We start from the raw sequence: 144,179 nt of genomic DNA, 5'->3' as shown, positions 1-144,179 counted from the left end.
AGAATATCTACATCTAACAAACATAATATCTGCAACATCTAATAAACATAATATCTACAACAAAATCTATGCAACATAACATCTACAACAACATCTAATAAACATTATATCTACAACAACATCTAATAAACATAATATCTACAATATCTAATAAACATAATATCTACAACATCTAATAGACATATCTACAACAACATCTAATAGACATAATATCTACAACAACATCTAATAGACATAATATCTACAACAATAACAACATTTTTTAATTATTACAGTGAGATGCAGAACACAAATATAAAATTAGATTTACTTAAATATTTACACCTGAGTTAATTAATACAATTACAAAATAGTTACTGTTTGTTGAAACGTAGATCTTTTATTTGTATTCTTCTTCTTCCTTAACCCCTTCCAGATGATGAAATAGGTTGCGTATTTATGTTCAAACTTTCCTCGCAACATTACACGACATCAGTTTTCACAATTTATTCAAAGTATTTAATAGCTGATAGTATCATGTATCTAGGCAACTGTGCTTATAAAGTGAGATTCATTCACTTAACAAAAATGGCGATATTTTAATCTGTCTAAATACACTGGACAACAAATTTTTACAAAAGTCATGTTACTGAAATAAAATTAGTCAATTCTTATCAATTTTTATGTGCTGAACACGAATATGACAGTCAAATTGCAAAATTGGCTCTAGTTTTTTTGTAATCTGCAAGAAATTAATGTTTACATAACGAAATGCATTCCAATAGTAAAAGGTCAACTGTAATAGCCTACCTATAAAAAATCAAGTCATTGACTACATCTTAGATTTCTTCGCCTGTCTCTTGTACAGCTGTTCGGGAGCATCTCTGAGGAGTGTCCAGCAGTAGTCAGCCAGCATTGTAGTGGACCATTTTCCCTGGTATCTTTGTTCCATTGTTGCGATATCTTGATGAAAACGTTCGCCGTGTTCATCACTAACAATACCACAGTTGCTAGGAAAGAAATCCAAATGGGAATGAAGGAAGTGAATCTTTAGAGACATATTGCAGCCAAGTTTCTTATACTTCATCAACATGTCTTCTACTAGTTCCTTATAGTTTTCTGCCCTAACATTTCCGAGGAAGTTTGTAGAAACTAGGCGAAAAGCATTCCATGCTTGTTTCGCGTCACCTTCCAGCAAGTTGTTGAACCGGTCATCTTTGAAAAGCTCTCGAATCTGAGGACCCACAAAAACTCCCTCTTTAATCTTTGCTTCGCTGAGTCGAGGGAATTTTTCATGCAGGTATCGGAATGCTGGCAAAGTCCGGTCAATGGCTTTCACGAAGTTCTTCATCAAACCTAGTTTGATGTGAAGGGGTGGTAGCAAGATTTTCTGAGCCTCAACCAGAGCTGGGTGTTGGATATTCTTCTCTCCAATGGCTACATTCTGCCTGTGAGTCCATTCCTTCCTCATGTAGTGCATTTCCCTTGCTCGGCTATCCCACTCGCATAAGAAACACATGTATTTTGTATATCCTTGCTGCAGTCCCAAGGGCAACTACCTTCAAATCACCACAGAGGTGCCAGCTGTACTTGTTATACTCAATGGAATTCAGTAGCTGCCTTAAGTTATCGTATGTCTCTTTCATGTGGACAGCATACGCTACTGGAATAGATGGAAGAATGTTTCCATTGTGCAAAAGCACAGCCTTGAGACTCAGTTTCGAAGAGTCCACAAATAGTCTCCATTCTTGTGGGTCATGAGTGATTTTTAAAGCATTCATGAGGCCCTCAATATCGGAACAGAATATCAGATTACTTTCCTTTCTGAAGAAAGGCTCCAATTGCTGGTGGCGCTTTCGATATGCAGTAATTGTGACATCTTCTTCTAGAAGATTCCATTGTTGGAGTCTTGATCCTAGCAATTCTGCCTTGTTCTTTGATAAGTCCAAATCACGAATCAGGTCATTTAGTTCTTCCTGTGTTATTCTGTGTGGGGTTGATGATGCACCACAGTGAAAATCTGGATCACTGCATGCTGATGGACCAGGAGAAGAACAGGTCGACTCACCTTTGTCTTCGTCAGATGAATCAAGAGAATATTCTGCTGGAGGTTCTGGAATAGGAAGTCCCTCACCATGTGGAACTGGTCTCAATGCAGACGGAATGTTTGGGTAGACTATTCTCGACTTCTTTCGCTTCGTTATTCCGCCGGAAAGAGGAGGAACCAAGCAGAAGTAACAGTCATTTAGGTGGTTGCTTGGCTCTCTCCACACCATTGGGACTGCAAACGGCATTGATGACCTTTTGCAATTCAACCACTGTGAAAGCTGTGTTGTACATGTAGCACAGCATATATGCGGAGCCCAAGGCTTGTCTTGGTCACCAACCTTGCATCCGAAGTAAAGATGATATGCCTTCTTCACTTGAGAATTGATACTTTTCTTCTGGTTGGCAAATGTCACTTCCCCACAAATATAGCAAAAATTGTCCGCGGTATTAACACACTTTCGAGGCATTACTGTTCTTTATTGTACGTAAATGGATAAAATAATAAGTTTTATGTAACAGTAGCTTGAACTGTCTCGCACAACGTCTAAAATATTTTAAATGCTGAACCTATCTGATTGGGCTTTATATAGTACACTGCTTACGTCAGCTTCAGCAGCCGCCTGGCATTAGTATAATAGGCCTACACATGTATAGTACACTGCTGACGTCAACTTACTTCAGCAGCCGCATGGCATTAGTATTGCATTGCATCAGAAAATGATGCAATCAACTGTGGATGATGTGAGCATGATGGTATTATGCAATGTTACATCATTATTCCGGATGTTGCTGCAGTCCTACTGGAGAAATTTACACAGTGAAACATAGAAAATGAGGTATATGAATATCTTCAAAACGAGAGCCAATACAAATTTTTCACGGTTATATTCGTGTTCGGCACACCAAAATACTACAGATTAGGGCCTTTTCAAGTCAGTAATGATTTCACTGTTGACCCGTGATATCTATCTAACAAGTTTGACGAGAAATCCATTATTGTTTAAAAAGAAGAAAAAAATCATAAATTCAACCTAGTGAGTTAAATGTATGATCACTTCAAGTTAAAAACAGTCAAACACGTTACAAGTTCAGTTTTACCGTATTCATTACTTCTCAGTGCTGTCATGCGCTGACAGTCACAACTAGCTCGACCTTTTCTGTCAAGCCAGAAAATATTTCAGTTGTATGAGGCACAGCTTTCGATCTATTTTCCTGAACGTGTATAAACTATATATCAATTGAATTAAGCATATCCAAACTAAGGAATATATTGTTAACAAAATAATCTTTGAATGTTATTATTTAGTAGATCATTATTGTATGCACAAAGTGACGTGGTATTTCGTAACTGAATATTTTTCTTTTTCTTGAATAACAATTTTGAATGGTCGTCCGTGCCACACAAGAAAGACTATTTATGCTAGTCCTGTTTGAAAAGAGTCGAATAAGTCTGAGACCCTTCTTCTGTCCGGCACAATGTTTCACCACAGTGGCTTATTAATCTGTGATATCAAAACGTAAATTATAATGTATTTAGCACACATAAAATGACGAGAAATTGAAACGCTGAATCTGATGCGGTAAAACCATAATAAATTATCTCCGACTCAAACGGGAAGCTTAACTCCCTGGCTGTTGACAGAAATTTATTTGCTCAATGTAGCAGCCACATAGTTCGTTTTGTACAATAACCTAAGTTGATTGCCGTTCTATAGAAAGACTCGTTTGAATTTGTTATTTTCATAGTTAATTATTTACATCGAGAATGGTGTATTTTTTCAATGTTTTAAATGTCAAAGATGTGAGTTAGAAGATCATTTCTATGCACTGGAGTTAGCATCAGGTACATTTTCATAGCATTTATTAATATTAGGGACAACTGTCACCCACCTACCAATTTTGTGATATTACGAATCGTCGATTGTTAGCTGTAAACCACCGTATATTGTAGTATAAATATAACTGATAGCATTTTAAGCATGACACGTTGGTTTTTTATTTATTGCTTTGCAAATACTACATATTAGAGAGAGAGAGAGAGAGAGAGAGAGAGAGCAATAACTGAAAAATGTACGTTAATAGGCTGGATGGAATTCAACTCTGGTATTTATGCCATGCTTAAGGTCAATTTGTTCATGGAGCGGAGGCACTAAAATAGGGATTTTAGACAAAAAACACGGGGGAAAATTGTGTTGGCTTAGGGGTGGAGATAAAGATAAAGATAACGTTGCGAGCGACATTGCCACAGAAGTAGTGCGTTCATCTCGTGACACTCAGTTGAGTTCTCTGTATTTGTGTTAACCGAAGCATCATCATCTATTCACCTTTTTGAAAACTGTCCAAGGCGTTTCTACCACGTCCTGGACGAACAGTTTATACAAAACGTTATACAAAGCTCCCAATTACAGCACGCACTGCATTCATTTGGACTTACCTTTAGCTAAAGTGTACAATTATTCTAACAGTATATTTGTTCAGAAATTTTCATTTCTTGTTGTCATACTGCACCATTTTTATAAGAAGCAAACGAATCGGTCCATACACAGGTGATTGAATGATCGCATGTCATGCTATCCAGAGAACAAATTAACCACCATTTGGAACAAAGAACCACATTTTAAGCACAGACGATATCCACGGTTACCGTGTAGTTGTCTTTGTCATCTAACTGAAATAAGTATCTATCATCATTGTCAGCTGGAAAAATATGTAATTTGTGACCATTTTCTCCAATGCATGTTTACCACATAGCCAACGTTTTGAGTTATGATATGCATTCGTGGATCCTTGCAATACATAAAGTTCACAGTAAGATGGCGGAGCATACACGGTATGCTTTGTATGATCATTATATTAGAGCGAGAATAGGCTATACTCGAGGAAATCCACCATAAATTGCTAATACGCTCCAGAAAAAGGAACTCAGGACTAGACATACTCCCAAAAACAACTTAGAACGGGATATACCCCCAAAATGAATTCTGCACTGGATATAACCACAAATTGGGATTAGAACTGGAAAAAAGGAACTATTCAGCTACATAAGGATGACAAAGACGTTTCCGAAATAAACAGGCGCGATGGCTCTAGTTGAGGATTTTTCTTCTGTTCCTGTCATCACTGATTTCGATCGAGTCACATTTAGATCGAATATTTGTACAGGTATTCTATCTATCTATCTATCTATCTATCTATCTATCTATCTATCTATCTATCTTTCTGCCTGTAGGTCGGTCTGTCGATCCCTCCATCTATCTATCCATCCTTCTGTCCGTATGTCTATCTGTTGAATACGTCTATCTACCGATATTGGTTTATTTTGTATTTTTGCATCCTTTTCTGTAAGTAGGTGATGGATATCGCTTGCTTTTATATGATACAGGTAAAAGGTAAATATTCTAAATAATCTGCCATCCTATTGGAACATTAATCATATTTCCCCAAATTCATTCATTCATTCATTCATTCATTCATTCATTCATTCATTGGTACCCGACCATTCCAGCCCGGGTCGGCTGTCTCAGCGTATCCTTGGGAAAGACACTTACCTCCCATTTCCTTGGCATGATTAACCAATAGAATATTAGAAGCGTCGTTAAAAATATATATTTAAAAAAAAACAGAAAGAAAGAAAAAAGAGAAACACTCTTCTTTCCATTCTTCGGTTATTGATTCGCTACCATCACAGCTAATTTAAATTAAAAGAAAACTTGATGTAATATTTTTTGGAAAATTTCTGACCATTACATAATTCTTGAGGTCCTTTTTGTTACTCAACAATAACCCACCGAAACTGTGTAAACGGACAACGAAACAATTTCATAAAAGTCAATAAAATCTATAGTGGCATGTATTAATCTTATAATTAAACGATGATCCACTGTATTAAGCTGAAATGTTTGTAAAAATTGGAAGACATGTTCCACAAATAAAGCCCCTGTGTCCACTGGTAATTTGACCAAAGTCGATCAAGTGACTCTATAAAAGAATATATTGAAATAAAAAACAACCCTTTCATCTTCCACAATTAGTCATTTCACAGAGATAAGTCAACAAAACATTTAATGGCGATTGATATATACGACATGCCTAGGAAAGTCTTAAGGTGTCTTTTTCGTATAATTTTCAAAACTAAATCTTGTAATTAGTATTTGTAGAAATATTTAACTCGGTCTGTGTGACATTCCATCTGAAACATCAGAGGACGATGGTGGAGGCGGTTGGAGTAGGGGTATCCATTTGAATAAATTAAGCGACCTTTGAATATGGTGTCAAATTACGTTGTTCGATACAGAATTTCGTCGTGTTTTCTTCTTGTAGCGGTCTGATTTCTTGTTTAATATTTTGTCAAAGGAGTTTGCTTTTAAATGTGATCATCCAAGTTTACAAAAACCTATTATTGATAATTAAGATATTATTTCATTGATAAAGCACATCGGTCTTAGCAAGTACACGGCCATCAATCTCTTTCTTGACTGTGTAAGTCTATGTCAGTGAAAGATATCACAAAAAAACTGAGCAAATTATCTGGATATTAGCTCACAAGGAAGAATATTACTTGCAATAAATTGAAAGGAGCATTAAAACCCAAACAGAAAATATAATATTGATTGAGGTCAGTGCCTTTCACTTATGTTCACAAGGCAAACAGCCGTGACCGGGTCTATTCCGGAACGATCACTTGTATTAAAAACAGTTGCAGTCATTTTGTTCAATTCAAACATATCCAGAAAATGCAAGACAACCAAAGCTGACTTTTTGTATGTTACGTCATTGTTAGTGCATAACAAAACAGATAGTTCTTATGCATACTAACTCATGATTAACGCTATGGATATTATCAAGCAATTTCGAAAATTTAGAAAACTTATAAGGAACTAAATAAGTGCAGTGTTGCCTAAAAAGTGAAATGCATCTGACAGGTAATGTATAAAAACAGATCCCGAATGTTCATATCATAACATGCTGTCCAAAAAACACTGGTCACATCTCTTTTTGCATCTCAAGTTTACAACTTCAACAAATAGACCAGTTCTTCACTTTTTGTTTGTTATTTATTGACTACAATTCCAAACATAAAACTTTGACCTCGCTATGTATGTAAAGGAATATTTTGTGTCCATTATTTTTATTTTAAAACATTAAACAACCAACTGTTGTTGTCCAGTCAATACCCAAGCCCATTAAACTGAGCCTGGAAAACATATAGAAAAAGTTATTTGAAGTATTATGTATAGACACGATAATAATGAAACAGGTTACTGCGTTTTAACTTGTTCCAAGGAACAATCAAACCCTCGCTGCTTGTAACGGCACCAATCGCCTAGTTTTCATACTCCAGCGCTCTGATCTACTAATCTATTAGCTCACGCCCCCCCCCCAAAAAAAAGGATGATAAAAGACGAAGGAGTGGATTCAGTGTGCACGGGAAAGATCTCACTAGGCAAGCATAAATCAGCCCTCATCAAAATGCTTAAATCCATTAGATTTTAATTTAACAATGCAAAGTAAATGCATGAAATTATAATATATTAATAATGATGACGATAATTGAAGCACCTAATCATCATCATCATCATTGTATCACGATGAAAATGCACCACTTAACACTGAATCTGAAATCAAGATTTGCCCTCGGAAAAACAAGTAAAATATGTCTTGACAAGTATTTTTCATCTGTTGTAATTTTTCAACATTTCATAATTATTTCTCAGTAAACTACTTTAACGTGGTTTTAAAATGTCCTCGAAAAATAGATGCAAACTACTCAGCTGTTTGTGTTTTAAGAGTGTGGTATCTGTCAAGAAGAAAAAAGGAAATGAATGTTTATTAACTTAGTACTGTTGCAATTAATATGTTTATTTGCAAGACTACGTTTTAGTCAAAGAAGAACCAAGCACTGGTTAATTTTCTGGACGATTTAGAGGTTTATTTTGGTCGTGTGTAGAGTTTTATTTAATGATTTTTAACAAATACCTTTGGAGTGATTAAGTATAATTTGTAACTGCGATGGTTTTTAAAGGTATTTAAATATTTATTAATGATGCTCGAAATCGACAGGCTTTGTGAATTTACAGTATTGTCCAATTTTCGAATGTTTTTACTGTCAAGATTTGAAATTGGTTTGCTTATCGAATTTGTACGTTTTTTATTTTATGTTGCATCGATACATATTGCTAAAAATAAAATCTCAGGATTTCTGATGCCATTTTTCAAAGTACATGAATATCGGTGTGTGAATGGTGGCAAAAGAAACATGCATTGTGTTATTGTTCAATTTTGCACTGAATACCAAACGAGTTATATAGATAAGTCTAGTTCTGGCGATGTCAGCGTGAATTAAATTCTATTCATGTAATACATCCAGCATTGGCATGCGTCTCTTGCTAATTTTCGTTTTATAACCACCGTTCAGAATCCATACACTGTTCACAGGATCTTCAGCAAAGTTTTACTCAGTTTTGCATCAGAATCGGTTGTAAACGTTTGGATGCAATTACTAACTTTTAGAATTTTAAAATAATAATGATTATAATCTAACTGAATCATAATTAAAACCAGCTTTTTGGAAGAATTAACGTCCCGTTGACGCACAATAATACTGCATTTTTGCAATGGTCAAGTAAGTTTGTTCCATCTTCAGTGTTACAAAATAACCAGTTCTCCACATTTCGCTTCTGGAGTATATCATATATCGAAATCTTTTATATTAGTCTCATCGTTTGCTTTCTCAGATATATCAGCACTCCAAACCTGTGAAGATGTTGATGGACGAATTTAGGATTGATCTGACCTGTTCAATACTTTGCAAATCGATGTATATTTTAGACACTTACCGATATTTCTCTCTGCTCATTTGAAAATTTGAGTTTACATAATTAATCCAGGGAGGCTCAAGTCGAGCCAAATGACCAAAGCACGACAACATTATTGACAAATATCAGTTGACGTCAGAAACATACGATTTTATTTGTTAGGCTTTTGTGCTAGCTTTGCAAAGCAACAACATAACTTCATGCACCAATACATAATCTAAATTATTAATAAATACGTCGAATTGCCATGGGACTCATTACGTGAATGCCTTCACAAAAGAATTTCATATCATTGATCTTTCTTTTTTTATATAGAAAATAGCGTTTCGAAGATGTTTGTGAAACAAAAATGTTTAATCTCGTTATGAAATGCAGTATCCATCTAGCAACGTTCATAAAGTTTTCATTTTTTGTTTACTGCTATAACAATTTGAAGGATCAAATAAAAATCTTACTTCTTACTCAGTAATACGATGATCAGCCGGAATTGTATACATACATACATACATACATACATACATACATACATACATACATACATACATATGTTAATACCCAATTATGACAAAAGATGGCGTTGATTACAATATTTCAGCTTGCAGTATGCTAACGTCTTAGTTTAATTTTACAGTGCTACATTGGAACTTCCACAATGTTATGTTGTTGTTGTTTTTTAAAACCGTTACTATGATTAATATGGAATCAAGTAAACTGTAAGAATTCATCTAGGGGAGTTAGATATGGAAATAATGCAATATAAAATGTCCACTTGTGTAATATTAATGATAAGAATATTGTTAAGACTCTCAGTCTTAAACTATGTAACAGAGAGAAGCGAAACCAACAAGTTTAGTAAAAAAAATAAAAAAATAACTGATTTCTCTAAGTTGCAAAGTGAAATTTTAAGAGACACAGAGTTGCGAATTAAATGTCCAAAAATCCTAGATTTTCTTTGAAATGTCTAAAAGCATCAAATATTCGTAATTAATTTAAATAGCTCTGAATGTCCTGATGTACCACAATGCTATAATCCAGAATGTCTTTGAATGAATTCCCAATAATTCCAAAGTAGTATTTTAGTCCAAAAGGTCAATATTCACGTTGTAATTAAAATACAAAATTTGAATAAGTAAGTCCTCTCAAATTAAATTTAAACAAAACTTTAAACTCTGATATTAGAATCCTAAATAAAGAATAAATGTTTACCAAACCTATGTATATTCTAATACCAATTTGATCTTCAATTATTTTGCAAAACCAAAATGTCCGATGGAAACTACTGATTATGCAAGTTGATACTGAATGGCATAGGGTTATACAGCTTAATATCCTCACACCCCTCTCGTCTGTGCAAATCGCTTCTCAGGCATTACATTAATCTTTTGTGAGCCAGGCCTATCCTAAATTGATACAGCACGTAATTCATCTCTCTCAGTAACCAAATGCTTAGAATGTCCGCCTCTGAAGCGGGAGGTCGTGCGTTCGATTCCCGGCCGAGTCAAACCAAAGACTTATAAAAATGGTACTAACAGCTGCCTTGTTGTTGTTGTTGAGTTTAATTATAGTGGCCTGTGCACAATTGTGCATGTGCCACTATTTTCTGACTGCACAGCAGCCTGCTAGTTGTTTCTGGGGAAGGAAAGGGTGCCACCGTGATTGACGCTCAGCATTGTTAGTGTTAGGACTGGTCGGCCTGGTGTCATGATAATGTGACTAGGTGGGAAATCATGCTACATGTCTGCGAGATATATGTCCCAGTGCTAGACATCACCATAAACTGCCAACTGCAGACATAGCGAAATGACTGAAAAATTGTTAAAGCTACGTTAAAAATCCAATCACTCTCTCTCTCTCTCTCTCTCTCTCAGTGTACAGTGTATGCACCGTATTTACCCACATAAAGGATGCTACTCTTATTTCACTTACACGAATACCCACATACAGGACGTTACTCTTATTTAAATGACATTTATATGGTTTGGCCTTTTCTACTCAAATTGATTTTTTATTTGTTTAAATTTAGTAATGACAGTTACAAGCATGAACGTGATGAGAACATTGATTGTGTGCCACAAATTTCGACCCTTCTTTGAAAGCAAAGTTTCTATGTTATCTAACTAAAACACAGTCACCTATCTAAGCTTCCAAATCAAGAGAGTTTTTGGCCATAAATTATCACTGTACCAATTATTTTTCCATAGACATCAATGCTAACTTTTGGTAAAACAAGTAAACTTTGTTCTCTATTATATGTATCATACACTGTCTTTGAATGCAACCTTAGATTGCCAATTTGATATGGACAGATTTCTATTCCACTAAGCGTTAGGGAGATAACTCTCCCGGAACAAGACAGAGTTATTCTATCACAAGAGATAAATCTTCATTGATGTTGATTGTATTTTTTTATTTTTATTTTTTGCTCTAAAACTATCATTAAAAATGCCAAACATGCCTAAATTTAAATTTACATAATCAGATAAGTTGCAAGGAGACTAGACTATTTTTAAACCTAATAGAAATTGCAACACTTGCATCACGCACCAGTCACATCAAGCATTGTTGCTTATATCTAAATCCAGTGTTCACAACGTTTAGGTAGGCGCCCATCCCCACATCTCCCCATCCCCATGGTGGCTGAAAGGTGTAAAGTGTTGCATGTACAGTGAGAAGTAAATGTACATGGCGATGAGTTGTGGTTGCTGAAGGGTGTGAATTGTTACATGTACAGTGAGAAGTAAATGTCAATTGCGATGAGTTGTGGTGGATGAGAGGTATGACGTGTAACATGTACAGTGAGAAGTAAATGTCAATGTCGATGCGTTGTGGTTTCTGAAACGTTAAAGTGTTGAATGTACATGGCGAGGAGTCGGTGGCTGAAAGGATAAAGTGTTTAATATGTAGACAGAAGTTTCAGAATATAAACAATGTCAGGATTTTTGCACATTACTTGTTTCTTCAAACAAGATATTTTAATTGCAGACTAACTCCATGTGATGAGTGTGTCCGCTGTAGCTGGCGGACCATTACTTGGTTTTATTGTCGTACGTCATACTGCTGCTGCTCACATTTCTCTATGACCTACTCGGTAATATTTCTCTGTATTTCTGTTTTCATACAGTATCCTTTCATTGCGTGAGTAATATCAGTATTGTTCTGTTACATGTGGCAGACCTTCTTTAGATCAGCAACCATTAAAACCAATCTTTCAGCTGATCCTTCTTAAATTGCAGAATTAATGTTCATGCCAATTCTTAACATCGACATGTAGGTCATGCACTTCTGCAAGCGTTGCTTTATGGCCTATGCTGTTTCGGCTGAATATAACGATTACACTGTACATCGTCTTTATTATCAGAATGTATTACGGCTACAACTGGTGGAAATTCGCCAAGCAGTGTAACAGCGAATTTTTCACAGCCTCTTTCAGTGCTTTAGTCTTTCTTGAGAAGTGCGTAGGTATTGTTTGTCAAGCAAATCCATATTATCTCGTAACTTTGTTCCAGCATCTATTACACAGGTCATTCATATTTAACGTGCATCGATTGTTGTGACTAATGTAAGAACAAAAGGTAGTCCCAGTTGTATGCGGCCATGGCAATAAACACTTGCGACACATAATTAATGTGGAGTGATTTTTGTCGGTGTATTTAATTTCAGTGGTTTGATCGATCATCTTTAAAGGAAAACTTGATGTTCATTGGAGAGCGAGAGATGATGGTATAATTCCATTGTAAAGTTAGGTCTGATACCTTAGTTTACAAGTGGTTTCGTCAAAAGATATATGTCGATATTATATTTATTAATGGCATTGGTACATTGCTAGTTTTATTTATTTCATTGTATTATTTATGTCAATATCCGCAACTGACATGTTGTGGATTCTGTATAGTAAGTATCTGTGTTTTGTTCTTGTTTCGTTTGTGCTATCGTCGTTTGTTGCTTTATGTCTTTGAAAAATTAATATGTAGATTAACACCATTTAGGCACCGTTGTTCGTCACTGTGTCTTTCATGTCTATTAAATTCCTGAGCAACACGATCTTGTTTGATATGTGCTAATTGTAAGATTCATATTTGCCTTCTGATTTTGTAAGTTCCATTGATAGAAGCCGATATATTTTCAGTGAAAACGTGTCTTAGTTTTATCACATTTTACTTGAATTTTTTTTAATGAAATATTATTTTTTAGTTTGTGTGAAGTTTTATAATTTTAATTTGATTGATTTAAACCCCGTACAAAACTAGTAAAATGGTTTGCAAAACAAAACGGTTCTGATCAAGAACAGATTTTTGTTAAAACATTTAATAAAAGATATTTGACATATAAGTTTTAAAATATGATATTGAAAGATTCAGTGAATTTCACTAACGCATGCCTTCTTCATTCCCAACGTAATAAGTTAATGTTCGAATTACAATACGGCTGAAATGGCCGTCGAAACCACTAAATGTATAAATATATTCATTTTGCCGTATCCCCTAACAGATCAATACTATTTTTATACATGTGAGCGTTGATTGATTATTCAAAGTTCACGGGAGAAAATAGTAATTCTATTGTCCAGTTTTGTAAACGACATTGTTGGGCTCATTGTATGACCAATGAAAAGAATTTCTATTTAACCAATGGTCTGAATATAAAAAGAGACATGAACGAGGGCTGGGTTTTTATTTAATTCAAGTTGCTTCTACTGAATGATAACCTTCAGACTTTTCAAAGCATACCTGTGTATTGTGAGAACTCTTGACGGTAATACAAAGTTAGCTGTTTCACATCGCCGAAATGAACACAGTAACAATATCCCTTCTCTTCAGTTATTATGTTATCCTTTGGCAGTGGTATCAAAGTGGAAAGTGTATCTTTACTTGATTTAATACATAAATTGGCAGCAATTCAGTAAAGGTTTAGACCAATTTCAAACAAGAGTTCTAAGTGGGCATTATATTGCTTACCTAAGTGACATCGGTCACATTGTCTGATGTAACCGCAATAAGACTTACTCATCACTCTTATCTGTCGCTAGATGTCGATGTCGTTAGTGTACTATGGAGTCTATTGACAGGTTTGTTCTTTTAGATGTTTTGCTTATTAGCAGAAATTATGAAACGGGGAATGATAAGTTCGGTAGTACAATTATGCCATCTGGAGGAGTAATTTTATAAGTGAGTTCCATTGGTCAGGTAGTTCTAGTTGAAAGATGTAGAGATAATATCGCCAACTTTGAATAAAAGTGGCATATATTTTGGAGTAGCCAAAGTGGTAATTTCAGTAGCAGTAATAGTGATGGTTACTTTAAAGACACGTTCATACAAATTTACACATTTGACGCATGGTTTATATGTCAAAACTGTTAAAAATGTAATAGGTTTTTGAGAAATAAATTTAGTCATGTTCTGTTTGGTGTCACTTTAATAACTATTAAACTCAATGTTCCTCAAGTTTTTAATTTTCAGGCGATTATGAGTCCGATCATGTATAAAATTTTGCTTGGATAAACCACTGAATACTTTTTCATGTTCTTTTTGTGTATGGTTTAAATGTGAACTTAGTAGTGAAATAGCTGAGAGTAACGCACTTTCGAAAAATTCGCACAAAAGTGCAGATTTAAACTCATATTGACAAGCTGCTATGACGTTCACGAGACTGTTAGATTTCACAGCAGTAGTGAAGTGGGGCGATAGGGCGACAATGGGAATTAACATTACGGACCCCCCCCCCCCCCCCGGGCCTGTATAGCGACAAGCCTTATAGCGAAAAACGGAATTAGCATTACCCGACCCCCTTGGGCCTGTATAGCGACAAGACTTTGAAGTACACCCTAGGCCTGTATAGCGAGAATTGAAATTAAACATGGGACTGTTGGGTTTGTATAGGGACAAGGGAAAGATAGCGTCTGACGTCACGGTAGGGGAGATTGGTAACACTGTAGCAACTAGGGGAAGGTTACGTCACAGGACTGGGCAAAACGCGGGGTGTACAGAGAGAACACAGACAAAAGACAAATACTGATACAAGATTTTTATTTTAAAAAAAATTTTTTTGGGGTGGTGGTGGTTAGGCAAGAAAGTCAATTTCTTTTCGAGGCAAATGAGGGGCCCTGAAAATGTCCTTTGGGTTTATGTTAACATTATTCCGTTAACACAGAGGGCATTGTATAGGTCTTCTTCATTTCCTCAAACTTTGTCTGACTTCTGGTCCGTAAGTCATAACCCTCTTCAAACAGCCTTGTCTCTCCACATAAATTCTTCTTTTCCAAACGCTTGTATCCGTCATTTGGACAATGGTCCACGATGATCTGACATACATGGGTAAGTCCGTACGGAACAGCATGGAAGATACGAGAGTAGAGGATTCTATGTTGGTCCACATCTTTGTGACGAGAACAGGCGAAGGAATGCAGCGAACTGCGGTTATTTATAGGGGAAGGGAGGATCGAAACGGATTGAGTTCATTCACCAATCCAAACACGCGTTACAAAATTCAGTCTCCACACGGAGTCAGTCGTCCAATCCGAAGAGAGCAATCTGTGACGTCACATTCCCTATATAGAGGCGCTAGCGTCTGTGCGCAGTCAATCCATGCGACACAGTTTTCAAACATGACGGAAACTAAGAAGACGATGAATTTTGGTGCACCGGCTGTGGAGACGAAAAGCGATGGAATAGCATGGACTACCCAAGTCAACACGGACCTACTTCCAGAAGAGGTTAATTTTAATTGCGATTTTTTTCGATTTTCTTTGTTCCGGAACCAGTACCTTTGCCACCTTCTCCTTCTTTACCAGACGTTGAGAACTCTAAACAGAGACAGAAAGAAGAATTGGAGAAATTTATACAGCAGCAAAAGGAAGCAGAGCAAGTTTTCTTCTTCAACAACAGCAAGAAGAAGAAAGAAGAAGAAAACGACAGGAAGAAGATGCAGCTAAGGAAACAAGGTAGTGAAAGTCAAACGGTCACGATACTTTTAGACATTTTAGCAGAGTTAAGAAGCCTGAAACAAATGTATCAGACTTCTTTATTACGACCGAAGAGAAAAAGACCTTCCCGAGCTAAACAACCCAACCCAATGACTACGCCTGCCGTACCCCTCTTTATGATTTCTACCAAATCATCATCGACAGGAGGCAGTTCAGAAGTAGGCCTTGGCCGTGGCAAAGGCTTAAGGCAGTTAAAGTTTATTCTTTAAACCAACAAATACCCAAAGACCCTATTCAGGGCCACCGTCTATTATCACAATCAACATTTCGATACCATTACCAGTATCACTGCATTCCTGGGATACAGTTAATACTGTGAGAAATGTGACTATGGCAATAACAATCGAGAGCAACACAAGAATTGTGGAACGAAATGCTTAGGATGTTTGGCCTCTCAAGCCTGTCTTTACGAAGGACAAGAACGAGTGCATTGCCCTGCTTGTCAGCGAACTTTTGTCAGCCCTACCTGTTACCAACAACATCTAAAAACGCAAGGTTCACAGCAGAAATGTGCCCGTCAACTGCTGAGATTGTGTCCTACGTGTGGACAAGGCATACTTACCAATAATGCCAAGGCACACGTATGTTCAGGAAAGAAGCGATGTCACATCAGTCACCAAATCGTGGACTTGGAACACCAATGCTACATTCAAAAATACCAACCCCAACAGGAAGATGACAAGAAGAAAGGGAATTTCATCTTTTTTATTTCGAATGCATGCAAGAGACCGGTATTCACATTCCTAATTCATCGAGCGTGCGACAAGTGCATCCAAGAACCTTTTTTAAGTCATTGCCCTCACTGCAGCAAGATTCTTGGAGGACTGAAAAAATCTTTCGATCATTGAACACGCTGGCCGATTTCGCCCGATGGATCTTAGACCCCATCGACGAGACGTGGAGCCAAGAGGACATCGAACGTTACGGAGATTGTCATCGCCATGCCACAGTTATGGCTCACAATCGGGATACGATGGACAGTTTCTTTTGAGATACTAAACGGAACAAGGCACCGAACGTTCTAAAGTGACTTTGAACGGAGCCAAAATCATTTCCATGCAAGTGGAACAAGTGCAGTTTAAAGATTCGATGAGCTATTTGGCCATGCCTTTGAGTCAAATGCCTAAAACGTTTGGAATGACAGAAATAGCCAAAGGTTATTTTCCGTACGTTTTCAATACCGAAGCCAATCAACACGTCGTTCTATCCCATTTGCCTGAGGCTAAAGACTACGACCCCGACAACATGCATACCGAAAAACGAGAAGCTTTCTACGCTTGGTACCAGGCTCACGCCTCAGACCCTTTCGACTTTCAGGACGAAATGTTAAAGTATTGTCGTTCCGACGTGGACATTTTAAGGCGTTGCTGTGGAAAATTTCGAGAACTGTTCATGGAACACATTGCCAAAGCGTGTTCCTTAGTTTACCGCCAACGATTCATGCCAGAAAACAGCCTGGCTGTCATCAGTCCTCAAACGACCAACTTTGTCAAACTTCAATAGTCGGTCAAAGCCCCACGCTGGTTAGATTATTTGTGTGACAAGGAGGATAAATGGATTCAGCACGCTCGCAATGGAGGAGGTGAAAAGACCATCGGAACGTATTTGGTAGATGGCTAGGACTTTGAAAACCCCAAGATCCTGTACGAGTTTAACGGCTGCTTATTTCACGGATGTCACATCTGCTACCCTCAACGTGGCACTAAAAATCAGTTTTTACAACGAACCATGGAAGACTTGTACCAGGCCACTTGTCAGCGGCGCTTGAAGTTAGAACAACAAGGATATCATGTGGTGGAAATGTGGGAACACTAGTATGATCTCCGTTTGAAAACCGATCCCGAGTTTAAACGCATCGTAGAAAGCTACAAGTTGATGTACCCCCTGAACCCGAGGGATAGTTTGTACGGAGGACGGATAAATGCCACCTGTTTGCTGTACCACGCTAACGAAGAGAAATGAGAAGAAATCAAATGCTTGTACGTGTGCTCACTGTATCCCTACGTGTGCAAATATTGTTGTTTTCCTGCAGGGCACCCACAATTGTTGACGGAACACATCAACCTGGACCACATTCGACAATATGAAGGCTTGATCATGTGCAAAGTCTTGCCTCCAACCGACTTGTATCATCCCGTGTTACCTCACCATTGCCAAGGCAAACTGATGTTTCCCCTGTGCCGTACTTGTGCCGAAACGTGCAATCAAGACCAGCCTTGTCAGCACACCCAGGAAGAACGCGCCTTGACCGGAACGTGGGTCAGCGTGGAATTGTTCAAAGCTCTAGACCTGGGATACCAACTGTTAGAAGTATACAAAATTTCCCACTTTCCCAAGACACAACAATACCACAAGGGTGACTCAACTCAGAAAGGCATTTTTGCAGACTACGTGGATGCCTTTTTAAAACTGAAACAAGTAGCCAATGGCTATCCTTCTTTGTGTCACACTCCCGAAGATGAAAAGTCATTCAAAGAGAAATATTGGGAGCAGGAAGGTATCCCCTTAGACCACATCGAGAAAAACTAAGGCAGGCGATCGTTTGCCAAAGTGATGTTAAATTGTTTGTGGGGTAAAATGGCAAACCTACTGTGTTTAACTAAGACGGAGTATTTGACAGAACCTTCCCGCCACTTCCAGACGATTCACGACAAAACCAATGCATGAAACACGTGGACCTCGTTCGTGAGGATTTGATCTTAGTCAATTACGAAGAAGATCTGGACTTTGTAGAAGCCGACAAATTTGGAAATGTCATCATTGCAGCATAAGTGACAGCCCACGCTCGCTTAAAATTGTACGAAGCTTTAGAACTTTTAGGTGATCGCGTCCTGTACTTTGACACGGACAGTTGCATTTACATCGATCGGCCGGGTCAACATCACCCTGACATCGAAGGAGACCGTTTAGGAGCCTGGACGGACGAACACCCCGACGAGAAGATTTTAAGTTTTGCTTGTGGTGGTCCTAAACATTGCGGCTACGAATACCGAGACAAACAAGGAGAAGTGCACGCCGAGTGTAAAGTGAAAGGATTGACACTCAATTATCGCACTAGTCGAGTGGTAAACTTTGGCGTATTGAAAGAAGCCTTGTAGTGTGGAGAGGATGGGAACTTTAAAATGACCACCTACCAATCGCATAAGACTGTACGTTTACCCACTCACCAAATCGCCAGTCGACCTTGGAAAAAGTCAATCAAATTGTGAACCAGAAGCGAGTGCGGCTTCCCAACCACTTCACTTTACCGTACGGTCACATTGATATTGGTCAGCATATAAAAAGGGACAACGTCCAAGATCGATAGTTCATTGTGACTAGCAAGACCAAGCGAACAAGATGAATACTTTCAGAGAAACACAAAACAAGTTCAGACAGGAAGAATTGAAGTTTGGGCCCCCTGAAGTGGAGTGCGATGCTAAGCCCTGCAATGTGAGCGATGCAGTAAAGCATCAGGGGAGCTTTGTTCTCACTACTATAACTACCACTACACCTATCATGGAAAGTATGTAAAACCTGACGGATGCAAAAGCGATGCCGCTCCTTATCGTGGACACTTTTCTGTGTTTCATTGTGATTGCGGGTGTCAACCATCACGTCTCCCACCCTACGGATGTCATCCAGCCCTGAGCAAACTCCTATCGATGTCACCCTACCATCATCGAGAAGCTGTGAAAGACGGATAGTCGTACCCTGTGCGTTTACCTGAATACTGCAACTTTGAAAATCGTTTTCAATCGTTCAAAGGAAAATGGCCTAAATATCTGGGAGGATAGACCCCCGAAGAATTAGCCATAGCCGGATTTTTCTACTTGGGCGAAGGGGATAAAGTGAAGTACTTCAGTTGCGGTGTGTCACTTCATCACTGGTAACAACAAGATTCGGCCAACCTTGAACATGCTCGATGATCTCCCAATTGTCACTATTTACCTTTAGTGGGACGATATCAGTAATCCCTGAATGGATACTTTACAAAAGAGCATTCGTGGTTTGCCTGTGGAATTGAGAGAACGCATTTATCGAGAACTGGTCAAAATTCAAGTGAAACGTAAAGAACAATTGCATCCGTTACGTTACCGGTGTTTGAACCACTGGTACCCGGAAGCTATGAAAGGACTGATTCAGTTGAAAGTGTTCCATTGGTCAGACATTCATCAAGTACTCCTTGGTTCAAGAGATTGGTTTGTTATTGATGATTCTATTTGCTACCAGGTAGACTTACTGCAACAAATTCCAGAGGAAGAGTTATAGAGTTACCAAGACCTTTTACACAATGTCACCTTGGTGAAAGAGGAAACTTCTGAACGAACTGTAATATGCAAGTTAGTGACTAAACTATTTATATTCGCCACTGGAGTAAAATCCTTTCTGGCCAGACAGTACACTTATTGTCTCCGACAAAAAAAATAGTTTTAGTACGACCTATTCATGGATGCTTTACAAGAGAACATTCGTACCTTGCCTGTGGAGTTGAGAGAGCGCATTTACCGAGAGTTGGGCAAAATACAAGTGAAACGTAAAGAACAATTGCATCCGCTACGTCACCGGTGTTTAAAACACTGGTACCTGAATGCTATAAGAGGACTGATTCAGTTGAAAATGTTCCAATGGTCAGATATTGTTCAACTGGACAAGGATAGTAAGAATCTGGTGTCGTCTCATCCTACTACCGAGAACAGGACTGTCATGGACATTCCTGAAAGACCCTTTCGGGAGGACACCTGTGTTACATTACCCCTTGTAAAAAAAAAGAAACATAGAAGTCCACAGAAAAAGAACAGCCCACAGAAAACAGCTTCTACTCGCAAGAGAGGCACTTCAGCCAGGACACAACCTAACATTCGCAAACCACGACCTGCAACGACAGTGACCGCGTCTCCGGCAGCCTCAGGTTTGTCCACTTCCCCGTTGATGACACCATGGAAGCCCGTTTCTCCAAGAACTTCTCCTCCAGTTGTGACACCCTCCTGCTCTTTACTGCAGTGGCAGCTGCTCACAAAGTACCTGCTCCCAAAATCAAAGTCCAAGAAAGATCGGGCATGTTACAGAGTTTACTGGATTTGTCCAAGCAAGAAATGGCTCGATTTAGTCCGTTGCAAACCCCTTCACGACGTGTGATGCCTATCATCAAGTTGATACGACGTAAAGACAATTAATGGCGACGCGTTCCAGTATAAAAAATGGTCTGAGAACATGCATGGGCATCAGTATTTTTGTGCTTCGGAAGAACCAAAGATGTCACTCCTCAGAAAACATCCCTCTTCTAAACCCAAAGAAAAGAAAAGGAAAAGACTGCCTCCTCGTTTATTCAAACATGGGGACATGTTGTCTGTCTTGTCCAAAGCTTCTCCACCCATGCGAAAAAAAACTCATTCAAACGGCCTCCAAAGATGTCATCGATACCGTGTGCGAATGTTGTTTGAACGTCTTGAAAGGTACGATACCTTCGTCGAAACACCAGAAACAATGCTTAGGCAAACATCGTCACGTTTTTCGCCAAATGGTTCAAAAGAAAATCCCCATTTGTCAAAAGAAGAAGATGTTAGTCCAACGCGGATGAATTTTGCCTCTATTGTTGGGACCTTTGCAGAAAGGAGTGATGGGAACCATGATGGGAGGACTCGTGGGAGCAAGATAAAAAGGACCTCTTAAGTCCCAAGATCTCAGACGTGACCCTTGACATCGAATGGAAGGACGAAAACTAGCTTTAGTGCCTTACAAACGATGGATGGAATACTATCGTTGGCAAGAACAACGAACCCCCATTTGCCTCCCAATCCCAATCTGAGCGAGATGTCCCAGTTACAACACTAATTACAGTCATTGATGGATTCCCAAGATTTGTCCGAAACAGAAAAATCATAAAAGTACGGTCAACTCTTGCTACGACTGCAACTCTTTCACCAGAAAGCTTTAGACGAAACAACTCTACCTACTCTGAAAGATTTTAAGACATTGATGAAAAGTCCACCACCACCACTACTACTGCCAGTGACCAAGACAGAAAAAAGAGAAGAAGAAGAAAAGGGCTTCAAACTCCGCCAGAAAAAGTACGCAAGTTAACAACACCACCTACATCCAGAATTGGATGGATTAAAAAGATGATGACCACCCTTTCTTCATCAGAAGAGAAAAAGAAGGTGAAGATAGAAGTGAAACAAGAACCGATTACCCCTGTTCAGACATCCTCCTACTCGACACCTATCGCTGTCTGGACACGCAAAGCATTACAGACCAAGAAAATACCATACGAGAAAAAGAGTAGCATCAGCGAAGAGTGGATGACTTATTAACAACAACAACAACGGAGAAGGTGTTAACCAGCATTTACTACGATCCATCCCATCCTGCAGGTTACGGAGGAGTTCAAAAATTGAATCGTGCTGCCAAACCTCGACTGAAAAGTCTCCGTTTACCTCAAGTGCAACGATGGTTACAAGAACAATCTACCTACACTTTAAACAAACCCATTCCACGCAAGTTTTCCAGAAATCGCACCCAAGTGGAAGGCATCGATCATCAATGGCAAGCCGATTTAGCCGATGTCTCTCATTTGGCCACCTACAATCTTGGCTACAAATATTTGTCTTGTGTCATCGAAGTCTTTTCCGAAATTGCCTGGGTCGTACCATTGACTTCAAATCGAGCAACGAGTTAGTGCGAGCCCTGCAACGGGTGTTGAAACAAAGTGGTCGTCACCATCTTCGATGGCAAACGGACAAAGGTACCGAATTTTTGAACCAACCTTTCCAAAAAGAATTAAAGAAACGTGACATTCATTTTTTTATCACCGAGAATCCTGAAACCAAGGCCAGTATCGGGGAACGTTTTCAACGTACTTTGAAAGAACGCATGTGGAAATATTTTACGCATCACCACACTCTCAAGGACATCGACATCTTACCGCATCTAGTTCAAGCGTACACCCAATCTTACCATAGACGCATTGGACAAGCCCCGCAAGATGTTACTCCCGACAACGAAGTGCTGATTTCTGATCGCCTGTTTCGACGGCTCCGACGGGGCTGTCCCCAAGAAACGTGAAGTGTTGGCCGTAGGAGATTGGGTGCGAATTGGCAAAACCAAACGCACTTTCGACATAGGTTACTTACCTAACTGGACCACGGAATTGTTTCGTGTCACTGGACGAGTGCATGGCCGTCATCCTGCCGTCTATAAATTGGAAGACATGAACGGAGAAGTGGTAAAAGGAACGTTTTACTTGCCTGAGTTACAACGTGTCACCAAAAAAGAAGACGACGTCTACGACATCGAAAGCATTCTCGAACCCAGAACCCGTAAAGTGGGCAAACGACGTGTCAAAGAAGTCAAAGTACGTTGGAAAGGATATCCGCCCAGTTTTGATTCTTGGATCGACGCTTCGCAAATCATCGACTATAAAAAGAAGTGATTATCATGCCCTTTCACACAGCTTCAGCTACCGATACCACTGCATTGACCACTCCTTCGCCCAGTTCTGCTCTGCAAGATTTACAGAAACAACCCTTGTGGGTGTGGTGTGGAGAACGTGTGCCTAAAACGCAGATCGTCTTTTTCTGCCAAATCTTTGTGGTATATTGTATCATTGGGGCAGCCATTGCCAATTTAAGTTTGCATCAAAGAGACAAACAATTGTGGACCATTTTATTGAGCAGTTGCATCGGTTACCTTCTTCCCAATCCATCCCTGAAATTCTCCTCGAAAGGCAACAACGGGAATCTTGCGTCCAGTGACAGTCACCACTCAAACAACAACAACCCCATTTTGGGCGGAGACTATGAAAAGAAGAACTGCTCGAGACTTCGACGTCTTTGATTATTAAATTATTGAGAAATAATGCACCGAGAGCCTTGTGCCTGTTCCAAGTCGGAACTGGATTTGTTTGCCATGCCACCCACCGTGATAACGATGCAAGAATCACAGTGGGTCGAATTTCATCCCGTCTCCTCTTTGACGGATTCAGCTCCCATCGAGTTTGATATCAAAGGTCCGCCCGAAGATTACATTGATCTGAATAGCAGTTACCTGTATTTGAAAGTCAAATTGATCAAAACGGACAACACTAATCCAGGAGCCGATGCTAGAGTAGCTGCTGTCAACAATTGTATTCATTCTTTGTTCAGCAAAGTGGACTTGTACTTGAATAACAAACTGGTCAGCAGCAGCATGTATACTTACCTTTATCGAGCGTGCATGGAAAATCTCTTGAAGTACGGAAAAGAAGCCAAGAATACTCATCTGGATGCTTGCGTGGTATGGAAACCTGACACTATGGATGAGAACACGTTTAACGACACAGTCCTGACAGCAGGTGACAATCCTCACAATGTGGGATTTAATGACCTTCGTAAGAAAATTCTGCAAGGACGTAGTTTAGAACTGTTGGATCGTTTGCATTTGGACATGTGGTTACAAGAAAAGTATCTGCTGAACGGAGTGGATATCCACCTGAGACTGAATCGTAGCAGTGCCGCTTTCCATTTGATGACCAATGCCAACGAATACAAAACTATCATCCAGGAAGCCAGGTTCTACGTGCGTAGTGTGGAAGTGTTACCTAAAGTGGGAATGACATCAGTCACACTTTGAGCAGAACGACCGCCAATTATCCGATACGAAGAGTAGAAGAGAAAACGTTCACTACTCCTGCTGCGCAGCGATCCATGATCGAAGATCGTCTATTCCAAGGACAATTACCCAAACGTTTGATCATTGGCATCGTCAATAATTCAGCCTTCAATGGACTTCACAACGAAAGCCCTTTCCAGTTTCAAGATTACAACGTAGCCGAAATCGAAGTCAGTCACGATGGCAAGACACTATGTACCAGACCCTTCGAGCCTAAGTTTGGTGACAGGAATTATTTGAGATCGTACTTGTCACTGTACGAAGCCACTGGACAGTTAGGGACCAACGCCAGTCACGGTATTTCGTACGAGGATTATGCAGGAGGCTATGCTTTGTGGGCTTTTGTTTTCACTCCAGACCAAGGCAGCGACGAGGGACATTTTCACTCTATAAAATCCGGTCAGATTTGTGTCGAACTTCAGTTTGCGAATCCACTACCCCCAGATATCACAGTGAATGTCATCCTGTATGCCGAAGTCGATAATAACATAGAAATCAACAGTTTGAGAGAAGTCATTCTAGACTATTAGAAGCCATGGAAGACTGTTATCCCTCTTTACATAGTGGAGAATCTTTGGACATGGAAAGTGAGGAGACCATGAAAGGAGAACCCCAAGACAAAGATGAAGAAGTCATAATGATGAAGTCCAGATGGCCAGAACAAGAAGAACATATAGTCTCCTGTTTTGCTACATACCTGTCAGAAAACAATAAGGAATTGATCAAGAAAGATTGCTGTGGATGTCACAACGATCATCCCAGTCAAATTCAACACGATAAATGTCTGATGTTGAGTCGAGAAGATAAATTGGACGAATATCTGCTCGAAGCTTGGAGTCTCATCTCGGAAGTGTTGCAACAGTGGTATAAAGGCTTGCGTGAACGTTCCTGTCCTCCATTAACAACTCTAGAGATCCATCGCATTTAAGCTCTCTTGGCTCAGAGTTGGGAGACAAGGCGAAGAAACGGTTACTTTTCAGACATTTTCAAGCAAAATGTCAGGCTTGAATTGATCACTTATTATCACCTATGAAGAAAAAACAAGAAAAAGAAAAATAACACAAACATTGATACCTGAGAACTTTATTACCTTTTGAACCACAGTTCGTACACTTCTTGTTGGAAACCTGTCGTACGTGCTAAGGATGAACTACCTCATCGCAAACCTCAAGACCATCAAGCTTATGTGATCAACACGGACGACAGTCATATCCCAGGAACCCACTGGGTAGCCGTCTACTTTCCTCATGAAGGATGTGTGGAGTATTTCGATTCGTATTGATTGCCTCCTTTGGAAGACGATATCACTGACTTTATGACAAGAAATGCTCAGACAACACGATTCAGTAATGTGAAATTACAAGGCACAGATTCATTGGTGTGTGGACAATAATGTGTGTATTTTGTACATCAACGCATTGTGGGATATTCTTTAGAACATTTAGTGACTCATTTTGACCGTCATTCTTCTTGAAACGATGAGAAAGTAGATCGATGGCTTTGTGACCATTATGCTTATCTTTTGTCTCTAGCTAGGAAACGTAGTGTACATCAATGACCCAATGACTTCCAACAGTGGAAATCTCAATTTCATTCACAAAGATGTCAACCTTGTCCAAAATAGATAGTTAGTTAAAAAAATGTTTGCTAATTGAATTGGATGGTTAATGTTAAAAAAAATTGTTAATTGTTAGTTGCAAGTTATTTGAATAAAAATTTGTTTTGAAATAAAATGCGTTTGTCGTTTGTTTTGCTATGGATATTGTGACGTTGCACGCATTGGGGTGGGGTTCTTCCAATATATATTAATTAAATTATGATGAAAGTTCCACCCTGGCTCGTGGGGTTAGAAAGTTAAATTAGTGACGAGGTAGATTTACAGCTCTGAGCCCCCAGTCAGCAATGCCGACAGCTAAATTATAGAGAACACGAAGATGAAATTCAATTAATAACAATTTAATAAATTCGATAATTTAAACGATAAATTCTCAATCACCCGTCTTTCCCTCAACCACGTGACAGCCTAATTCACCCCGTGATTTACAGTGTGAGTTCGATTTTCCCCCTGTCTATGCGTCTACTCATCTCTTTCATTTTCGCTAATTCCTTCCTTCCTTCCGTTCCTCCAACACCTCCTTCGACTCCGGTTCCCTCTCGACTATCTCCTTCTCCAATTTCGCTCCCAATTTCCTCGTTCTCCCTTCTCTCCCCTTTTCCTCCTAGACTTCAACTTCTCCTGACTTCTCTCCTTTCTTCTCCTTTCCTCCGTCTCTCTATCTGAGACTACGGGACCAAACTGTAACTGGTCTGTCACTCAAAGCTTCTTATTTGAAGCTGTCTGCACTTAGAATTTCCTGTTCTAAGATATTCCCGCCAATAACGAATGGCTGTTCGGAGTTAATCTATCCTCCTCTGGGCAATCTCTCTAGCGAACTAATTCTTACCGGAAGACGCGGAGATAACATTCTAGCCAAATCAGGGTCTCTCCCCTATCTCGATTCTAATTGGGTGGCGCTGTGACCCTGTCCAATCGTCTTAGCGGCCAGTTCAACCTGGCTGGCTGTCTGCAGGGAAAAGAAGTTAAGACACTCCCACTTCTTCGGGCAACTTCTTTTGATCTGGACAACGTTTCCACATCTAGGTGATAATTGACTATCTGGCAGCCTCACAGCTCCTAGGTCTGGCTTTCCACTTCTAGCCACGGTAATCTTACGTAAGGAATTAGTGCTAGGCTGCGGCAATGTTTAATATCAAACAATGGCTTGTCAGAATTACCTTGATGATACATGTTTTAAAACTGGGCTACTCTGGGTCGGGGTAAACGTGACAATCATGAACCATACTCATTGACTTCTCTCTATCCCTCACATTACACTAATTTAGCGTTCCGATTCGAAACCGTGTAGGGATGTTTTCCTTCGCGTCCGCGCTTTTACATTCATTCAATTCGCGTTGACAGAGCTAGAAGAAGCACGACAGCGATGGAAGTCAGAACTGCACAAAGCGCACAAAGCGAGCCAGGCGTGACGCAAAGATGCTGCCGGCTATTGCAGTAATTCCCGCTCCAACACTGAGGGCCATTAGAGCCATAGGTTTAAAATAGGCCTCTAATTGGAGCTTAAGAGCTGAAGCTAAACGAACCACACTATTACTTGTTTGGGACACCAGTATCGAGGGAGGAAACTTAACCGGAGAGAAGGACGACTTATGTTTCGCCAAACGGAAAAAAAAAACGCAATAATAGGACACGAGGACAGAGAAGGAAACTCAACCTGAACAGGGAGACTAGGCACTCTGTCCTGCCTTTTACGTTACCTGACGCACAACAAGGTCACCTACACCCGATAAGGACGCTCTTAACGACTGGTACTACTCCTACCTCAACTGTAGCTACACGGACAAGTAATATACAGCAGGAAAAGAAGGAAGTTGCGACGCAAAAGAAAATTGCCACAACAGACGCAGCTACAATAACCGAAGCTGAGACAGAAAATATCTCAACTCATGAAGCAGTGGAAGAAGAGGAAATAGAGGAAGACGAAACGTTTGAAAAGAAGTTGCCACAGTTCCAGTTTGAAAAAGAGGCAGTGGACTATGAGCAACAGCAAACTCTGAATGACCCGCAAAAGGCCAATAACTTTATATGCTACGTAAAGTATATGGCTTGGAGGGCATTCAGAAGGAAGAGAAGACCCACTGCAAACCAATGGCGGTTCGCACAAACAATACTATCACAGTACTACCGCTTCGCCTACTACTACGTCCCTATAACCTTCCTTGTGGAATTTTTCAACGCTCTAGAAGAAAGATTTGGGTTAGAGGCATTACCCCCGGAGAGTATTGAGGAGGATCAAACACCAGCCGAAGTTTGGAAGTATTACAACGACTGGAGAACCTTCGACCTGCAAAAAAAAATAAAAGCCCTTTTTAGGGCTACAAAATTGCCTCTTATTTTTAAGGGACCACTTTGGCTTGGTACCCCCTCCATAATAAAACTTATTCACAACTAATCTGATCCATTGGACCACCGCAACAAATTTCAAACCTTTTATGACCTACCAGTGCCTAAACGTGTATATGTGGCTTAGACATAGAGTTAAATAGGGCTACTAGGGAAAATCATATACACTATGTACTAGTATTAGATAGTTTATTAGGAAGTAGGAAAATTAACAGACTTGAAAGATTTGAATAAATTGCACAGGTGGCTAACACAATATTTGTATATTTTATGTCCATTAGTAAAACTAGACTTGATTTGAAATAAGTACGGGCTGGCGTTTCGGGGAGTACTTGACGTTCGTGGCTGGCTTGCCATGCACCTTTTCCTCCTTTTTCACACTCGGACTTCATCGCTGCCGAACAATCGTAGCGGGCGTCACATACTGCTTGGGTTGACACCTGGGGCATTTCAATCCAACTAACATGAGTGTGTGTTTTCACTATTCCTACTCATGTAAAAGCCTTACACTTAGGTTGTTAGGGACTAAATAGTCCCACAACCTAACGGCTATAATTAAAAAGGCTATAATTAAAAAGTACTCTTTGAGTACATTAAAGCCTGGGGGATGTGACACCATTCCTTCACCCCGGAGTAATGAAAAATCACATTATGTGAATTAAACAGTGGTACATGTTCTTAACGAACGCACACCACTTTAATTCAATTGAAGAAGAAGAAGTCTGGCCATCCATTGTTGACTCATCATCCTACGAAGATGTGCTCAAGATTAGCCAAGCTGAACGAAGCCTACGTGAATTTGCATCGGGTCATGACAAGTCTGATACCTAGACCTGAAGAGATAGACAATGTTAGAATGCTGAAAGTCACTAAAGACCTGATAGAAGAGCTCTTCAGAGAGGAAATCAAGAAGGAGAAAGAAGAATGGACGGAGAAGTACAGACTTCAGAAGCAGCAAAGAGATCAGCAGCAACAAGAGCAGCAGGAACCAGATAGAGGTTTTGTCAACTGCCGTGTCGACACAAAATAGTTCTCCTTCTCTTTCCGATGAAGCATACCCTATCCTGTGGGAAAGCCTGTCGCCAGACGATGTCATGTCACAATCTTACATCATAAAAGATTGCCATAGCTCACGCAAGAAACAGCCCTTTTCAGGGCTATCCAATACTCAGGAAAAGAAATAATCATTCCATTGCCTATGATATGTTAGTTAGTTAGAAGAAAAAAAACAGAAGTGATTCTATAAGCACATGAATTCTTTATCTTGATTAGAAAGTGTGACTCTAAGCCTTCGTTTCCTTCGCTTATCGAAACTTTTAAAATATTGATTGTCAGTAAAAAGAGAGTGAGTGTTTCTTTTAGGTCCGCACGTTTTTAGATGATAATATGGATAATGTAAGTAAGTCAAGACCAGTCAAAAATAATACAAAATCACTGTTTGGGAATTATGACGGTCGGCTAGGTCTCGTGGGTTCCCAGACTGACACAGCCGTTCATAGCCCTAATAATTAAAACCAATTAAGGCCACAAAAACTTAAAATAGGAAAATAGGAATTAATTCAAACAGTACTACATAATAACATGCAAATAACTATAAAACAATTTTTTCACTCCAAACCAATAAGACAAGGAATCATAATAAATAAGGAATTCAAGACGTAAAATTGAAGAAACAAAAATTTAAATATAAAAAATAAAAATAAAAAATATTTTTTTTTGTATATCTATACCTTTATCCTACCTTACTCTTTAACCATCTTATAGCCTCTTGGCATGAAAATTAACACCTCTACGACCACTTTCTAACCCAGGTGACAGCCATCAATCAATAAATAGCTAGAATTACCGACAGGAACCTAAATCAGATCATATAAGGTGGTCTTGAACACAGACCATCAGGATCGTCCTCAGTAAAACAGATCAGGAACAATACGACCCCAAATTATCAATATATACGGTGGTCTAAACTCCAAAGACTATCAGATCCCGCAACACAAGGCTGCAAAATAAGAAACTCTCTGCTTAAGGAAGTATAACCCCAAATTAACACGTATAAGGTTGTCTAAAATCCAGAGACCATCAGATTTAGTAGCACAAAACTGCAACGAAAAACAACACTAATTAGAATACTAAGACCCTAAAAACTAATACCAATCAATGTGGTCTCAAATACTCAAGACCATCAGGGCCCGCTACACAAGGTGGCAACATCAAAACCCATGGCTGTCAACCTGGGTATCTATCCTTAACCTACTCTAAAATTGTGCAGGACGACAATTTTAGAAACTATACCCTGGAACTTAAAAACGCCAAAAATGTGCCATGAACCGCCTCCCGATCCATAAGCCTCTTCCTCCTCTACCACGACCGGACATCAAAACTTCACGCGTGCAGTGCACGCCCCCTTAGCAATATACACGAGTGCGTGTTGGGTCCAATCCCACTCAACTCGGCCATACATCCAGATCGCTAGGAACTAAATAGTACCTCGATCTGACGGCCTAATTAATAAGTGTTCCATGAACACATAAAAGCCTGGGGGATGTGGCTCTCATTCCTTCCCCTAGGAGTAATTAAATAGCACGTTGTGCGTGCATTAAACAGTGATACATGCTCCACTGGAGCGAAAATCACATTAATCCAAGTAAGTAAGTAAGTAAGTTTTCCCGTGTGTGGATAGTATAGTTTGAGCTTAACTTTTGGCTTCTTCGCGTGTGTGGATAGTAGATTATGGTTATGTTTCTGCTTCTCCCGTGTGTGGATAGTATAGTTTGGGTTTAATTTTTCGCTTCTTCGCGTGTGAGGATAGTAGATTATGGTTATGTTTCTGCTTCTTCTGTGTGTGGATAGTATAGTTTGGGTTTAATTTTTGGCTTCTTCGCGTGTGAGGATAGTAGATTTGTGGTTTGTTTTTTGTCTCCTTACCTCTGTGTGGATAGTAGATAATATGAAAAGAGAAAAAATAGGGAATGTTTTCCTTCACGTCAGTGCTTTACATATAAAACTCACAGCGTTCGTCATTCGCGCAATTCTACAAAGAATAAAAAGAAGATGGCTTCAAACCACTTTGACAAGATGAAGAAATTGCAAGACGTACTCGACATTTTGGGGATGATAGAGCAGATGTTGGTTAAACTGGACGAGGATCACTATTCTTATAGTCCCCTTCGAGTGAAGATGGAGATAAACAACTTAAGAAAGTTAAAGGAAATAATAAGTGATCTACTTAAAGAAGAAAAGGAGGAGAAGGAAGATGAAGAGGAAATAATAAGGATAAGGGCATGGAATGAAAAAATTGAAAAGGAAGTAGAAAATGAGAAGATAAAGAAAGAGGAGGAGGAGAAGCAGAAAAAGGAGAAAAGGAGGAAAAAAGAAAACCGAAGAAAAGAAAAAGAGTAGGAGAGAAAATAAGAAGTTGGTGGAAAAATAGAAGAAAGTAGAAGAAGCAGAAGAACCCAAAAGCCCTTTTCATGGCCCCTCATTTGCCTCGAAAAGAAATTGACTTTCATGCCTAAACCCCTCAATTTTTTAAAAATGTTGTATCAGTAATTGTCTCTTGTCTGTGTTCTCTCTGTAAACCGCGCTCTTTTGCTCAGTCCTGTAACGTCACCTTTCCCTAGTTGCTACAGTGTTACCAATCTCCCCTACCGTGACGTCAGACGCTATCTTTCCCTTGTCCCTATACAAACCCAATAGTCCTATCTTCAATTTCCCGTGTCTCTATACAGGCCCAGATTGTACTTCAAAGTCTTGTCGCTATACAGGCCCAAGGGGGTCTGGTAATGCTAATTCCCATTGTCTCTATAACGCTTGTCGCTATACAGGCCCGAGGGGGTGGTGGTCAGTAATGTTAATTCCCATTGTCGCCCTACCGCCCCACTTCACTACTCACAGCAAATAGGCAAACTGCTATGATGTTCACGAGACTTAGATTTCACAGCATATAGGCAAGCTGCTGTCACGTTCACGAGACTGTTAGATTTCACAGCAAATAGGCAAGCTGCTATGATGTTCACGAGACTTAGATTTCACAGCAAATAGGCAAGATGGTATGACGTTCAAGATAGGAGTAATTTTATAAGTGAGTTCCATTGGTCAGGTAATTCTAGTTGAAAGATGTAGAGATAATACCACCATCTTTGATTAAAAGTGACATATATTTTGGAGTAGCCAAAGTGGTAATTTCAGTAGCAGTAATAGTGATGGTTACTCTAAAGACACGTTCATACAAATTTATACATTTGACGCATGGTTTAATTCTGTCAAAACTGTTAAAAATATAATATGTTTTTGAGAAATAAATTGAGTCATGTTCTGTTTGGTGTCACTTCAATAGCTATTAAACACAATGTTCCTCAAGTTTTTAATTTTCAGGCGATTATGAGTCCGATCATGTATAAAATTTTCCTTGGATAAACCAGTGAATACTTTTTCATGCTCTTTTGTGTATGGTTTAAATGTGAACTTAGTAGTGAAATAGCTGAGAGTAACGCACTTTCGAGAAATTAGTACAAAAGTGCAGATTTAAGCTCATATGGGCAAGGTGGCATGACGTTCACGAGACTGTTAGATTTCACAGCAAATAGGCAAGCTGCTATGACGTTCACAAGACTTAGATTTCACGACAAATAGACAAGCTGCTATGACGTTCATGAGACTGTTAGATTTCACAGCAAATAGACAAGCTGCTATGACGTTCACGAGAATGTTAGATTTCACAGCAAATAGGCAAGCTGCTATGACGTTCACGAGACTGTTAGATTTCACAGAAAATAAACAAGCTGGCATAATGTTCACGAGACTGTTAGATTTCACAGCAAATAGGCAAGCTGCTATGACGTTCACAAGACTGTTAGATTTCGCAGCAAAAAGGCAAGCTGCTATGATGTTCGCGATAGAGCTAGATTTAACAGCATATGGGCAAGCTGTCACGAAGTTCACAAGACTGTTGTGCTGATCCTAACCATTGCGGCTATTCACCTGCACTGGGCACGTTGTTGCTACTATTAGACTAGTGTTCCTTGTTATTGACTGGTTCCTAGGTATGAACAACCAATTGCAACAAATGAATACAGTAATTAAGATTACAACAAAATGTCTTTACTTTGAATCTTTGAGTTTGAATATGCCTATACAAAAGTATGTACTTATTTTTCTGCTCAAATTGGCATGAAAAATGTTACATTTATCCTATAAAGTTAATGCTGGTTTACTGTTAGAGAATAAATGAATGAGTCATTTATCTGTAGACAAGGGGAAACGTACATGCTACGTGTATATATATATATATATATATATATATATATATATATATGTCAAAAGTAGCTATGCATTATTTCTATGCATTTGAAATGCCATCTACTTTCAAATTGGGTAAAGTTTAGCAAACGATTTTTCAGGCAAAATCATTAAAATGTATTTTTTATTAGAAAACTAGTGGAGGTTCTTCTACTTTAGTAACAGCGACAATTGTTCACATGGGTTCTGCATTGTTTGCACAACTTAATATGCCTTGATAGCAAACGATTTATGTCGAATATAGTCAAATTTTATCGAGGGGCTTATTTGAAAGTTGTTTGGAAGTTATTCTTTTCAGGTGAAATCGCCCTTATTTGATATCTGAAAGGCATAATATTTGAAAATCTGAACGGTATTGATACCGAAATTATTTCTATAAAATCTTGTTTAATTTATTTATTAATTTTTATTTAGCAACTTCATTGATGGTATATCTACAGCCACGTAAGGCCTCATTGTCAGGATGGTATATCTGCAGCCACGTAAGGCCTCATTGTCAGGATGGTATATCTACAGCCACGTAAGGCATCATTGTCAGGATGCTCGCTTTGGACAACTCATTTTGCGCGGTGTTTGATGAGTCGCTCAAATTTCTTGTTTAATTGTTTTAACGTCGGCCATTTTAGACCCTGAGTCAGTATTTTTCTTAAACAAAACTGCTTTTGTAGACATTTGAAGTTTAGGACAAAAGCTCTCATTACCTTAATTCTCTGCATGTATTTTTCCTTATGATAGTGTTTCAGTTTTTGAAAAGAAGCTTAAGGACATACACGAAATCATGTCAGAATAGATGAAAACAGTGTCCAAAGATAATTACAAGCATAGTGGTCTCCAACCTTCCTGCGATATAGCAGTTCTTTTTAAATACTCTCTCTCTCTCTGATAATGCAGGCAAGAATAAAGCTGGCTGTTAGCCATGGCGTGGCACTGTGTGTATAATGCCAGCAAGAATAAAGCTGGCTGTAAGCCATGGTGTGGCACTGTGTGTATAATGCAGGCAAGAATAAAGCTGGCTGTAAGCCATGGTTTGACACTGTGTGTATAATGCAGGCAAGAATAAAGCTGGCTGTAAGGCATGGTTGGGCACTGTGTATACAATGCAGGCAAGAATAAAGCTGGCTGTAAGCCATGGTTTGACACTGTGTGTATAATGCAGGCAAGAATAAAGATGGCTGTAAGGCATGGTTGGGCACTGTGTATATAATGCAGGCAAGAATAAAGCTGGCTGTAAGCCATGGTTTGGCACTGTATGTATAATGCGAGCAAGAATAAAGCTGGCTGTAAGCCATGGTTGGGCACTGTGTGTATAATGCAGGCAAGAATAAAGCTGGCTTTAAGTCATGGTTTGGCACTGTGTGTATAATGCCAGCAAGAATAAAGCTGGCTGTAAGCCATGGTGTGGCACTGTGCAGCTTTATTCTTGCCTACATTATCAGAACCTTCACATTTATTTTCTTCAAGAGACATTTTCAGTTTTTAATAAGTTTTTCCAATTTGAAGTTGATATAATTAAAATGAGAACCTTTATTTTCTCCAGGATTTCATTTTTCATTTTTCACAATTTTTTTAAAAGTATTTAATTGCTGATGGTATCATGTATCTAGACAGCTGTGTGCATAAAGTGAGTTTCATTCACTTACACAAAAATGGTGATATTTTATTCTCTTTAAATATGTATCGAACAAGTTTGACGAGTAATCCATTATTGTTTAAAATGAAAACAAAATTCGTAAGTTCAACCTAGTGAGCTAAATGAATGATCATTTCAAGTTAAAAACAGTCAAACACGTTACAAGTTCAGTTTTACCGTATTCATTACATCACTGTGCTGTCATGCGCTGGCAGTCAGAACTAGCTCGACCTTTTCTGTCAAGCCAGAAGATATTTCAATTGTATCAGGCTTCCACGGCAATGTAGTACACAGATTTCGATCTATTTTCCTGAACGTATATAGACTATATAGTAATTCAATTAAGCATATCCAAACTAAGAAATATATTGTTAACAAAATAATCTTTCAATGTTATTTGATACACAAAGTGACGATGGTATTTCGTAACTGAATATTTTTATTTTTCTTGAAGAAAAATTTTAAATGGTCGCCTGTGCCACACAAGAAAGACTATTTATGTTAGTCTTGTTTGAAAAGAGTCGATTGAGTCTGGGACCCTTCTGCTGTACGGCACAATGTTTCACCACAGTGGCCCATTAATTTGTGGTATCAAAACGAAAATTATAATGTATTTAGCACACTCCCATAAAATGACGAGAAATGAAAAGCTGAATCTAAGGCGGTAAAACCATAATAAACACCTCAGACTCAAACGGGAAGCTTAACTCCCTGGCTGTTGACAAAAATGTATTTGCTCAATGTAGCAGCCATATAGTTCGTTTTGAACAAAAACCAAATTTGCTTGCCGCTCTATAGAAAGACACTTGAATTTGTTATTTTCATAGGTAATTATTTACATCGAGAATGGTGTGTTTTTTCAATGTTTTAAATCGTCAAGTATGTGAGTTAGAAGAGCATTTCTATGCATTGGAGCTAGCCTCAGGTACATTTGTATAGCCTTTATTAATAATAGTAACGACTGTCACCCGCCTATCAATTTTGTGATATTACGAATCGTGCTAGGCATTGATTGTTAGCTGTAAACCACCGTATTTTGAAGCATAAATATGACTGACAGCATTTTAAGCATGACACTTTGGTTTTTCATTAATTGCTTTGCAGATATTATATATTGCAGAGAGAGTCCAGAGGAAGAAAAAAAACAATCACTGAAAAATGAACGTCAATAGGCTGGATGGAATTCAACTCTGGCTGTCATGCCATGCTTAAGGTCAATTTGTTCATAGAATGGAGGCACTATACTAGGGATATTAGAAAAAGAACACGGCAAAAAATTGTGTTGGCTTATGGATGGAGATAAAAGATAACGTTGCGAGCGACATTGCCACAGCAGTAGTGCGTTCAGTTTGTTCATGGAGGGGAGGCACTATACTAGGGATATTAGACAAAAAACACGTGGGAAAAAAACTTGTGTTGGCTTAGGGGTGGAGATAAAGATAAAGATAGCGTTGCGAGCGACATTGCCACAGCAGTAGTGCGTTCAGTTTGCTCATGCAGTGGAGGCACTATACTAGGGATATTAGACAAAATACACGGGGAAAAAACTGTGTTGGCTTAGGGGTGGAGATAAAGATAAAGATAACGTTGCGAGCGACATTGCCACAGCTGTGGTGCTTTCACCTCATGACATTCAGTTGAGTTCCCTGTATTTGTGTTAACAGAAGCATTATCATCTATTCACCTTTTTGAAAACCAAGGCTTTTCTACCACGTTCTGGACGAACAGTTTATACAGAACGTTATACAAAGCTCCCAATTACAACATGCACTGCATTCATTTGGACTTACCAGTAGCTAAAGCGTACAATTATTCTTACAGTATATTTGTTCAGAACTTTTAATTTCTTGTTGTCATATTGGACTCTTATTATAAGAAGCAAATAAATCGATCCATAAACAGGTACTTGAATGATCTCATGTCATGCTATTTAGAGAACAAATTAATCACCATTCGGTACAAAGAACCACAGCTTAAGCACAGACGATATCCACGGTTACCGTGTACTTGTCTTTGTCATCTAACTGTATAAGTATATATCATCATTGTTAGCTGAAAAATATGTAATTTGTGACCATTTTCTCCAATGCATGTTTACCATATAGCCAACGTTTTGAGTTATGGTATGCATTCGTGGATCACAGCAATACATAACGTTCACAGTAAGAGGGCGGAGCATACGCAGATAGCTTTTGTATTATCATTGTATTAGAGCGTGAATAGACAATACTCGAGGAAATCCACCATAAATTGCTAATAGGCTCCCCAGAAAGGAACTCAGGACTAGACATACTCCCGAAAGGAACTTAGACCTGGATATACGAACAGGAATTCTGCACTGGATATAACCACAAATTAAGCTCAGAACTGGATAAAAAGGAACTATTCAGCTACATAAGGATGACAAAAACGTCTCAGAAATAAACAGGCGCGATGGTTCTAGCTGAGGATTTTTCTTCTCTTCCTGTCATCACTGATTTATTGGATCGAGTCACATTTAGATCGAATATTTGTACAGGTATCTATCTACCTATCTATCTACCTATCTGTATGTCTATCTGTCTGTTTGTCTGTCGGTCGGTCAGTCCGTTTGTACATCTATGCATCCATCCTTCTGTCTTTATGTCTGTCTGTCTGTTGAATCTGTCTATCTATCTACCGATATTTGTCTATTTTGTACTTTTGCATTTTTTTTCTGTAAGTAGGTGATTGATATCGTTTGCTTTTATATGATACAGGTAAAATATAAATATTCTAAATAATTTGCCATACTATTGGAACATTAATCATATTTCCCTAAATTTGTTAATTAATTCATTAATTCTGTTTTACTTGGTACCCGACCATTCCAACCCAGGTCGGCTGTCTCAGCGTATCCTTGGGAAAGGCACTTCGCTCCCATTTCCTTGGCATGATTAACCAATAACATATTAGAAGCGTCGTTAAAAAAACAGAAACAAAGAAAAACACTCTTCTTTCCATTCTTCGGTTATTGATTCGCTGTAATTACAGCTAATTTAAATTAAAAGAAAACTTGATGTAATATTTTTTGGAAATTTTCTGATCAGCATATAATTTTTGAGGTCCTTTTTTGTACTCAACAATAACCCACCGAAACTGTGTGTGTAAACGATTTCATAAAAGTATATAAAATCTATAGTGGCATGTATTAATCTTATAATTAACCGATGATCCACTGGATTAAACTAACATGCTTGTAAAACTCGGAAGACATGTTCGATAAATAAAGTCCCTGTGTAATTTTACCGAAGTCGATGAAGCGAATCTATCAAAGAATAACTTGAAATAAAAAACAACCCTTTCATCTTCCACAATTAGTCATTTCACAGAGATAAGTCAACAAAACATTTAATGGCGATTGATATATACGACATGCTTAGGAATGTCTTAAGGCGTCTTTTCGCATATATTTCAAAACTAAATATTGTAATTAGTATTTTTTAGAAATATTTAACTAGGTCTGTGTGGCATTCCATCTGAAACATCAGGGGACGATGGTGGAGGCGGGTGGAGTGGGGGGGGGGGTATCCATTTTGAACAAATTAAGCGACCTTTGAATGTGGTGTCAAAATACGTTGTCGGATGCAGAATTGCGTCTTGCTGTCTTCTTGTAGAGGTCTGATTTCTTGTTTTATATTTTTTGTCAGAAGGATTTTACTTCTAACTGTGATCATCCAAGTTTACAAAAACCCATTATTCCTAATTAAGATACTATTTCATTGATAAAGCACATCGTTCTTAGCAAGTACACGGCCATCAATCCCTCTCTTGACCGTGTAAGTCTGTCAATGAAAGATATTACAAAACAAACTGAGCAAGTTATCTGGATATTAGCTCACAAGGAAGAATATTACTTGCAATAAATTGAAAGGAGCATTAAAAGCTAAACACAAAATATAATATTGATTGAGGTCAGCTGGCTTTTACTTATGTTCACAAGGCAAACAGCTGTGACCGGGTCTATTCCGGAACGATCACTTGTATTAAAAACAATTGCAGTCATTTTGTTCAATTCAAACATATCCAGAAAATGCAAGACAACCAAAGCTAACTTTTTTGTATGTTACGTCATTGTTTGTGCATAACAAATCAGATAGTTCTTATGCATACTAACTCATGATTAACGCTATGGATATTATAAAGCAATTTCGAAAATTAAGAAAACTTATAAGGAACTAAATAAATGCAGTGTTGCCTAAAAAGTGAAATGCATCTGACAGGTAACGTATAAAAATATCCCGAATGTTCATATCATAACATGCTGTCCAAAAAAACCACTGGTCACATCTCTTTTTGCATCTCAAGTTTACAACTACATCAAATAGACCAGTTCTTCATTTTTTGTTTGTTATTTATTGACTACAATTCCAAACATAAAACTTTGACCTCGCTATGTATGTAAAGGAATATTTTGTGTCCGTATTTTTGTTTTAAAACATTAAACAACCAACTGTTGTTGTCCAGTCAATACCCAAGCCCATTAAACTGAGCCTGGAAAACATATACAAAAAGTTATTTGACGTATTATGTATAGACATGAACATTATGAATCAGGTTACTGAGTTTTAACTTGTTCCAAGGAACAATCAAACCCTCGCTGCTTGTAACGGCACCAATCAACTAGTTTTCATACACCAGCGCTCTGATCTACTAATCTGTTAGCTCAGCCCCCCCCCCCCGAAAAAAAAAAGGATGATAAAAGACGAAGGAATGGATTCAGTGTGTACGGGAAGAAAGATCTCACTAGAAAAGCAGAAATCAACCCTCATCAAAATGCTTAAATCCATTAGATTTTAATTTAACAATGCAAAGTAAATGCGTGATATTATAATATATTAATAATGATAACGATAATTGGTCACCTAATCATCATCATCATCATCATCATCAATGTATCTCGATGAAAATGCACCACTTAACAGTGAATCTGAAATCAAGTTTTGCCCTCGGAAAAAGAAGTAAAATATGTCTTGACAAGTATTTTTCATCTGTTGTAATTTTTCTACGTTAACGCGGTTTTAAAATGTGCTCGAAAAATAAGATGCAAACTACTCAGCTGTGTGTGTGTTTTAAGAGTATGGCATCTGTCAAGAAGAAAAAAGGAAATGAAAGTTTATTAACTTAGTACTGTTGCAATTAATATGTTTATTTGCAAAACTACGTTTTGGTCAGAGAAGAGCCAAGCACTGGTTAATTTTCTGGACGATTTAGAGGTTTATTTTGGTCGTGTGTAGAGTTTTATTTAATGATTTTTAACAAATATCTTTGGAGTGATTAAGTATAATTTGTAACTGCGATGGTTTTTAAATATTTATTAACGATTCTCGAAATCGACAGGTTGTGTGAATTTACAGTATTGTCCAATATTCGAATGTTTTTACTGTCAAGATTTGAAGTTGGTTTGCTTATCGAATTTGTACGTTTTTCATTTTATGTCGCATCGATACATATTGCTAAAAATAAAATCTCAGGATTTCTGATGCCATTTTTCAAAGTACATGAATATCATTGTGTGAATGGTGGCAAAAGCAACATGCACTGTGTTATTGTTCAATTTTGCACTGAATACCAAACGAGTTATATAGATAAGTCTAGTTCTGGCGATGTCCGCGTAATTTAAATTCCATTCATGTAATACATCCAGCATTGGCATGCGTCTCTTGCTAATTTTCCTTTTATAACCACCGTTCAGAATCCATATACTGTTCACAGGATCTTCAGCAAAGTTTTACTCAGTTTTGTATCAGAATCGGTTGTAAACATTTTGATGTAATTACTAACTTTTAGAATTTTAAAATAGTAATGATTATAATCTAACTGAATCACAATTAAAGCCAGCGTTTTCGTACAATAATACTGTTCTTTTTGTAGTGGGCAAGTAAGATTGTTCCATCTTCAGTGTTACAAAAAAAACCCCAGTTTTCCACATTTCGCTTCTGGAGTATATCATATATCGAAATCTTTTATATTAGTCTCATCGTTTGCTTTCTCAAATATATCAGCACTCCAAACCTGTAATGATGTTGATGGACGAATTTAGGATTGATCTTACCTGTTCAATAATTTGCAAATCGATGTATATTTTAGACACTTACTGATATTTCTCTCTGCACATTTGAAGATTTGAGTTGACATAATTAATTCAGGTAGGCTCAAGTCGAGCCAAATGACCAAAGCACGACAACATTATTGACAAATATCAGTTGACGTCAGAAACATACGATTTTATTTGTTAGGCTTTTGTGCCAGCCTTGCAAAACAACAACATAACTTCATGCACTAATACGTAATCTAAATTATCCATAAAAACGTCGAATTCCCACGGGACTGATTACGTGATTGCCTTCACAGAAGAATTTCATATCATTGATCTTTCTTTTTTTATATAGAAAATAGGGTTTCGAAAATGTTCATGAAACAAAAATGTTTAATCTGTTTATGAAATTAAGTATCCATCTAGCAACGTTCATAAAGTTTTCATTTTTTTGTTTACTGCTAAGACAATTTTAAGGATCGAATAAAAATCTTACTTCTTACTCAGTAATACGATGATCAGCCGGAATTTTATACATACATACATACATACATACATGCATACATACATACATACATACATATGTTAATACCCAATTATGACAAAAGATGGTGTTGATTACAATATTTCAGCTTGCAGTATGCTAACGTCTTAGTTGTAATTTTACAGTGCGATATTGGAACTTCCACAATGTTATGTTGTTGTTGTTTTTTTAAAACCGTTATTATGATTAATATATAATCAAGTAAACTGTAAGAATTCGTCTAGGGGAGTTCGATATGGAAATAATGCAATGTAAAATGTGCACTTGTGTAATATTAATGATAAGAATATTGTTAAGACTCTCAGTCTTAAACTATGTATCAGAAAAAAGCGAAACCAACAAGTTTAGTTAAAAAAATTAAAAAAATAATAACTGATTTCTCTAAGTTGCAAAGTGAAATTTTAAGAGACACAGAATTGCGAATTAAATGCCAAAAATCCTAGATTGATTTCTTTCAAAATGTCGAATAGCATCAAATATTCATAATAATTAAAATAGTCCTGAATGTCCTGATGTACCACAGTCATACAAAAAGCAGAATGTCTTTGAATGAATTCCCAATAATTCCAAAGTAGTATTTTAGTCCAAAAAGTCAATATGCACGTTGTAATTAAAATAAAAAATTTAAATAAGTAAGTCCTCTCAAATTATATTTAAACAAAACTTTAAACTCTGATATTAGAATCCTAAATAATGACGGGAAACAGGAATGAATAAATGTTTACCAAACCTATGTATATTCTAATACCAATTTGATCTTCAAGCATTTTGCAAAACCAAAATTTCCGATGGAAACTACTTATAAAAATGGTAATAACAGCTGCCTCGCTTGACGCTCAGCATTGAGATGTTAGTGTTAGGACTGATCGGCCTGGTGTCATGATAATGTGACTGGATGGGATATCATGCTACATGTCTGCGACATATGTCCCAGTGCTAGACATCACCATAAACTGCCAACTGCAGACATAGTAGCGAAATGACTGAAAAATTGTTAAAGCTACGTTAAAAATCCAATCACTCACTCACTCACTCACTCACTCACTCTCTCTCTCTCTCTCTCTCTCTCTCAGTGTATGCACCGTATTTACCCACATAAAGGATGCTACTCTTATTTCACTTACTCGAATATCCACATACAGGACATTACTCTTATTTAAATTACAAGTATATGGTTTGGCCTTTTCTATGAAATAATAATCGGTAGGTTTGAGGCTATGTTTTTCACAACTGGCATAACCTCAGGAAACTTATCTACTTTGCTCAAATTGATTTTTTATTTGTTTAAATTTAGTAATGACAGTTACAAGCATGAAAGCGATGAGAACACTGATTGTGTTCCACAAATTTCGACCCTTCTTTGAAAGCAAATACTGTTGTCTAAAGTGATCTAACTAAAACACAGTCACCTATCTAAGCTTCCAAATCAAGAGAGTTTTTGGCCATTAAGCATCAGTGTACCAATTATTTTTCCATAGACCTCAATGCTAACTTTTGGTGAAACAAGTAAACTTTGTTCTCTATTATATGTATCATACACTGTCTTTGAATGCAATCTTAGATTGCCAATTTGATATGGACAGATTTCTATTCCACTAAGCGTTAGGGAGATAACTCTCCCGGAACAAGACAGAGTTATTCTATCACAAGAGATAAATCTTCATTGATGTTGATTGTATTTTTTTATTTTTATGTTTTGCTCTAAAACTATTATTAAATATACCAAACATACCTAAATTTAAATTTACATAATCAGAAAAGTTGCAAGTAGACTAGACTATTTTTAAACCTAATAGAAATTGCAACACTTGCATCACGCACCAGTCACATCGAGCATTGTTGCTTATATCTAAATCCAGTGTTCACAACGTTTAGGTAGGCGCCCATCCCCACATCTCCCCATCCCCATGGTGGCTGAAAGGTGTGAAGTGTTGCATGTACAGTGTAAAGTTAATGTACATGGCGATGAGTTGTGGTTGCTGAGGAGTGTGAAGTGTTGTATGTACAATGAGAAGTAAACGTACATGCCGATGAGTCGTGGTGGCTGAAAGGTGTGAAGTGTTGCATGTACAGTGAGAAGTAAATGTACATGGCGATGAGTCGTGGTGGCTGAAAGGTGTGAAGTGTTGCATGTACAGTGAGAAGTAAATGTACATGGAGATGAGTTGTGATTGCTGAAGGGTGTGAAGTGTTGTATGTACAGTGAGAAATAAATGTACATGGCGATGAGTTGTGGTTGCTGAAGGGTGTGAAGTGTTGCATGTGCAGTGAGAAGCAAATGTACATGGAGATGACTTGTGGTTGCTGAAGGGCGTGAAGTGTTGTATGTACAATGAGAAGTAAACGTACATGGCAATGAGTTGTGGTTGCTGAAGGGTGTGAAGTGTTGTATGTACAGTGAGAAGTAAATGTACATGAAGATGAGTTGTGGTTGCTAAAAGGTGTGACGTGTTGCATGTAAAGTGAGAAGTAATTGTACATGAAGATGAGTTGTGGTTGCTGAAGGGTGTGAAGTGTTGTATGTACAGTGAGAAGTAAATGTACATGGAGATGAGTTGTGGTTGCTGAAGGGTGTGAAGTGTTGCATGTGCAGTGAGAAGCAAATGTACATGGAGATGACTTGTGGTTGCTGAAGGGCGTGAAGTGTTGTATGTACAATGAGAAGTAAACGTACATGGCAATGAGTTGTGGTTGCTGAAGGGTGTGAAGTGTTGTATGTACAGTGAGAAGTAAATGTACATGAAGATGAGTTGTGGTTGCTAAAAGGTGTGACGTGTTGCATGTAAAGTGAGAAGTAATTGTACATGAAGATGAGTTGTGGTTGCTGAAGGGTGTGAAGTGTTGTATGCACAATGAGAAGTAAACGTACATGGCGATGAGTCGTGGTGGCTGAAAGGTGTGAAGTGTTGCATGTAATAGTTAGAAGTAAACGTACATGGCGATGAGTTGTGGTTGCTGAAGGGTGTGAAGTCTTGTATGTACAGTGAGAAGTAAATGTACATGGCGATGAGTTGTGGTTGCTGAAGGGTGTGAAGTGTTGTATGTACAGTGAGAAGTAAATGTACATGGCGATGAGCTGTGGTTGCTGAAGGGTGTGAATTGTTATATGTACAGTGAGAAGTAAATGTCAATTGCGATGAGTTGTGGTGGATGAGAGGTATGACGTGTAACATGTACAGTGAGAAGTAAATGTCAATGTCGATGCGTTGTGGTTGCTGAAACGTTAAAGTGTTGCATGTACATGGCGAGGAGTCGGTGGCTGAAAGGTTAAAGTGTTTAATATGTAGACAGAAGTTTCAGAAAATGAACAATGTCAGGATTTTTGCACATTACTTGTTTCTTTAAACAAGATATTTTAATTGCAGACTAACTCCGTGTGATGAGTGTGTCCGCTGTAGCTGGCGGACCATTACTTGGTTTTATTGTCGTACGTCATACTGCTGGTGCTCACATTTCTCTATGACCTACTCGGTAATATTTCTCTGTATTTCTGTTTTCATACAGGATCCTTTCATTGCGTGAGTAATATCAGTATTGTTCTGTTACATGTGGCAGACCTTCTTCAGATCAGCAACCATTAAAACCAATATTTCAGCTGATCCTTCTTAAATTGTAGAATCAATGTTCATGCCAATTCTTAACATCGACAAGAATGTCCTGTACTTCTCCAAGCGTTACTTCATAGTCTATACTGTTTCGGCTGAATATAAGGATTACACTGTACATCGTCTTTATTATCAGAATGTATTACGGCTACAACTGGTGGAAATTCGCCAAGCAGTGTAACAGCGAATTTTTCACAGCCTCTATCAGTGCTTTAGTCTTTCTTGAGGAGTGCGTATGTATTGTTTGTCAAGCAAATCCATATTATCTCGTAACTTTGTTCCAGCATCTATTGCACAGGTCATTCATGTTTAACGTGCATCACTGTCATCGATTGTTGTGACTAATATAAGAACAGGAGGTAATCCCAGTTGTATGCGGCCATGGCAATAAATACTTGCGACACATAATAATGTGGAATGATTTTTGTCGGTGTATTTAATTTCAGTGGTTTGATCGATCATCCTTAAAGGAAAACTTGATGTTCATTGGAGAGCGAGAGATGATGGTATAATTCCATTGTAAAGTTAGGTCTGATACCTTAGTTTACAAGTGGTTTCGTCAGAAGACATATGTCGATATTTTATTTATTATGGGCATTGGCACATTGCTAGTTTTATTTATTTCATTGTATTGTTTATGTCAATATCCGCAACAGACATCATGTGGATTCTGTATAGTAAGTATTTGTGTTTTGTTCTTGTTTCGTTGTGCTATCGTGGTGTGTTGCTTTATGTCTTTGAAAAATTAATATGTAGTTTAACACCATTTAGGCACCGTTGTTCGTCACTGTGTCTTTCATGTCTATTATATTCTTGATCAACACGATCTTGTTTGATATGTGCTAATGGTAAGATTCATATTTGCTGTCTGATTTTGCAAGTTCCATTGATAGAAGCCGATATATTTTCAGTGAAAACGTTTCTTACTTCTATCACATTTTACTTAAAATTTTTTTTGATGAAATAATTTTTTTAGTTTGTGTGGAGTTTTAAAATTTTAATTTGATAGTTTTAATACCCCCCATACAAAACACGTAAAATGTTTTGCAAAACAAAACGGTTCTGATCAAGAACAGATTTTGTTAAAACATTTAATAAAATATTTTTACATATAATTTTAAAAATACGATATTGAAAGATTCAGTGAATTTCACTAACGTATGCCTTCTTCATTCCCAGCGTTATAAGTTAATGTTCGAATTACAATACGGCTAAAAATGGCCGTAGAAACCACTACATGTATACATATATTTATTTTGCTGTACCCCCTAACAGATCCCGACCAGTTTTTATACATGTGAGCGCTGATTGATCATTCAAAGTTCAGGTGATAAAATAGTAATTTTATTAACCAATTTTGAAAACGACTTTGTTGGGCTCATTGTATGACCGATGAGAAGAATTTATATTAACCAGTAGTCTGTATATAAAGAGACGTGAATACGGGCTGGGTTTTATTTAATTCAAGTTGCTTCCACTGAATGATAACCTTCAGACTTTTCAAAGCATACCTGTGTATTGTGAGAACTCTTGACGGTAATACAAAGTTAGCGGTTTCACATGGCCGAAATGAACACAATAACAATATCCCTTCTCTTCAAGTATTATGTTGTCCTTTGGCAGTGGTGTCAAAGTGGAAAGTGTGCCTTTACTTGATTTAATACATAAATTGGCAGCAATTCAGTAAAGGTCTAGACCAGTTTCAAACAAGAGTTCTAAGTGGGCATTATATTGCTTACCTAAGTCACATCGGTTACATAGTCAGATGTAATCGCAGTAAGACTTACTCATCACTCTTATCTGTCGCTAGATGTCGATGTCGTTAGTGTACCATGGAATCTATTGACAGGTTTGTTATTTTAGGATGTTTAGCTAATTAGCAGAAATTATGAAACAGGGAACGATAAGTTCGGTAGTACAATATGCCATCTGGAGGAGTAATTTTGTAAGTGAGTTCCATTGGTCAGGTAATTCTGGTTGAAAGCTGTAGAGATAATATCGCCAACTTTGAATAAAAGTGGCATATATTTTGGAGTAGCCAAAGTGGTAATTTCAGTAGCAGTAATAGTGATGGTTACTTTAAAGACACGTTCATACAAATTTACACATTTGACGCATGGTTTAATTCTGTCAAAACTGTTAAAAATATAATATGTTTTTGAGAAATAAATTGAGTCATGTTCTGTTTGGTGTCACTTCAATAGCTATTAAATACAATGTTCCTCAAATTTTTAATTTTCAGGCGATTATGAGTCCGATCATTGATAAAATTTTCCTTGGATAAACCAATGAATACTTTTTCATGTTCTTTTTGTGTATGGTTTAAATGTGAACTTAGTAGTGAAATAGCTGAGAGTAACGCACTTTCGAGAAATTAGTACAAAAGTGCAGATTTAAGCTCATATGGGCAAGGTGGCATGACGTTCACGAGACTGTTAGATTTCACAGCAAATAGGCAAGCTGGCCTGACGTTCACGAGATTGTTAGATTTTACAGCAAACAGGCAAGCTGCTATGACGTTCACAAGACTTAGATTTCACAGCAAACAGGCAAGCTGCTATGACGTTCACAAGACTTAGATTTCACAGCAAATAGGCAAGCTGCTATGACGTTCACAAGACTTAGATTTCACAGCAAATAGGCAAGCTGCTATGACGTTCACAAGACTGTTAGATTTCACAGCAAATAGGCAAGCTGCTATGACGTTCACGAGACTGTTAGATTTCACAGCAAACAGGCAAGCTGCTATGACGTTCCCGAGACTGTTAGATTTCACAGCAAATAGGCAAGCTGCTATGACGTTCGAGATGGAGCTAGATTTAACAGCATATGGGCAAGCTGACACGACGTTCACAAGACTGTTGTGCTGATCCTAACCATTGCGGCTATTCACCAGCACTGGGCACGTTTTGCTCCTATTACACTAGTGTTCCTTGTTATGGACTGGTTCCTAGGTATGAACAACCAATTGCAACAAATGAATACAGTAATTAAGATAACAATGAACAAAATGTCTTTACTTTGAATCTTTGAGTGTCAATATGCCTATACAAAAGTATGTACTTATTTTTGTGCACAAATTGGCATGAAAAATGTTACATTTATCCTATAAAGTTAATGCTGGTTTACTGTTAGAGAATAAATGAATGACTCATTTATCTGTCGACAAGGGGAAACGTACATACTACCTGTATATATAATATATATATATATATATATATATATATATATATATATATATATATATATATATATATATATATATATATATATATATATATATATATATATATATATATATATATATATATAGTCAAATGTAGCTATGCATTATTTCTCTGCATTTGAAATGCCTTCTACTTTCAAAATGGCTAAAGTTTAGCAAACGATTTTTCAGGAAAAATCATTAAAATTTATCTTTTATAAGAAAACAAGTGAAGGTTCTACTTTAGTAACAGCAACAATTATTCACATGGGCTCTGCATTGTTTGCACAACTTAATATGCCTTGATAGCAAACGATTTATGTCGAATATAGTCAAATTTTATCGAGGGGCTTATTTGAAAGTTGTTTGGAAGTTATTCTTTTCAGGTGAAATCGCCCTTATTTGATATCTGAAAGGCATAATATTTGAAAATCTGAACGGTATTGATACCGAAATTATTTCTATAAAATCTTGTTTAATTTATTTATTAATTTTTATTTAGAACATCATTGATGGTATATCTAAAGCCACGTAAGGCCTCATGGTCAGGATGGTATATCTACAGCCACGTAAGGCCTCATTGTCAGGATGGTATATCTACAGACACGTAAGGTCTCATTGTCAGAATGCTCGATTTGGACAACTCATTATTGCGCGGTGTTTGATGAGTCGCTCAAAGTTATTGGTTAATTGTTTTAACGTCGGCCATTTTAGACCGTGAGTCAGTATTTTTCTTAAACAAAACTGCTTTTGTAAACATTTGAAGTTTAGGACAAAAGCTCTAATTACCTGAATTCTCTGCATGTATTTATCCTTATGATATTGTTTCAGTCTTGAAAAGAAGCTGAAGGACATAGACGAAATCATGTCAAAATAGATGAAAACAGTGTCCAAAGATAATTACAAGCATAGCGGTCTTCAACCTTCGAGCGATATAGCAGTTCTTATTATATATTCTCTCTCTCTCTCTCTCTCTCTCTCTCTCTCTCTCTCTCAGTGTGTGGACGTTTTAGAATCGAAATCAGAATATACCCATTGGACCAAAATCAGAAATATTAAAAAAACTGGTAATGATCTTGTCATTGTTGGATCAGGATATATACCACCAGAAGGCTTGTAGTATATCTCTGATGAAACATTTACTAAATTCAAGTTATATTTTTGTCGTTGGTGACATTAATGCAAAAACTGATAACTTGCAAGATATGTGCAATAACTTTCTAAAGCAAACAAAGGTTATTTATTCAGCCTTGATAATGATACAATGAATTAAATTGGAAGGAACCGAGAATCCATACAAATATATCATACCCAAGGTCCGATACCCGCATAACACAATTAGAAATAGGTATGGTCTGCATTTATTGATTATAATAATTTTTAAATGTACGGTAGTGTAGACAGGGATGCTGGTAAATACAATCCCGGTGACAAGAGCATAATTAATTATTCAGTAACGACTTTAAGTGGCTTCAAATTGAAACAATATTTAAAGTGCTTTATTTTCATCCTGTGGTATTAAACATCATTGTGCCTACTAAATTCGAAGTAATAGGCGATCCTGTATTTGGTGATCCTATCGCGGGACATAGAACTATAAGATTGTGGAATTCGAGAAGAAAAAATGAAATCCTGGAGAAAATAAAGGTTCTCATTTTAATTATATCAACTTCAAATTGGAGAAACTTATTAAAAACTGAAAATGTCTCTTGAAGAACATAAAGGTGAAAGTTCTGATAATGCAGACAAGAATAAAGCTGGCTGTAAGCCATGGTGTGGCACTGTGTGTTTAATGCAGGCAAGAATAAAGCTGGCTGTAAGCCATGGTGTGGCACTGTGTGTATAATGCAGGCAAGAATAAAGCTGGCTGTAAGCCATGGTGTGGCACTGTGTGTATTATGCCAGCAAGAATAAAGCTGGCTGTAAGCCATGGTGTGGCACTGTGTGTATAATGCAGACAAGAATAAATCTGGCTGTAAGCCATGGTTGGGCACTGTGCGTTTAATGCAGGCAAGAATAAAGCTGGCTGTAAGCCATGGTTTGGCACTGTGTGTTTAATGCAGGCAAGAATAAAGCTGGCTGTAAGCCATGGTTTGGCACTGTGTGTTTAATGCAGGCAAGAATAAAGCTGGCTGTAAGCCATGGTGTGGCACTGTGTGTATTATGCCAGCAAGAATAAAGCTGGCTGTAAGCCATGGTTTGGCACTGTGTGTATAATGCCAGGAAGAATAAATCTGGCTGTAAGCCATGGTTATGCACTGTGTGTATAATGCCAGGAAGAATAAATCTGGCTGTAAGCCATGGTGTGACACTGTGCAGCTTTATTCTTGCCTGCATTATCAGAACTTTCATCTTTATGTTCTTCAAGTGACATTTTCAGTTTTTAATAAGTTTTTCCAATTTGAAGTTGACATAATTAAAATAAGGACCTTTATTTTCTCCAGGATTTAATTTTTCAGTTTTCACAATTTTTTCAAAGTATTTAATTGCTGATAATATCATGTATCTAGGCAACTGTGTGATAAAGTGAGTTTCATTCACTTACACAAAAATGGTGATATTTTCATCTGTTTAGGTATCTATCGAACAAGTTTGACGAGTAATCCATTATTGTTTAAAATGAAAACAAAATTCGTAAGTTCAACCTAGTGAGCTAAATGAATGATCATTTCAAGTTAAAAACAGTCAAACACGTTACAAGTTCAGTTTTCCCGTATTCATTACTTCGCTGTGCTGTCATGCGCCGGCGGTCAGAACTAGCTCGACCTTTCCTGTCAAGCCAGAAGATATTTCAATTGTATCAGGCTTTCACGGCAAAATAGTACACAGCTTTCGATCTATTTTCCTGAACGTATATAGATTATATAGTAATTCAATTAAGCATATCCAAACTAAGAAATATATTGTTAACAAAATAATCTTTCAATGTTATTATTTAGTAAATCAATATTTTATGCACAAAGTGACGTGGTATTTCGTAACTGAATATTTTTATTTTTCTTGAATAAAAATTTTAAATGGTCGCCTGTGCCACACAAGAAAGACTATTTATGTTAGTCTTGTTTGAAAAGAGTCGATTGAGTCTGGGACCCTTCTGCTGTACGGCACAATGTTTCACCACAGTGGCCCATTAATTTGTGGTATCAAAACGAAAATTATAATGTATTTAGCACACTCCCATAAAATGACGAGAAATTGAAAAGCTGAATCTGAGGCGGTAAAACCATAATAAACATCTCAAACTCAAACGGGAAGCTTAACTCCCTGGCTGTTGACAGAAATGTATTTGCTCAATGTTGCAGCCACATAGTTTGTTTTGTACAAGAACCAAATTTGCTTGCCTCTCTTTAGAAAGACTCACTTGAATTTGTTATTTTCATAGTTAAATTATTTACATCGAGAATGGTGTGTTTTTTTTCTTCAGTATTTTAAATCGTCAAGAATGTGAGTTAGAAGAGCATTTCTATGCATTGGAGTTAGCCTCAGGTACATTTTCATAGCCTTTATTAATAATAGTAACGACTGTCACCCGCCTATCAATTTTGTGATATTACGAATCGTGCTAGGCATTGATTGTTAGCTGTAAACCACCGTATATCGTAGTATAAATATAACTGACAGCATTTGAAACATGACACGTTGGTTTTTCATTAATTGCTTTGCAGATATTACATTTTACAGAGAATGTCCTGAGGAGAAAAAAAAACAAAAAACAAAACAAAAAAAAAAAAAAAAACAATCACTGAAAAATGAACGTTAATAGGTTGGATGGAATTCAACTCTGGCTGTCATGCCATGCTTAAGGTCAATTTGTTCATAGAGTGGGGGCACTATGCTAGGGATATTAGAAAAAGAACACGGCAAAAAATTGTGTTGGCTTATGGGTGGAGATAAAAGATAACGTTGCGAGCGACATTGCCACAGAAGAAGTGCATTCAGTTTGCTCATGGAGTGGAGGCACTATACTAGGGATATTAGACAAAAAATCACGGGGAAAAAATTGTGTTGGCTTAGGGGTGGAGATAAAGATAAAGATAACGTTGCGAGCGACATTGCCACAGAAGTATTGCGTTCATCTCGTGACACTCAGCTGAGTTCTCTGTATTTGTGTCAACCGAAGCATTATCATCTATTCACCTTTTTGAAAACAGTCCAAGGCGTTTCTACCACGTCCAGGACGAACAGTTCATACAGAAAGTTATACAATGCTCCCAATTACACCACGCACTGCATTCATTTGGACTTACCTGTAGCTAAAGGGTACAATTATTCTTACAGTATATCTGTTCAGAACTTTTAATTTCTTGTTGTCATATTGGACTCTTATTAAAAGAAGCAAATAAATCGGTCCATAAATGGGTACTTGAATGATCGCATGTCATGCTATTTAGAGAACAAATTAATCACCATTCGGTACAAAGAACTACAGTTTAAATACAGACGATTTCCACGGTTACCGTGTACTTGTCTTTGCCATCTAACTGTATAAGTATATATCATCATTGTTAGCTGGAAAATATGTAATTTGTGACCGTTTTCTCCAATTCATGTTTACCATATAGCCAACGTTTTGAGTTATGGTATACATTCGTGGATCACTGCAATACATAACGTTCACAGTAAGATGGCGGATCATACGCAGATAGCTTTTGTTAGAGCGTGAATAGACTATACTCGAGGAAATCCACCATAAATTGCTAATAGGTTCCCCAATTAAAAACTCAGGGCTAGACATACTCCCAAAAGGAACTTAGACCTGGATATATCCCCAAAAGGAATTCTGCATTGGATATAACCACAAATTGAGCTCAGAACTGGATAAAAAGGAACTATTCAGCTACATAAGGATGACAAAGACGTCTTGGAAATAAACAGGTGCGATGGTTCTAGTTGAGGATTTTTCTTGTGTTCCTGTCATCACTGATTTATTGGATCGAGTCACATTTAGATCGAATATTTGTACAGGTATCTATCTATCTATCTATCTATCTATCTGTCGGTCGGTCGGTCGGTCGGTCGGTTCGTCCGTCCATCTATGCATCCATCCGTCTGTCTTTATGTCTGTCTATCTGTTGAATCTATCTATCTACCGATATTTGTCTATTTTGTACTTTTGCATCCTTTTCTGTAAGTAGGTGATTGATATCGTTTGTTTTTATATGATACAGGTAAAATATAAATACTCTAAATAATTTGCCATACTATTGGAACATTAATCATATTTCCCTAAATTTGTTAATTAATTCATTAATTCTTTTTCACTTGGTACCGGACCAGTCCAGCCCAGGTCGGCTGTCTCAGCGTATCCTTGGGAAAGGCACTTCGCTCCCATTTCCTTGGCATGATTAACCAACAACATATTAGAAGCGTCGTTAAAAAAAAAAAAAAACAGAAACAAAGAAAAACACTCTTCCTTCCATTGTTCGGTTATTGTTTCGCTGTAATTACAGCTAATTTAAATTAAAAGAAAACTTGATGTAATATTTTTTTTTGTTGTTGGAAATTTTCTGATCATCATATAATTCTTGAGGTCCTTTTTAGTACTCAACAATAACCCACCGAAACTGTGTGTGTAAACAATTTCATAAAAGTAAATAAAATCTATAGTGGCATGTATTAATCTTATAATTAACCGATGATCCACTGTATTAAGCTGACATGTTTGTAGAAATTGGAAGACATGTTCCACAAATAAAGCCCCTGTGTCCACTGGTAATTTGACCAAAGTCGATCAAACGACTCTATAAAAGAATATCTTGAAATAAAAAACAACCCTTTCATCTTCCACAATTAGTCATTTCACAGAGATAAGTCAACAAAACATTTAATGGCGATTGACATATACGACATGCTTAGGAATGTCTTAAGGCGTCTTTTCGCATATTTTTCAAAACTAAATATTGTAATTAGTATTTGTAGAAATATTTAACTAGGTCTGTGTGGCATTCGATCTGAAACATCAGGGGACGATGGTGGAGGCGGTTGGAGTGGGGTGGGTGGGTATCCATTTGAACAAATTAAGCGACCTTTGAATGTGGTGTCAAAATACGTTGTCGGGTGCAGAATTACGTCTTGTTTTCTTCTTGTAGAGGTCTGATTTCTTGTTTTATATTTTTTATCAGAAGGATTTTACTTTTAACTGTGATCATCCAAGTTTACAAAAACCCATTATTCCTAATTAAGATACTGTTTCATTGATAAAGCACATCGATCTTAGCAAGTACACGGCCATCAATCCCTCTCTTGACTTTGTAAGTGTGTGTCAATGAAAGATATCACAAAACAAACTGAGCAAATTATCTGGATATTAGCTCACAAGGAAGAATATTACTTGCAATAAATTGAAAGGAGCATTAAAAGCTAAACACAGTATATAATATGATTGAGGACAGTTGGCTTTTACTTATGTTCACAAGGCAAACAGCCGTGACCGGGTGTATTCCGGAACGATCACTTGTAGTAAAAGCAATTGCAGTCATTTTGTTCAATTCAAACATATCCAGAAAGTGCAAGACATCCAAAGCTGACTTTTTTGTATGTTACGTCATTGTTAGTGCATAACAAATCAGATAGTTCTTATGCATATGAACTCATGATTAACGCTATGGATATCATCAATCAATTTCGAAAATTAAGAAAACTTATAAGGAACTAAATAAATGCAGTGTTGCCTAAAAAGTGAAATGCATCTGACTGGTAACGTATAAAAACAGATCCCTAATGTTCATATCATAACATGCTGTCCAAAAAACACTGGTCACATCTCTTTTTGCATCTCAAGTTTACAACTTCAACAAATAGACCAGTTCTTCATTTTTTGTTTGTTATTTATTGACTACAATTCCAAACATAAAACTTTGACCTCGCTATGTATGTAAAAGAATATTTTGTGTCCAGTATTTGTATTTTAAAACATTAAACAACCAACTGTTGTTGTCCAGTCAATACCCAAGCCCATTAAAATGAGCCTGGAAAACATATACAAAAAGTTATTTGAAGTATTATGTATAGACACGATAATAATGAAACAGGTTACTGAGTTTTAACTTGTTCCAAGGAACAATCAAACCCTCGCTGCTTGTAACAGCACCAATCGCCTAGTTTTCATACACCAACACTCTGATCTACTAATCTATTAGCTCCCCCCCCCCAAAAAAAAGGATGATAAAAGACGAAGGAGTGGATTCAGTGTGCACGGGAAAGATCTCACTAGGCAAGCATAAATCAGCCCTCATCAAAATGCTTAAATCCATTAGATTTTAATTTAACAATGCAAAGTAAATGCATGAAATTATAATATATTAGTAATGATAACAATAATTGAAGCACCTAATCATTATCATCATCATCATCAATGTATCTCGATGAAAATGCACCAATTAACAGTGAATCTGAAATCAAGTTTTGCCCTCGGAAAAAGAAGTAAAATATGTCTTGACAAGTATTTTTCATCTGTTGTAATTTTTCAACATTTCATAATTATTTCTCAATAAACTACGTTAACGTGGTTTTAAAATGTGCTCGAAAAATAAGATGCAAACTACTCAGCTGTGTGTGTGTTTTAAGAGCATGGCATCTGTCAAGAAGAAAAAAGGAAATGAAAGTTTATTAACTTAGTACTATTGCAATTAATATGTTTATTTGCAAAACTACGTTTTAGTCAGAGAAGAACCAAGCACTGGAGCGGCAGGGAGGGCGAACAGACCACTTTGTAGGAACGTCCAAATGTTGAAAATAAGCCTTCCTACGAACGATCGAAAAATAAAATCCGTCGACAGATTTAAAAAAAAGCGTTGATACTTTACTGAGAAAATCTCTATGGAATTTCCAATTAATATTACTCCATTGTCGTTGGTGATTTTTTCTAGTTTATTATGTACGCGCTTTACGCAATTACGTCTTCGCGAGGTCCCACCCTCCCTGCTGCTATTAATTTATCCAAATATTTTATCAAGTCCAATACGATATCTTGTTCTAGGATCACGCAAATTTATTGTTATAAATCCATGCGGAGTAGCTTGCGCTCGTGAAAAGAAGTTTTTAAATTTAATTATATCCATGTCACCGCTACAGCAAGTTTGATGAATATTTCGCATCGTGTGTGTATCAACTCCATTAAACACAACTAAAAAATTACAGTTATCTCTGATCACTTTTGGTATTTGTGTGTATCGTTGAGTAACATAAATAACATCGGTGTTTTTATGTCTACCTAGAGAAAAAATCCTGGCTGGATTTGATTGTTTGTCCAGCATCACATCATCATATACAACTAAATTATTAATAAATCCGTCTATGGAATCTGCTGATGGTGCTTCATCAATATCGGTTATAAACTCGATAACATCGTTACTTTTATCTATTTGCGCGTTTTCATTAAAATCCTTAAGTACATCATAACATCGTTGATCATCAACTGACGGGGCTACCAAATACAATTTATCCCACTTTTACCATCTCATTATAAGATTAAGTAACAACTGCGTCTTTCCACTTCCAGATGGTCCTACTATTATCATTCTGATGGAATTTGGTAACGCAGGATGGTGCTTGACAGTTTCTCGTTTTTTTGTTGCTGAGAAATCAATTATATCCATGCTGTATAAAATATCCATGGATTTATATTGTGTGAAGTGCAGGACGCGTACCCCGACGGATACACTAACAACTATTACCACAAAAAATAACAGATCAGCGGTTACGGGTAAGTGTACGCGGTGTGGTACAAAGAAATGTAAATTTATTCCCGGTGATAATTCAGGGACAAAGTCAGCGTTAAAAAAAAAACGAGGAGGTGATATTGCAGCAAAATTAACAAAATTACCGGCAACTCCGTGGGCTAAGTATCCAGGAGAAAAAGATCTACCAGGATATAATTATTGCGGTCCTGGTACTCGACTCGATATCAGGCTTGATAATCAAGATCAACCAAAACCAGGCGAGGAACCAATAAATGCTATTGATAAAGCATGTCATGCTCATGATGTTGCGTATAAAAGTAATGATCTACAACATAAGCATATTGCAGATGTGAAATTAATTCACGCGCTAAATTCTATAAAAAATAAAAATATCAAAGAAAAATTAGCTAATTGGTTAGTAAGATCCGCGATGAAAGGTAAATTAGCACTAGGGGCTGGTAATATATAAAATGGAATCGATTTATTATTCATCATTTGGATACTGGAAAGGTAAAGCAGCAATGAGTAAACTTGCTGATGCAGCAGCGGTTAAACATTCTCCTGCTAAAGCGTGGTTATCCAAACAAGCAAAATGGCAAATTTATTTACCACCACCTAAGCAAATTCGATTTGCACATTTTGATGTTAGTGTTCCTAATGAAGTTCATCAAGCTGATATATTATTTCTACCACATGATACCGTTAAAATTGGTCGACGTCAAATAACATATAAGTACGCGCTGACTGTCATTGACGTTGCAAGTAGATATAAAGATGCAGAACCGCTATCAACGAAAACAGCATCTGAGGTAGCTTTTAAACGAATTTATCAATGAGGTGGTGTGCGATGGCCACAGCTGCTACAGTTGGATCCTGGCAAGGAATTTCTTGGTCCAGTATCATCGCTGATGAAACAACATAATACCAAAATACGACGAGGACATACTGCGATTCATCGTGATCAGGCAATTGTTGAACGATTTAATCGAACACTCGCTGAGCGGTTATTTGGATATCAATATGCGATGGAATTTATTCAGGATACGAGATCTCGTGAATGGGTTGCAAGATTACCAAGTGTGATAACTGCATTAAATAATGAGATCACTCGAACAACCAATATGAAACCTATTAACGCAGTCACAAAAAAAGTATAACTACACAACGACGTGATTTTTCAGCGCAACTAGTATTAGGTAATATCACTGTCAGGTATTTATACGAGCCCGGTGAACTCGAAGGTGGTAAAAAAAAGAGCGACTGATCCTATTTGGAGTGTTACCACACACAAGATATCCACCGTGACAAGATCCTCAGGTAGACCCGCAATCTACAGACTGGATTCAACTGCTCCTCAACGTGGATTTGTACGTGAACAATTACAAGTAATTCCCGAGGACACGCAATTACCACCGAGATCACTTAACTAGCTCCTCTACGTCGATTACACTCAAGACAGGTCAACATGATATTTTCGCGTGTATGACCGCGACTGTTATCTTTTCTATCTACGGTAAATTGTCTTGGATTATTACTCGAATATCTCCATAACATCACACAATTACAATTTGCACAGTGATTATTCTGTTGTTGTTTCAGCGCGTTGATAAATTCAACATGAAGATCAAATTCTCGATTATTTTTTTTATCGCTTTGTTTATAACCAGCTAATTTTTTTCTTATTATGTCACCGCCAACATCATCACTAGTCACTGACTCGTCCAGGACAATTCGTCTCAATTGAGATATTTTTCTGACTCTAGACACTGCGAGATAAACTAAGTTTGACCACTCGATACGATCATCTATAATCCAAACAACTGTAACGGTAATAGTTAATCCCTGAGATGACTGTATTGTCATTGCATATCCTAGTGTCCACGGAGATTTGTTCAACGATAATGCATCTTCAACAACATCAGCATCAACTGTGATAATATCATTTAATACTAAATTCTGTTTCTCGGTCTGTCCTGGTATATCAACGTCAATATTTTGCCGCCGTGTATCAGCTGGTCGATAACACAACGGCACTGGCAGCGTCGGAAACTTTTCTCGTTGTAATTGAAATAACTCTCGTTGAAGTGTATCACGAACTATCTTTCTACTTGCAACTATCAGATCATTTGGTCGCCACGTTTGTAGAAAGTCGTTCATGGGTGTTTCTGGAATTATTCCACGCATTACTTCACACTGAATTTTATTCGGTTGTAGTCTGATTAATTTTGTAAACTCCTTCAACGTTGCATCAAGTGCTCTATGATCATCAGTTATTTCTTCATAGTAATCAGCGAAATTTTTCAGCCAATCATGTGGAGATGGTCCAACAAACGGTGGTGGTTGACCGTGATCGGCGCACATTATCACAGCAGTATTTCTTGTTAACAACCAATCTAGAAACGTTTTTAATGTTTCTAACGGCACCGTGCATATTTCATCCCATATTATAATCCTCGGAATATATTTTTCTCCCATCCTTAAAGATGTCCATGTATCACCCTTCCATCGGAAGAAGCTATGATAAGTACATGATTGTACTTATCGTTGTTTCATCTCTCGCGCGAGTCTGTATGTAGGTGTCAGCACGATCATATCCGAGTTCTGAAATAGTTCGATCGCTAGAGTGGTTTTACCAGAACCGATAGGTCCGTTTAGATAAACCGTTTCGTGTCTAGTTATTGGATCGTATACCGATGGTGCAGAAGATATCTGATTATTTCTGCCTGATTTTATCAGGTAAATATCTTTAACTGCAACATCAGCGGATTCGGAATAATCGAGTATATATTCCTTTTTTATTCTCCACAAACCCCACGATGCACAAGTGCCTATGCTTAATTTTTCTAACAGTATTGAATATTTTTTACTTATATAAAACGAATCAGTAGCAACTCTGACAGCGAGTGTAAAAACTTTATTTATCATCGATAATAGATTTATCGAAACGTACGCGAGCATTGAAGATCTTAAATGAGTATACTTTGGTGACTTACCGTCCATGTAACTTACAATTGTACCTAGTTTAATTCCATTTGACAAGAAAGCCATTTCTCGACTTATAAACGTATTTCTGTTCGTTGTATCAGCGATTATAAAATCTAACTCAGCATCGTCCATGATCAGTCTTGTACAATGTCGTCTGTGATCATATGCTCCTCCTTGGGTAAACTTGCCAATTATTTTTCTACCAAGCTCTTTTGTAATTTTATTCTCGTAATCGGTTTCATCCGAATACTCCTTTTGTTGTGGTAACCAAACTTCGGTTTGTTTCCGGTATGATATAATTGCTTCACTTACAATCAACCGTGTTAACATCGCACAATCTAGCATATACAGTAACAGTACTATTGGTGCCCACATTTATTCTGAAAAATGTTTTCCAAACCAGGTATAACAAATCGCATGGAGCTCTTTAGACATTTCAAATGACTCGATACAAGCAAATCCAGTTAGGTCAAAATCCGGTAATGGTCCATTTATCGATACTCGTTTCATCTCGTGCGTCGGATGACCGAATCGCTCAAAGTACACAGAACAATCTCCGTATCCAAGAAAACTTCCCGGATAACATGCAACCATATCAACTGAAATAACATCTTTATGATTGTATTTAGTATTCCATAGTCCGCCGTGTCCGTATTCGACACAACTAGATATTATGTCATTGAGAAAATCAGACCGAGTTGGCTTCCACGAATTTTTCTTTCTAGCAAAATGAGCCGCAACTGACGGAACAGTAAAACAGTTGCTCAGTAGTTCGTCAGTGTCATCAGTATATTGCAGTGCAAGATTTTTTTCATTTTTTTTTGGCGAAGATCTGTTCGATAAATAACACCATTTGGTCTTACAAACTGATCAAATTTATTCTTTTCCTCTATGCATGATTCGTCGCTAAAACTCTGAAATAACCATACTGACACAGGATCGATTTTACTTATTTCGTTAATAAAATCAAACATATCTCCGGGATAACATTTAACAGTTCGATCTCGTGGAAACACTGTTACTGCATTAGTCCACGCGTGTGCGTTATCATCAATAATTTCGATCGAAGCTCCTTTTGATTTATATTTCGATTCATACAAAATCTCTCCTATTATCGTCGCTACGGTTATTGGAAATTTTAATCTTTTTCCTAACTCAGCGCCATCTTTGATAGACGCCCCGGTATCTTTAACTGTTTCTCCCCACGTGTTTATTATGTTACGTCTTTTATCCGTTAGACCGTTTCCACGGGCCGCGCTTGTAAAATGTTCTATTACTCGTTCAGCCACACAATTTATTTTTGAAAATTTCATCGGCGCCAGTTTATCAATGTTAAGTTTTTCATTTATCACATAGATTCCATAAATAACCGCGGTCACAGGATATGCTCGTTCATAATACGGTTTGTCAATACCGGTCACGAGACCTGGTTTGGAATCTCTACTTGGTATGACAGTTTTTTCATCACCGTGGACAGGATCATATTTGTCACGGATAATCCAATCATCTGTTTCTGTCAACACGACAAATTTTATTCTGAAAAGATATTTGCGATTATCAAGATAGTTAATGATAATTGCTGCTCGTTTGTCATTCATCGTAGCGTCGATGATATCTTTGTCGCGTATAATCTTGAACGTTGACCAGACATGAGATGTACCATCTGCGTGAAATTCTTTCTTGGTGTCGTTAATTTTATTAATCAAACTTTTGTTTTTCTTATCAACTAGATGTTTTATTGGTATATCAGGAGATATTCTGTCGAGATTAAATTTATCTGCGCTCCAAGGCTTGATTCGGGATAATCTATCGAATTCGTTCATATTATATTTCAAACAAGTATTTAAATTAAAATATTATATTTCAAACAAGTATTTAAATTAAAATATTATGCATACAATGTCTCGATGCAAATGGCCTTCGGTGGGTTCATTGACTTGTTGCAACAAATCCTGTAAAAGGGAATTTTGCGGACAACACATGCAAAACGTTCACCGTGGAAGCTTAGGACCAATACCATGTCTACGATGTGGTGTTGGAGTACGAAATAAAATAGAGTTGTGTGCGTGTTGTGGTGGTAAACGATACAGAGAGCATAAAAGATATTATGATAAAAAAAATGATGTCAGTGACGGAGCTATAAAATCCGTGGAGGATTATTTAACTAAGTTTTCAGACAAATTATGATTTAAACAAATGATATTATTATATAATGGAGCAAAATAAATTTGTCCCGCATCCTATAATAACAGACTACGAATCAAATATTCATGGTATGATTAGAAATTGCAGGTTGAAGAGATCAGTTGGTGTTATTAGTAATACTGGATATCTAAAGTTTACTATTAGGAAGAAAACTTATCTTTGTCATCGTTTCACATACGAGTGTCACAAGGGGTTGATCAAAGACGGTCTTGTGATCGATCATATCAACGGGGTGAAAATTGACAATAATTTATCCAATCTTCGAGCTGTTACACAGAGCGAGAACTCTGCACGGGGAAGTACTGGTAAATATGACAGAACAATTGTAAGGAGGGCTGTAAAATCCACAAACATATAAACTGGCGAAGAGAAAACGTTTCAATCAATGTATTCTGCTGCAAAATACTTTGATATTAACTCGCGTGTGGTAAAATACGTCGCGGAAAATATAACCAAATCCACTTTTTCCAGTAAATATAAACAGAAAATCATATTCCAATATTGTTAGTAAGATAAACTATCATCACTATGAAGTAATTACGTAGAATTATATTTATTAACTATTTTTTTTAATTATTTATCCTTTTAGGCAGAAATTACCATTTTTATACTACTTATTTTTCGATCATGCGAAAGGGAGATTACTTCAGTAATATAGTTTTCTTCGTAGATTTCCGATTTTATGGTCGTAATTAGTTAATTAATTATCTACGCCGTAATTAATATCAATAATTATACCAAAGAAAGATATTTATGGTTTCCAACTTACAAAATAGAAAAATAAACGTATTTCACGTCGTACAATATAGCGAGCTATTTTTAAACCTGTTATGAGAAATCGAGGCAAAACACGCTGTTTTAATGCAGATATTTACAATCTGTTATAATACAGAAATATTTAAACCGATCTGCAGGTGGTAAAACGTTTGATGGTGCTGTGGTAATATTGTAAATATATTTTATCAAGGCAGAACACGCTGTTTTAATGCAGATATTTACAATCTATTACGAGAAATCTTGGCAGAACACGCTGCTCTCAATTACATATATACAAACCGCTGTTTTAATACAGAAATATTTACAATCTATTCAAAAACCGCTGTTTTAATGCAGAAATATTTGCAATCTATTCAGAAACCGCTGTTTTAATGCAGAAATATTTACAATCTATTCAGAAACCGAGCTGTAGCTATATAATAATCTCTGAAACGTATATTGTTAAGATGGTTCGATAGCTCAGTTCACAACGTATCTGGCCGTGATACTCACGGTATCAGGATCGAATCCCATGACTGACAACCGTCGGTGGTTACGCATATTAGCGATTTTTATAATTCATTGGGGCACCGCCAGCCCCTCTGCGCCCAAAAGAGCCCCTCCAACCACATGTCACTGGTGGTTGATACATGTTTTGTATCACCTACGGGCTGATTATTTGGGTGGGTGGGTGTTCTCCTGAGCGTAGAAAATGGCCTCATATATGTTTGTGCCGTCCTTAATTAATATTTCATTCATTGTATATATTTCATTTCATTCATTCATTGTATATATTTCTGCTGTCATTCATTCATTGTATACTTACTGAACCTGCTAAAACACTCGAATACAGGTTCAATCATTCAACATATATGTTTGTGCCGTCCTTGGAACATCCTCGTGAGCTCGCTAAAATACTCGATTTGGGGCTAACACGAGGATATATTTTTTTTATTTAAATAAATATATGCTAAATAATGAACTACGAAAATATTAATGATGTAATTCTTGCTATTAAAAAAGTGGAAAAAGACAGAATCAATATATCTAATGAACTAAATCCTGAAAAAATAGTTTCTGATTTTGAAATTTTACACGAACGTAAGAACCAAGGAATACACACACTAACATCTGAGTACATGTTTATGAAACAGATTCAAGCGGCGATGTTTCAGTCGCTAGCTACCATAGAAGAAGATCAAGTGAAGGAACTCGCCCATCTCTCTGCCGCAGTAGAAAAAATTAGATTGGAGTTATCCCACGAATACGAGGCAAAAAAAAAATAATTAGTACTCGTATAAAACAATTAAGACAAATTATGTTAGCGAGTAACTTCGTTACTGGTGAAACGATCCAGAGTAACTTCATTGGTGAAACGACCGAGCACGTGTAATATTTTATTTTATTCAGAAAATCTTTATTTTATCTTAGATCTTTGATCTTTATTTTATCATAGATCTTTGATCTTAATATTTTATTTTATCTTAGATTTTTGATCTTAATATTTTATTTTTTCTGAAATTGATGGGCTATAGTTGGTACTCAGAATCATGCAAACCAATCAATTTCGTAATTTTGATGGGCTAATTGGTACGCAGAACTATGTAAAATGATCAAATTTTCAGAAAAAATAAAATATTTCAGCATTAGTCAAATTTGTTTGTTTTTTAGCTATTTTAGTCGATTTGTCAGGAAAAATTGATCAAATTTTCCAATATTATCAGGTCAAACCTCAAGCGGTTCTCTAATTGATTTATCGATAAATCGCCAAAAATCAGTAAAATTAGCTCAAAAAATGAGATTTTTCATGCGATTTGGTTAATTTTTCTGGTAATTTTCTTTTGAAACGAGGATTTTTAACGATTTATCGATAAATCAATTAGAGAACCGCTTGAGGTTTGACCTGACGAAAAACTGTAATTTGATCAATTTTTCCTCGACGAATCTACTAAAATAGCTGAAAAAATAACAAATTTGACTAAAAATGTCGAAATATTTAAGAAAAAATAAAATATTAAGATCAAAGATATATGATGAAATTAAAATGTTTCTGATAAAATAAAATGTTTCTGATCAAAGATCTATGATCAAAGCTCTATGATCAAAAATCATTACGATAAAAGTCTTTAAGACAAAAATCTTACGATAAAAGTATTTAAGATCTTACATGTAGATTGACAATCAAATCCTCATTACGCAGGTCAATTAATTGTCCTATGTGGTCTGTGAGTTTGAAATTTATTTGTGACAAATACTGATTATGTGTACGTAGATAAACAGTATTGGTTGGTACTTGCACGATCAAATCGCCAGGGGGAACTTGTGGTGTGAACGTGTATAAGATGTATCCTTGTTGAGCCTGATTTGATTTTCTGAGATCTATTTGAAAGCTGCCATCGATTACGTCACAGACAAGATTAACCGCGATTGTCGATGTTATATTAACGATTCAGGGGAATACATGCCTGCCGCTTCCATATGAATCATTATTATATCTAAAAACGGTTGCTGGTGGGGCTATTTTTCTCCATACAGCTAGTATTTCAGAAAAGTTTTTCGCGACAAGATCGTTGAGTGATCTTATTAATTCGCCGGTTTCAAATCCTGGAAGTGTAAAATTTAATAAATCTGCTTCAGTTATTTTATAATGATCAATATATGCTTGTTTGATGCTATTTTTTTCTCCTGAATAAATATAAGTACTAGGATTTATTACTTCACTAATAGTCTGATTAGCGTATTTAAGATCCAAAACAATTTGATTTAAATGTTGTATCGTTGCAATGATCTGATGTTTTAGATTGATATTGGGATACTCCAGGATATAGTTTTTAAATAAACGTGCTAATGTCGTTAATGCAGTTGTGTATTCGGTTTTAATGTCGTTAGCTGATGATTTGAAATTTCTTTCATAAACAATATTAGTTGAAGTTTTTATATCAAAATCAATGATAGAAAACGGTGTTATAGGATATAATTTTTCATCATGAATAACACGAGTATCCCTACCAGTCCATGGATACAAATTTCGGTATTCTGGAGTTGCTATAAACTTGGCATCGTCAGTGAGAAATTCATTTAATTTTGGTTCTGGTGGTCCTTCATGCACTGGCGCAATATCAGGCCAACCTAGTACGGATCTTATCGTGGACTGATAAATATCAATGACGTAATCAGGAGAATGTATCTCAACCGCAGAAGGTAGCGTCGGCTCATGAACGTTAATTGATATTTTTGACTCTTTTCCTGTTATTGATTTTATTCTACTCGCAAATTCCTCATTGATTTGTTCGATCTCATAACTGCCAGTTGGTATTCCAGCAACGACCCAATCAGGTGTTCCATCTGGTTTGTTTTTATTAGCAAATACAAGTGAATTATTTGCTGGTGTACCATCAAATGATTTCGATCTGATGTTTGGCCAGCTGTAATATACTCGTAATTGTGCTAACGCGATTTCATTCGCGCGAATCACAGTTGGAAAATTAACACTAAATTCGGGATTAGTCGAGCTTACCGAGATCATCGTGGTCTTGTGCGGGGTTGTGTTTGTCACGATCTGCTGGAGTAGCTCCTGTGATGTCATTATTAATACTCGTACCTTTAATACCAGCGCAGTTGTATATTTTAATCATTTCTGAAAACTCAAAATCAGAAATCATTTCATCACTGAGGCTTGCTGATAACAACGAAGATAACTTCGAGTATGCGACCGTCGCTGTGTGTAATTGTATCATGTAATCGGATAATTTTTCATTCATGCAGGTGCATATCTTTTTTGCAATGATATTAAGCACACCTGCAATAGTTGTTGCTGCTGAAATACAAATAGTTACGGCTACTGGTGCCATCATTGTCACCGCTGATAATATCACACCGGTTCTAGCAACAACAGCGGATACTGAATAAACGATCACGTCGACGATAACTAGTCGTCGTCGATATTTCTTTACTTTTACCGTATATTGTTCGACTCGATCTTTCAACGATGCCTCCCATTCACGCGCTGGATTATACCTAAATTTCTGAACGTCGATTGAGGTACTCATTATATTTTATGCAGTAACCAATTGAGATGTTTCAGCTACAAATTCTAGACACCACCAGTAAGATGTTGCGGTTAATTTCTTATCAGCTGCTTCCAGAATAAATGTTTCTTCGTTTCCGCTATTTAATATAACAGATACAGCCCCGGAAAACTTATCAGTTGAATGACGCCATGGATACGTTGTAAATATTTCAAATTTTGCAGCACTGAACACAGATAGCCTGTACACGCCAGTGACTATTGCGGTATATTTAATAGTATTATTCTGCTGCGACCATGTTGCGAATCCAGATGATACTGTGTATACAATGTTGGTAATATGCCCGGGAGTAACCCCGCCGGGAATTTTAATCAAACTGGTTTTATTAACGATCTCAGGAATCCCCGCTACGATGTTTTTTGCTGTGTTTGTTTGATCGTGTCGATGTTCGTCTTGATATCAACGAGTTTTACGTCAACGGTATGCGGAGTACCAAAACATACATCTGCGGTTTCATTAATTTTTCTAAAGATTCTGCGAAGATTTGTGAACCCGTGTACGTGAACGTCATACTCGGCCCGCAACGTGGATAATTTACCATCTGCGGTGTTGTAGTTGACGTCAACGTACTTTTTTGTTCCTGCGTCTTCGTCAGATGCTGGATCCGCTAAAACTACTATCTTATTCCCGTTCATGTTGAGTTCTCTCATCATTGTGTCACCGGTATTTTTCACGCGATTAGCAACACTTGCTGTAATTTGATCTCTGATGGTTGTAAACGATATACTCGAATCCCTGATTTTCCTGCTGTCGGTAAACACAGGGATATTATCCGTAACTGCGCCAAGTACTCGTCGAATTATATCATTCCATTTGATATTGCTGGTTTTTAGTTTTCCATGTCGATCCTGAAAAATAACAACCTCATCTGGGTCAACTCCAGCCAGGTTCATAATATCAGCGAATTCATCTTTAGTCGCGTACTTCGACAGATCAACGTCGCCGGGTTTTTTCTTAACGCGGGAAGTTCTTCTTCCGTAAATATCAACCATTATATAAGATCTAAGATCTAAGATCTGTTTAAAACGAAGCGGTTGCTTGTATAATCATGCACGACTTTATGTGGCGGTTTGGATGATTTTGATATAGCGTTAAGTACATTAATTTCCTCACGGCCGCATATTGGCGGATCTGTCATTGTTTGTGTGGGTAGCGTTGAATACCAAACTTGCGCGTGAAGTGGTGCAACATACTTGATTAATTCAATGGGTGGAGCTAACCCGTATGAATCAAAATAAACGACTCCACGTGGATCAACCGCGTATGATACCCAATGAGTACCGGGTCCTGAATTTGAGTCAAGATTGATAATACCTGTTTCGAGTTTGTTTGGTTGTTTCGGTAATTGATCTCGCATAAAAACACCTCTGAGTTTTTTATTTTTAATCGTTTAGCAGCATCATGTAAATCAAAATTTGATGCTGGAACGTCTAACGTGTTCCTGAAAGCCTCAAACCTCTTCCCCAACGAGATCCTGGCAATCTTAGGCCGCACCCTTTTTTTTGTATCCCTTTCCTCTTGCTTTCTTTAGAGCCATTCCAGCAGCTGTTCCAACAGCACCTAACGCAGCTGCTTTTGCTACGGCTGGAGCGGCAGCAGCTATTAACGCTGGAATAGTCACGAGAAGTGGAAAAATACCACCTGTTTTAACCATGTCCTTAATGGCTCTCGGAGAAAGATGAAATTGAACCCCGGTTTTTGATTCTAGGGCTTTATTAAGATGTTTAATCTGGTTATTTGTCAACGATAATTTTTTGGACCGCCACTAGAAATTTGATCTCGCTTTAGTGATATTTTTGGTCCGCATTTGCTGGCGTTTTTTGATTGTAATCTTTTTACCTGACCGGGAGTCAGAACAACATTAACATGACTGTATGACATTTTATGATAAATACTTACCACGCTCCAAATAATGATTAAAGATTTTCCACTCGTGCATCAACGAGTCTCATTCGACCACTACCACCTTCAAGTAACATTGCTTTATCGCTAAGTATAACCGCGATTGCTCTATAATCAACACCACCTGTATTTAATGTTGCTTTAAGATGTATATCAACGACAGATTGTTTTGATAGATCAGGATGCTCCAGTGAAAAATAATAAATCAGGTACAAAGTTCTGAAATCATGTTGTGATATTTGCAACCCAGTATCTACATTTTGATCACGTCCCATGAATGATATCAAACGATAATATACACGTCCTATATGATTTTGTTCATAATTTAGTTGTAAATTTTCCGTTGGTTCTTGTTGTCCGTTTGTCCGTAAGGAAATATCTGTGATACCTAGTTTATCAAATATCATATGAGTACGTTCTTGACTATTTAAACGATCATAGTTCTAAAACGCAATAAAAATATGCCGTGGTGTAGAAACACCTTGTTGTGATGCTATATGCCATGTAAACTGACCGTTAATATCAGTTTGTATACTATCTGTGCTTGTTGTTAACAATGACAACAGGGATTTACCTCCTGTGTCCATGAAAGAAATCAATTTTTGTTCTTCTGCGATCGTTGGAGTCATTACCGGCATCCACAACGATAGTTTCGATAATATTACTTTACCAGCATCACCAGCAGGTCTCCACAAAGCATCGCTATTATCACCCTTTCTTGCAAAAACAACCGTGTGTCTAGCTCCAAAAATAACCTTTCTAACATTTCTACAAAATCCAAAATATGCGATAGTGGAATTGTACATGAAAAATTTCTATTGGCTCCTAGCAACATATTTTTACGAGTTGCAAATCCCAAGTTGAAATTTATGTTAGCACCATGAACCACTGGCCACACATCAGCTTCATTGTTATCGGCAAAATTTCTTGGTCGTCTTATATTATACTGATCGCTTTCAGGGTGACCAGTATTATCTTTCACAAACATCATCGTGGGACCTGCTGATCTTGTATAATCATCAGAATATCTTGCTAATCCTATTATTGTTGTAGCAACGTCGACATCTTTCTGAATCGATTCGATATTTTTTCCATCAATCATATAAGTGGCGCTATCAAACAGTGCCATAATACCATTGTTGACAAAACCAACTTTTATTGCATCTGCGTAATTAGCATTAGTTGTTCTTACAATTGTACCTTCTACCTCAATAAAAGCCTCAGCGGGTAGAAAATATCTACTTGTGTCATGAACTTGTAGTTCAATTCTTCCACGTTGATCTGGTATTCGTGCGTTATAAGAATAAAACTGATAATCACTTACCGATTCATCTTTAATGACAGGTGCTTCCATGTCAAATGCTGTGTCGGACATGCGTTTGAACATTTTATTGTAATTATTTTCGTCTAACACGTTGATTACCGCGTTCGGGAAATTCCACTTCGGGAAGTTCCACTTCCTGATATCAAACTTGAGATATTATTTCCCGATTCACCGAGTCCCCGATCTGCTAATGCCGCTAGTTTTTGATTTTCAGCTTGATTTATTATTTTACTGACATCTGCGGGCATAATTTCAGTACTTGGTAATTTTACTGGTTGTCGTTTTCGTCTTATTAATCGTGCTAGTCTATCTTTGATCGCCGAGAACGCCTTACCAGCAACATTGATAATTGCACCAGGAGCTTTTTCACGAACAACAACGATAGCTTTCATCGATAATTGTTTTGCAACAGGTGCTACTTTTGGGGCTAACCTTGTAAATAATCCCTGAATAACATCACTAAGTTCATCTCCGTAAATTGCTCTATAGATTGGTAGTCGTGAGTTCACTACTCTGACCGGTACAGGTCTACGATGATTATTGTGTACGATCATGTTATCTTATTTATCATTTATCTAACAACTAGTCACTGTAATCATCAACAAGTTCATCGATAAGTTCTCGGTAAACACCGATATCCATGATACCACCCTGAAATAATCGCCGACAAATATCAGCTGCTTCATTGGTTATTTCTGGTGAGTTATTTCCGACACGTTTTCCCCCTATGAGAACTTCTAACCGGAACACATCATTGAGGATATTATCGGGACATAAACCAGAACCTTTTTTAGGTTCATCTTGAGGTGTTTTAAATACTGGTGGTTGCATTACCGGAGAAAATGATTCAGTGGTGACCGGGTGTGTGCCAGGTGAATTACTTCAAAATCCACGTGGTGAATCTGTCGTTGTAAATGTCATTACCGGCGCAGAAATTGTTCTACGTTGTAAAGGTGGAGGAAGCTGATATGAAGGTTTCTGCTGCGGTGGAGAAAGTTGATATGAAGGTTCCTGCTGGGAAAGTTGTTCTTGTTCTAGTTGTTCTAGTCTCTCTCTATAAAGTCATTTTACTTCTTTATCAAGATTTTTGTATTCTGGACCTCTAGCTTGTTTTTTGTTTCTATATACGCGATATATCCATCTAATAAGATTATTATTACTTACTTTTTATGACGAGATTTTAAAATATTAGATTTATTAAATATACCAAATAACATTATTTCGGGTAAATCAGCTTTTTCAGTATTTCTAATAACCCTTCGTTAAATTTTGTAATTAATTCTAAGTTTTCTTCAACTGGTTTAGGTTCAGATGCAAGTTCTTTTCTCACGTCGGTGACTTCAGTACGAAGTTTTCCACTATCTTCACCAGCGGATGGAGGTTGAGCTGCAGCTATATCAGTTGGAAGATCTCGTAAAATCTTTTTTCGTTTGTTTGGTTCTTCTTGCTATTTTTTCAGTCTGCGCTGCAGTTTGTTCTAATACTGGAAAAATACCCTTTTTCCTCTTCTCATCATCCTCAATATCTCCCCATATAATTTTTTCAACAGCCGCTGTAGCTTTCTTAGTAGCTGTAGTGACGAGTTTAAATAACCTTTTAGTGTCTTCTTCGTACTCAACTTGCTGCGCTTGTAGGTTTTCTCTAAATGAATCTCTAACAGGAAGAAATTTTTTGATTGCTTCTAATCGTTCTCGAGCTATCCTTGCAGTATGAGATTCCGGATGTACCATTTTATTATAACATAATGATTTAATTAATAGCAGCAGGGAGGGTGAGACCTCGCGAAGACGTAATCGCGCGTACATAATAAACTAGAAAAAAATCACCAACGACAATGGAGTAATATTAATTGGAAATTCCATAGAGATTTTCTCAGTAAAGTATCAACGCTTTTTTTTAAATCTGTCGACGGTTTTTATTTTTTTCGATCGTTCGTAGGAAGGCTTATTTTCAACATTTGGACGTTCCTACAAAGTGGTCTGTTCGCCCTCCCTGCTGCTACTGGTTAATTTTCTGGACGATTTAGAGGTTTAGTTTGGTCGTGTGTAGAGTTTTATTTAATGATTTTTAACAAATGCCTTTGGAGTGATTAAGTATAATTTGTAACTGCGATGGTTTTTAAATATTTATTAACGATCCTCGAAATCGACAGGTTGTGTGAATTTACAGTATTGTCCAATTTTCGAATGTTTTTACTGTCAAGATTTGAAGTTGGTTTACTTATTGAATTTGTTCATTTTTCATTTTATGTCTCATCGAGTCATATTGCTAAAAATAAAATCTCAGGATTTCTGATGCCATTTTTTAAAGTACATGAATATCGGTGTGTGAATGGTGGCAAAAGCTACATGCACTGTGTTATCGTTCAATTTTGCACTGAATACCAAACGAGTTATATAGATAAGTCTAGTTCTGGCGATGTCAGCGTGAATTAAATTACAGTCATGTAATACATCCAGCATTGGCATGCGTCTCTTGCTAATTTTCCTTTATTAACCACCGTTCAGAATTCATACACTGTTCACAGGATCTTCAGCAAAGTTTTACTCAGTTTTGTATCAGAATCGGTTGTAAACGTTTGGATGCAATTACTAACTTTTAGAATTTAAAAATAATAATGATTACACTGGTCAACAGTGAAATCATTACTGACTTGAAAAGGCCCTAATCTGTAGTATTTTGGTGTGCCGAACACGAATATAACCGTGAAAAATTTGTATTGGCTCTCGTTTTGAAGATATTCATATACCTCATTTTCTATGTTTCACTGTGTAAATTTCTCCAGTAGGACTGCAGCAACATCCGGAATAATGATGTAACATTGCATAATACCATCATGCTCACATCATCCACAGTTGATTGCATCATTTTCTGATGCAATGCAATACTAATGCCATGCGGCTGCTGAAGTAAGTTGACGTCAGCAGTGTACTATACATGTGTAGGCCTATTATACTAATGCCAGGCGGCTGCTGAAGCTGACGTAAGCAGTGTACTATATAAAGCCCAATCAGATAGGTTCAGCATTTAAAATATTTTAGACGTTGTGCGAGACAGTTCAAGCTACTGTTACATAAAACTTATTATTTTATCCATTTACGTACAATAAAGAACAGTAATGCCTCGAAAGTGTGTTAATACCGCGGACAATTTTTGCTATATTTGTGGGGAAGTGACATTTGCCAACCAGAAGAAAAGTATCAATTCTCAAGTGAAGAAGGCATATCATCTTTACTTCGGATGCAAGGTTGGTGACCAAGACAAGCCTTGGGCTCCGCATATATGCTGTGCTACATGTACAACACAGCTTTCACAGTGGTTGAATTGCAAAAGGTCATCAATGCCGTTTGCAGTCCCAATGGTGTGGAGAGAGCCAAGCAACCACCTAAATGACTGTTACTTCTGCTTGGTTCCTCCTCTTTCCGGCGGAATAACGAAGCGAAAGAAGTCGAGAATAGTCTACCCAAACATTCCGTCTGCATTGAGACCAGTTCCACATGGTGAGGGACTTCCTATTCCAGAACCTCCAGCAGAATATTCTCTTGATTCATCTGACGAAGACAAAGGTGAGTCGACCTGTTCTTCTCCTGGTCCATCAGCATGCAGTGATCCAGATTTTCACTGTGGTGCATCATCAACCCCACACAGAATAACACAGGAAGAACTAAATGACCTGATTCGTGATTTGGACTTATCAAAGAACAAGGCAGAATTGCTAGGATCAAGACTCCAACAATGGAATCTTCTAGAAGAAGATGTCACAATTACTGCATATCGAAAGCGCCACCAGCAATTGGAGCCTTTCTTCAGAAAGGAAAGTAATCTGATATTCTGTTCCGATATTGAGGGCCTCATGAATGCTTTAAAAATCACTCATGACCCACAAGAATGGAGACTATTTGTGGACTCTTCGAAACTGAGTCTCAAGGCTGTGCTTTTGCACAATGGAAACATTCTTCCATCTATTCCAGTAGCGTATGCTGTCCACATGAAAGAGACATACGATAACTTAAGGCAGCTACTGAATTCCATTGAGTATAACAAGTACAGCTGGCACCTCTGTGGTGATTTGAAGGTAGTTGCCCTTTTAATGGGACTGCAGCAAGGATATACAAAATACATGTGTTTCTTATGCGAGTGGGATAGCCGAGCAAGGGAAATGCACTACATGAGGAAGGAATGGACTCACAGGCAGAATGTAGCCATTGGAGAGAAGAATATCCAACACCCAGCTCTGGTTGAGGCTCAGAAAATCTTGCTACCACCCCTTCACATCAAACTAGGTTTGATGAAGAACTTCGTGAAAGCCATTGACCGGACTTTGCCAGCATTCCGATACCTGCATGAAAAATTCCCTCGACTCAGCGAAGCAAAGATTAAAGAGGGAGTTTTTGTGGGTCCTCAGATTCGAGAGCTTTTCAAAGATGACCGGTTCAACAACTTGCTGGAAGGTGACGCGAAACAAGCATGGAATGCTTTTCGCCTAGTTTCTACAAACTTCCTCGGAAATGTTAGGGCAGAAAACTATAAGGAACTAGTAGAAGACATGTTGATGAAGTATAAGAAACTTGGCTGCAATATGTCTCTAAAGATTCACTTCCTTCATTCCCATTTGGATTTCTTTCCTAGCAACTGTGGTATTGTTAGTAATGAACACGGCGAACGTTTTCATCAAGATATCGCAACAATGGAACAAAGATACCAGGGAAAATGGTCCACTACAATGCTGGCTGACTACTGCTGGACACTCCTCAGAGATGCTCCCGAACAGCTGTACAAGAGACAGGCGAAGAAATCTAAGATGTAGTCAATGACTTGATTTTTTATAGGTAGGCTATTACAGTTGACCTTTTACTATTGGAATGCATTTCGTTATGTAAACATTAATTTCTTGCAGATTACAAAAAAACTAGAGCCAATTTTGCAATTTGACTGTCATATTCGTGTTCAGCACATACAAATTGATTAGAATTGACTAATTTTATTTCAGTAACATGACTTTTGTAAAAATTTGTTGTCCAGTGTTATAATCTAACTGAATCACAATTAAAACCAGCTTTTTCGAAGAATGAACGTCCCGTTGACGCACAATAACAATGCATTTTTGCAATGGTCAAGTAAGTTTGTTCCATCTTCAGTGTTACAAAATAACTAGTTCTCCACATTTCGCTTCATCATAAATCGAAATCTTTTATATTAGTCCCATCGTTTGCTTTCTCAAATATATCAGCAATCCAAACCTGTAAAGATATTGATGGACGAATTTAGGATTGATCTGACCTGTTCAATAATTTGCAAATCGATGCATATTTTAGACACTTACCGATATTTCTCTCTGCTCATTTGAAACTTTGAGTTTACATAATTAATCCAGGGAGGCTCAAGTTGAGCCAATTGACCAAAGCACGACAATATATTATTGACAAATATCAGTTGACGTCAGAAACATACCATTTTATTTGTTAGGCATTTGTGCTAGCCTTGCAAAACAACAACATAACTTCATGCACCAATACATAATCTAAATTATTAATAAAAACGTCGAATTCCCATGGAACTGATTACGTGAATGCCTTCACAAAAGAATTTCATATCATTGATCTTTCTTTTTTATATAGAAAATAGCGTTTCGAAAATGTTTATGAAACAAAAATGTTTAATCTGTTTATGAAATTAAGTGTCCATGTAGCAACGTTCATAAAGTTTTCATTTTTTGTTTACTGCTATAACAATTTGAATATCAAATAAAAATCTTACTTCTTACTCAGTAATACGATGATGAGCCGGAATTTTATACATACATATGTTAATACCCAATTATGACAAAAGATGGCGTTGATTACAATATTTCAGCTTGAATATGCTAACGTCTTAGTTGTAATTTTACAGTGCTATATTGGAACTTCCACAATGTTATGTTGTTATTGTTTTTTAAAACCGTTAATTAATAAGGAATCAAGTAAACTGTAAGAATTCATCTAGGGGAGATATGGAAATAATGCAATGTAAAATGCCCCCTTGTGTAATATTAATGATAAGAATATAGTTAAGACTCTCAGTCTTAACCTATGTAACAGAAAGAAGCAAAACCAACAAGTGTAGTAAAATCAATAAATAACTGATTTCTCTAAGTTGCAAAGTGAAATTTTAAGAGACACAGAATTGCGAATTAAATGCCAAAAAATCCTAGATTTTCTTCGAAATGTCTAAAAGCATCGATTATTCATAATGAATTCAAATAGCCCTGAATATCCTGATGTGCCATACCATTGAATATCCTGATGTACCAAAATGCTATAATCCAGAATGTCTTTGAATGAATTCCCAATAATTCCAAAGTAGTATTTTAGTCCATAAGGTCAATATGCACGTTGTAATTAAAATAAAAAGTTAAATAAGTAAGTCCTCTCAAATTATGTTTAAACAAAACTTTAAAATCTGATAATAGAATCCCAAATACTGACGGGAAATAGGAATGAATACATGTTTACCAAACCTCTGTACATACTAATACCAATTTGATCTTCAAGTATTTTGCAAAACCAAACTTTCCGATGGAAACTACTGATTATGCAAGTTGATATTGAATGGCATAGGGTTATACAGTTTAATGGCATAGGGTTATACAGTTTAATGGGATAGGGTTATGCAGTTTAATGGCATAGGGTTATACAGTTTAATACCCTGATACCCCTCTCGTCTGTGCAAATCGCTTCTCAGGCATTACATTAATCTTTTGTGAGTCAGGCCTATCCTGAATTGATGCAGCACGTAATTCACCTCTCTCATTGTATGCACTGCTCCGGTGGCCTAGTGACGAGAGCGTCCGCCTTGGAAGCGGGAGGTCGTGGGTTCGATCCTCGGCCGAGTCATACCAAAGACTTATAAAAATGGTACTAACAGCTGCCTCGCTTGACGCTCAGGTTTGAGAGGTTAGTGTTAGGACTGGTCGGCCCGGTGTCAGGACGTGATTGGGTGGGATATCATGCTACATGTCTGCGGCATATGTCCCAGTGCTAGACATCACCATAAACTGCCAACTGCAGACATAGTAGCGATAAGACTGAAAAAATGTTAAAGCTATGTTAAAAATCCAATCACACACACACACACACACACGCACACACACACACACACACACAAACACACACACTATCTCTCTCTCTCTCTCTCTCTCCCCGTGTATGCACCGTGTTTACCCACATAAAGGATGCTACTCTTATTTAAATTACATGTATAAGGTTTGACCTTTTCTATGAATTAATAATCGGTAGGTTTGAGGCTCTGTTCTTCACAACTGACATTACCTCAGGAAACTTCATTTACGTCTGCTCAAATTGATTTTTTATTTGTTTAAATTTAGTAATGACAGTAACAAGCATGAAAGTGATGAGAACATTGATTGTATGCCACAAATTTCGACCCTTCTTTGAAAGCAAATACTGTTATCTAAAGTTACTATGTTATCTAACTAAAACACAGTCACCTATCTAAACTTCCAAATCAAGAGGGTTTTTTGGCCGTAAAGTATCACTGTACCAATTATTTTTCCAAAGATCTCAATGCTAACTTTTGGTGAAACAATTAAACTTTGTTCTCTATTATATGTATCACACACTGTCTTTGAAAGCAATCTTAGATTGTCAATTTGATATGAACAGATCTCTATTCCACTAAGCGATAGAGAGATAACTCTCCCGGAACAGGACAGAGTTATTCTGTTACAAGAGATGCATTTTCATTGATGTTGTTTGCATTTTTCTTTTCTTTTTCTTTAATTCAAAAAATATCATTAAAATACCTTGTTTTGCTCAAATGTCTGTATCAATATGTATAACAAACTAAGCAAGGCAGACTTTCATAAATCGAGTTTACATCCATTTCTCCAATACAATTCTCACAGAAAAGAATAAAGGACGCAGAGAAAAGGATCGGAAAAAGTGAATTGGGTGGGTAGATATTCATCGGTTTTTATCCAAAACTGAGCATGAAAGCAACGTATTGTTGTGTGGAAATCGACGTCATGACAAAAATTTGTTCAGTGCCAAACCGAAATGCAATCTTTCGGTAGCATTTTGAATATTGTTCATACAAAAATTTCCAAGATCTCAGTCGTGGTGGCTGAAAGGTGTTACTTTTTACATGGGCAGTCAGAAGTAAATGTACATGGCGATGAGTTGTGGTGGCTGAAAGGTGCGAAGTGTTGGATGTAGAATGAAAGTAAACGTACATGGCGATGAGTCGTGGTGGCTGAAAGGTGCGAAGTGTTGGATGTACAATGAAAGTAAACGTACATGGCGATGAGTCGTGGTGGCTGAAAGGTGTGAAGTGTTGGATGTACAATGAAAGTAAACGTACATGGCGATGAGTCGTGGTGGCTGAAAGGTGTGAAGTGTTGTATGTACAATGAAAGTAAACGTACATGGCGATGAGTCGTGGTGGCTGAAAGGTGTGAAGTGTTGTATGTACAATGAAAGTAAACGTACATGGCGATGAGTCGTGGTGGCTGAAAGGTGTGAAGTGTTGTATGTACAATGAAAGTAAACGTACATGGCGATGAGTCGTGGTGGCTGAAAGGTGTGAAGTGTTGTATGTACAATGAAAGTAAACGTACATGGCGATGAGTCGTGGTGGCTGAAAGGTGTGAAGTGTTGTATGTACAATGAAAGTAAACGTACATGGCGATGAGTCGTGGTGGCTGAAAGGTGTGAAGTGTTGTATGTACAATGAAAGTAAACGTACATGGCGATGAGTCATTGTGGCTGAAGGGTGTGAAGTGTTGTATGTACAATGAAAGTAAACGTACATGGCGATGAGTCGTGGTGGCTGAAAGGTATGAAGTGTTGTATGTACAGTGACAAGTAAATGTCAATGGCGATGAGTTGTGGTGGTTGAAAGATTAAATTATTACAAGTATATGCTAGGAGTAGTGGTGGCTGAAAAGTTAAAATGTTGCATGTACAGTCAGAAGTAAATGTCAATGGCGATGCATTGTGGTTGCTAAAACGTTAAAGTGTTGCATGTACATGGCGAGGAGTCGGTGGCTGAAAGGTTAAAGTGTTTAATATGTAGACAGAAGTTTCAGAATATGAACAATGTCAGGATTTTTGTACATTACTTGTTACCTCAGACAAGATGTTTTAATTAAAATACTAATTCAGTGTGATGAGTGTGTCAGCTGTAGTTGGCGGACCGTTACTTGGTTTTGCTGTCGTACGCCATACTAATGCTGCTCACATTTCTCTATGACCTACTCGGTAACATGTCTTTGTATTTCTGTTTTCATACAGGATCCTTTCATTGTGTGGGTATAATAAATATTGTTTTGTTACATGTGGCAGACCTTTAAATCAGCAACCATTAAAACCAATCTTTCAGCTGATCCTTCTTAAATTGTAGAATGAATGCTCATGCCAATTGTTAACAACGACAAGAATGTCCTGTACTTCTGCAAGCGTTGCTTCATAGTCTATGCTGTTTCGACTGAATATAAGGATTACACTGTACATCGTCTTTATTATCAGAATGTATTACGGCTACAACTGATGGAAATTCGCCAAGCAGTGTAGCAGCGAATTTTTCACAGCCTCTTTTAGTGCTTTAGTCTTTCTTGAGAAGTGCGTAGGTATTGTTTTTCAAGCAAAGCCATATAATCTTGTAACTTTGTTTCAGCATCTATTTCATTGTATTGTTTATGTAAATATGCGCAACAGATATCATGAAGATTTGTATAGTAAGTATTTGTGTTTTGTTTTTGTTTCGTTTGTGCTATCGTCGTTTGTTGCTTTATGTCTTTGAAAAATTAATATGTAGTTTAACACCATTTAGGCATCGTTGTTCGTCACTGTGTCTTTCATATCTATTATATTCCTGAGCAACACGATCTTGTTTGATCTGTGCAAATGGAAAGATTTGCCGCCTGATTTTGTAAGTTCCATTGATAGAAGCCGATATATTTTCAGTGGAAAAGTTCTTAGTTCTATCAATATTTTACTTATTTTTTCTAAATGAAATATTTTTTTATAGCTTGTGTGAAGTTTTAGAATTTTACTTTGATTGTTTTAAACCCCGTACAAAACTAGTGAAATGGTTTGCAAAAGAAAACGGTTCTGATCAAGAACAGATTTTGTTAAAAACATTTAATAAAAGATATTTGACATATAATTTTAAAAATACGATATTGAAAGATTCAGTGAATTTCACTAACGTATACCTTCTTCATTCTTAATAAAATAGTGCTTAATGTTCTGTGCACAAATATTCGCAGCCTTGAGATTCCGTTGTTCCGGGGTACTAAGCGTCTCCTTTGCCTAACAAAAGGGATCAGAAGATATTTTGAAAGGTAGCAAAGAAGCATCCTGTTCTTGTGATGTTAGTTCAAGAACAGACACGAGTCAAGCGTGGGCCGTACATGGTAGTAGAGCTTTATAAGTTATTGTTCGAATCACAATACGGCTAAAAATGGCTTTATAAACCACTACATGTATAAATATATTTATTTTCCTGTACCCCCTAACAGATCACTACCAGTTTTTATCCATGTGAGCGCTGATTGATCATTTGAAGTTCAGGTGATAAAATAGTAATTTTATTGACCATTTTTGTAAACGACCTTGTTGGGCTCATTATATGACCGATGAGAAGAATTTATATTTAACCAATGGTCTGTATATAAAGAGACATGAATAAGGGCTGGGTTTTATTTAATTCAAGTTGCTTCCACTGAATGATAACCTTCAGACTTTTCAAAGCATACCTGTGTATTGTGAGAACTCTTGACGGTAATACAAAGTCAGCGGTTTCACATGGCCGAAATGAACACAGTAACAATATCCCTTCTCTTCAATTATTATGTTGTCCTTTGACAGTGGTGTCAAAGTGGAAAGTGTATCTTTACTTGATTTAATACATAAATTGGCAACAATTCAGTAAAGGTTTAGACCAATTTCAAACAAGAGTTCTAGGTGGGCAGTATATTACTTACCTAAGTGACATCGGTCACATATTCAGATGTAATCGCACTCATCACTCTTATTTGTCGCTAGATATCGATGTCGTTAGTGTACCATGGAATCTATTGACAGGTTTGTTCTTTTAGGATGTTTAGCTTATTAGCAGAAATTATGAAACAGGGAATGATAAGTTCGGTAGTACAATTATGCCCTCTGGAGGAGTAATTTTGTAAGTGAGATCCGTTGGTCAGGTAATTCTGGTTGAAAGCTGTAAAGTGGTAATATCAGTAGCAGTAATAGTGATGGTTACTTTAAAGACACGTTCATAAAAATTTACACATTTGACGCATGGTTTAATTCCGTCAAAACTGTTAAAAATATATGTTTTTCAGAAATAAATTTAGTCATGTTCTGTTTGGTGTCACTTCACTGGCTATTAAACACAATGTTCCTCAAAGTTTTAATTTTCAGGCGATTATGAGTCCGATCATTTATAAAATTTTCCTTGGATAAACCAGTGAATACTTTTTCATGTTCTTTTTGTGTATGGTTTAAATGTCAACTTAGTAGTGAAATAGCTCAGAGTAACGCACTTTCGAGAAATTAGTACAAAAGTGCAGATTTAAGCTCATATGGGCAAGGTGGCATGACGTTCACGAGACTGTTAGATTTCACAGCAAATAGGCAAGCTGTCATGACGTTCACGAGACTGTTAGATTTCACAGCAAATAGGCAAGCTGCTATGACGTTCGCGAGACAGATTTCACAGCAAATAGGCAAGCTGTAATGACGTTCACGAGACTGTTAGATTTCACAGCAAATAGGCAGGCTGCTATGACGTTCGCGATAGAACTAGATTTAATAGCATATGGGCAAGCTGTCACGACGTTCATAAGACTGTTGTGCTGATCCTAACCATTGCGGCTATACACCTGCACTGGGCACGTTGTTGCTATTATTAGACTAGTGTTCCTTGTTATTAACTGGTTCTTAAGTATGAACAACCAACTGGAACAGATGCATACAGAAATTAAGATAACAAAGAACAAAATGTCTGTACTTTGAATCCTTAAGTTGCAATATGCCTATACAAAAGTATGTACTTATTATTCTGCTCAAATTGGCATGAAAAATGTTACATTTATCCTATAAAGTTAAAGCTGGCTGTAAGCCATGGTTTGGCACTGTGTGTATAATGCAGGCAAGAATAAAGCTGGCTGTAAGCCATGGTTTGGCACTGTGTGTATAATGCAGGCAAGAATAAAGCTGGCTGTAAGCCATGGTGTGGCACTGTGTGTATAATGCAGACAAGAATAAATCTGGCTGTAGCCCATGGTGTGGCACTGTGTGTATAATGACGGCAAGAATAAAGCTGGCTGTAAGCCATGGTGTGGCACTGTGTGAATAATGCAGACAAGAATAAAGCTGGTTGTAAGCCATCGTTTGACACTGTGTGAATAATGCAGACAATAATAAAGCTGGCTGTAAGCCATGGTTTGGCACTGTGAGTATAATGCAGACAAGAATAAAGCTGGCTGTAAGCCATGGTTATGCACTGTGTGCATAAAATCCAGAAGACATTACCACTTGTATAGAAAAGTTCACGAAAGTACTGCATTGAATAAAGATAATAACCTAACGGCAAGTTGACAGTATAAGAAAGCTCTTGCATATCATTGCTCTCGTTGTAAGAAAAATCATTGCAAATGAAACTAGCACTTTACATTAAACTAAAACTGCTGTTTGCAGTTCTTATTAAGGAATCTCTCTCGTGTAGGTTACATGTTTGTAAATAACACTGTACATTTATAAACCCACTATGAATCAAGAATATCAGACAATTCTAGTAACCTTTACACTGCTGCAGTTCCATTTCAGTATTAAATAAATTCAAAGGGATTGGCACTCTATTAGCAAATAATAGATGCTTGAAAATCATGAAACAACCAAGTTTTCATGGAATAGCTTTCATAATGGTTGGATGAGAGACAATTTACCATTTGATAAGAGCTTTGCTGGTGACTGACCAGTAAAGATGAAAATTTGCAAGAAATATATTATAATTATCTTTAAAATTGGAAATTGGATTATAGTCGTCGTTAAAAAATGGGTTTTTATGCTGCATGCTTATGTTTATATGACACCAAACTGACCAGTCCTAACACTAACCTCTTAATACTGAGCGCCAAGCGAGGCAATTGCTTGTTCCATTTTTATAAGTGTTTGGTATGACTCGACCGTGGTTCGAATCCGTGACCTCCCGCATCAGAGGCGGACGCTCTAACCAGTTAGGCGACCGGAGCGGTCAGTCCGTTGGTTTAATCTATGTGAGCACATACTCCTTTTTAAGTGAAATCGTCTTTTTAAGTTGGATGCTCCCATCATGAAACGACGTTTAACAAATGAAGTCGGGAGCACGCATGCTGCGGAATACAACCCACGGAGACTGAAGAGTTCATTCCAAATATAAAACAAAAATGTTATTGTACCAAAATTATACATTATTTCTAAATTAATAAGCCGTTGATTTTCTCAGATAAGTTGAACGGTACATATAGGAATGTTTGGAATTCCTCGTTTCAAGGAAACAGAAGGTGCCACACAGAAATTATGGACCCTAGGTTTATGGTTAAATCTGCATGCTGTCAAAAGATACTACTGTAAGTGTACATATATAACTTCTTGCTGAAATGTACTCATTCAATACAAGACTACAAATACTTATGATTAACTGGTATGATCCCACGTAATATACCAGCTTCACCCGATGAGGAATGGTTCTAGCCATTGGGCAACCGCTACAGTTTCCCCTCGTATGAAGAAACGCGATGTGGTCGTCCCCTACCGGGGAAGTGATCATACAGAAAAGTTCTAATGGATAGAATAACTCAACCAATTTAGAAGTCATTAAGCTCAATTTTAAGATCAACTTTGACCATTGTATGTGTGAAACGTTAACACGTGTTATATCATTATAACCTTAATGGCGTTATCTACAGATAAATGAGTCATTCATTTATTCTCTAACTCAGGATACATATGAGGTACAAAATACATTTTTCAATGCTGAGAATTAGAAGAAATATTATATCAGAAGAAAAAAAAAACAGTTAAAATATCAATATAATCAATATTGTAAAGTCGAGCTATCTGTGAGGTAACATAGCGGGATAAATCTGAGTTCTTTCATTTATCATTGTTTCTTTTGTTAGCCTTTTCTGAAATGTTTATAAAAGATAACTATACAAATAACACAGTAAAAAAAAAACTTTATCTAAACTTACTGAAGAAAATATTGCAGCTGACAGTATTCAATTTCTGTAGTCATTTTGGGTCATTCAGTCCACATGTGTCGGGAAAAACCTTTCTCAAATCTATTATGATGATATGTATCAAATCGAATGTCAAAGTTATTGATAATATGCGACCAAAAGAGATACCTCGTTTTTCGTGTTTTTGAACACGTGATTAGCATAACATCAGAGTAAGAAGTATTGGAATGTTAACAATTATGAAGAATCATTTTGTATGGAATGACCACAAACCTTACTAAAGTTTGCCCCAGTTTAAGTTCTTTGGCCTGGAATTTGCCAGAAACTTTTTTCGAAGGATTAATCGTTAAAATATATGATTGAAGGAATTGTTCTCATATTCCTTTTTAATGTTCCATGTAATGCGGTTCCATTCCTTATTTCGTATTGTGAAACATGACTCGCGAAGTTAGGTCCCTTGAGGAGTCTGGCTGACAATGTAACAATGCATTACTCAGTTCGACTTGCTTTTGCTGTAAGATAGGGTAGAAAATTTCAAAATTTTAATTTATGGCAACATATTAGGTTATTCAAAGTATACGGTTCTCTCAAATCGCTGATATTTTTTTTTATGATCGGCAAATAAATATGATCAAAAATTATGTGAGGGTGGTGTGCCTAAAGATGAATTTAATCTTCGAAGTTTTGATTAAAAATCAAGTTTGGTATATTATTACGACTCTATGGTCATAAACGAAGTCACAGAAAGAAGTAAAATCAACACGTAACACAACAATGTCATTATCAATGTCATAAATAACAATGTAAGAGGAAATTACATTATTATGAATTAAATCCAAAATATTCCTGAAATTTTTTATTAAAGTCCAAAAGAATGAAATGTTCGTTATAACTTTCAAATCCAAGAATATGCTGGTCCGCTAACAGTTCTGGCGTTTCAAAATGGCGTTTTATCAGTTCTTAATATAAAAAAATGCACCTACTAGCAAATAATAAAGAAGACGCAACGAAATACAATTGTATAAACAAAATGTGATTAAAAGATAAAACACGAGGAATAAAAAGCGAGTATCGTCTTTACTTTTTTTTTTTTTTATAGATATGGGGTTAGCCTCACCCTCTCCCACACCTGATTGACTGTCGTACAAAGCAATCGTATACATATTAACAAATGAATTAACACATACGGTGTATATCCGCGATTTAAATGAAATGTCACTTGGAAATAGACAAACACCTTTTATACGATACAGTAACTTAGAATAAGTTGGGGGTGGGTGATGAGTGGGAAACAAATCGCTTGGTATATATAAAACAATTTGAGACAAACTCTTGGCTTCGCACTGCTGTCAGGGAGTGTGACTGTAAATCACTTCGTCACTGACCCATCAATTAGTGGTAATATAGAGCCCATTTTATGATTTCAGCCCACGTGATGCACACGATCAATAAAATCAAAATACAAGACTGCAATATAAGACAGTATTATCACGATTCACTCGCTTATATATGCAGCACAAATCAAGTGCTTCTAATTATCAATATATATCTTGAGCGGAATGATTCATCCATTCACGTACTGATGTTTGACACAAGTCTTACACAACATACGCCTATTTATACTTAACCGGAACTCAGTTTGAGAAAACTGTTCGCGAAAAGAGTTGGCAAACTGACGTTCAGTAGTAGGAATAAACCCTAGGATAAACGCAGAATGCCCCGGCTGCTTATTTACGTACATAGTTCTTTAAAATTTACGTCTGTAAAAAACTCATAGTCATTGAAACAAGATTCGAAAAGATATTCTGAAAATTCCATTACAATTTAATGAAAATGTTTGGGTTATAAATAGTAGAATTGGTGTATGTTACATAGTACATTTTCTGTATTTCCCCTTTTCAATCAGGCAAGATTGTTTCCTGCTACCCAATAATGTAACTAACGATACCTGTAGCTAGCGATAGAACTGGTCAGCTATCCATTTGAATCTTTGTTATGTGATACTTGATTGACACACGCCACTTTTGGCAATGGTAATATCAGTGCATTTAATTGCAATGTACCGAACAACACACCACTTACACAGACTTCCTTCTCGACATAGACGCGATCATTGCCATAGTTACTGTAAAATTATTGGCTTGAGGTCATTAGGTTATTGACTTAGTATTGAAAAATACTGGTCCCCTGATCGCGTGGTGCAAGATGACTGTATTAGGCTTTGCTCGTTCGCGGTAAATAGCTGTCCGTTCAAGTCTAAGTATGTCAGATAATTTTGTTCAAGCACGTGTATAACATTTATTTGTGGGCACAAATGAGCAATTCAGTAGTCATTCTTTCTGCTCTATTTGATTTCGTTCCACTGTAAATGATTAGACAAAAATTACAGCACCAGTCAAAGTCGCATTCCTTTTGTGTAAATGGGTAATTTCAACCACTGAAGATAATAGATGTAAGCATATTCAGCTCTGGCAACCGAGCCATGCGTCAGGTCAATGGCTGCCGAGGTTAATAAATGTTGTCAATATAGGAACATAATTGAATTATAAGATTTTTGAACAAAGAAAATGGAGAACGGAAATCCTTTTGGAGAAGAGATGGAGATCATGATAAAGTTGTTAACAATTATTTTGTATAAGTGTTGTACTGATGACGCCAAACTCAGATGAGCTGGTCATATTTATGTTAATCAAAGAATTCTGTGCCTTTTATTCGCCTTTGAAAATTGTCCCAGACCTTTCCGCCGTCTGCATCAGCTATTAAAGCTAGAAAGTACCGCATTCATTTAGACCTTACTTAGATTTAAATGTTAAATTATTCGGCCAACCTCTATGATGAGGACTTAATATCCTTGTTTTTGTTCTGAACACGTTATTAAGAGAAAATAAAAACGCCTAGATCATACACATGTGCTTGAATGACTGCATAACATGTTGTTTAGATGATAAATTGTCCACCACTCTGTGAAAGGAAAGTATAGTCCGTAATTATTGTCAACATGACTTTGCCATGGATTTGCAGTCAACTGTACTAATAAACCATCATCGCGTGTTGGAAAATATGTAATTGTTTACCATTTACTCAAATACATATTTACTCTACAAAAGAAAATTGAGTTATGTTATGTTTTAGTTAATACCATGAATATCTTACATTCACTGTAAGATGGAGGAGTATATTAAGGAGTGACAAGTGGGTATACTCGAGACAATCCAAAATAAAGGGACTTAGGGCTGGCTACAAAAGAATTATTGAAATATCCAATGATAATGAAGATGTTTCAGAATGCATGACGTGATGATTCGTTATGGGCATATTTTTTTTCGTACTATACTGCAGTTATTTTCTTTGGTATACGTGACTTCATTCCTCTCATGAAGACGTTACTGGCCTGGATTACTATTAGGTCCTGCAGTTTTACAGATCTATCTGTCTATCTATCTATCTATCTATCTATCTATCTATCTATCTATCTATCTATCTATCTGTCTGTCTGTCTGTCTGTCTGTCCGTCCGTGCATCCATCCATCTATCTATCTTTATATGTTTACATAATTCTTTGTAAGCATTATCTTGTAAGCATTTACTTCTTATAATTTGTTCTTGCATTATTATAACCTCAGCAAAATAGATAACAGACTATCCTTCTGATTCAACTGACTTATTGACTTACTATGTCATTTTGTCAGCTAGTTAATTCACTGAAATCGACTAAAAGACTGTACGAAACATATCTGTGATGTTCACCCTATCATCCGACAAAACGAGTCCTGTCACTGAGACACACCAATTAAACATTTAAATTTGCTTCCTGTTGACTTTTTCAAAGATAATTTCTATTGATAAATTGGATTAATATATTATTACATGCTAAGGAAAGCCTTATCGCATCCTTTCGCATATTTAAAAAACCAAATCTTGTACTAAATATTTGCAAAAGTATTTTAAATAACTTTATATGGCATAGCATATGTAAAATCAAGCGGTGGGGTGAAGATGGTAACCAATTTAAAAGATAAAGCAGCATGAAATGGAACGTAAAATTAATTATGCTGCTGGCATATATTTTTTTCTCCTGCTTGTAGAAGTCTGGGTTTAGCTGTTGTAATTATTTAAATATCTTTTTTTTCAGCAGCGTTTGTCAAAGTATTTTATAGCAAGCTACTCTTCATCATTCTTAACATATTTATTGATAAAATATATAAAGCCTGATTCGCAATAACACGTCCATCAAACTCTTTATTCATACTGAGAGTCCATGTCTATAAAAGATATCACTGGACTAATGACGGATATCGTAGCGAGTTATGGTGGAACCACAGAAAAAGCTGACACGATGTTTGCTTCCTCTCCGGTTTTATTGTTTTATTGTTCAGCAGATCTTGTTTATTATTCCTAAGAATGCATGATTTATTATATATCTTAAGAATGCTTGATTCATTATATATATATATATATATATATATATATATATATATATATATATATATATATATATATATATATATATATATATATATATATATATATATATATGGGAAGACAGTATCTTACTTTATTTTAAGGTGAATCAAAAGATACATCATATTTGCACTAGAAGACACTAAAATTGATTTTTTTTATGGAAGTTAACAATAATAATATATCTTAATTATTTTGGACTCGTTCTATTAATATTTTTGAGCCAACGGAGTAAATTTCAAATGTAATGCTATTAGCTTCAATTCCTTAACCACAACTTTTGTTAAGGATGAGGACTTCCATAGTCCTCTTTAATATATCCACGGGGGACATGTGTATATTAGAACATGTGCTTAGTTCAGTAAGACTATATATGTGTGGGCTTAATATCAAATCAATAGACCCATTGTAAATAGGAAGACATAGCCTTCATAGTAAAGATAATTATACTCCGATTGTCTTAATCCAAACTTGTTTTCAAAGTCTCATTTATACGTTCGCCTTCAGTTCATTAATTAGTAGGTAAAATGAAACTGTACAAAGTAGACATATTTTTGTATTTAAAGTCCTAATGAAATTGACCAATTTTATGTCAAGTTATTTTATATACATTTTGCGTATCTCATAAAAAGAAACGATATGTTTAATCAGGAAACACAAAATTTATTATTATCTGAAGTAAAAATTAAAAGTAACAATATTAAATTTTAGTGCAGATATTTTAATTATTCTGAATGTTTATACCGTTATAAGATCTCTACAATAAAACTAACCGTTTATAACAGTTTTAATATTGGTCTAATACTTAAAAAACCCAGACGTGACTGCTTCTGCTTAAGCTCATAACATATTTAAGCAATAACAACTTCCTTACTTGAATTTGTTCTAAATAGCAACAACAACAAAAATAAAAAACAACACACGCTATAACTTTGTTCCAAGTTTGTTACGTTATGTTTGATACATTAGAGACAACTAAACGGCATATAAAACAACGAGAAAAAAACGAGGAAAAGTCTTCTAAGATCTTAATCAACACTTTCATGAAAATTAAGGCATGTTTGAAGACTATATTACACCATCAACTACATCGCTGAATGGTATATGGATTCTATCATTTTAGGGAACTGCATCTATTGCAAAATATTAATAAAAATACAAAGGTAATTAAGTGGAAAATTACACGTATTTGTTGGTTTTTTTAAAAATATAAATATAAGATTATGTACTTTCCATTTTCTACCACGATTATTATTACGTATCAATTAACATTTTCCACCCAGATAACTTACCTTTTTTTTCTTCTTCTTATATTCGTCTATGACCCGCGATAGCGCTCATGATCGCTAGGACTTTGTAAAGCGGGAAGAAAACCGGACGTAATGTTTGACTGCTGACACTTATCGAATTAAAGGGACACTACGACTATCATATAAAACTGAGGAAACTCTCTGACTCAGTCTGGAGATTTGTTGACTGAGCTGTTTTGCTGTTCAGCAATGAGCTGAATACAGCATTCAAGACTTAATAGAAAACAAACTTTGCTATTCGTAAAATGACAATATAAAAGGCGGCAAAAAAGATGGTTCAGGACATATCACTTGCTCTAAAAGATCCAGTAATTTCACTCAGATTTGGACCGTTCCGATGACTAGTGGTTAGAGCGTCCGCCTCAAATGCGGGAGGTCGCGGGCTCGAACCCCGGCCGAGTCATACCAAAGACTTATAGAAACGGTATAGCTGCCTCGGACATGTAGCATAATGTCACACCCTGTCACATTATCCTGATACCAAACCGACCAGTCCTAACATTAACCTCTTGATGCTGAGTGCCTAGCGAGGCAGCTGTTAGTACCGTTTTTGAGTCCGCGACCTCCCACATCCGAGGCGGACGCTCTAATGACATAGGCTGCCGGAGCGAGCCCTTTCTTTCTAAGGATGATTTCAATTTAATGTAAAGAAACTAATATGTATGATATTTCTGAATTAAAATTTTCGCAAGAGTTGGGTTAAACTGTATGAATATAACTGTATGAATTTAATATATTGACTTCTTAATTTTGTTTTAAAACTGCCATGAATAGCGGGCAACCGCACTTTTTGTTATGCTAGCATTCACCAAAAAAATGTACAATTTGCATCTTGCTATCAATTAGTACGAGAGAAGAAAGAAAAAAGTGAAAATGAAGAAGTTGATCTTTAGAAAGATTCAATGCTGACTGGCTTGTCGATAAAAAAAAATTGATATTGAGAGAGGAAGTAATTCTAACCTTTTGTACTTATATCGTACCTATTGGTAGATGCATTTAGCATTGTTCGTTCCCTTCTTTCCCCCTCAACAGACTATTACACGCACACATAAACATAGTACTGTATATGAAAGATGAACTAAGCAGCTTAGGTGGAGTGATATATGAACACGCCTGATTTGGTTTATCTAATGTGAAATGTTTGTTGCCAATTGTGCGAAAGGTGAGGGAGATCGCGAAGAAGCATTAGGACTAAAAAGATTTAGTTTTCTTGCTGCAATTTGGTCATTTTATTTCAAAATACTTGAATAAAGATTTATTTACTTCAGCTCCGTGCTACACGTTGTTGAGCTAAAGACTCATATAGTAAGAACTGTCGAAGTCTTTATGTGATTTATAATTGAAAAGAATAGAAGCGTCTCTCTCTATTGTCATGGACGCTTTCAACGTGATGGGCATCTGATCGTGCATCTTATTGTCATCTTGAAAAATCGATATTCGTGTTTATTAAATTTTCTTGATATTTCTTGAGTCATAGTGCAACAATATCCAAAATATTAAACGTTTGTCTTTATTAAATCTACGTTAGGTTGCATACATGTAACCATAGCATAAAAAAACCGATATATATATATATATATATATATATATATATATATATATATATATATATATATATATATATATATATATATATATATATATATATATATATATATATATATAATGGACAAATCAAACACGTATAGATTCTTTTGCATGATCTTTTCAACAATAATAAATTTCAAATTTTTAAATCTGCTTAGCTCAGAGTAAGAGAAGAGATGGTTGTAACAGCTGCAGTGAAGTTTAAGCAGACGATATTTATTATTATTATTATTATCATTATTATTATTATTATTATTATTAGTAGTAGTAGTAGTAGTAGTAGTAGTAGTAGTAGTAGTAGTTGTTGTTGTTGTTGTTGGTGGTGGTGGTGGTGGTGTATCGGTTCTTTTATTTTGCCCTTTTAAAAATAAGTTTTAGCATACTTAACAAGTTGTAGCAGCTACATCTACATTGATCTTCTCAAAATTATTATTCCCATTTTCATTGTTCTTCTTCCAAGAAAGGTATCTAATCCAATATCCGTTTTGTGTCCTTGAAGGCACTGTAGTGCTTTAAGTTCATCAACAGTATTACACCAGTGGCATTTCTGAATGTGTCTGGCGAAGCGCATAAATTGGTCACTACAAAAGTGTCATGCAAGCTGGCGATATATAGGGTATGCTTATATACGCTAAAGTAACACAAACAATGAAACAATGTGACCTTAAGATCACATGGATACCTCTTTTGATGCTAACGCTTTGTACCTATAAATATTTTGATTCGCAGGCACAAATCATCTTGTTTTTCAAACAGTGGCCCTTTTTATGAGGGAGCACTAGTATCGAATCAGCTTACTTTATCAATAAGCAACTTAGCTGGTGTGCCCACTTGGCCTAATTAGATATTTTACAAAGGTGTAAATAGTTATAAAATATTGAACATACTTTAAAGAAAAATGAGAAGAAAGGAGAACACGTATAAACAATGGAATGACAAACATTTTGGCGTACAAAATGTCACACTTAAAAGAAAAGAAAGAACCGAAGCCAGAGACAAATATGATTCTTACGTTATGGTTGCTTTGATTTCCATGACAGCATCATCCCATACATACATATATACATGCATGCATACATACATACATACATCATGCATGCATACATACATACATACATACATACATACATACATACATACATACATACATACATACATACATGCATACATACCAGTGTTTCCCTTTACGCACATTTGTGCGTCAGGGACGCACGCTGGAGAAAATTGACGCACAAATTTTGTTACCGTGCGTTTTTTTGACGCAAAGGATTTTGATTATATGATCATGATTTATTTAATACCCAATGCATTGGACGATGGATGGCAACGTATATACTTCGCGTATAGGCATTGACTGGTTCCCCAATTTGTTTGCTCCCTGCCTTGCTCTCCTCTATTCGTATAGCAAAGTGCAACGCAAGGAATATAAAAACAATGAACCAGACTAGCATAGGCAATGTTGTGACGTAGTAGCTTTCCCTAATCTCGCGAGCTTCTCGCGATTTTCATCGAGCTCACCAAGCTGTTCTAGATATTTAACGTCCAGGCTCGTTGCACTAGAAAGTGATCGCCAGATTAAAACGTCATGCACTAAAAAGCATAAGCGAAGAAAGTGAAAGAAGCAGAGCACAAAAGAGTAACCGTGGATCTAACTTTAATAAAAAATGGACAAAATTATTCCCTTGACTGGAATATTCATTATCATTACCGGTGTGACTTCTGATGGCGTGATTGCAAAGACTGCAAAAGTGAATAATCCTTTCGTGACAGGATTTTAGAATTTTTAAAAATAGGCCCTCGTTCGCCATAAGATATCTGGAGAACACATTATAACCTAAGACATTATTTCGTTATTTGGATTACAAAGTCAGCGGGTCATTGCAGATTTTGTTCGTTTTTAACTTTTACTGCAGTAAAAGAAAGATCTTAAAGTTCAAGCGTAACTTATTAGAAAGAAGATAAATCAGTATCCTCCTTGATATTTGGATAAATGTGTTCTAGGACGAAGTACGATGAAACCTATGATAGTACACATTTGATTAAAAGCAGTAAATTAACTCCCATTTGGTTAAAAAGATTTATTTGGCTTTTTGTATTGGCTTATATGTAATGTGTTGGGCTATAATATTGTTGAGGAGACTGTTAAAAGTACGACTTTAAAAGAAAAATGAACTAATAAAATTATTATTTGAATGGACAATGCATTTGTTTGTTAATTGTGCATGTTGGTGTATTTGTACGTTTAGAGAGACAGAGAGAGAGAGAGAGAGAGAGAGAGAGAGAGAGAGAGAGAGTAGTGCAAGTTGCAATATTCTATTTCAAGCTGAAAAAGTATGAGTCGTATGAAAATGTGTCAGTACATTTTTGACCCCACATTTTTTATTTGACCCCCAGTTTTGACACCAAAGGGTTTTTTGAACCCTCAATTTTATAATCCCTGGGGGATATACTGTTAATTATAATACATACATACATACATACATACATACATACATACATACATACATACATACATACATACATACATATAACCACACCAAAAACTGAAATGTTCAAATATGAGCAATACATAATATGAATTGTTAAAGAACAAAAAGTCATATTCCGACTTTAAATACTGTAAGAATAAATAGGGGTTTTATTCAAGATTTTGCTTCAAAAATAATACTGTCATCCTATATTAACGGATAACGTATACTATCGTTTTCTAAAATATAATAAACTGCAAATGCAATAAATACCTTCCCGTGTTAAAATATAATAATCCGTTGTGAGTAAATAAATACAAAATTATAGGAATAGTATAGTAAAAAAGGCAAACTCAGATGACGAAAAAAGTTGTGTCAGCTATACTTGTGTGTGAGTGTATATATATATATTCTTCAATAAATGTTCTCTTGTTGACGTTAAACTATCATTAATGCAAAGAAACGGAATAAAGAAGAAAAGGTAGACATAGTGGTTTTTCTTTTTAACATTTTTTCATTGTTACAATAATAAACAATGAGATTGGGCACACGTTTAAACAACTTATATTAGTCCTCTCCCAACATGCCACAAGTATTTCAACATGTTCAATATAACAAAATAATAATGAAAAATAATTGGAGAGAGAGAGAGAGAGAGAGAGGGAGAAAGGCTTAATCACAGTAATCACGACTTGAGTAAGTTATTGAAATCGTCTAGCATATATATTTGCATACATGATAAGATTAATAAAACTTGGCATTTTGCTTCAAAACAATATTTGAATATAAAAACCTTTTCAAAGCACTGTATGACCTATTACAGAGCATCCTGTTCGAGACTGTTCCACAAAGATACTGTTGAAGGTATAAATGATGATTTGGTTGAATTTAGCCTGAAACTGCAAATGACCATATTATTTGAACGTCGAAGGTTATAATTTGCTTGTTTGGACACAGGGGCAAGGAGTAATTCAAAGATATATTCTGCTATTTGGCTAATTTTAATGTTGTAGAGTGTTAGTAATTTATGTCGTTTTTTTAATTGTATACTTTCCCACTTCGTTTAATAATAGAGAGATTACCTATTAGTGTATTTTGTAGTTTTTCCATTTTTGTTCTGAATCGATCACCGAGCATACGTCCCAGACTACACTGGCATATCCCAAGACTGGCCTGATATAAAGTTACATACAGTTTGGACAAATTTTACCTACTTGTTTTAGTTTTTTTTTCGTGGATTAGCTATTCAACATGTTGCTGTTTTTAAAATACTATCAATGTGACAAGTCCATTTGGTATTTGATGAAAGCATTAATCATAGAGGAGTATTATATATTCATTTTGTTATTCTACCTAAAGCTTAATGATAAAAAATACACAACATCAAAAAACAAAGTAATTGAATTTATGACGTAAAAAAGATACACAGCCATAGATTCATCAATACACAATAACAATATTAATGCTCACGTAGCACCGCCCAGCGACCTTTGAACTTCGTCTCGCGCTCCATAGTAGTGTCAAAAAGAATTGCCGTTTTGGTCTAATTAAAATTGAAATTTCGAATCACATTGTAAATGAATGCGCATTGCTGCAACTTATTCATTTGGTCTGGAGTTGATGGATTTTGTTTTTATTTTGAACCAACTCAATTCAGCTTTTCCGATTATGATGGACTTGATTATTTGGTCAATTCAGTACAGATTTCATTTGGAAATGTACTCGAAATTCCACTATAGTTTCGGTGTGTATCAGGTTTTGCATGACGTCATTCTGATGTCAAGACGCGTAAATTTAAGTATATTAGCTACCATTCTAATTACAAACTAAAGAAGACATATATGTATGCATTGTTACTTGCATGTCGCTGTTGGATGACCCCAACTATTACCCGTATCACACAGTGTGTCTTTTATCGCTATCCTAAAATTTAATCAAAATTGTTTCACGGGAAAAAATGCAAAGTAGCTGTTGAGTGACACTCCATTTAGCCAGCAGAAATACTATTTTTTCGTCGTCTTGGCCTATTCGCTCTGAGGCTCTTAGAGTCCAACCAAAACCTTCAGTTGCATTTTTGTGTAAAATAAAACGTTTCTGATGGACGTGCGATAGCCTTTGGCATCAATATGCTTTTCTATGCTGTATTTTTATAGACTCTATAGAGCACTGATCATTGTCTGAACCATTCTATGTGCGAAACGATACCAATATGTCCCCTAAATAACTGTTTCAATGATCAGAACAGTATTTTTAATTACTGCGGCTCTCACATTTGTTGTTGACTTTGTGACTCAGTAAACTCGTCCACATCATAAACTTTATTATCTATACTTTATCATCTATACTTTATCATCTATAGTTTCAAATGCACCAAACAGCTTCTTGAGTTCATTCAGAAACAAATTTAATAAACGAAAACCTAAAGCATCTACCACATGAATGTACATGGTTTGCTTACAAAGTAGTTCCTAATATACTGTATTTTTAATCACAGGTGTTGTAATATCAAGGTGTTCAATAACGTCAAATATTGCACAATTATGACAATGTAAAGTTAACGGAGACTAAAATGAACATATAATAAGAAATTTTATTTAATTTAAAAAACCACGAATAATACAGAGCGATTACTGTCTTTATATGGTTTTAATAGACATGGGTTTGGTCGTACCTCTCTCACCCATGACTAACTATTGTACAAAATAATCATCTACATATTATTAAATGAAGTAACATATATGGTGTATATCCTCAATGTATATCTATATATATAATTAAGTGACTTAAATGAAATAAGTTGGGGGTGGGTGCTTGGTGGGTAGACAAATCGCTTGGTATATGTGAAACACGTTTTAGGCAAATTCGTGGCTTCGTACTGCTCTCAGGGAGTGTGACAGTACACCGTTAGCCTAGTTCTAAATACGCTTCTATGTCGTTTTGTCAACTCCTTAATTTTCCAGGCTATCATGCGACAATAGGAGCCACGTCAATGAGACACAGCAATTAAACATTTAAATTTGCTTCCTGTTGACTTTTTCAAAGATAATTTCTATTGATAAATTGGATTAATATAATATTACATGCTAAGGAAAGCCTTATCGCATCCTTTCGCATATTTAAAAAACCAAATCTTGTGCTAAATATTTGAAAGAGTATTTTAAATACATTCATACGTCAGAAGATATATAACATCAAGGGGTGGGGCGAAGATGGTGTCCAATTTAAAAGATACAGCCAGCATGAAATGGAACGTAAACTAATTTATGTTGTTATTATAGATATTTTTCTCCTGCTGTAGAAGTCTGGGTTTTGCTTTTATCGTTATTTAAATAACTTTTCTTTCAGCTGCGTTTGTCCAAGTATCTTATGGTAGACCACTCTTCACAATTCTTAACAACTTTTATCGATAAAATAGATAAATCTTAGTTCTCTGTAACATAGTCATCTATCCCTCTCTTCATCCATGTCGATAAAAGATATCACTGGATTAATGACGGATATCGATGCGAGTTAGGTTCCCACTAAGTGGACCAACAGAAAACGCGGTCACGATGTTTGGTTCCACTCGGATTTTGTTGGTCATCAGATTTTGTTTATTATACCTAAGAATGCATCATTCATAATGTATGATGAAAACAATATCTTATTTTATTTTAAGGTGAATCAAAAGATACGCCATATTAGCACTAGAAGACACTACAATTTAATTTTCCCCCACAGTTTTGGGCTTTTTACACTGATGTCAAATTATTTTGTTGTAGCCAGGTTTAAAGTTCTAATTTTCTTCAGATCAGCTGGATTTCAAAATGATTAATTCTATTTTCTCTGGAAATATTTTAAGGAGTGCTCACAGAAATTTTGGAAAGACACTGCTTACATATTTAATTTGGATTTTCAACACCGGAGTGCCATTATTTGTATTTCTACAAGGAACTTTAGATAAGCACATTACTGACTACAGCATACGTCATTGTCATCCATCTTGGATTTTCCATCAGGATTCTAACTTAAAATTAGTAGAACATTTATAACTAGGACTTTTGTAATTTAATTGGTGGATTATTCTTAGATTATTTTTGGATTTGATTCTTGAAACCGTAAGTTCTTCTCCTTTTTTCATTTTTAAAGATTTTTTCAGGAAATTAAATTATTTGTTAAATTTTAAAACGCTTGTTGTTTTCACTCTTTCTGTGTTGCTGTTTATTCGAGCCTAAACACATAACAATTTATACATCTAGCATATATAAGCAGCAACGACTTCTTGGTTTGAATTTGTTGTAAATAGCAAAAAATCACCCTTTAAATTTGTTTAATGTTTGATTCGTTATGAGAGACAACTAATCGGTAAAAAAGCAAAGAAATGAAGAAAAGTCTTCTAAACTGATAATTAATACTTTCATTAAAATTAAGGCATGTTGAAAGACTGCGTTACCCCACCCACTAAATATCTAACACATTGAAATCTTTGAATGGTAAATTAATTCATTTTAGGGAACTGCATCTGTTGCAAAATATTAATAAAAAAAACACAGGTAATTAAGTGAAAATTATATAACAATATAGGATAGGTTGATGGTCATTATGGTTATAATTATGGGAATATAGATGATGACGCATGAAAATTATACTTCTGTTAACCATCATTATTGTCACGATTATTAACATTCTTAAATATTTCTGCATCACCCACCTGGACTACTTCAAATCTGCAAATAACTCCATTACCCCCAGGGTATACTATTACCGCTTTGGCCTTCAATTAGGGTCGCATATTTTGGCGATGCCACTAGGTAGGACAAAGAGTTGATACACAAAAACAAGTGATTTTTAAAGGCTAAAATTCGAAACTGCTATCACACTTAACTGTTTCTCAATGACATGGCACTGCATAAAATGTAAAATGAAAATGAATTTGTTCTCAGAAAAAAAGAATCAAATGTTTTGAAAATATTTTGTATCTGTTTTGCAACAAAACTTCACTATTTTACCATAAAATATTTTAATGCAAGTGCATTACATGCCGGAAAATTTACTTGTGTGTGTCATTTTAAGAGAATAACAACTGTCAAAAAGAAAATGAAAGTTCATTTATTACTATAGTAATTTTTTTTTATTTTACTTGCTTGCAATTTGTATGCCAAAGTTTGATTATCAAGTAAATGATGCATTCAATATTTGTTAAAACTTAGTTTCTATAATATGTAAAGATTTTAATTATTTTATGACAGAATAAAACATATCTTTTGCTATGAGATAGTCTGAAGCTTGTTCATTAACGTTATTTAAATTTTCCTTAAAGATGATCCAAAAAGAAAGATTATGTGAAATTTCAATATTGTCCAATTTTTGTATGTTTTTCCTGTCAAGATTTGAATTTGGTTTTCTTATCAAAGTTTCTATTGTTACATTATGTGCCATCACTGCATATTACTAAGTAAAGGTTCAAGACCACTTCTGGCATAGATTTAAAAAAAAAGTGGAATAAAATATTCGAATGGTTGTAGTGGAAAACCTGCACTGATACTTTTGGCGTCTTTTATTTTGTCTGTTTGGTGTCTTTTCCTTTGTCTTTTATAAAATAGTTAAAATCTTTACATACGATAGAAACTAATTTTTTAAACTGAATACAACACAAGTTATGTCATTATGTCTAGTTCAGGCGTTGGTTGATACTTGAACTGAAATTCATGCCTGTTACATTTTCGGCTATGTTATGAGCCTCCTACAATTTTTCATTTCTTGCAACCCCTCCCCCTTCCGGAAACACCTCCTTAAAAACTGCATTCCAGCGTTTACTTTCTGAGATTGTAAATGTAATATAAGGATATATTTTTTTTATCTCTCTCATTGTTCATATATAATGTGCGTTGTGATTACCTTAGTAAAATCATGAACTCAGTTGACATGAAGGTAAGCGCCAATCTCTCTTTTTCTTGGAACAACAGAGGAAAAACGATTTTTCGAAAACGAAGAGTTTATTTTTTTTTAGCGCAACCATCAGCTAGCATCATACTTGACCATCTCTGGAAAACATTATTAACGGTTTAAAGACAAATTTTTAAATTTCTTAAAATTTTCTAAATTGATATTTGTTCCAATTATGATATTTCTACTTACCTGCTGTTGTATATCTGTCCAAATATTGCTGTTGATTGTGACATGTGTCCCATCTAAAGGTGTGTGTGTGTGTGTGTGTTTTGATTTGGAATTTTAACAAAGCTTTAACAATTTTTCATTCATATCGCTATTATGTATGCAGTGTGGCAGTTTATAGTGATGTCCAGCACTAGCGCATTATGCCGCGGACACGTAGGACACTGTCCAACCCAGTCACATTATCCTGACATTAGCCTGTTAATGCCGAGCGCCTAGCGAGGGAGTTGCTAGTACCATTTTTATAAGTCTTTGGTATGACTCGGCAGGGTTCGAACCCGCGAACTTCCGCATCCGAGGCGGACGCTCTAACGACTTAGGCCACCGGATGGGTGGCTTTCTTTTTAAAGAGGAGCTGAATTTAATGTAAAGGAACTATTATGTATTAGTTTTTTTAATTAAAATTTAGCAAGACCTTGGGTACAACTGTGTAAATATCTTGTCTTAATTTGAAAACTGCCATGAACAGTGGGCATCCTCACTGATTGTTGAACTAGCATTCACCAAAATCTACAATGCAAAATTGTCTTGCTGTCAAGTAAAACTCGAGAAGAAAACTAAATTTTAAAAAGAAAACGTTGGTCTTCAGAAAGATTCTAAGCTGAATGGTTGCCGAGCACAAATTTTTTTTTTTTAAAAAAAAAAAACAACAGAAAAATTGATTTCGTGGGGGTAAGTAATCCTGACTTTTTGTACTTGTAGCATAACTTTTGGTAGGTGCATTTCGCGTATTTCATTCCCTCCTTCCCCCCTCCACAGATGTACATATGCACACATTAACATGGTGTATGAAAGAGGAACTAAGCAGCTTAGGTGGAGTGATATATGCCTGATTTGGTTTATCTAATGTGAAACGTTTGAAGCATATTGGGCGAAAGGTGAGGGAGATCCCGAAGAAGCATTAGGACTAAGAGATTTAGTTTGCTTGCTGCATTTTGGTCATTTTTTTCTTCAAAACACTTGAATAGAGCTTTTATTCACTTCACCTCCGTGCTGCACTTCTTTAAGCTGAAGACTCATATAGTAAGAACTGTTGAGGTCTTTAAGTGATTTATAATTGAAAGTATATAAGTTTCTTTCTCAGTAATCATGGACTTTTTCTAAGTGAAGGCATGAAGTCGTAGATGTTACTGTGATTTTGAAATGTATTTTTTAAAATCGAGTTTCCTTTCATTAAAATTTTCCGATGTTTATTAGCGCAACACTATGTAAAATATCAAAGGTTTTGTCGTATGAAATGTACTTTAGGTTGCATACATGTAACCGTAAAATGAAAAAACATCGTTATTGTCATGTACAAATCAAACACGTATCAATTCTTTTGCATGATCTTATTCAGCAATAATACATTTCAAATTTCTAAATCTGCTCAGCTCAGAGTAAAAAAAGAGCTGATTGTAACAGCTGCAGGAACGTTTAAGCTGGCGATATTTCATTATTATCATCATCTTCTTCTTCTTCTTCTCCTCCTTCTTCTTCTTCTTCTTCTTCTTCTTATTATTATTATTATTATTATTATTAGTAGTAGTAGTAGTAGTTGTTGTTGTTGTTCTTACTATATCGGTTCTTGCTATTTTGCCTTTTTAAAAATTCGTTTTAGCATACATAACAAATTGTAACCATCTATGCGATACAACACAAAACTAATGTAAACTAATATATGAAACGGAAAATTGACCTAAGAGTCATAATTGATATTAAATATTTGTTTTCCATATAAATTTACATATTTTGAAATCACTGTGGCTACGTGCAATATTTTATCCATTGGACTTCTCAAAATTATTATTCCCATTTTCATTGTTCTTCTTCCAAGAAAGGTATCTAATCCAATATCCGTTTTGTATCCTTAAAGGCATTATAGTGCTTTAAGTTCATCAACAGTATTATACCAGTGGCATTTCTGAATGTGTTTGGCGAAGCGCATAAATTGGTCACTACAAAGGTCTCATGTAAGCTGGCTATATATAGGGTATGTTTTTATACGCTAAAGTAACAAAAACAATGAAACAATGTGACCTTAAGATCACAAAGATATCTCTTTTGACGCTAACTCTTTGTAACTATAAATCTTTGATTCGCAGGTACCGACCATCCTGTTGTTTTTCAAACAGTGGGGACGGTACATCTGAACTAGTACCATATCAGCTTACTTGATCAATCAGCAACTTAGCTGGTGTCCACGTGGCTTAGTTAGATATTTTACAAAAGTGTAAATAGCAATAAAATATGCAACACGGTTTAAACAAATAAAGAAGAAACGGAAAAACGTATAAACAAAAAAAGGACAATCATATATTGGCGTATAAAATGTCATAAGTAAAAGAAAAGAAAGAATTGAGATGCATGAGAGAATTCTCATATATATATATATATATATATATATATATATATATATATATATATATATATATATATATATATATATATATATATATATATTTCCATTGACAAGTTTCAATTAGAGTCAATATTATAATAAAGAGATAATGTTACAGGTGCAAGCCACTCCTGAATAGAAAGATCTTTTAGGGTCTTTTAATCTTGCATTGTGTTCCATGAAGATTGTGTACAGATTCCTAACTTAACAAAATCATATCTTAGAACATATTTCAAAGTATTCTTGACTCAGTTCATCTATTTGCAATGCTTAAATGTACAAAATTTGCTTATTTTTATTATTATGAAGAATGATAATTTTGACTGTTTGTCATTGATAATCGAAATCCAGGAACCTGTCATTCTAGACTGGATAATAATATATATCTACTTCCTTCCTCGCCTGAAGTAAAACATAGACAAACGATTTTTTAACGAAATTTTGAAGTATTTCTTAAAATTAACTATGCAAGCTTTCAATTGTTTTGATATTTTTCAAACATTATAGACTTAACAAATATACAGGAAAATAGATAAAATGGCATGATCAAAAAGATTTAACTGCATATTAATAGACTGATATTTGATTTCTTCGATACAGTAAATGCATAGCTTTTAAGTGTGTCATGTTGAATTTTATGACTTGGTTTAATTGTCAGTTCTTAGAAAAAGATAACATCGACATAGTTTTAATTGACGACAAAGGTCAATCGCGTTTTAAAGAAAATTAAATTCACGTGTATTGCCATTTTGTGTTCCAAATAGCAAAGTTTTTGTTTTTGACAACTTGCCGTGGTTTGAATATGCATAAAATGCAATCAGATTATTCTGGAAAGATATTTCATAAATTCACAAGCTAACAATATTATCAGTACTTTTGTCTGAAGATTCTATGAGAACACCGGTGCAGTCGACCAGAGTCAAACTGCTAGTTCACCTTCCGCCGGTATCTAACGAATGTATTGCCCTCATTTTGCAACATCATTCTTGGATGCACGTTACAGAGGTGTCACTGATATTTATTGGTTACTGCACTTGTATGGGAAAATATAAACGAGATTTTCAGAAAATACTGGACAACCTTGTGCGGAGTTCGTATTTTCCCATACAAATGCAATAACCTTTTTGTTATATGCTCTTTTTTTTAACTCTCTAAGACTTAATAATAAAAGACATAACAAGAAACAATGTAATTGAATTTATGCTTTATTCCAAAATAAATTCAGAACCGTAGATTCAGCAATATGCAATAACAGTATTGATGAGCACATAGCTTTGCCCAGCGACCTTTGCACTTAGTCACGCTCTACATCAGTTTAAAAAAGAATCATCGTTTTGGTCTACTTAAAGTTGAAATTAAGAGTCATATTCTTAATGAATGCACATGGATTTTGTTTCTAATGTAAGTATACTTAGTTTCATTCTTATTACCAGCTAAAGAAAACATGCTTATGCCCTTATGCATCTCGCTGTTGAAGGGACCCCATCTATGACCTGTAGTGTGTCTTCTATCGCTAGCCTAACATGGTATCAAAACAGTTACACGGGGAAAATTGAAAAGCAGCTGTTGCGTCACACTCCATTTACTCAGCGGAAATAATACTTTTTTCGTCGTCTTGGATTATTGGCTCTGAGGCTTTTAGTTTCCTACCGAAACATTCAATTGCATTTTTTTCTCGAATCTAGTATTTTTACAAACTTGTAAAATGGTACATCTCTGATAGATATGCGATAGCCCTTGGACTCAGTATGCTTTTCTAAGCTATATTGTTTTAGACCTAAGAAAACACTGGTCATAGACATATCCATTCTACTTGCGAGACGATATGAATTTTCTCCTAAGTAACTGTTTCAATGGTCAGAACAGTATTTTCAATTACTGCGTCTCTCACTTTCGTTGATAACACTGCGAATATCACGTTTTTTCGTTTGCTTGTTTGAAAGTTTTGTTTCTGACTCAGTGAACTCAGTGAACTCATCCACATCATTAACATTGTCATCTATTCTTTCAAATGGACGAAACAGCTGCTTTAGTTCATTCACAAACAAATTTAATCAACAAAACCTAAAGCGTTTACTACACTAGTGTACATGGTTTGTTTACAAAGTAGTTCCTAACAGACTATACTATCTTTAGGCACATGTGTCGTACACGTGAGTGCGATATGAAGCTGTTCGGTATCCTAAAATACTTTATGGATATGACACTGTAAAGTTAACGGAGACAAAAATGAGCATATAATAATTAATTAATATTATATGCTTGATTGAGGGTGTGGTTTTGGACTACCTGACTATCCTCGTGCAACGACTGCCTGATTTTTGTCATAGTTATAAACGGTAAACAAGATGTTTATTAAACTTTAAATTCAAGGCCTGACCTTGTTTACAAATTATTGACTTTTATTATTTAGAAATGACACACATTTAGGGAATTCTCTTGAGTCACATGTCATGTGACATTCTATACAAGAAACCAAGTAAACAATTACTCTTTCCTGTTTTTATATCAGTCTACTTTTATTTGTGTTCAGAGATTTGAAAAGGATCATTTATTTACAGTTACAAAGTGCACTTTTTTGGGCACTAAAACACTACTTAGGAATTTTCGAGAACTCATTCAAAGACATTCTGGCTTATACCGTTGTGGTATATCAAGACTTTTTGCACACCAGCACATTACAGACTATTGGGATTCATTCGAATATTCTATACTTTTGGAATTTTTATAGATTATTTTGGATTATTTGGGATTTTATTCACAATACTGTAAGTTCCATATAAATTGTTGAATTTTTACTATACTTGTTGGCTTCTCTTCTTTATGTTATCCAAATTAAGTCCATTGCGTCGTAACAGGTAGATTGTATTTGCTGAGAAATGGCGGGAAGTTGTTATAAAAATGAAATGTCATCAAAATTAAAATACATTATGAGGAAACCATCAACTGTTCTAAAAGCCATCAGTGGTATGAGTAATATCATTAAAAAAAACACTTACTCAAACGTATAGATACGAAATGCGCATGCTAGCAATTTTTGATACGAACAAATCGTCATTTTTATTTAATTTTGAGAGAGAGAGATGGATGGATGGATGGATGGAATTGTTTTGTCCTAATGGTTGATCATGTAACGTATTGACGACATTGTAGATTTTATGTATACATTTACACACACACACACACACACACACACACACACACACACACACAAATGCAAACACTTGTATATCCTACTTCTAAATACTTCAGACTCCTGCAGTACATGCTCATTGTCCTTTAAGAAGGTAATCTTCAATTACTTTGCATGTACTGTTATAAATACTTTTCATTTATATTAAATTATGTTATTAAAGGCAATCGAAGCTCACATTCTGGGAACCGTAATGAAAGTTTGGTATTAAATTTAGTAAAATTAATAATAACGATGACACGAAACAATTACAGTTATTAAATAGAAACCCTTGCTTGCTCACTTTAATGCACAAAATATACGCAGCTTCTGATTAAATAATTGATACATTATGATTTATTACTTGCAAAGAAATTACATTTTTCACAAAAACACACCTATCTCACCTCTCTTTAAGATATTTGCTTACGGTTTTTAAACAAAACTTATTAGACAATAAATTGTTTCAAAAATTATTAGACAATAAATTGTTTCAAAACTAACAATATTCTTTTCAAAAGCAGCAAAAATGTCATAACTTTGTACAAGTTCACAATACTAAATATAACAATTTTGAAACACAAGATTTATATTTAAAAGAATAGAATGGAACTTTGAGTCATGTTATTTTTAAGGTCGTTGTTTCGATTACACTTTAAAATGGGATCTCCGTCAGTGTTCACTTACTGGCATTTACATACACACACTGGATCCAATTTTAACATTTCAGTATCCGTTATGTGTATGTCATCTCCAAAACTCTTACTAAACTATGGTTTAAACAGAATCATAAAAATTACATTTGTTCTTGATTTTCAGTTTCCAAAAGAAACGAAACAAATAGATAAGAATATCGTCATAATTTACCTGATGACGGAAGTCTAAAAATCTCTCTATTTGTACAATATGGCTTGGTCTGAAATGGAAACTTACCCCTTGTCCATTGCTAAGCTGGATATTTACACGAGATTTAAAGATTACAATAGGTGGATGCGGAAAACAAGAATCGCACATGATATATTGTCTCTTTAGTTTCGTTTTTGTTTGTTTGTTTGTTACATAGTAATAACTAGATTGAATATGTGGATATTAAATGTACCATTTTAAAGTACATATAGGCCTACATGAAACACCAATATTCAATAATCAAGATAGAAAATGCAAGACTAGCGTGGTAGTGTTAGGCTAAGTAATGAAACTCATCATCCATTATTGCATTTGTTATTATTATTATTATTATTATTATTATTATTAGTAGTAGTAGTAGTAGTAGTAGTTGGTGTTGTTGTTATAGGGGTTAACGCCATTTCTTTAGCACAAGATAGGCTATATATGGCGGCCAGTATTAATGGTGGAGGAAGAACCCGGAAAAACCCCGGAAAGAACCACCAATCCGCGAGAAGCTACCGGCAAGCTTCCTCACATATCCACATTTGCCGAGCCCGAGACTCGAACCCACGCAGACAGAGGTGAGATGGCAGTGATCCGTGACGGAGAGCTCTTTAGACTACTCGGCCACTCGGGGCCCCAGTAGCAGTAGTAGTAGTTGTAGTATTGTTATTATTATTATTAATATTATTTAAGTTAAATACTAGAAGCCAAAATAAGTTATGTTCTTTGGAACTCTCTCTCTCTCTCAACTTCATATGGAATGTCTGTTGTCATCTATACAAGTAAACATTTACGATTAGATAGAAATAATAACATATAGAAAAAGCCATATGACCATGTATTCTTAGCATGTAAGGAATATGCACAGTAACCCAGAACTCGATATACTCCTATAAAATTTCCAAAGTCCTGGCACTTATTCTAGGTTTATTTATCATTTGAATACTTATTCCTTAAGTTGACCTTGGTTAGCTTTCAAAGTAAGTCTTGTCACTTTAGAAACACTATCAAAGGTAATTAATTACTTTGTTCTAATGATATATGACGCTCTATATATTTTATATGACAATCTTCCTTTTAGAAGTTCATAACAGAAACGTGTTGTTGTCAATAGCGTCTTTTGTGAATGCTATAGCGATACGTGTCAAATACGTTTGAAAGGATCACGTTTACACATAACTGAGGTGTACATGACATGATAAGGAATTTCTGTTTTCAAATTTGATCCTTTGATTTTAGTGGCCGAGATACCTGAACTTTTCTTCGTGGTCCTAAAATGTAAGGCGAGGGAATAATGCTATGGCGTTACCTTAATCAGTAAGAAAAATCGTCCAAAATAACATAAGGTAATCAGTAGTGAGGACAAAAGCACCGGAAATACAAAACACCATGAGGACGAAACGTTTACAGTCACTGAACAAAATAATGTAGAACATCGAGTACTTAAAAATAACTAGACGATCTCTGCGTCGCGTGGATTCCAATTCGCGTAACGGCACTGAGCATGCTCTAATTTGTGTACAATTCTACAGATCGCGATAGTTAATATGGAACCAGTACAACCTTTATATAACCTCTCCTTCATATATAGATAATTTAGTTAACTGCGTATTATAATGTCGATTCCTGGAAAAATACGGATTCTAAAGTGGCTCGAAAGACATTCAGCACCCAGCTGAGTTTGTGTACATGCCATATGTAAAGGTTCTGTAAAAATAAATATAAAATGTATTCGAGTTGTCCACATGTGAACAATATTCCAGCATTTCTTTACAAATCGGTATGAAATGTTATATATACTACCGAAATGGGGTGGGGGTAGAGAGCCGAAGATCAATCATCTTTCTCCTTGTGAGATCGTATGAGCTGTATGAATGAGGAAGTGTCATGTACAAACCCGCTGAAAAAAGGCAAAGGGGTGAGGCACTAACAATTTATCACTTGACAAACTTCAATTTCAGTTTATTTTCCACAGATCCTAGATCAAAACAGTGTAGAAGCCGAGGAAATATACATTGATTTTAGTCGTTTTACTACCTTATAAAGACCAGATTGTTTGAACCATGGTGTGTCCCTGGGCAAGGCACTTTATTCCAACTGCCTCGGCACTAAATAACCTACATCTCTTGCTGTGCCGTAGAGTATCAAACCACATAAGCCAAATTGTTTGAATAAATTGAATCAGCTGTACCTTATCTACTAGTCAGAAACGTCGACAATCGAAATTCGCAAAATAATATTTTCTTGGACCGATTTAGCAGATGTTTCATTGGCACTGTTGATCTGCTTGGTCTGACCAATTAGGACGTAGTTGTGATACTGCAGAGTTAACGTCTTTTCAACTGGGACGTAGTTGTGATACTACAGAGTTAACTTCTGGTCAGTTAGTACGTAGTTGTGATACTACAGAGTTAACGTCTTTTCAATTGGGACGTAGTTGTGATACTACAGAGTTAACGTCTGGTTAATTAGGACGTAGTTGTGATGCTACAGAGTTAATAATTTGGTTGTTGCAATTAATGTTTCAGCTATATTTCTTATTTTTCCAGTTACTGTAGAAAGAAGTCGCTTGCGGGATCTTTTGGTGCACTTCTGCATTAGTGTGTTTTTTGCATCGACCGCTTTTACTGTATATCTTAATATATATTGGTTTCCTTTTTCGTCTGTGTTTTGTTTCTGATACGGACCCAGTTATCCAGACCTCAACAAAATTATTTTTAAGGTTTCATCTTACTCAGATGAATAATTAATTTTTGTTTGTTAATAATTCTTGAATTTACTTTATTTTGTCGCACCACAACTTTCAAGAACTTAGAGGGTGTTCTGATCTTACATACATCCCACTAAGAGTATTATATATGTTATTTTATTTCAGCTCATGCATACTACTAAGTTTTATTTAGGACTCGAACTGAAGAATAGCATGAGTTGATATCCAAGTAAATATATTGTAATATTTTTGAATGACATACCTTTGAAAACAAACCAATAAACAAACAAACAATGGACATCCAATTACCAATGTATCTTGCGGGCAATTGACTGATTTAGGAAAGACTAGACATGTCTCAGTCAAATTAGAATTTTCCTTAAAATAAATTATGATTTTTCTTCAAGCAAGAGCTGTTAATAAAGCAACCCCAGCCAGGTATATTAAATTCCTTTTGGATAAAAAGATCGAGAGTGTGGATCTCTCAAAACGTCGGGGGACGATCCGAATTTTGTGATGCTGACAACAAGACGTGATCTAACAGTCAAGTTCGAATTGTTATGAGAATATTGTTGTTATAAGTCTATCGATTTTCAGATCATTTTGATAAAATCACTTTACGTAACTGAAAAACAAAAGAAATTGCTTAATTTTTTACACGAACTTCATCTTCAATCATAAAATGAATTATTTATTTTTTCTATTTTTATCCGCTGATAAGCAGTTGAATGTAAAGAGCTCGGAGGCAGCAAATCCAAATATATGATCTACCGTATTTGTAAAGTTGTCAAATGTTTGCATCACTGAAGATATTCCTAGCTGAATGACCAAGCTTCTAACCCATGCCAGGCTGATAGCGGTTGAACTGGTTCTGGCGATGCATTTTTAGAGGCTCCAGTGGGGACTTGACATGGGAATGGCAGTATTACTTTCGACAATTTTTTACAGGGGGAATGGACAAATTGTTGTATCTATCGTTTTCTAACTTCACGGTAAAATCCTAGCTCTATGGTATGTTATTGGTATCAATTTAAATAACTGATCACCTCAGCATTGTAATAAACCAAAATATTCATCAAGAGTGCATATTTTGGGGACCTCAATTTCTCAAAGGTAAGGTAAGGGAAATTCTTACTGGAAAAGGAGAAGCACACAAGATTTATTATCTTAAACTGTTGACGTCTCTCTTAAATATGAAATTATTTTACTAATTATAATTTAATTTTTTTACATTATTTTTTGGTATTATTATCCGGGTGTATTGGGTTAATTATAAAACCATTCTCAGCAAATATTTAAAGTATCTACACTCTTTATTTTCATTGTTTTAGAATTCAGTTTGAAAAATACACGCCATGGTATCATTAGAAACAAAACAATACACAGATTGTGCAAACTGCAATAAATATATGTGCTACTGAATTAATTAAATATTGCTCCAACAAGCCGTTATTGTATTTTAAATGTTCAGTCAGTTATACCAGACCTGCACTTGTGTTGTACACACATCCTCACCTGAACGAGAGAAACGATTAGTTAAAACAGAAGTTGGTGCAGTGTTGAGTCTCAAATTGAGTCCCGAGCGCTCCCAATTCATCTTCAAAAATTGCAAATTACGATAAGAAGTAAAACTGGTAAACGAAATACTTGATAATGCGATATATTTAATTAACGTTTTGGATGAGTGGAAATGAAGTTACTTTAAATAATAACACTAGAGCCAGAAGGTGCATATACACCGTTTGGGTTCTTGGAATAAATAAAAGCTCTCTGTCTCTGTCTCTCTTTCTGTGTCTGAATCTATCTCTGTCTCTGTCTCTGTTCAGTATATAAACTTCTGTTTTAACTAATCGTTTCTCTCGTTCAGGTGAGGATGTGTGTACAACACAAGTGCATGTCTGGTGCAACTGATTGAACATTTAAAATACAATAACGCCTCGTTGAAGCAATATTTAATTAATTCAGTAGCACATATATTTATTGAAATTTGCACAATATGTGTATTGTTTTGTTTCCAAAGTTACCATGGCGTGTATTTTTCAAACTGAATTCTAAAGCAATGAACGAGGTGCACGAGGGTGCAATCAGCAGGTGTTAGCAACTATGTCAGCCGTTCATTAAGTGTCGGTGAAGATCGGCATTATTCAAAGTTATCAAAAAAGTTTATAAAAATGATAAATTTGAACCTTATGTCAAAATAAAGGACAATATGCAATTATAAATAAGCTAAACAGAACTCGTGTTCACGACCGTGCAGGTATAAGAAGCCTTTATTTACAAATGAGACACGAGTCACGGATAAGAATACTCGTTACCTATAACACATTAGCCGTTCATTCGATTGAGAATGTGTACAGTTAGGACTATCGTTTTTAGCAAGGCTTATGTAAATATGAAAGATATGAACTTTAATCCATTGAATTTCTTAAGTGGAGTAGCCCGTAATGGATACCACCACAACAGTATGTATACAATTTTCATAGTCTACATTTTTCTTTAAACGGATTTTAGGATTACGATAGAAAAACGTTGTATTGAAATAAGTAAAAAGTAGTTCGTTATCTATGAAGGTTTTAGTGTTTATTTATCTTTCAAACCATTGAACATGCTTAGCAGGTAAATGGGCAGATAGGCTTTGCAATTATTTTAAACTCACTGATTACATGTGTCTCTTGCACTATCCGCCATTCGATTTATTCAAAATATACCCACACGGTCCGTTTGGGTTCTTGGAATGAATAAAATCTCTCTGTTTCTGTCTCTCTTTCTGTGTCTGAATCTATCTATGTCTCTGTCTCTTTCTCTCTCTCTCTCTCTCTCTCATACGTTTCCGAAGGTAACAATGGAGGCAAAATATACTTGCACGTTCTGATTAATATATATATATATATATATATATATATATATATATATATATATATATATATAGTTTCATTGACATCAAACGATTACGATAAAGTTGTTCCTATGGTAATAATATACACGTATTTGTCTTCTTTTCTTTAATATTTTAGTCAAAACTTACTTATGGTACAACATATGTACATATATTTTACACGCTTTTTAAAATGCTTAAACCACCGGTCCGGTGGCCTAGTGGTTAGAGCGTCCGCCTTGGATGCGGGAGGTCGCGGGTTGGAGTCATACCAAAGACTTATAAAAATGTTGGCCAGTGATAAGTTACCCCAGCTGAGTAACCCGTGATGACCTTTGTGATGGCATGTGATAAGCTCATGACGTTATTGCGTAAACAGCATTTACGCAATGTCCCGAATATCCTTCTGTGTGCCAATTCATGTTAGGTCATGCGTCCCAATACTCAATGATATATCTTTTATTTCAAATCTCAACGCATATGTTCTTTATAGACAACTCGATGAAGACAGTACTATCGTCTTGCGTACTAAGTTGTATCTTGGTCTTTATCAACGGCCAGTAGGCCACGCTAGGGTTTTCTTTCAGAACAATAATATTGAAAAAACAAAACCAAAGGCCTATCCATTACCTTTCTTTTCAAAAGGGACATGTATTAACGAGGAAGCCCCTAGTACAGGATCTTACACTTGAACATCTTTTGAAAATGTTTCCCTCAAAGAGATTGAATAATGACGAGACATGTATGTTTCATCGCTAAGAGAGAGAGAGAGAGAGAGAGAGAGAGAGAGAGAGAGAAAGAAAACATTTTATGCGATTTCAATGACTGTAAATCTGACAGAATATTGTATAGTTGTAATGCAGAAATTGTTCACTTCTATACACATATCAGCAGGAAATAGTCAATGTGATACACTTTGAAAGTAGTTTTCAAAGTAGAGAACATGCATTATGATCGCATTTTCAAAAGTGAAATCACATTATGTAGAATGAAAGGAAGGTGTAAGCATTCATACTATTGTAACTTATGTACATGTCAATGCGGTGTTTCAAAACCAGTTAGGCATAAAATGAGTTTGTATCATGGCAAGAGAGTAAAGCCGATTTGTAATGCGTGCCCAGTAGTGGAGCTACATTATGGTGAGCAATGAGCCGAATGCCACATTATTCTTGTATGACCACTCTCTATTCAAAACAGTCTGGTCGAAAAATGTATGGTGTCATTAATGCACGTTTTTGAAGTGTTGACCGATCGTAAATAACGAAAAATTGTGAATGGGTCTAATTAAGGAATATAAATTTGTGTAATTATCATTGTGCCAAGTAGACGAAAGATTAGTAGTACATGCTACTCGAACAATCACCTAAACCGTATTAAAATTTATTTTCACCTTAGGAGATTATCATTAAACACGCAATGTGTATATCACTTATATCCTTTAAGACCTAAATTTGGTTTTGACACCGAAACAAGTAATATAAAATATTAAAAGCAATATATCTAGCAAACACTTTGAAGTAAAACTGGAAATCTTGGCCGTGTCTTCATAGCATTGTACAGTTTTCAAAAGGTTGTGCAAGTTGACTTTTTCTGTCACATGAGATTTAGATACTCGTTATCTCTGGTTTCTCTTCAACATTGTCATTATTGCAAAACAGGCATTGATTGCAACGACAGTAACTGGAAATATTTTCAAGCTATCTTAGCATAGATTATTTTCAAAGGTAGGCATATACTATATTGGTATAAGGTATTTTCAAAGATAATCATGTTAGATTTCCTTTCAAGAAATTTAATAGTAGATGCAATACATGGAACATAAAAGCCTCTTTAATACACTGCCTCTGTGGAGACTCGTATTTTCTAAATGTTTCTAAAACATGACGGAGATGAATAAAGGACATATTTTTCCTTGAGTTTTCTTTCAATTCTTTTGTTTCCTCTTCACTATATATGTTAATAACATGATGTCATTATTGTGTCGAGTCATCAACTGTACGCCCAGCTTGGTGGTATGAAACGCATCAATACAGAATTGTAGTTCATAAAAGATGCATGTTGATATTTCGATAACATTTTTTATATTTCTTTTATAATAGTTTTATTACGATGAAAAAACCTAATTGTTTAAATCATAAAAGCTAGTTGTTTTCAATAGTACTTAGTTACAGAAGTTATTATGGAAAGTACATAAAATCAAACAAGAGATATGGAGGATTTAGCAACAACCATAGGCTCTCACCTCATTAACAATATATACTTTTATATAAACAGAAAATTATATATACAATATTGATATAATGTCCGTCAGCAACTAATATATGTTCGCAACAGAAATGTTTACTGCACGCTTGCAAACCAACAAATTTGAAAGACATAAAGTATACAGATGTTGGCATTGATGGAGTGGTTGTGAGGTGGTAGATAAATGATTTTTAACTTCAGCTCGGGTGGTATGTATTTATAAACAACAAAAACGTACCAGAGAGTTTAAACTTTAAAGCTAAGGCATAAATACAGATCAAGTGAATCTCTTTGTTGTAATGATGTATTTATGGATCGCCTTGAAGATCTCCTCGCTGACCTCAACCGATTGCAAGTGTTTAGCCGCTAATAACTGTATTATATTTGTAATATGTGACAATATTCCTTTGGTTTCCGAGAGTAACACATTTTGTTCAGACCAAGAGAAAATTATTAGCCGTTTGTGGTTCACACCCTGTACATCTATTTCTAGATGACAGCTGGTTTTAGAACAGATCGTCATTTAATTAACTACAATCAAATCGAAGATTCGCGCTCGCGCGCGCGCGCGTGTGTGTGTAATTTGTGATGTTCTTTTTTCTCAGTAGTAAACGATCTGGACGTGACTAGATTCATATTTACGTGTGATTTAAAAGAGTACAGCGAAGAGTTGTTTCGAATGTATACCTAAAGCAGATTCCATTCTGCAAATGACTCCTGGTGAAAATGAACTTTGCTATACATTTTTGTTCCTGACAAAGAGTGTTTGGAAGTTTGGTTTATCACGGAGTTGTCTACTATTTACCTGCTTGATATTTGGAGGGATCAAAACCCGAATGTATCATGAAGCTATGACATGATACATTTTCTTTTAAAACAAAAGTTTTCATTCTATGTTTGTTACGCCTTGGTGAAAGTCTTTCCCATTTCGTCTCCTCCAGAGTTCTAGCATATTATAAGTTTTGTTGTCATACAAACGATTCTACCTGCTTCATCTTGCATTTTATTCGTATTAGGTGCAATTATCACAGATAATATTTCCATACTTCAAAAGAGGTCTCATAAAGGTGAAATAAGTTTTAATGATTTTCTGTCAGATTTACACTTTAAATTTCGTAGTATGTCTAACCTTTTGTATGCTTCTGTAGTTTTTCCCTGTATATGTATGTGCCAAGATAAGGATTACTTTAAAGAAGGCCCACGTGTTTATCAAAAGTGACATTAACCATCACAGTCTCATTCACTGGATGTTGTGGTTATTTTTACGTAGAGATGTTAAGAATATGGTGATCCAATCGGTTTTGATTGGATTAACATTAGCCCAAAAATTGATTTAAGCACGTGTTCATTATGAAAGCGAGTTTGTCTGGGGAACACGTTTTATCAGATTTTGAATGCAAATTACCTTCAAGATGTTAAAAACCGGATGCATAATCTGCCGATTTATAAATTATGTGATGAATTGAATGTAATTTCATGTTTTGAAAATTATCCCAAATATTATGCACTACTATCTGCTTATCATGAAGTTAGACTGAGTAGAAAAAGCTGAAATTTCTATCCTTTTATGAGGAAAATTAACGTTTCGACAAGAGAAGCATGCCTACGTGATAATTTACATTAGGTTACCATCATAATAGCCTTTAGTGATATAACTTTAAATCGTTGTTTAACAAAGGTATGGTAATTTGACATTGTTAGTAAAAGGCACCTTAAATATTGCATGCATGATGAGACGATTTTAATAATGCCGATGATTCATATAAATATTTTGTAATACATAGGCCCCTTCACAATTGCACATTTCACGGGAAACCTTGACGTGTTGGGCTGTGGCTCATATTTCATTATACACATTAGAAACCTTGCCAAATTGGGTTCCGGCACATATGTTCTTATACACACTGGATACCTTACTCTATTGGGCTGTGTTTCGTATATAGTTATACAAATTGGAAACCTTGCCTTATTGTGCTGCAGTTCATATTTCTTTATGTACATTGGAAACCTTGCCTTATTGGGTTGTAATCTCATATTTCTTTATACACATTGCATTTCACAGACGCTGTTTTTAAAATTGAATATAGTTGTCAGAAACTGAGATACTTTTTTTGTGTGTGTCACTAGCAACACCAGAGCCATAATTATCTTTATGTCAGTAGCATCGCTCCAAACCGTAAAGATTTCTGTTATTAGCAACGCCCAAAGCTATAATGATTTTTATGTCATTAGCAAGACCCGAAGCCATAACGAATTTTTATCCCAGTAGCAACACCCCAAACCATGAGGATTTACATGTCAGTAGCAACACGCGAAAGCATGTTGAAAATTTTCTTTTGGAGATACAAAGTCCTACAAAACACTCTTGTGCCTATGAATGCAAAACAAAGTGGGCTTTGAGGTATCGGAATAATATTGCTCTCTCTGAAAAATCCGAAATAATTTTATTTATGTTTTGTAAGGCAAAAATAATTCTGCTGAAATGTTTATCTTATATTTCAGTCCAATGTAATCAGTTTTTACAATTGGGACCAAAGTATGTGTTGGCAGAAAGGTTATCCTTTACCCTTTGTATATAGGTAAATGTATGCAAACTTGTATATATAAATGGGACTTGTGGAACAGTTAACGTTTTGTGACTTAGTTGCTATAAACAGGTCACGATACAAGTTTGACTGCATTTATTGAAACGAAACGAACTGAGCAGATGTCTTAGTATTTTCATATCAAATCTGATCTTTCCTTCAGACCATTATTAGTGCCTTAAGAGTCATCGCTCATGAAACGTCTGAGTAGTATTGTTCAAACAAGAATGATAATTTGATAACTAGTCTCAAATCCATGTAATAATACAAAATATCTTGCGTGTGGTGCCTTAGTTCCGCTAGACTCCGATTAAAGTTTGGTTCGAAAATAAAGACTGCTACAAAGAAAAGTACGATAAATCCAACTCTATCTCCGGCATCATATTGTCACAGGTGCTAGATGTAATTGACGAAAATATGTTTAGAGATTCCCTAACATTTTACACCCTTAACTATCACACATATTTTTCTCCAATACATGTACATCAATATATTTCTACGCACTTTTATTAAGATGGCTTCAGCAACATAAAGCCCATTGTTCTCCTTTGCCATTTTTTTCTAACAGTATTGTTATTGGTTTAACTTGTAAAGTATCAATATTTAATTATTTAGAAACAGAAAAAGGCGCAGCAACATCATGTATTGTTACGTTTAATGTTATGTTTATCATAGAGTTTATTCCGATACGCTACAACGATGAAACAAGCGTCATCGTAAGGTTGACGTAATAATTCCTAAGAAATATGTTGTCAATATTTTGAAGACTTATTTGAATGCCTAAACAATTTTTACAGCCGATGAGTACAGCCGTGCCAATTTTTTCGGTTTTTAAAGTTGACCATTCACAAAAGAAAGCCCCTGTCTTGTCGTCATCAATACATCAAACACCCTCGCATTACATGCGTCAAATCATCCTTAGGTCAATGATTCTGAACATTAAGGTGGATAATATTAAATAGATTTCTCCCTGTTTCCAGACTTTGGTTACGTTCTAACACTAATATCAACCGATCAATACTTAACCATTGCAATAATGCAGCACTAAAAAGCTACATCGCTGGTAAAGAAACTTATACAATTAAATGATGTAAATATGTGCTAAGATGCACTAAATCGTACACACAAAGTGAAATGTATATAAAAGCTCGAGTTACATTGTACTAATTACAAATTATAATTGTAAAATATAAAATAACTTAAGTCCAATACTGCTATATTTCCATATATCACTATTAATTGCACTTTGGACAGCATAAATGACTTTGTAATTAAGATTTGCCTTTAATAAGCGAAAATGCAAAATGCAGACCTCGTGAATGAATGCAAGTACGAACACGTTTGCATAAGAACATATAAACAAATCTGTCAGTTACAATCGACTTGTAGAAAGTGTGCTTAGAATTGGATATGAAAATGAACTGAACTATTTGTGCCTCAAACACGAACAAACAGCGTGAAACAGCGTCCTTGATAGACATTCAAGACACATTGAACAGTAGATAAAAAGTAATAAAAACACTGAAGTGGTGAAGCCCTATTGGGCGATATTTTGTCATGGAACATGAATCAAAATATCCGATATTACAATTCAAGTCTATAACAGACATGGTCAATCGAATGGGTAAGTGCATTATGCAATACACATGGTCAATCGAATGAGTAAGTGCATTATGTAATACACATGGTCAACCGAATGAGTAAGTGCATTATGTAATACACATGGTCAATCGAATGAGTAAGTGCATTATGTAATATACATGGTCAACCGAATGAGTAAGTGCATTATGTAATACACATGGTCAATCGAATGGGTAAGTGCATTATGTAATACACATGGTCAACCGAATGAGTAAGTGCATTATGTAATACACATGGTCAATCGAATGAGTAAGTGCATTATGTAATACACATGGTCAACCGAATGAGTAAGTGCATTATGTAATACACATGGTCAACCGAATGAGTAAGTGCATTATGTAATACACATGGTCAATCGAATGAGTAAGTGCATTATGTAATACACATGGTCAATCGAATGAGTAAGTGCATTATGTAATACACATGGTCAACCGAATGAGTAAGTGCATTATGTAATACACATGGTCAACCGAATGGTTAAGTGCATTATGTAACAAGCGTAATGAGACGTTTAAACAAAGTTTCTCAAAATAAAAAAGGTTTAAACTAAATAGGAACAATCAGTTTTATTACTTATCCAATACCCATTTTTGTTGGAGAATCTCCTTCAAAATCAATTAGCCCCTTCACAATTATACTGTAGCTTACGGTAAGAGATTAATTAAATGCTGAATGATAAAAAGTGTTAATTGTGCTCGTTGCGGTCACCATTTATTCATGTAATTATTATCAAACTTTAGTGATGTTTGTATGACTCTTTAATCCGCTTGTTAGGCTACAAAATATCTGAAAAGGGATTTGCGTTATTTACTAGTCCTTCTCCACAGTCTGTTTTGTCAGTCACGTAAGCATGCAATGTTGACGCTTTTATGTGTTGTTTTAAGCTAATATAACAACTGCACCAGCTATCAAGAAATAAATAATGTTGATATTTTGATACCATTTGAACATGCATGGGCTTCTTTTCTTTCTGTTATAAATCTTTTTTGAACTCTCTGAATTGGTTATTTAAAATCTTGTGAACCTTTTCCTAAGTTCAATTCTACACATATATTTTATCTTTTGTGAATTTACTTTCTTTTGGTGATTTAGGAACCTTAGCATTTTCTTCTGTTGTCCGCCTTCCATTTATTTTGCAACAACATTGCAGTTTTTCTAAATACTTATTCAGGCTTTTTTCTTGTGCTTTTGTGTTTTAAATATTTGTGTTATAGCTATTATACAAGAGTGTTGATTTGTTTCAAGCAATGGGTCTATTGATGTTAAATTAATATCACTAATGTTTGTCTGGCTTTGGATCATGCTTACATGACTCTAGGAAGTTGCAGACATTAAAATCGTGATGTCAGTGCTATTAAATAGCCCTGGTTTGCTTTTAAAAATTAATGTGCTTAAATGGTATCAAATGTTATTGCTTATCAAAATTAATGTGCTTAAATGGTATCAAATGTTATTGCTTATCAAAATTAATGTGCTTAAATGGTATCAAATGTTATTGCTTATCAAAATTAATGTGCTTAAATGGTATCAAATGTTATTCTTATCAAAATTAATGTGCTTAAATGGTATCAAATGTTATTTCTGATCAAAATTAATGTGCTTAAATGGTATCCAGTTTTATTGCTTATCAAAATTAATGTGCTTAAATGGTATCAATTGTTATTGCTTTTCAAAATTAATGTGCTTAAATGGTATCAAATGTTATAATGTGCCTATAGATCTTGCATATGACTGGATGATCTTTGTCCATTAAAGAAACTTTTTTCCTGATCCATTTTTGATCAAAGTTAGACAATAGTTTTAAATCAGCAAGACTTTGGATTATTATTGTAAAAGCGAAACAAGAAAGATAAAATCCCACTAGTAATGTCTCAGATATTTTAGATGATCAGACATTTACAAAAAAGTTCATATTTTATATTTGTTTTTAGTCCATTGTATATAAATCCTTATCAGTTAATGTCCGTACTTGTATGTTCTAAGTGCTATGAGACATTTTCATTCCTGTTTTATTTGTTGCTATTCACTCTTCATGAAAACATCACTACATTGCTTAGATTCAAGAAGTCCTATTTTTTCCCAAGTTGTTTTGGATCAATTTAAACAATTAAAACAAAGTCAAATGGCAGAAGGCTGTTCTGTTCAACGGTTCGAACATCATTGAAAACAGAACAGTTGAAGGAAGATGCTATTGTAGATCAGTTTAAAGAAATATCGAAACTAGAATTGATAACCTCTGACACTAGAATTTATACCGCCTTAACAAATAGTTTCAACAACTATTTCTCGATGAATAGAAAATGAATATCATACATATTTTTGAAATAAATGAAACAGTCTATGAATTGCAGACTCCCCAGTTTCAGATTAAAAATAGAACATTCTATTACGAACAAATTTATAAATGTTATATTCGGACTTCTGTTCGGAATAATAGAACTAAAATATTATAATTTTACATTATATCTAATAAAACAGACAATAATGCGCTTTTCAAAGGCTTAGGTTGGAGAAGAGAAGGAACGATTTGGTATAAAAGATAGTTCTGCATTTCTGCAGCAACTTACTGAATAGGCTCGAAATCTAACAGTTACAAACAGGCAACCAATAAGAGTTCATGGGAAAACAGAATTACAGAAAATTAACAAAAGGTAGTCATTTAATAATCAACTAAGCGATACTGAAAATATAATAAAGGAGCGCATCGTAAACAATGATTGTGAACCAGGCTGTAGATTGTTTAATATTGAAGAAGTAAGAGAATTAAGGGGCCGTGCATATTCATTGAAAGTAGATAATTCAAAGAGTAAATAAATAAAAATAGACCTTGAATTGCTTGACGAGAATACATAAGCATAACATTATTACAGGAGAGATGTAGATATAAAAGCTAAATTACAAGAACGTTTGAAAAATAATCAAATAAATAATGGACACATAGACATTCAAAAGATATGGATAATAACTTTACAGATATTATTTACAAAATAATCCTAAAGTTAGAGAAAGGTTACCATAAGGTTCAACGTTAAAACACATGTTCAACGATAATAAAGACGTAATTGCTCTCTCTCTCTCTCTCTCTCTCTCTGTGATATGTTTTGTGAAACGTTGCACCCTAGCTTCATCTGAGAAGCCAGTGTCAAACATTCTGTCCAAATTAGTGTTGTCAACTTCAGCTAACTCTAATTTCTCAGCGGTAGATATCATGTAATGCCCATCACCTCCCAATTGCTACTTAAGGTATTCCTCCATTTTCACCAACGGCAAAGATGGTCATTTTTGCCCAAAAAGACTCTTTTCTTAAAATTATAAAATGTGTGTTGACATTTGTGAATATTTTAAAAATGTATAGCAATAAAACCCGATATTTTATAGGTGGACTATTATTGAATATTTTAAGTTGTAAAAGTAGTTCCAGGCTGGGTGAGCTATAAGAAATGTTAGGCTTGCGATATGGAATCAGAATTTGAACATCTGAGTATTTAATAAAGCAATGCAATCACCACATATTGTCTAGTTTAGTATTTATTTTGCAAGTAAAATATAATCCTGCACTATTTTTGTGATTCGTTCATTTGACTTAACAACTTATAATATCAAGTGGTTTCAAATTGTGTTTTACACTGTCTCGAACAGTAGAACTAAACTGCGCAATTTGTTTGTTTGTATCTTCTTGACCACCTAAAATAGATATTATATATCTTCTAATACTCTGTCAGCCCTGTGCTACCTTGAGGAAAGGGGCCTTGAGTGGTCTAAAGCGCTCACCGTTACGGATCACTGCCATCTCACATCTGTCATGGGTTCGAGTCTTGGTTTTTTTCCGATGTGGGTATGCGAGAAAACTTGCCAGTTGCTTTTCGTGGGTCTGTGTTTTTTCCAGGGTTTTCCCTGGTTCTTCCTCCAACATTTATGCTGGCAGCTACGTATCCTGTGCTTAGAAATGGGTTAAACCCTATAACAACAACAACAACAACCTTAAGGAAAGATATAATTGCATGATATTTGTTCATAGTGTATTTAACTATTTCAGCTACGTTACCATATTCCCATTTGTAGGCTGTTAACACAATACCTAACGTAGCTTATTCAAAGCTTTGTGTAGAATTTCGTGTCTTATCAAATCGTTTTTTTCCCCAACAACACGTTCATATCATTAATTTTGGATAGGAGGAATATTAAAGTTATCACACACCTTGCTAAAATCTTTACGATTTATGCCATATTAAATGCTTGAAGGTATGGTAATGGTTTAACAAATTGATACAGTAATGTTGTTGCTGTGGGGTTTAACGCAATTTTTCAGCACACGATATGCTATACATGGCGGCCAGTATTAATGGTGGAGGAAGAACACGGGAAAACCCCTGAAAGAACCATCGACCCACGAGAAACTACTGGCAAGCTTTCTCGCATACCCACATTGGCTGAATCCAAGACTCGAACCGGCGCAGAAAGAGGTGAGATGGCAGTGATCTGTAACGGAGAGCGATTTAGACTACTCGGCCACTCGGGCCCCACAGTAATGTGGGTGTCTGAAAGCATGTATTAAATCTATATACTGATTTTGCTAAGTTTGGTATAATTTAATGCGATAATTGCCAATAAGAAATTCTGCTTCCCGATGCTGCCATGCACACGGCCTAGATTAACTGTTTTGCCACAGTTTCAAATCACAATATCCCGCGTATCTATTCATTAAATCAATATTATCAAACTTTAAAGTGTATTGATAAAGATGATAAGTGGTTTCTAGGTAAAATAACCACTTTATGTATATATTTTATCTCTTTAAGTACTTTTGTTTTTCATTTTTCAATTGGTGCGTAAAACTGGGTTGAACCACAAAATAAGTTTAGGTGCTTGTTTGCGTTTTCAAATCTGAAGTCCATGATTTATTTATATAAAATTAGTCATAGCTTTATGGATTTAAATAATTTGTATCAACTGAACAGCGAATTTGAAAATAATCAGATTGTGGAATATGCTCCGTTTTTATCGCGTGCATTTGATTTATATTATATGTGGGTGGCCTATGACTTTTCGTAAAAGTATGATTGCCTTTAAAGTTTGTTTTGTTTTCATAATTTGCCTAATATCATGGTTCTAGTTTTATTCCATGCAAAATTAGTACCAGTGCTGGCCCAGGTTTATTATCATAAAATTTGGGAAAAAAAACACTAACCCAGGATTTTAAAATAAAAATTTTAAGATCCCTAGCCGAATTTCTTTTCGTAAAATGTTATGTACAAATTGCCCAGATATTTATTCATAAATTTATGCTAACTAGTGGCCCATGAATTCCAAAATAAAAATGTTGGAGGCTATGGCCCAGGTAGCTCAGCCTTTTTTCTTCATAAAATTGTGAAGGCCAGTGACCAGAGGCTTCAGGTTTTTCATATAAATTTGGAGTATAGGAAACGGTTGTACTAGGTTTTCTTTTAAAAACTAGAACAAATGGCTGATGGTCACCTGTTACTTTTTATAATCGGTTAGAAGTGTTTGAAAACTAATTAACCAGTCTCTACTTGATTGAACAGTGTTAAGTGGCACAGGACAAAATAATATCCTTCTACTTTCTATAGAAATCTAACCCTGTCCAATAAATGAAACCACAGAGTGGAACCATGGCAAGTCTTTGCGTTAATATTCCAAGTTAACGTGACCATTCGTTCAAGAGGAGTATCGATTCAATTTTTTAAAATACAACCATAATGTCGCATTGGTGCCATTTTTCTGATCATCAGCTTGTCCTAAAGGGTCTATTCATGAAAATCCCATGTCGATGTGACCAGCCGAGTAGTATGGATAGCAAGATTTTTATTACCACAATGGCGGCCATATATGTTTTTTCAATTGATATTTCAGTTATGACCTGTAGGGTCTCAGAATGAATCCGTGTACCAAGTTGTATGACTTTCTGTCAAATAGTTGGGAACGAGCATCGATAGATAAGGAATAACTGCTAAGGTCGACGAAAGGACCACATACGAGGAAGGTCCGTTGCCGAAGTTGTGCTAGCCATCGATCAGCATAGGTCAAATTCATGTGTTCTCAGCACTCAACTAAAACTGCTGCTTGGTCATCGCAATAATCCTTAGATACTTTATTACGACTTTTTATTTACAAATTCGTGGCTTTTTACATATAACTGTGTCTCACAGTATTGAAATTCTATGAAAATTTTATAAACACGTAGTTACTCAATTTATCAATACGATCTATTATTGCTCATTTTGACGTTTGATCATACCGAAATTGTCAAGTCTTGTTCGATGTATCACAGAGATCAAAATAATATAAATATAAAGCATCTCTTCTATCGCACATGAAAGTATGATCAAAAGTGCTTTGCTACTACTTTAAGCTAAAATAAAATGTGTTTCCTAGCGATCTGGCTTTAAAATTGAAAATTATGATAGGTATATTTTAAAACAGATGGAAAAAGGGCTATTGTCGGCAGTGAGAAAAAGGAACTGTCGGCTGTCTGGAAACACATACTTTTGGGCCTTAATTTAATCACGAGTTCCCCACGTTCTCGTTTGTGAGTGTAAACATCATAATGTAAATGACATCACCTTTGTTCTCATGTTGCTTTTCATTCATCATGAAATCTCCCAGAGCTCACAGATAGGTTGAAACGGTTAAGGCCAATCCAAGTTATTGCATTAATTGCATAACCAAGTTAAAAACCTACCCACGTACCAGGTTCAAATGCAAAACAAACTGATAATAAAATACAATGGACAAACATAAAACGCTGACCTCTTCTTGTGAAAACAAAATAGCGCTAGAACACTTATCATTGCATATATATTGTATAAGGACAATCCATATTCTTTACAATAAACAAAGACCTCTGAAGATATAGATTAGTTTACATTGTGTTTCATGCATAAACTAGCATCAACAAACCAAGAGTTATTATTGCAAAATGGTAATTAAATTTTTATTATAATACTTTCCTGCTGTGTAAACCTTATCCGCCTACAGAAGCTTAACATGATAAAGACTTCGCACGTCGAGGATACTTTAAGACAGTACGTCCGTCCGTCCGTCCATATGTGTAATATCCTTGAACTCCTTCACTGTTAAAGCTACACATATGAAACTTACTTCCGGGAAAGTCTTACGTGTGTCGATTGTGCCGAAACTTTGTATACCCGTGTCCGTCTGTCTGACAATCATTCTGTGTGATCTCCTCAGTTGGACTGTATGATATAACATTGTAAAATCCATCTGTCAAAAGTAGGGATTGCGCTGATAAATAACAATGCATTCTAGTTTTGCTATTCTACGCATCCTTTCCGTCAGTTATTTTATATTTATTTGCCATTTTAGCCATTGATGACTATATGGACTGTTGGTGTAACATAAGTAGTTTTATTTTCATGTCGGAGCCTAGAGCAAGATTCAGGTGAGAGGTAAATTTTGCATGAGCATCTATTGAAGACAAATGTAATGCATAAATACATTTAATGCTACCAGGTCGATCACACTATACATCTCCGTCTTCTTGTGAAAAAAAGTATCGTGGTAAAATATTGTCTTCCATTTATACAGATTGAAAAATTAAAAAAAAATACAAAATTAAAAATAGCAAGATTCGATGACATTCCTCCAATGCTGACACGATTTTCCTATATCCATACAAATTATCGTGTTTTGTCCAGACAAGTTACTTTGCAATTATTTTAAATTAATTCGTTCATCATATGCAATATAAAAGTTATCCGATGCAACGAATTTCGGACAGAATATCCAGTCTCATGTCCCATGTTATGCTATTCCTGTTGAGTTTACCATTGGTCCAATGCTGTTTGAGCTTTGAAACATTGTTTTCCGCTAAATGGCCCAACACGGCCTTGAATAAATGCTAGCTAATGTATAAGCTAACACATTACCTGAAGTAACATAAGGCTGCACGGTTCATTATGCTGGATGAGTTCGAAAAATGGACGGGTAAGATGCAATCTAATATTCTGACACAAAGTGCGGACATTTTGGTCTAAATGTCAAACATATCTTAGATCGGCATGACGCTAGAATCCATTATTAATGGATTAATTTTCCTGTCTTGAAAATTCTCAAATCGTAGCAGATTTTCTAAATAAATATATGATATACTCCGGTAGATTATCAGTGTTATTGTATATAATTATGCTGATTTTAATTTCCTCCTCAAAATTTGTATAAGCTATTTGTCGACTACGTATACTATATTCTATTGGCCCCTGGCAGACTAATTATCAGCTGAAAAATGTGTACTTTGGTGCAATATTCAAATTATTTAACTCACGAAAATTAAGCATTTATTTGTCTGCAAATATCTGTTATTCATCAAAGTTTGAAGGGTCACAATTAAGCCGTTTGTAGCAACCTCGGTCTTTCTGTCGTGGCAGAAAAAAAACCTAGCATGTATAACAGATTGATATCTCAATTTTAGGAAAAACATAAACGAAAGTAAAACATAATTTCTGTAAATGTTATATGGAGTAAAATAACTTATAAATTTAGCATATCAATGCTACGAAATATATTCACTAAAATAACTTTTAAATGTATTTGTAATTAATAAAGTACAGTAATACCTCGTGCATTCGCGTTTCTGGATTCGCGAAATCACGGATTCGCGAAATTTTCATTGGTACCCTCTACGTACATGTTTTCTTTATTTTATTGAATTGTATCTTCGTTATATGACTTCTGTGACATATGAAGTTTACCTAGTTTACCTTCCTGACAATGACAAAGAAAACGTCAGTCATTAAGTTTACAGTCCCATTCGTTACTTGGTTTTACCTTACTGTGAGTGTAAAAGAAAACGGCAGCCAATGAATTAGTATAGGGGTAATATTAGTACATGTATAGATGTACCGTACTGTAAATGCGCTAGTGTGGCAAATACCCATTAGGCGATACTGTACTCTATTTTTACGTCAACCATTTATTTCTCTTTTTAAGGGAAATGTATTAAGCTAACTTTTAAATGAAATTAAAGTGCTTTGGGAGCATGATTTGGGTCAAATTTAGGGTTTAAACCCTAGAAATAAGTATTTATTAGCATTTTTAGTGACTTGTACCAAACATTCGCGATTCCTCCTGATCCGCGACTGGTTCTGGAACCTAACCTCGCGAATGTTCGAGGTATTACTGTACTTTATTTTTATATAAACAGTGACGTATCTCTTGATCCTATCGCGTGATGACTATGTTCTCATGAATGAAATTTATAATGGCCGCTATTACGGGTTGCCCAGTTTCTTCTCTAAGGTGGCAAGGGACATGTTCGTAAATTGGCCACTGACAAATTTCTTAACTCAAGGCTATGGTGTGACTTTTTGAGCTATTATTGTGTAATAATTAAAGATATGGATATATTTGTGAATTTGGTCTTACCGGAAGGTGTCGTTCTTGAAACTGATGTGAAACATGTTCACCTCACGTAGTCACTGCACAGTATATAGCCAGTGAAATACCAATAGTGGGCAAGGAAGCAGATATAGTCACTTATAGCAGTAGACACGTTGGTTCAAGGCAAGTAGAATATCTCAAAAACTGACTGGATGGCAACCTATCACCCTAGAAAAGACTTATGCTTGCACCGTGAGCATCATGTGTTCTCCAAAATGGCTTTCGGACATGGAAAATGCATTTATGCATTTGGGGTGGGTGGGGTGAATCAACCTTTTATTCTTTTTATTCTATGAATTCACACTGACTAGTCAGGTCAGGTGAATGATATTCTTATGTTTGGCTCTATAATACCTATCCAAAAATATTGACCTTTCTGACCCCAGTCATGTATTTTATTTTTTTAATGAATTTTTATATTAGGCAGGTGTATGCAACATTACATTTGAGCATAAAAACTGTCCATTGCATCCTAAACAGACGACAGATGGTTCGATTTAGGTCATACTGTCAAATCTAGTTAGAGTCGGTTCCGGACAATACATTACTAAAAGCGAAATTAAGAGGGAAAATCCTGATCCGGTAGAGAATGGTACTGGGAAGAAACCAAAAAAACAAAAAACAAAAGCGTAATCTTGAGAATGAATTTAAGGCTTTTCGTTTATTTTTTGAATAACGTTGTTCGGTACTAAACTTTTTCCCAAAGGTACTTGTTAGACAGAAATATAGACTAGTCTCGTGAGCCTGGCTGTCTAATTTGCACAACAATGCGTACATAGATTATTCGTAGGAAAATATAACGATACGGAATTATGTTATTTATACTAAAAAAAGCAAAAGTCAGAAAACACTTTATATATATATATATATATATATATATATATATATATATATATATATATATATATATATATATATATATATATATATATATATATAGAGAGAGAGAGAGAGAGAGAGAGAGAGAGAGAGAGATTTGGATTTTTACGTAGCTTTAACAATTTGTCAGTCATATCGCTACGATGTCTGCAGTGTGACAGTTTATAGTGATGTCTAGCACTGAGGCATCATGCCGCAGACATGTAACATGATGACCCACCCAGTCACATTATCCCGATACCAGGCCGACCAGTCCTAACACTAACGTCTTAATGCTGAGCGCCAAGCGAGGCAGCTGTTAGTACCATTTTTGTAAGTCTTTGGTATGACTTGGCCGGGGATCGAACCCACGACCTCTCGCATCCGAGGCGGAGAGAGAGAGAGAGAGAGAGAGAGAGAGAGAGAGAGAGAGAGAGAAGTGAAACTCCTCAAAACGTGTGTATAGTTGGAAATCTATTTTAGCTGTTATGTTCATGACACTTTTGAGCAGACTAAGTACTGTTAGCAAGTACCGTAGTACAAAGATGTCTCAAGATACCCTAGGTTAAAATAAGACTTGAAACGCGTACCGACACAGATTATAATCGGCAAAAATTTAATCTCAAGTCTTTCTACCATACAAAAGTGCAAGCTTTTAGGGCTAATCATTATTAGCGACATTTTTGTAGGTAAGTTATTTAAGAAAGATAACGTGTATCTAATTAATATCCTTTGTGATGCCTTGCCGACGAAGATCTACAAACAGTTTTCTAAAGCTATATTCTCTCAGTTGATTTTCAATGGAGACATTTATCACATACATATATTTAAGTAGCAATGACTGTTATTTGTCTTCACTCACATGTCACGATGCCAGAACGACCGGATTAGCATTGTAGATTAAGCTATGCTTACATAATAAAATTAGTCTGATCAAAGAGTATGTATATGTGCCAAACCCTATATTGAAGAGAAAAAATAAGCATAGAGAAAAGTACTGGTTCAGATGGTCTAAAGAAAATGGGATTCGACAATAATGAATTGAGAAACAGCACTGATGAAGAGAAGTGTTCTTTTAACAATGCCTGCCAATTTTGACAAGCTGACTGATCTTTCAAAACCGATAAAATAAAATGTTATTTGGACTTGGATGGGGGAATTTCCAAGGGTTTTTGGTTTTTAGGAGTTTCACCATATATCCTTATACAGAGTGCACTGTTGTCAAATTTGATTAAATATACTATCATGTTAAATTCTTATGTTTCTGTGTGTTGCTGCTTAGGTATATCGCATGAAGGCAAGGTTACAATGTATATTAACCTGGTTGTATTACCCAATGTACGTATTAGATAAACACCAGAACTGTATATTACTTCTTCAAATTTATTTTGAGCTAAATTTGTACAAAATGTGTTTTGTAGAAGTATTCTAATTTTGAAAAGGCCAGTTTCGTCTGGCCTGGCTGGTAATATTTTGTGCCTTAGTCTACTCATGTGTTACAGTTCTTGTTTACTTCTCTTAGTAAATGCCAAGTGATTTGTGACTAAGAAATAATAGCCTCATCAAACGCGTCTAGAACTGGAACTTAATATCTTTACCAGGTACCACGCTTTGTTAAACATCATTGCTGAGTACAGTACGTACAACCGTAGTAGTTAGGAATCGAAATAAATTTCCATGCTGTTAACATGCTTTGGGACTTGAAAGTATGCAGTCTTCAGACACTTAATAGCCGCTTTTCAGCAAGTAGATATACAATATATTAGAAAAACTAAACAACAAACAAAACGTGAAACCTAGCATATACATATTACAACAAAATGAGTTGATCAAACACTAATTAGTCGGTTTACACGAAATGAATGCAAACTCTTTATGAAATTTATGCTCCAAAATCAGTGTTGTGTGGTGATTTGAATAAAACATGGAGAGAACCAAAAGCTGAATACTAGAAAAAATGTGGTTTTAAAATAATAAATAATCTTAGACGGGTTCGTATCACGTGAAACTTTTTTCCTATTATTATATAAGAAGTTCACCCTTAATTCAATTGAGTTCACTGCAAACTCCAGTTGCAACTGTATTCATTACAACGGAATAGTCTGGTTGAGACATAAAAAGGATGGGAACAAAAGTTGTCGAGTGTAAAATCGATCTTTATAACGAACTTATCAGCTACCCGACTCTGAGATCAAGTTCCGATTGTATCTCTGTTTCTCTGTACAATGCCAAATTCATTCCTCAGGATTGAACTTTCTCAGGGAATCTGTCACTGAGAGGTTTGCAAACATGAAATTGTAAAAAGTTGCAATTTTAGAGTAACACTGAGATTGAAAAATAAATAAAATAACATGAATTATTAAGTATATATCTGCAGCACTGATATAACTTTCGCCTTTATTCCCGACTTGTACTTTTGTATCAATAAGGAATGGGAGATAACTCTTCCAAATGAAGAGCATGAAATGTACAACTTGCATTTGAAATTCGTTACTGCTATAAATAAATTGATAACAATGTAGATATACTCCACCATATTTGTTTAGCTAACTATCACGGCTACCGTCACCTCTCACTATTCCGACAATTCTTACACAATTAACGCAACATGATTTTGTTGCCGCAAGTAATGTGAAGGAAGACACAAATGAAAGTTAGGAAAAAACTGTGTACGGCCTGCATCACGCTGAAATACTTGCATACATACTGCTGTTATAAGAAAATGGATAATTGTACTTTAAAAGTATGTACCTGACATAATTCGTATAAAGTAAATAAAATTGAGACTTTGCAACATACTTCTTACACACACAGAGATAGATAGATAGATAGATAGATAGATAGATAGATAGATAGATAGATAGATAGATAGATAGATATACGGAATGTTTCGACATATTTTCGGAAAAAATCAGAGTTTGGAAATAAATTTGGATTAAGAAAAGAAATTTAATTTTTTCGTTATTTACTAGCGTATGTTAATGTGTTAAGTACATGTGTTCCTTTGTAAGACTGCGTATGTTAATGTGTTAAGTACATGTGTTCCTTTGCAAGACTGCGTATGTTAATTTAGTACAATTGTTCCTTTGTAAGACTGCAAGTCTTCCTACGCCTTTCAAGAGAACAGTTGTTTTCTGTTGGAATTTTATGTAATTTCTCAAGACCACTAAATATTTTCTGCTTAAGAACGATGTTTTTGCACAGGGTGACACCTATAGTGTAAGCGTAATCATCCCACTTTAGTAACAGGTTTTAGATGTTAACTTTTTACAGCAGTTAACACAGAGGTGGTAGACTCATTTACTTTAAGATTCTGTCTATTTCATTTCAGGGTTGGGGGCTGTGACGTTTGTTTCATTTTATCTCAAGATAATTATTTTGTGTCAAATAATATAATGCACGTAGTATAGTGTTATTTTTCTATATAAAAAAAAGAACCATATATTTTATAAGCTATTGACAAACTAAACTTCAAGCAAAAAGTTTCAGGCCTTTGCCCTTAGAACATTAAATTGTTGGTCTCCAAAATAATTGTGGTATACCGTTGTACGTATCGCGAGATAATCAGAAATATCGCGGTATACCGCATAACAAATTTATTTATAGTTTAGGAACAGTACCAAAAAATCGCCTTACGTATAGTTCTTTGCGTTCCTCTGTAAATAAACACTTGAAACTTTTAAAAGACATCACTATCAACAAAATTACGAAGTAGGCTGCTTATGTCGGGATACTGCGTGTGAAGTAACAGAAAATATACCTCAAAGTATACTTTTTCTTTTGCAGTTGACCCTGGGATAAAAAGTCATCGCCAAAGTCAACAGAAGTTGAATCACTACACAGCCATATTAGTAATGATGCTATTCATCCTTATGGTTGTATTGCTGAACGTGTATTACAGGAATTCCGATGTTGATGCCGAAAACGAGTATGGGATTATTCTGGCAAGTGTCTTGTACGTTATTGTCCTCATACCCTATATGGCACTTCCGATAGGTCTTGGAAATGTTATCGGAATCGTGTGTTTTAATCCGTTTGAGGAAGTGCAAAGACAGGGTATTAATTTCGAAGCACTTCCGAGAATTTGCTTTCGTGTCGTGACAAGAGGAATCTATAAGAAACTTATTTTATCTAATTTATTAAAAAATCGAGAAAATTGCATCAAAAGTGGACTCCGGAACTTTCTATTCGAGGTTGTAGCGGATGTTTATATACCAGGTATAGAGGATTTATGCAGACATCTTACAGTGCCAAATTCATACAAAACAAAACGAGGGACACTCTTTAAGGCGCGTGCGTTGAATTACTGTTTAGAGCCTGGGGTATCTGATATTAAAGAGGAAGACTGGGTTGTCCACTTGGACGAAGAGACAATACTTACACAGTCCAGCATATATGGCATCATCAGATTCATCAAAGACGGCAAGGCTGATATTGGACAGGGAGCTATTTCTTATGCCAACGGTGAAGTTGTGAATTGGCTTACTACATTAGCAGACAGCATACGGCTCGCCATCGATTATGGACTGTTCCGGTTACAGCTAGGTGTATTTCACCGCCCTTTGTTTGGTTTTAAGGGATCATACATCGTTATAAAACAGGGTGTTGAAAAGGAGGTCGGACTTGATTTTGGTCCTCGTGGAAGCATCGCTGAGGATTGCTATTTTGGTTTGCTTGCTTGGAAGAAGGGATACAAATTTGGTTTCGTCTTGGGAGAAATGCAAGAGAAAAGTCCATTCACTTGTATGGACTATATTCGACAACGACGTCGTTGGTTCGTCGGACAAATGCTTACAGCGCTTAGCGGAGAAATTCCTTTTTATTGCAAGTTCTGCTTGATAATCTCCTTATCATGTAACATTCTGATGCCAATAAGTTTATCTAACCTATTCCTGAACTCTTTGTTCCCCTTAGCTAAGCCAACTATAATGCAGATTTTAACTGGTTTCCTGGGTGGAACATTTGCATTTCTTTACGGTTTTGGCGCCTACAAATCCCTACATGGGAGATGTTGGAGCACCAGCAAACTCGTCGTGGTATGCATTGCCAGTTGCGTCCTTGTCACACCATTAGCAGCGTGTATGGACAGTCTTGCTACCTGCTGGAGCTTGTTTAATCTCAACTCGAACAATTTTCATCTCATTCAGAAGGACACACACGAGTTCAAAAGATCAAGGTCGCATGGTACTGTAAATATTTGTTGAGTATGGGGCACATTTTCAAATTTGTTAATGATATTACTAATTTTCAACACTTAACAATAATATGAGGTAAAAACTTCGGTCATCTCAAAGCTAAGAAAGTGCCTTTTTCCGACCTGAAAATTCGTGCTACTAACGTGTGTGCTACATGCTAATATATGCCCTTCACTTCGTGGTTTTAATTTTTATGTAGTAAAATGTATCTTCATTCATTTAATAGATCCAAAAGGATTAGTCTCATTCTACCAGGTCTAACTGATTTGGAGGATGTTTGTTGCACCTCATCGTGGTAATTGCCACAATATATTGTCGTTATAGGGTATAGCTACTACTCGCTTTCCTCCTGTACCCGTTTATTTACAAAGTCTGGTTAATTACATAGTTTGGCAGAAACATTATGCCAATTAACGGCATGCATTTTAACTTGGTGCATCACATTTTAAGCGATGTTGTCTTAAATAACCAATATTAGCTCATATAAATAACGTGTATTGATTTACAGATTCTCATTCTTCTTTGTTTACTTCTTTGAGACCAGATGCAATCCTGCAAACTGGTACAAATCGTAACATGCTGCAATGTACTATAACGTTTGTATGAAATGGATTCATACAGTCGCCATCCTAAAAGCAGACTTGTTCCTGTTCATAACAAAGCACGTGGAATTTAGGAACTCAGTCGTGTATAAAATAATAACCGTCGTTTCAAACCAATAATTTGACATGACATATTATGATTATTTTTAAACGTCACAACAGCATTAAGTTCAATTCATCTGCCATCCATATTTTCCTTATCTTGAACCCGTTTCCTGATCCTTAGTATTATTTGTCCAACGTAATTACCTGTCTTTTTCCGAGAAAATCATGTATTCCGAAACTGATTTGTATAGTACATATTGCAAAATATTTGGACGTTTCGTTGGGCAAAAGAACGGTAGCTTTTCGAAAGTAACATGTCTCTTGTTGCAATCTTTGACTCTTTTCGAGAGTTAAGTAAGTTCTATAAAACGGCTATATAGCTTCACTATTCGGAAAGCATGTATATGCATTGAATTTTCAGAATTCTTCTGTTTATCAGAAACAATGAACGTAATCAGAAGAAGTAGGTCATTGCTGTATATATTTCATGTTTTGCCACTACTGCTACTACTAAACGGTTGTTGAAGTTTTGGATCAAAGGCTGAGAACCAAATAATACATCGGTATGAAATATACAGTCCTGTTACAACAACCATCATAGATTGGTATGAAATATACAGTCCTGTTACAACAAGCATCATGGATGGCAGAACAAGACCTACACTGATCGACTGAAATGGTAAATAGAAGGAGCAAAGTTGTCCATGATCTTCCAGAACGCTCTTTGATAACAGATTTGGATCTGCAGATGGGTTCACGTTATACACCTGAAATACCGCTGAAAAATCAGTTTGTACGTGTTATTGACAGGAAAAGAATGGTAAGAAAGAAATGGTTACCAGTTATGTACGGGAACGAATGGTAAGAAAGGGTGCCTGTTGCACGCAAACACGCACTTCATGAGCTCCAAAGCGTTAGCACACTTGGTATTGTTGTTACGCGTCTTGAAACTACTCATTTTATCAATAGGACATGGGAAAATATATCAACGTCATCATACCTCAAGCCACATCCAACTACATTATATATGATTATTTTCGAATAAGCATTTACCCACTCGTTCAACAAGAGTCAGACCTAATGAGACAAAGATTATGAATTTTTAACGTGGCCGCTTTTGGTGCCCAGATTTTATGTACCTTATACTTATTTAAAATACCCATAATTTAAATGTTTATGTTTATTTATTGGTTGTGTTCTTGTTCTTGTAATCCATCTATTAACGCACTGGCCATGAAGACAATATTTATGTGATAATTTTTTAAAAAATTTGTTGCTCAAACGTATTGTTGTTTTAAAAGTCAACTTCTGTGATTTCATAAAATAAACGATTATTTAATATTTTGTTACCTATATTTTTCTTTCCAAACGCACCTTAAATGGGTTATAGAAACAAAACAGATACTAACTGAAACCTTCATGCAGTTAGTGGAGTATTAAAAATGATTACTGAGATTTGATTTGTAGACGAACAACTTAAGAACTCAAAAAGAAGACTAAAATATGACATTTGTCTTCTATGATATAGTCACTGAGATTGCTTATTATTGTAGCGTTCGTCGTTATTTAAAATTGCCAAACCTGTTTTATATTACGTAAAACACAAGTTTAAAATTTTAATAATTTTATCACAAATTGTGAAAAAGACATTAAAAAAATTAAAACTTTCAAAGTGTTTTGAGTGACCAACACCAAGTTCTTACTAGCTAACGTAACCTCAGCGGAGGCGTGGACGCGAAAGTAAACATCCCTCTTAGAAAAACGAATTCAAAGATCTACAGAGAGAATTTCAGAGAGCATTTCCAAAATAAACAATTTGTTTTTAGAAAGGAAGCCACCATATTTTTTCCATGAAAAGGATTGATTGGGTATGTCTTACATCTGATTTAATAGAGTGTAATTTTGCCATCGATACACAATAGCATGTATGTGCTAAAGTAAGAAGATAGCTATAATGTTCACAAAACCATATTTCTATTTTATCATTATTTAAAGAGTACTCGCAGATAACACAAGTAACAATATGTTCCAAGCAAAATCCAAGTCTGACTTGATAAAATAAATACACAAAATGATCTCCACACACCATGGAATCTGTTTCGCAACTTTTTCAGTCTCCGTCTAAGTCCGCGCGAGTTTAGGAATTTTTTTACTACTTTTAGTCTTTACGACATTTTTAGATTGTTTCAGAATTATTTTCAGTCTTCCCTAACGTACGTGATAGTTTGGAAGTTTACTACTACCTTAAATCTCGGTCGTTACAACCTAATGTTACGGATTTTTTTTCTGTCTCCGCTGAAGTCCGAAAATGTTTCTGAACTTTAGTACTACATTGATTCACGTCATTTTAATGTTACTATGAGTTAGTTCCCATGATTAAATCTATTTATAAAATCGGTATGCAAATTGACTGACGCCTCCGACATGATCTGAGATATAAGCAATGCTTTATACAACCACTAGGCTGTAAGACATTACACACCCTCGTGTTGGTGGCATAGTTGGGGTTTTTTGGTAGTAGATTACTGGGGATTGTTTACTACTCGCGGCGTGTTAGGTAGTCTATGTGGTGTATTGGGTATTAGATTAATCGGCATTGGTTACTACATGCTGCGTGTTGGATAGTAAATGACTAGATATTGGTCACTACACACGGCGTTTTGAGTAGCCTATGTGGGACATTGGACTGTATAGTGTTGGGTGGTGGATAGTAGATGACGAGATACTGGTAAAAACATATGGCCTGTTAACAGTATAGCATGTGGTTTTGGGGGTGTAGATTATGGGGCAATGATCACTTATGATTTTGTATGGGATTTTGGACAGCAGATGACATGATATTTATCACTTCACATGGTGTGTTGGATAGTCTATGTGGTGTGTTGGATAGTAGATCACTTCATTTGGCGTGTCGGATATTATAAGCGTGCTGTTTGATCACTGACGAAGGGATTTGGTCACTAAACACTGCGTGTTGGGGGTTTAGTGTGGAGTGTTTAATAGAAGACGACGTGATATTGGTCACTACACGCGTCCTGTTGATGACATAGTGTTTAGCATTGGATAATAGATAATGGAATATTGGCCATTACATATGACAAGTTGGATAGATAGAATAGGTAGACTATTAAATAATGGTCACTACACACTTTGTGCTGTCCATATAGTGTGAGGTGTTGGATTGTAGACTGTCACTGCACACGAAGTGCTGAATAGTGTAAGTGGGGTGATGGATAGTAGAAAGTGGATATTGGTCACTACACACGACGTGTTGATGGTATGGTGGTGAGTGTTGTTTAGCAGATGACATACTATTGCATACTACACAAGTCGTGTTGGTGATATGGTGTGGGATGTTGGATAGTAAATGGGCGGTATAGATTACTACACACGGTGTGTTTGATAATATATGTGATGTGCTTGAATTGTAATTAAACAGTGTTAAATTGTATTTCCTACAGAGTCCCATACAGTCCCATCTGTCCCTAAATTTCTAGGGCATGAGGTAGCAAAACCGGAAATCCTATGTTATCATTTTCCATGTTAAATCCCTTAGTTTCCCTTTATGCCCCTCCCATGTAATACTACGGATAATTTTAACATTGGATATTTGGTTGTACCCTGGCAGTCCCGTCCATGTAAACCTACGGCATCATGTTTATCTCGTAATGCCCCCAAGAGCCACATAGAACTGGTTCCAATTTATAGTTAGAAATCTCTCTCTCTCTCTCTCTCTCTCTCTCTCTCTCTCTTAATTCCAAAGACAACAGCAGCTAGTTCTTCATGACTTTCTTTATCCGAATTCTCAATTCAAAGCTATAATTATCCCACGTAATTGTTGAAACACAAATAGTTGTTTTTCAAAAAACAAAAACAAGAACGAAACAAAACAAACAAAATGTCCTAACGAGGCATTTTGTCACTAACTAATCCACTGTGGAGCACATAGACAATATAGACTGGTAGCATATGCTATTCATACGTGTTGTGTTTATTACTCACAGAAACACGATGCACGTAATTATCACTGAAAAATGTCTGTATTTAACTGTTTACTACCAATATTATCATACTATTATATATTTTAATATCAATATTAGTTTGCTCATTCTTAGCTGTCAGAATAATAATTTAACTACCTTTCAATGGGCATTTTCTATTTTGCAGCTATGCATATCAACATGTATATATCTATCTAAACGTGCATTTCTTTAAATTTCGGTTGTAATTTATTTCATTTTATTGTATTATTTAATTTTTTCGTCAAGGATGATAAATCTTACGTTCATGAGTTAAGTGCATGTGCAATTCAAAGAGTGAACTTGGAGGATGGAATTACATCCCCGTCCCCCAGTATGTCAGTATAATTTATTTAATACGAGTCCAAAAATGGTCGAAGATATATGCCAAAATTTTATGTCATTTTAGGTTTATATTGAACATGGCGGCCGCGAGACCACACCTTCTTTGTCTGGAAAAGGCATCAATTCCTAGCCTGGTGTTTATATTTGCGTGAATGCGTCAGCAGACATGATAGAACAATCGGTTGTAATGTCCTTAATCATAAATCTGACGAATGAAATATTTTCCGACAAAAAAAATGCAACCTTGATTCAGTTAGTTATTTTCAAAATAAAATGAAATAAAATTACTAAAAAGTGATTCTTCCCCTTCATATTGAAAAGTTAAACACAACATAGGTACAACGTATAAAAGTTCTATATTATCTTTATAAAATTTACACTATTCGTTGTACATGCTGTTATGATCAATAAACATACGCGCCATTTGTAATGTAAACAAATTTTTAGATTCGAGGGCTATTAAAATTATGTTAATGAGTAATGTTTTAGCAACGTTACCAGAACGTTTTTTCCCCCACGTAACCAAAATCACACCTTTACAGCAATGTTCTGAAAACGTTGTTATTTGAGCACGAGGTTTCTAGACTACATATATACAGTACAACCCTCATATACAATGGACCATTCATTGTTTCCTATATTGTAGGGTATATTGCTTTCACTTAATGTTGCATTTCTTTCAGAAAATTAATATTTTTTAAAATACAACAACATAATTTTGTTTACAACTGCTTGCAATATATAACTGCGATTTTAAATAGATGAACCTGCATTTTACTCTCCAGATGTGACACCAAACGCTTCCGTACTTCCTTAATAAACTTCACAATTTCTTAGTTACATGGGTAAGCCCCATCTTTAAACATTGTCATGTTATCATTTCTGCTGTCTTTTTTTATTTTGTCTTCCTACACTCACTTCAAAGGAATTCATATTTCATCAGACTTTACGTTAATGTACAAATTGAAATTGACAATAATGCTAAACTTAATATTGACGACAATGCTAACACAAATATTGACTACAATGGTATATGTGTAAATATGGATTTTACAAGACAGGTAAGTTAACATTTTCTCGAAGTCTATTTCTGGCACAGAACATCAAGAGCGGAATGCGTCGTTTGGTACTCGACCTAAACCATTTATATAAGAAGCTTCTCAAAATTATGAGTTAGAAAGAGTTGGTCTTTTTCAATCATGATGAAATGTTTTACAATATTTTTTCCTATCGCTTCAGAAAGCAATACTGAAGATTAATTCTTATTGAACGTAACATTCTGTCAATTATTTATTGGCGAAGCACTAAAATAGCTTATGTAAATGAGTATGTAATATCTACGAAGGATGAGGCAAATATTTTAACTTTTTATAGTTCGTTTCTTTTCAGGCGACCGATTATAATGGTATAGTGTGGATCCATGCACTGCAAGCGGCGCAACATCTTGCTTTCAAAACAAAATAGCCCTTTAAGTTTAGCTATACGTAAAACTGAGCGCTTCTATGTATTTCAGGTCTTAACTAATATATTTTATGTATTGTCCTTTGACTCACTGCTTTACTAGAACTTTAAAAGATCCTAAATCGAATACATTCTTTCTATTTTATCAGTGAACAAACTTGCCAACGTCTTATTTCAATACTTGTATTGTAATGTACTGACAAATGGTTCATTTGAAACGACAAAATGAGGTTGGCATACATGCAAATGAAGACATGTATACAGTTCCAGATTAAAAAAGGATATATATCTTCCACTGGGATGAACACAAAAGGCATCAATTATATGTATAAATAAACAACCATTACTCGAGTATAAGAAAATATTTGGACGCTTTTAATAATTAATATAGTAATAATGCTGTCACCATGTTTGTTGAAAAAAGTTAGATTTATTTTACAAAGAATGATATATGATTGTGATGTCCGATATGTTGTATTAGATATATTGATTTATGGATATAAAATAGTATTGTTAACTCTGATCATAACGATTATAACCTTGAATTCTTTAAGAATCTTAGACAATGTATTGTTGGTTCTGTTAGGTTAGTTTATCTGTTACAATTTTTGGTCACTGGAATTACATGGAACTTGATACATATACTATTATTATTATTATTATTATTCATATAAATCCCATAGCAGTCCAGGACATCAATAATAAACTGAAATGCTAGATCATTGGAGGATAGCAAATCTTGCTGCTCGATTAGGTTATTGGAGACAGTCCAGTCCTATAAAACAAAGTAGATTAGGCTTCTCTATGATCTCGGACAACAACCTTTTATGTTTCACCGATTTAGTTATTGTTCCAGGGTACAAAACAGATCACTCTGTTATAACATTACCTTTATTATTATATGTACTACCTAGTTGTCATGGATATGGGGAATTCAATTAAAACAACAATTAAGGCTAAAGGAATACACTAACTCAATTAAAATGTATTTTAAATACAGTTGAAGAGTAATATCCAGATACAAAATGATTCACTACATAAAAGCTGGCATGTAATGATCTAAAATCTTAAAATTAAATTAAAACTGAAAAAATTGAATATTCACAGGGAAAGGAAAAACAAGAAAAGCAATATGACAAGACAATTAAAGCTGAAATTTCAAGTGTAAGGAAATTATTTTAATAAAAGAAAATGAAATAACGAATTACCTCAATTAAATAAATCAATGTGACCGCCTCATACAAACAGAGATTGAAAAACATTTGGCCTTGTGAATTTGGACGTTTTGAAAAATGCTCTGAAATCTTTCAGTTTTGGTCAATCTATTTAAATGCTTTTCGGAGTATTCTTTAAGAAGTCCAAAAGTAGTACCATCAATACTTGTCACTTCTCTGAGTTCGTATATCTAGAGAAATAGGGTGTCGTCAAAGATACGCAATGCGTATGTATCATAAAAACAGAACGTCTAACCATTGAGCTCAAGAAAAATAGACATCTTACTGGCATGTTCTATCATACAATTTGAATTGGGTCATTGTGCCGACTATGCCTTCTTATTATTGGATAACTCTCCACAGTCTATCGGATCTACAGTCGGAACTCTGAAGGGTTTTGCATCGGTTTCTAGTTACATTACAAAATCTAAAACTATCCAGATGGAAAGGATACATGGTTCAGTAGAAAAAGTATGGTCAGACATTGAACTAATTTGGCGTACATTTCCTTTTCGGCTGTTAGAAATAAATTATTCTTTGAACTTAGATAATATGTTTGAGATTAATTATGTAAAGAAGTTAGAAGATGCCAAACAATGTCTTCTGCTGAAAAGATCACTTTGATTAGGTCATTGCTTGTGTCAATATTTATTCATTTATTGTCCGACATTTTATTTATTAAACGAATTGAATATACTATTTCAAACAAATTCTTGGAGTGGTAAAAAAAGGGTCAAAAGAGATCTAATCTTCTACAAAGACATGGTTCATGTTCGTTTATTTATTCAATACAGAAAGATAACTTGGATTAAGGGCCGTATTGCAAAGAAATGAGAAGAACTATGGCACGGAATGTTTCAAAGACTAGTATAAGAAACTTTGGAAGCATTCGTGTATAAAAATTAAGGCCAACAAAATTGACACAGAAGTAAATGTATTAGCAATAAATTCTGTTAAGATCCGTGCCTTAGCAACAATAAAAAGATAGTACTCCTCAGTGGAAGAATACCTGTCACGGGATATTGGAAATTTTGCTGATATTAATACCTTTCATTCCCATGTAAAATGTTGCTCAAATGGAATAACATGTATTAAATATTTCTTTAATAGTCAATGAACATTACTAAACCTTGAAGCAACTTGTCAAAAGCTCACATTAATAATTACAATAACTATAGGTCTTAATTATTTCAACAGTGTTTTGTCATTGGCAAAGAAATATTGCAAACTATAACAAGGGAAAATACTTTTATGACTATAAATTCAGAAATAAGTTTTTTTTTTAAACTAAGAATTTCAGATATATATATATATATATATATATATATATATATATATATATATATATATATATATATATATATATGATAAAATTAAGCATTAATTGCATCTCAAACACATTTATCTTAATAACTAAACATTTATATAACAAGTTGCACAAAGAATGTGCACCATTTTACCCCAAATCAGCCAAATAACTTCTAACCCTAGCTAGCATGTCCATTCTACAGATGGTGAGACATTCAGCTTTGCCAAAACATTAAATAGCTTGGTAAATATGGTAACTAGACTCTTTATTGTGTTTAAGGAATGGACGTTACTTGGTATCGACACCCTTGTACTTCAGAGCGAT

At 35.7% G+C, this 144,179-nt stretch overlaps 1 protein-coding gene across 1 annotated transcript; it reads left to right on the top strand.

The window, feature by feature from the left end:
- The first annotated feature begins 53,582 nt into the window (after positions 1-53,582).
- On the top strand, positions 53,583-136,848 carry LOC149802216 (glycolipid beta-1,4-mannosyltransferase egh-like). Its single transcript, XM_089954410.1, has 2 exons — positions 53,583-53,713; positions 133,452-136,848. Exons 1-2 carry the CDS (start codon positions 53,629-53,631, stop codon positions 134,867-134,869), a joined length of 1,503 nt encoding a protein of 500 aa, XP_089810536.1. The 5' UTR covers positions 53,583-53,628; the 3' UTR covers positions 134,870-136,848.
- The last annotated feature ends 7,331 nt before the right edge of the window (positions 136,849-144,179 follow it).

The sequence above is a fragment of the Sinohyriopsis cumingii genome, chromosome 4, assembly GCF_028554795.1.
Source record: "Sinohyriopsis cumingii isolate HCF-2022 chromosome 4, ASM2855479v2, whole genome shotgun sequence".
Taxonomy (NCBI): domain Eukaryota; kingdom Metazoa; phylum Mollusca; class Bivalvia; order Unionida; family Unionidae; genus Sinohyriopsis; species Sinohyriopsis cumingii.
Note: the sequence above shows the minus strand (reverse complement) of the source record. Positions and strands in the feature narration are given on the sequence as shown.

Excerpts from the sequence above, each read along its gene's own strand:
- LOC149802216 (XM_089954410.1), top strand. The coding sequence starts at position 53,629 with ATGGTTCTAGTTGAGGATTTTTCTTGTGTTCCTGTCATCACTGATTTA. Across the intron at positions 53,714-133,451 it reads TAGATCGAATATTTGTACAG|TTGACCCTGGGATAAAAAGT; the intron begins GTATCTATCTAT and ends TTTCTTTTGCAG.